This window comes from Bombina bombina, chromosome 12 (assembly GCF_027579735.1).
Source record: "Bombina bombina isolate aBomBom1 chromosome 12, aBomBom1.pri, whole genome shotgun sequence".
Lineage (NCBI taxonomy): Eukaryota > Metazoa > Chordata > Amphibia > Anura > Bombinatoridae > Bombina > Bombina bombina.
Window position 1 is genome coordinate 35,750,662 of NC_069510.1, and position 144,179 is coordinate 35,894,840.

The window sequence follows — 144,179 nt, forward strand, 5'->3', positions numbered from 1 at the left end:
GTGGGGGTCAGTGGGGGTTAACATCTCCACTGTTAACCCTGGGCCCAAGTTAGGAGTTAGCTGGGGAGGGGGAGATTGGCTTACCTCCTCCTCCTGATACTCCGGCGGCCGTTGGGAAGGGAGGTCGATGCTCTCTGCTTCCTGTGGAACATGCAGCGGCTGGGGAGAGAGACCGGTTGTCTCCTCTCCCTGGAAGGCACACTCCGGCTGGGGAGGGAGGTCGATGCTCTCCCCTCCCTGTAGCTGGGTCTGTCGCTGAGGATCTGGGCCGCCTGCCCAGCATCCCTGTAGGGCCGGTAGAGAGACTGCGGTCCCATCTCCACCTGCCTGCTGGGGGTCCTCCCAGAACCAGTCTATGAGGCCTGCTGCCTCTGGTATCTCTGGTTGGGGTTGGGGAAGGAGACCGGTTGTCTCTTCCCTCTGCACAGTATACTGCCGCTGGGGAGGGAGGTCGCTGCTCTCCTCTCCCTGTGGAACATGCTGCGGCTGGGGAGAGAGACCAGGTGTCCATACCCTCAAACTCCACAGTTGGCGCTCAAAGGCTCGTGCCGCTTCGTTCTCAGTAGCCAATTCCCGGATGAGGCGACTGACTACCTCCTGTGCAGGGTCTGGACCATATCGGACTAGCCGCCTCTTTATCTCTGGAACGAAATCAGCGCCCTCATAGCGACGGATCAGGTTGAGGTGCTCTTCACAGGGTTCTGACCAGTGTCTTGTCAGCTCCATGCTGCTGTAGGTACGGACGCTGCGCAGTGGCTAGCGTTGCCCTCAATTACTCTCCTACGATACCAGTGCTGTTGTGGTGCTGCTCCTTGCGCTAGGACGCGATCCCACCGCTGCCGCCAAATGTTACGGTTGCCTCCAGGCTGGCTGGAAGTTGGACCGTAGAAAAGGATGCTCCTAACGCTCACCAAAGGGATCAGCAGCACCGTAGACACTATAACTGCTGCGTAGCCACCATCAGTAATGCAGACTCTATGAACCACCGCTGCTGGGCTGGTATCTCGCCGTCTGCTCTGCGCCCTGGACCTACGACCAGGCTCCAATAGGTGAACCTCTTCCTTCTATAGCAATCCCTGTAGCTAAGGGAGTATGAAAAGCATAGCAATCCCTGTAGTGAGTATAGCTGAAGCTGTCCCCTACAAACATGAGTCAAAGCTTCAAGTTAGAGGGTCAACATAGGTCTGAGGTGCTGGAGCACACAGCCTGCTTTTTATTGAGGTTACATGCAAACAGGACACTCTCAGGGGGAGGCATAAAATCCCCCATCACACATTTGATATTAGATAGAGAGACACTCCCTTTGACAGGCCACAACATTACTTCAGCAGATAACATTTTACACACAATAAAACAATGCAGTCCACCTTATCACTACTAGAAGTCTGATTAGACAATGGGAATGTTTTATCACTAAACTTAATTAGAGCTGATCCCAGCAAACTTGTATTTAGAATGCTTCTTGAAGCTGAACAAAGTTATCTCTGTAGTTCTGACTGAAGGGTCTGTCACATAGCACTTAATGGCACACAATGAAACTGAACCAAGTGGGAGAAAGCCAGGGACAAGTCATTTCACAGGTCTGGGGACATAGTCTTAAAGGGGCATTGTTCACCAAAGTCACAAAATGTCCCCAGACGGTTCTTAAAGGGCCATACACACCCAATAAAAGTTAATATGTTTTCAGGGGCACAATCTTCCAGGGGCCATAGTCATGTGGAAGGAGGCTGGCAAATAGGCTTCTCCAAAATCCAGGGAAGCAGGGCAATTTTCCATTTAAAGGGCCAGTTACAAACAGCAGTTTGTAACACCATGGTGCCAGATTAAACCATATAGCAGTATGGATACATCAGTGGGAGTGCAACACATGTAACAATTTGAACAGATATTAACTAATAAAACAATGTACCATTCTAACATAGGTAGGTGGTAGGATAGACCACCGTAACATAGATAGAAGCATTAACGTTTCCAAAAGTATTATATATGCCTGACTACGATTATTAGCTTATAGTACAACGCACCATTATCGTATAGGTATACGCGTCAGTACTGATAAGCCCGCAGTGCAGCCTGCAACAAGTGGCCATCTGTGGTTCCCTGCGACAAGTTACATAATGATAAGGAGAAAACAGTTTTATGCATATCATGGTTCATACACATATTACCTAATTGCATTAGCATAGCAATGAATCACCTTAAATAATTATTGGTTGATGGATGACTATACTATCTTAGTATATACTTGCGGCAAAAAGCCCCGGTGTGACGGGAGAACAGGCGCCTCAGTTACAAGGTTTCCCCTGTGTGGTTGTTTAATGATATTTACTTGTAGCACAACGCACCATTATTGTATAGGTGTATGCGTCAGGGCTGGCAAGACCATAGAACACAGAGTTTTATGCTGCAGGACATTTAGGCACTTAGATAAAGGGAAAAAATAGCTTCACATAAAATGAGGTTCAAACCTAAAGTAAGGAACATTGTGAACATAACAATTAGAACATAACATATATAACAACTTAGGGAGATTGTAGCTGGCAGATCAAAGTTCCATTTTGGTAAAAAAAAGTGTACATTTTGCCTTTACCACTACCTGTCAGTGTAATCGTCCACAAGGGTCCATGTTCATGATGGGGAACCTTCCAGGCACCCTGGGTATAGCATTAGTCTAAAGACTGGGCAGAAGATAATATCAACTCAAAGTCTCCAGTCTAGAGTGCCAATGGACCCCTCTTGTGATAGAGACGGAAGGGGGAAACTAATCATTCTGGTCCCTTCTAGTAGATGAATCCTCTGCAGGGGTAGGTATGTTGATATCCAGGATGTTGTAGAAATCCTGTAGGTCTGCTTGAGTTCTGTATATAGCTTGTTTCCCATTTCGGGTAGCAATAAGTCAGACAGGGAAACCCCACTTATATTGAATTCTGTGTGCTTGGAGTGCGCTGGTCACAAACTTTAAATCTCTCCTTTTCTGTAATGTTATTTGACTTAAGTCAGAGAATATTTGGATGGGGATGCCGGCATGTGTGAGGTCTTTGATGGATCGTGCTTTCTGGGATACTACATCCTTATCTTTGAAACTCAAAAATTTCACAATTATATCCCGTGGGGGAGCTTTAGGAGACGGTTTGGGTCTAAGGGCACGATGAGCTCTTTCTATCTGAATGTCTGGGGAATCTGGAGTGCCCTTTATAGTGCAAAACAAGTCCTGCAAATAGCCCTCTAATGCCGAGTTGTTGATAGATTCTGGGGCTCCTCTGATCCGAAGGTTATTGCGTCTTCCTCTGTTGTCCAGGTCTTTAACCCTGGACAACAGGAATTGGATGTCTCCTTCTTGTTCAATAGCTCTTTGAGTATTGGATGTCATCTGTGCCTGCATATTTTCCTGTTTTCCCTCCAGGACACGAACTTGTTGGCTAATTCGATGAAAGTCTTTTTTTAAATCGCCGAATAGGGATCTCATTTCAGATAACACTATATTAATGTCAGCTTTGGTGGAGTGTACACTGAGGTCCTCTCCAGGTGTTGATTCCTGTAGTCGTGTATCTGATGTCGCACTAACAGCAGCTGTCAAGGGAGGGACAGTGAGTGGGTTTTCAATTTCCGTTGCGTCAGAGCCAGAGGCGGCCATTTTGAGATAGTTGGTGAGATTAGTACTTTTAAGTCCTTTTTCCCCTTTGGTGTTTTTCCTGTGAGACATTATAAGCTGTGGGTATATATGTTTACCCCTCTCTGAGATATATTTAATATAATGGAGATTAAATCTGCAGAGGTAGTACTCCTGTGGGGCAGAGCAGGTGATAGAATGTTGTATCCTGTTAGGGGTGGGTGCAGTGAGGGTTCGTGAGTATAAACTACAGTATATGGGCTTGCAATGTCAGCAGGGGCAGACAAACATAGAAAAAGAAAGACCCCCTAAGGTCAGAGACAGATTCTTTAACAGTGCTCTTGCCCCCTTCTTAGCGAGTGAAACCAGAACAGGCGGGCTTGTATGGTCCAGGCCTTCCAAAAATAAGTGGTATGCCTTTAAGGATGACACACAGGGAAAAGTTATTCGTGATCAAAAAAGAAAAAAGAAAAGAAAAATTTCCTTCCTTTTATGGATTACACACTTTACTATAATGTGAACTGTGGAGTCAAGATAATAAGTCCTGTATGTGGCGTTCACTGGTCAGAGGTTTTCTCCCTGCACAAAACATCACCTTTACTCCCTTCACACTATGGCTGTGCAAGACTGCCTCTTTCCCCTGCAGTGACAGGGTTTAAAATATGGTGGTGTGTTTGTTTATTGGGTTGTCTCCTTAAGGCATATATCGCTGCTCTGTCAGCTTGGATTCTATCACCTCCTATGATATTGAGGTGTTATATTAGAGGATTAGTCAAGCGGACAGCCTGGGGCACTCTCCCTCCCATGTGTATCCTGCCCTGCGGAGTTGTGACCGGCTCTCCCACGTGGCTCAGGCCCCTGTTTGGTCTCAATTAACTTAAAATACCCGTCCAGAGATCTCTCAGGGTATTATCTATTCTCTCTTCAGCCCCATTAAGTCAGTACAGGCTTACCTACGATTTTAGGTTCTGTGGCTTTTGCGGTTCGTTTTCAGGGGTCCGGTGTCAGGTGGTGGTTAAGGAGCTCAGCCGGTGCCGTTGCAGGGGAATGAGCGGGTCCTGTCCGGTCTTCGATTCAGCTCTTGTGGCCAATCTTCTAAGCGTTCCGGTCCCAAAGTGAGCAGAAGAGACTCCGGTGGTTGGTGGCAGGCCCTCACTGCGGATCAAGCTGCTGCGCAAGAAGCCGTAGTGCCGTTTTAGGCCGCAGACAGGCCGTGATCAGCAGCAACTCTGTGTAAGCTTCCGGAGGTCCGTTTGTGAGGTCTGTTCTGTGCCGGGTATGTTCATGTGGTATGGCCCCTGTTTTAAAGTTTAATTAGGTCATTACTTCCTAAGATAGTGGGTCTGCATCAGGCGCAGGGCATGAGAGCCAAGAACTAAGCAGCCATGTCCCTGCGTGGCCAGGCTCCGCCCTCTGATTTCTCCTTTTTAACGAGAAAACCAAAATTCTTTAGAAGATCTAGTCGTGAATAATTGTTGTTGAAGGGAGAGAAAATTCTGCTTCATTCAAAGTTTATCCTCTAGGTTAGTGATTTGCAACCTTTTTTTTGTCGTGGCACACTTTTTTACATTAAAAAATCCTGCGGCACACCACCATCCCAAAATTTTACAAAATCACACATTGTAGCCTAATACAGGATATATATATATATATATATATATATATATATATATATATATATATACACACACACACACACACACTGTACTGTGCATGCCTCCTACAAACTATACATGACATATTGCCATTCATTCACAAACAATCATAATGATTGTCTGTGAATGAATGTCATGGTTGTAAATGATGCCTGATGAGCCTGTCACATACCTCCCAATATTTCAAAATTTGAAAGAGGGACACCCCCTCACTGTTGTCAGTCTGCCGTGGCACACCTGAGGATCTCTCACGGCACACTAGTGTGCCACGGCACACTGGTTGAAAAACACTGCTCTAGGTAAATAATTAGACGGATTCCTTTTAGTCGAAGCCATGAAACAACTGGTTTAAGGATTTTTGTAAATATCCAAGGGGCAGAGGACAGGCCAAATGGAAGGGATGTGGAATTCCAAACTTGGTCTTCCCAACAAAATGTGAGGGTATTTCCAATGCTCTTGAGCTATAGGAACTGTAAGATAGGCATCAAAAAGGTCTAGACGGACCAGCCAGTCGTTGTCCAGAAGGCATTCCCTTAGGAGATGAATACCTTCTATCTTGAAATGATTGTAAACAACAAAGGCATTCAGGGATCTTAGATTGATGACTGGCTTTAAATTGGCCGTTTTTTCTTTTTTAGTAGAAAAATGTTGCTGAAATAAGCTAGGTGAGGATTTAAACTTAGAGAAATTGCATCTTTTTGATGTAAAATTTCTATCTCTTTTTGAATCAGAATTTGTCTGCTTCTGAAAAATAAATAGGATTTTTTTTTGGTCTGAATTGGGGGAGAAATAAAATCTATCCAAACCCATAGAACTGCTTGAAGAACCCATTGATCTGAGGTAATTAGATTCCAATTGTGGGCATAAAGGGCTAATCTTCCTCCAACTTTGGATGGGGAAGAAAGGGGAATTAGAGAAAACAGAGGAGTTACCTGTAGGAGGGCGAGATCGTGGTCTGGAACGAAAGCATCTTTGTTGCCATGGTCTGGCTCGGGAAGGAAAGAAGGAAGTTTGTTACAAAGTTTCCTGTGCATATCTTGGTTGTTGATAGAAGGGATAATTTGATTGTTGAAATTGAGGCCTGGACACAAAAGGGGTACGGCCAGGAAAGCGGCCTCTGCCTTTCCCGGCCCTGTCAGAGAAATTATGTGGATTAAAAGATTTCCTCAAGGTAGTTTTGACTTTTAAGGTTGAAAAAGTATTGGCATATTGATTAAGATCCTTCAAGAAGGCATCTCCAAATAACATCCCATCTTTATCTGAGCTGAGTTCATTAACAGCAGAGTCACAAATCTTAAGATCTATTCTTCGTAAAATATTTTTGCGCCTTTCAATTATCATAGCAGAATTGATCTTACCAACAAAAGAAACTATTCTTTGAACCCAGTCTCTAACTGTAGATGGTTCAAGATAAGATTCTTCCATTAAAGCTTGTTCAGACAGTTCAAATGATTTTGTAATGGGACCAATAGTGTCTAAAAGTTTGTCCTGGTAATTAAGCCAAGATTTGTCAATTCCTTTTTTAATTTTTATAAGCAGGGGTCCCTATATATTTAATTACTTTAGGATCAATTTCAGGAGTGATACTACTATTCTTGGGTAATAGAGGTCTGGGACATTTGGCTCTCATGTTATTTCTGGAGCGTTTATTAAGGGATTTTTTAAGCTGAAAATCCACAAATTCTGCAATGTCTATTGCTGGGAACCATTCAGAGGATCGAGGATGATGAAGGGTTTCAGCATTAAACCTTGAATTTCCAAGTGCATCAACAAATTTAAATTCCTCATCCTCAAGGTGTTCAGATTTTTTAATAAGTCTTTTGAACTTTTTAGCTTTTGGTTCAGAGTAAGAGGAATCTGAAAAATTAGATTCATTTTCTGAATCAAAATCAGAATTATCATTAGAAAACTCTGAGGTGAGGAATAAGCATTAGATATCGCTGCTAATTCTTGTCTAGATGAAGAAGCAGTTTTATGTTTTAATACTCACTTTTTTGTCCCCTTGGGAGAAAGAGGTATTTTTGCGGATGTTTTGCTTCCTTTTCCGCCACGAAGGTTAATTAAGGATCATTTTTGTTTAGATTTATCCACTAATTTCTTGCTAACTTTAATAGCACTAGAAGGCACTTTTCTTTTAACAAATAATTTAGAAGTAGAGGGTAAATTTGAGATTAAACTAGTCATTTGAGACATATTTTTACCTAGAGATGAATCTATCATTTTTTGTACAGACTGTTCTGTAAGAGGATTTGGATAATCAGGATTTTGAGACATATAAGCAATCAACAGTAAATAATAACTAAACACTACAGAAAAAATAAATATCACAATAAAATAAAAGGTATAATTAATACAGTAAATGAGAAAACAAAAAAATTCTCTGACAGAAAAAACAAGTAAAATATATAGATATGTAAATATATAAAATAACCACCGGATGGCAGAATAAACCAGGAGAAATAAAAATAAGCTTTTTTTTCCCCCTCAGCAGAGATAGTAAATTGTAACACAGTTGCTACTGCGGCCAGCTGAGGTAAATGCACTGTATGTAATGACAGATGGAGGCGGGAATGACACTGCATAGTTAGGAACGCCCCCAAAATGGCGCTAATAGTTACATTGTAGCTTTCTTAGGTTTTATTATTATTATTTCACAGCTAAGTTTGTATTTATTTTAACTAGGTAGACTAGTTAGTAAATAAATAATTAATATAATATATTAATATTAAATAACTATTTACTAGCTACCTAGTTAAAATAAATAAAAATGTACCTGTAAAATAAAACCTAACCTGAGTTACACTAACACCTAACATTACACTAAAATTAAATACATTAAATAAAAAAAATACATTTATCTAAATGACAAAAAATAATAAACTCTAAATGACAAAAAATAATAAACACTAAATTACACAAAATAAAAAAAGAAATTATCAAAAATAAAAACTATTTACTCCTAATCTAATAGCCCTATCAAAATAAAAAAGCCCCCCCCCAAATAATAAAACACCTAGCCTAAACTAAACTGCCAATAGCCCTTAAAAACATAATTTATGTAAGAACTTACCTGATAAATTGATTTCTTTCATATTGGCATATATAAGAGTCCATGAGCTAGTGACGTATTGGATATACAATCCTACCAGGAGGGGCAAAGTTTCCCAAATCTCAAAATGCCTATAAATACACCCCTTGCCACACCCACAATTCAGTTTAACGAATAGCCAAGCAGTGGGAGGATAAAGAAAGGAGTAGAAAGCATCAACAAAGGAAATTTGGAAATAATTGTGCTTTATACAAAAAAATCATAACCACCATAAAAAGGGTGGGCCTCATGGACTCTTGCCAATATGAAAGAAATGAATTTATCAGGTAAGTTCTTACATAAATTATGTTTTCTTTCATGTAATTGGCAAGAGTCCATGAGCTAGTGACATATGGGATATCAATACCCAAGATGTGGATCTTCCACTCAAGAGTCACTAGAGAGGGAGGGAATAAAAATAAAAACAGCCATATTCCGCTGAAAAAATTAATCCACAACCCAAAAAAATAAGTTTATTTTCATTTTGAAAGAAAAAAACTTAAATCAAAAGCAGAAGAATCAAACTAAAACAGCTGCCCGAAGAACTTTTCTACCAAAAACTGCTTCCGAAGAAGCAAATACATCAAAATTGTAGAATTTAGTAAATGTATGCAAAGAGGACCAAGTTGTTGCTTTGCAAATCTGATCAACTGAAGCTTCATTCTTAAAATCCCACGAAGTGGAGACTGATCTAGTAGAATGAGCTGTAATTCTCTGAGGCGGGGTCTTACCGACTTCAAATAAGCTTAATTAATCAAAAGCTTTAACCAAGAAGCCAAGGAATTAGCTAGTGCAGTATGGTGTGACAACACCTCTGACCTTATTTCCCAAGAAGCTTCCTTTGATGAAATTCAGGATTGCTTGAGGGTGGTCAAGACGTCAAGCAGCTTTATTTGTGATGCAGCTTTTGAAAAATAAAAAAACATGCATTAATGCAATGAATGTTGCTATGACTGTTCTGACTAGAAGAGCCTTATATGGCTCAAGTTATGGTCTGCTGATATAGCATCTAAAAGCTGACACCTTTCTGTCCCATTTCAGGGAAAGATCATGTTTGGACTTGGACTGGATGCTATCATTATTACAGTCACTGGAGGTAAAGTAGCTTTCCTGCCGCAAGGCAAAAAAAGGTTAGGGTTAGGTCTGCTAACAATGTCACTGCTTTTGCCATTCCAAGACCAAAGAGCCTCCTCTTCAAAGTCAGAAGAACCCTCCAAGTCCATGTGGAAGCCTGGTTCCTCTTTGTTTAAGTCCAAACAGACCAAAAAAGCCTTTCCCTTCCTCCAAATCAGCATGAAGGTGCAGCCCCCAACTCAGACTCAGTTCTGGTGGGGGGTAGTCTGAACCCCTTTTTCAGGAAACATGGGAAAATAAATTCAAGATCCTTGGGTACTGAACATAATTTGCCTGGGTTACCTCATAGACTTTTGGTCTCTTCCTCCTTCAAAAATATTTCTCCTTTCTCATGTTTCAAAAGATCCTTTAGTCCTGAGCTTTTTTGGCATCTGTAACAGACCTAGAAGCCATGGGCGTGATTAATCTGGTCCCCTTGGAGAAACAGAATCAGAATGATGGGTATTGTAGGTTGATCTTGGATCTCAAAACTATGAATACATTTCTTAAAGTTCCAACTTGCACAAAGGAGACTTTTCGCACTATATTACCTACAGTGCAGGAGGGTTAGTTTTTGTCTACCTTAGACTTGCATGTTTTCATACCCCTATTCATAGGGATCATACAAAACTCCTTAGATTTTCCTTTCTAAACAGGCATTACCAATGTGTGCAGCTCCCATTTGGTCTGACAACAGCACTAAGAATCTTCTCTAAGGTCCTAGGAGCTCTTTTGCCCATAGTGAAATTTAGGACATTGAGGTTTCTCCTTACCTTGTTCACATTCTGGTACAGGCAGCTTCTTTTCAGGTGGCTTAGAAATATTATTATTATCATTTATTTGTATAGTGCCATAAAATTTGGTAGCACTGGGTCCATAAATAGGGGTATACAAGGACTTGTGATAAATTACAAAACATAACAAACTAAACAAATCTATTGCAGGAGGAAGCGGGCCCTGCTCCGGAGAGCTTACAGTCTACAGGTGCACCGACATAAGGTTTGGGGTAGCGTGTCACATGGATTGTAATTGCAGCAGCAAGTCAAGCAGTTTAAAAGGACATGAAAAACTAAATAAATGCTAGATAGAATGATGTATTCAAATAGAAGATTAGTGTGAGAATAACATGCAGATGTATTTTTAAAGTTTTATTAGTTGTTTAAATAGTGACAAAATAAGTGTAAAGTTTGAATGACTATAAAACAATGGGAGCTGCCATGTTGTAACTTAGGTTACTTTCTCTGCTGTGGCCAATTAGGGACAGTTATAAATAGGTCACTAGAGTGTGCAGCCAATGGCTGTGTGGGATATAACAGTGTTCTGCACTTCCATACCTAACAGGAACCGTAAATGCTCACAATTTCAGAATGGAATTACAGGAAAAGGGGACAAAATAAATAATGAAAGTATATTGTAGATTTTTTTTATATATATGATTTATTATTTTATATAAATATCTCAAAGTGTTTAATGTCCCTTTAAGAATTATTTTGGTTAGGATGAAAAACAGGGAGATAGTAAGCCGCTCTGAATAGGTGATTTCAAGGAGCATACATAGGAACATACAAACACAGTCTTCAGTTCCTTCGTTTCTATAGTTGGAAAATCATCCTCCTGAATAGCTCTCTATTACCTCAACCCAGAGTTGCCTTTCTGGTCTTCATCATAGACTCTGTAAAAATGTGACTATCTCTAACAGATGCTCTCAGACTCAATCTGCAGAAGCCTTGTGCTCTTCTCCAACAAACTATTCTTCATTCTTCCTGCACTGCTTTAATGCATGGAAGTACTTGGTCTCATGGTAGCAGGTTCAGATGCCATAACTTTTGCCAGATTCCACTTACGTTCTTTACAGCTTCAAATTTTGTAACAATGGAATGAAGATTACAACAATCTGCCTCAGAAGATATCTTTACACTTCAAAACAAATTATTCACTAACTTGGGGAAAGACTCACCAATCATTGATTGAGAGCCATAATTTCTCCGTCCAAATTTTGCAGTAATCACTATGGACGCCAGTCTACTGGGTTGGGCCAAGTCTGGGATTCCCCAAAAGCATAGGGTGTTTGATCTCCTGTAGAGGTGAGGTTACTGATCAATATCTTGGAATTCTGTGCAATCTTCAGGGCTCTCCTGAGTTGGCCCCTGTTAAAGTGAATGTAAATTTTCATGTTTTCAATACTAAATGTTCATTCATATTATCTGTGTCAGTCAAAACGCATTGTTTTTTTATTAAAAATGTCAAGATCAAAGATTATATTTTAATTCTAAACTTACCTCCGTTTTCGCTTATCGCTCCTCCCATCCATTACTTCCCTGTTGTCTTCCTCATAACGTCTAGAGCGGTCCCACCCGCTCTATGACGTATTTGCTAAGCTCGTTCACGGTGTCTTCTTTGTGTGCGCATGCGTCGTGCAATGTTGTGGCTTCTGGCTAAATATGCGCATGCGAACAGCGTGAACGCACAGCGCTTGGAAATTCAGCTGGTTTGTTTACGCATGCGTATAGAAAAGACGCATGCGCATAAAGTAAGAGCGACGTTTGGAAAAAGGGGCTGGACGCCACGGGGTAAGGCAGATTATTAGTTGAGTAAATTGTCAATCAAAGTACTAAAAGCGGAACAAAATGGCGGGCGGAGGGAGAGAGCAGGACGATTAGAAATAGATAAGTATATAAATCGATGTAATATAATGTATTTAAAAAAACGATGACTTAAACTTAGGCTATTTTTTGGAGGTAAAGCATTTCGCATTGTCTGCTATTAGTGAGTTTACATCCACTTTAAGACAGGATTCTTTTCTGAAGGTTCAGTTAGACAATGTCACAACAGTGGGTTACATCAATCACCAAGGCAGAACATGGCCTCTCGCTTGAATTACAACCTACCTCAATATTGTGTGAGATCTTGAGATCCACACGTGACCCTAATAAATGCTAGATTTCCTGTGTCAATCTGATTTACATCTGTCCTCCTTTTGTTTTACTATCCAGGATAAACAGGAATCATCCTCAGTGAATTTCAAATAAGCAGTAGATTTTTTTTCTGGCAAATTCATTTTTTCTCCTATTTTTTGGCCCCCTGTATCATGTGACAAACATCAGCCAATCACAGACAAGTATACGTATACCCTGTGAGCTTGTGCAAATGCTCAGCAGGATCTTGTTCCCCAGAAGTGTGCATAAGGGAAGTAAATTAGAAAGTATCTTTCTGAATCATAATTGTTTATTTTGACTTGAATGTCCTTTTAAATTTTTGCAGGACTGCTCAGAGCAGGTGGACAGGTTATGGAGCAGCGGTCTGTAGACCGTTGCTCCATAACTTGTGTTTCTGGCGAGTCTGAAGGCTTGCCAGAAACACGGGCCGTCAAGCTCCATACAGAGCTTGATAAATGGGCCCCAGAGAATACAATTTTAAACAACTTTCTAATTTACTTCTGTTATCTAATTTGCTTCATTCTTTTGGTATCCTTTGCTGAAAAGCATATCTAGATAGGCTAAGTAGCTGCTGATTGGTGGCTGCACATAGATGCCTCATGTGATTGGCTCACCCATGTGCATTGCTATTTCCTAAACAAATTATATCTAAAGAATGACGCAAATTAGATAATAGAAGTAAACTGAAATGTTGTTTAAAATTGTATTCTCTATCTGAATCACAAAAGAAACATTTTGAGTTTTATGTCCCTTTAACATTGTTTTGAAGGTTCTTTAGGCTCAGCCGTTTTAATCTATTCATGGCGGTATATTTGTTATAGTGCGAGAACTGCTTGTGGAATGCCGCCCCCTGCAGATTCGCAGCCAATCGGCCGCTAGCAGGGGGTGTCAATCAACCCGATCGTATCTGATCGGGTTGATTTCTGTCCGCGGCCTCAGAGCAGGCGGACAAGTTATGAAGCAGCGGTCTGGTTATGAAGCATGGTCTGGACATTCAGCTGTTGTCTTGCAAGATTCTCTTTCTCTTTGCCATAGAAGAGTATCTGAGCTTTCTGCTCTATCTTGTGATTCTCCTTACCTTATTTTTCATCAGGATAAAACAGTTTTAGGAACAAACTATTCTTTTATTCCTAAGGTTCTTTCTTCTGAAAACATCAATCAGGTGATTGTAGTTCCATCTCTTTGTCCAGCTCCAAAAAAAGAGATACATTTATAACTTAGATCTAGTAAGGGTTTTGGAATTTTATCTTCAAGCCACTAAACTTCTTCTTCCTTGTTTGAACATTTTACAGGTACCCGCAAGGGACATAAAGCTACTGCAATCACCTTGGCAGCTTGGCTTAAAGCTTTGATTTGCGATGCATACCTAGTAGCGTGGAAGCCGCCCCTGAACTAATTACTGCTCATTCTACCAGAGCAGTCACCACTACTTGGGCTTTTAGAAATCAAAGGAATATGAAACCCAACATTTTTCTTTAATGACAGAGCATACAGTTTTACACAACTTTCCAATGTACTTCTTTTATCTAATTTGCTTAGTTTTCTTGGTATCCTTTGTTGAAAAGCATACCTAGGTAATCTCAGGATGTGGGAGCTAACTGCTGACTGATGGCGACACATATATGCCTCTTTTTATTGGCTTACCAATGGGCTCAGCTAGCTCCCAGTAGTGCATTGCTGCTCTTTCAATAAATTGGAAAGTTGTTTAAAATGTACTCTCTCTCTCTGAAACATGGGAGAACAAATTTGAGGTTTATGTCCCTTTAAGCTTCCATAGAACAGACTTACCAGGCAGCTACTTGGTCATCTTTAAATACCTTTAACAAATTCTTTCATTTTGACACGTTTGGTCATCTTTTGGACTTCACAGCTTGGGTTTAAGATCCCCATGTAATGGTTTGTGGACTCTCACCATCTTATGAAAGAAAACAAAATGTATGTTTAAATGGATATGAAACCCACATTTTTTTCCTCATGATTCAGATAGAGAATACAATTTTAAACAACTTTCTAATTTACTTCTATTATCTAATCTGTTTCATTCTCTTGGTATCATTTGTTGAAGGAGCAGAGTCACACTAATGGCTTCTAATTGAACACATGGGTGAGCCAATCACAATCGATATATATATGCAGCCACCAATCAACAGCCATAACCTAGGTTCTCTGCTGCTCCTGAGCTTGCCTAGATAAACAAATTAAATAATAGAAGTAAACTGGAAAGGTGTTTAAATTTGTATTCTCTATCTGAATCATGAAAGACAAATTTTGGGTTTCATGTTCCTTTAACCCTTTGAGTGCTAAGCACTTTCCCACCAGGGTTCTAATATTTTCTAAGTTTTTTTTTATTTTTTAATTTTGGAAAAAAAATGTTTTTCTTACAGACCCCCAAGACTTACACTGTTGTAAAGGTGAGGCGGTTACCTTTCCAATGGTGGGTCTTGGGGGTCTGTAGCTGCTTAGATGCCTGAGATACAGGCTTCTAAGCAGCATGCCCCCTCCTCCTTTATAAATAAAGTTGCGCAGTGACGTCATCACGTATCAAGTGAAGCCCCTGTCACTCTACAGGCACGATCGCCGGGGTAGGAGTGGTTAGGAGCCCCCAGATCTCCCTCAAGGTGGGAGAGTGCTAGTGATGGCTCTGAGCCGTCATTAGCACCATAGTGGGAAACTCTGTGACGGCTCAGAGCCGTCATTAGCACTGAAAGGGTTAAATGATAAATGTATTTATTTCATGATGGTGAGAGTCTACAAGACCCGCCCTTGTGGCAGTACAAAGTGGGAGGGATCAAAGCTCTTTCGTGTGGTGCGTTTTTGTTTCCTCCTGTACTTTAACCCCTTAACGACTGAGGACGTGCAGGGTACGTCCTCAGAAAAAAGGCAGTTAATGCCTGAGAACGTACCCTGCACGTCCTCAGTGTGGAAAGCAGCTGGAAGCGATCCTGCTCGCTTCCAGCTGCTTTCCGGTTATTGCAGTGATGCCTCGATATGGAGGCATCCTGCAATAACCCTGCATGGCCATCCGATGCAGAGAGAGCCACTCTGTGGCCCTCTCTGCACCGGACATCGGTGGCCGGTAACGTTGGTGGGTGGGAGCTGACTTGGGAGGCGGGTGGGCGGCCATCGATGGGCCGTATAAGGTGGAGGGGGGCGGGATCGGGGCCGGAGCTGACGGGGGCGTGCACAGAGGGTGGCGGGCGGGCGCGTGCACGGGGCGGGAGCGGGTGGGAACCGCTATACTACAGAAAATTAGATTGTAACTGTGGGGGAAAAGGGACAAATTAAAAAACAAATAAACTTCAGTAAAAGGGATCTTGGAGGGGTGGGGGGTTGTTCTTGGGTGTGGGGGGAGCTACACTACAGAAAAAGGGATTTTTCTTAAAAAAAAAGCACATTTTTGTTCTAAACTGGGTACTGGCAGACAGCTGCCAGTACCCAAGATGGCGCCCATTAAGGCAGAGGGGGAGGGTTAGAGAGCTGTTTGGTGGGGGATCTGTGAGGTTGGGGGCTAAGGGGGGATCCTACACAGCAGCATATGTAAATATGCTAAAAAAAAACCTCAAAAAAGCCCAAATATACCTTTTATTTTAGTACTGGCAGAGTTTCTGCCAGTACTTAAGATGGCGGGGACAATTGTGGGGTGGGGGAGGGAAGAGAGCTATTTGGGAGGCATCAGGGGGTCTGATGTTTCAGGTGGGAGGCTGAGCTCTACACTAAAGCTAAAATTAACCCTGCAAGTTCCCTACAAGCTACATAATTAACCCCTTCACTGCTAGACATAATACACGCGTGATGCGCAGCAGCATTTAGCGGCCTTCTAATTACCAAAAAGCATCACCAAAGCCATATATGTCTGCTATTTCTGAACAAAGGGGATCCCAGAGAAACATTTACAACCATTTGTGCCATAATTGCATAAGCTGTTTGTAAATGATTTCAGTGAGAAACCTAAAATTGTGAAAAAGTTAACGTTTTTTTTTTATCTGATTGCATTTGGCGGTGAAATGGTGGCATGAAATATACCAAAATGGGCCTAGATCAATAGTTGGGGTTGTCTACTACACTAAAGCTAAAATTACCCCAAAATGCTCCCTACATGCTCCCTAATTAACCCCTTCATTGCTGGGCATAATACATGTGTGGTGCGCAGTGGCATTTAGCGGCCTTCTAATTACCAAAAAGCAATGCTAAAGCCATATATGTCTGCTATTTCTGAACAAAGGGGATCCCAGAGAAGAATTTACAACCATTTATGCCATAATTGCACAAGCGGTTTGCAAATAATTTCAGTGAGAAACCAAAAGTTTGTAAAAAATTTGTAAAAAAGTGAACGATTTTTTGTATTTGATCGCATTTGGCGGTAAAATGGTGGCATGAAATATACCAAAATGGGCCTAGATCAATACTTTGGGATGTCTACTAAAAAAAAATATATACATGTCAATGGATATTCAGAGATTCCTGAAAGATATCAGGGTTCTAATGTAACTAGCGCTAATTTTGAAAAAAAATGGTTTGGAAATAGCAAAGTGCTACTTGTATTTATGGCCCTATAAGTTACAAAAAAAGCAAAGAACGTGTAAACATTTGGTATTTCTAAACTTAGGATAAAATTTTGAAACTATTTAGCATGGGTGTTTTTTGGTGGTTGTAGATATGTAACAGATTTTGGGGGTCAAAGTTAGAAAAAATGTGTTTCTTCTGTTATGTGTGATCAGTCCACGGGTCATCATTACTTCTGGGATATAACTCCTCCCCAACAGGAAATGCAAGAGGATTCACCCAGCAGAGCTGCATATAGCTCCTCCCCTCTACGTCAGTCCCAGTCATTCTCTTGCACCCAACGACTAGATAGGATGTGTGAGAGGACTATGGTGATTATACTTAGTTTTTATGACTTCAATCAAAAGTTTGTTATTTTAAAATAGCACCGGAGCGTGTTATTACTTCTCTGGCAGAGTTTGAGGAAGAATCTGTCAGAGTTTTTTACTATGATTTTAACCGGAGTAGTTAAGATCATATTGCTGTTCTCGGCCATCTGAGGGAGGTAAAGGCTTCAGATCAGGGGACAGCGGGCAGATGAATCTGCATTGAGGTATGTAGCAGTTTTTATTTTCTGAATGGAATTGATGAGAAAATCCTGCCATACCGTTATAATGACATGTATGTATACACTTCAGTATTCTGGGGATGGTATTTCACCGGAACTACTCTGTTTAAGGTCACTAATCCTTTTTAATAACTATTTATCATGTTAAACGTTTTTGCTGGAATGTAGAATCGTTTACATTGCTGAGGTACTGTGTGAATAAATATTTGGGCATTATTTTCCACTTGGCAGTTTTTTTGCTTTAATTGTGACAGTTTCGTTTCTCTTCACTGCTGTGTGGGAGAGGGAGGGGCCGTTTTTGGCGCTCTTTGCTACGCATCAAAAAATACCAGTCAGTTACTTTTATATTTCCTGCATGATCCGGTTCATCTCTGATAGATCTCAGGGGTCTTCAAACTTCTTTGAAGGGAGGTAAATTCTCTCAGCAGAGCTGTGAGAATTCTTATAGTGACTGTGAATAAAAACGTTGCTTTGTATTTTTTATGTCAAATTTAATTATTGTTATTTTACTAATGGGAACAAACCTTTGCTAAAAGTTTTGTTGTTTTAAAGTTTGATGCTATAACTGTTTTTCAGTTCATTATTTCAACTGTCATTTAATCGTTAGTACCTCTTTGAGGCACAGTACGTTTTTTGCTAAAAAAGATTATAACCAAGTTGTAAGTTTTTTGCTAGTGTGTTAAACATGTCTGACTCAGAGGAAGATATCTGTGTCATTTGTTCCAATGCCAAGGTGGAGCCCAATAGAAATTTATGTACTAACTGTATTGATGCTACTTTAAATAAAAGTCAATCTGTACAATGTGAACAAATTTCACCAAACAGCGAGGGGAGAGTTATGCCGACTAACTCGCCTCACGCGGCAGTACCTGCATCTCCCGCCCGGGAGGTGCGTGATATTTTGGCGCCTAGTACATCTGGGCGGCCATTACAGATAACATTACAAGATATGGCTACTGTTATGACTGAAGTTTTGTCTAAATTACCAGAACTAAGAGGCAAGCGTGATCACTCTGGGGTGAGAACAGAGTGCGCTGACAATGCTAGGGCCATGTCTGATACTGCGTCACAGCTCGCAGAGCATGAGGACGGAGAGCTTCATTCTGTGGGTGACGGTTCTGATCCAAACAGATTGGACTCAGATATTTCAAATTTTAAATTTAAATTGGAGAACCTCCGTGTATTACTAGGGGAGGTCTTAGCAGCTCTCAACGATTGTAACACCGTTGCAATACCAGAGAAACTGTGTAGGTTGGATAAATACTTTGCGGTACCCGGCGAGTACTGACGTTTTTCCTATACCTAAGAGACTAACTGAAATTGTTACTAAGGAGTGGGATAGACCCGGTGTGCCGTTCTCACCCCCTCCAATATTTAGAAAGATGTTTCCAATAGACGCCACCACTCGGGACTTATGGCAAACGGTCCCCAAGGTGGAGGGAGCAGTTTCTACTTTAGCTAAGCGTACCACTATCCCGGTGGAGGATAGCTGTGCTTTCTCAGATCCAATGGATAAAAAATTAGAGGGTTACCTTAAGAAAATGTTTGTTCAACAAGGTTTTATATTACAACCCCTTGCATGTATCGCGCCGATTACGGCTGCGGCAGCATTTTGGATTGAGTCGCTTGAAGAGAACCTTAGTTCATCTACGCTAGACGACATTACGGACAGGCTTAGAGTCCTTAAACTAGCTAATTCCTTCATTTCGGAGGCCGTAGTACATTTAACCAAACTTACGGCTAAGAACTCAGGATTCGCCATACAGGCACGTAGGGCGCTGTGGCTAAAATCCTGGTCAGCTGATGTTACTTCTAAGTCCAAATTACTTAATATACCTTTCAAGGGGCAGTCTTTATTTGGGCCCGGTTTGAAAGAGATTATCGCTGACATTACAGGAGGTAAGGGCCACGCCCTACCTCAAGACAAAGCCAAGGCTAAGGCTAGACAGTCTAATTTTCGTCCCTTTCGGAACTTCAAAACAGGAGCAGCATCAACCTCCACTGCACCAAAACAGGAAGGAGCTGTTGCTCGTTACAGGCAAGGCTGGAAGCCTAACCAGTCCTGGAACAAGAGCAAGCAGGCCAGGAAACCTGCTGCTGCCCCAAAGACAGCATGAACCGAGAGCCCCCGATCCGGGACCGGATCTAGTGGGGGGCAGACTCTCTCTCTTCGCCCAGACCTGGGCAAGAGATGTTCAGGATCCCTGGGCACTAGAGATCATATCTCAGGGATACCTTCTAGACTTCAAATTATCTCCCCCAAGAGGGAGATTTCATCTGTCAAGGTTGTCAACAAACCAGATAAAGAAAGAAGCGTTTCTACGCTGCGTACAAGATCTGTTAATAATGGGAGTGATCCATCCGGTTCCGCGGTCGGAACAAGGACAAGGGTTCTACTCAAACCTGTTTGTGGTTCCCAAAAAAGAGGGAACCTTCAGGCCAATCTTAGATTTAAAGATTCTAAACAAATTCCTAAGAGTTCCATCGTTCAAAATGGAAACTATTCGGACAATCTTACCCATGATCCAAGAGGGTCAGTACATGACCACAGTGGATTTAAAGGATGCTTACCTTCACATACCGATCCACAAAGATCATCACCGGTATCTAAGGTTTGCCTTCTTAGACAGGCACTACCAGTTTGTAGCTCTTCCATTCGGATTGGCTACGGCTCCAAGAATCTTCACAAAGGTTCTGGGTGCCCTTCTGGCGGTACTAAGACCGCGAGGGATTTCGGTAGCTCCATACCTAGACGACATTCTAATACAAGCTTCAAGCTTTCAAACTGCCAAGTCTCATACAGAGTTAGTTCTGGCATTTCTAAGGTCGCATGGATGGAAAGTGAACGAAAAGAAGAGTTCTCTTTTTCCTCTCACAAGAGTTCCATTCTTGGGGACTCTTATAGATTCTGTAGAAATGAAGATTTACCTGACAGAGGACAGGTTAACAAAGCTTCAAAATGCATGCCGTGTCCTTCATTCCATTCAACACCCGTCAGTAGCTCAATGCATGGAGGTGATCGGCTTAATGGTAGCGGCAATGGACATAGTACCTTTTGCACGCCTACACCTCAGACCTCTGCAATTATGCATGCTAAGTCAGTGGAATGGGGATTACTCAGATTTGTCCCCTACTCTGAATCTGAATCAAGAGACCAGAAATTCTCTTCTATGGTGGCTTCATCGGCCACACCTGTCCAGGGGGATGCCATTCAGCAGGCCAGACTGGACAATTGTAACAACAGACGCCAGCCTACTAGGTTGGGGCGCTGTCTGGAATTCTCTGAAGGCTCAGGGACTATGGAATCAGGAGGAGAGTCTCCTTCCAATAAACATTCTGGAATTGAGGGCAGTTCTCAATGCCCTTCTAGCTTGGCCCCAATTAACAACTCGGGGGTTCATCAGGTTTCAGTCGGACAACATCACGACTGTAGCTTACATCAACCATCAGGGAGGGACAAGAAGCTCCCTAGCAATGGTGGAAGTATCAAAGATAATTCGCTGGGCAGAGTCTCACTCTTGCCACCTGTCAGCAATCCACATCCCGGGAGTGGAGAACTGGGAGGCGGATTTCTTGAGTCGCCAGACTTTTCATCCGGGGGAGTGGGAACTTCATCCGGAGGTCTTTGCCCAAATACTTCGACGTTGGGGCAAACCAGAGATAGATCTCATGGCGTCTCGCCAGAACGCCAAACTTCCTCGCTACGGGTCCAGATCCAGGGATCCGGGAGCGGTTCTGATAGATGCTTTGACAGCACCTTGGAACTTCGGGATGGCTTATGTGTTTCCACCCTTTCCGCTGCTTCCTCGATTGATTGCCAAAATCAAGCAGGAGAGAGCATCAGTGATTCTAATAGCGCCTGCATGGCCACGCAGGACTTGGTATGCAGATCTAGTGGACATGTCATCCTGTCCGCCTTGGTCTCTACCTCTAAGACAGGACCTTCTGATACAGGGTCCATTCAAACATCAAAATCTAACTTCTCTGAAGCTGACTGCTTGGAAATTGAACGTTTGATTTTATCAAAACGTGGTTTTTCTGAGTCGGTTATTGATACCCTGATACAGGCTAGGAAGCCTGTTACCAGAAAGATTTACCATAAAATATGGCGTAAATACCTATACTGGTGCGAATCCAAACATTACTCCTGGAGTAAGGTTAGGATCTCTAGGATATTGTCTTTTCTACAAGAAGGGTTAGAAAAGGGTTTATCAGCTAGTTCATTAAAGGGACAGATTTCAGCTCTGTCCATCTTGTTACACAGGCGTCTGTCAGAAAATCCAGACGTCCAGGCTTTTTGTCAGGCTTTAGCTAGGATCAAGCCTGTGTTTAAAGCTGTTGCTCCGCCATGGAGTTTAAACTTAGTTCTTAACGTTTTACAGGGTGTTCCATTTGAACCCCTTCATTCCATTGATATAAAATTGTTATCTTGGAAAGTTCTGTTTTTAATGGCTATTTCCTCGGCTCGAAGAGTCTCTGAGTTATCAGCCTTACATTGTGATTCTCCTTATCTGATTTTTCACTCAGACAAGGTAGTTCTGCGTACTAAACCTGGGTTCTTACCTAAGGTGGTCACTAACAGGAATATCAATCAAGAGATTGTTGTTCCATCCTTGTGTCCAAATCCTTCTTCAAAGAAGGAACGTCTTCTACACAATCTGGATGTAGTTCGTGCCCTCAAGTTCTACTTGCAGGCAACTAAAGATTTTCGCCAAACTTCTTCCCTGTTTGTCGTTTATTCTGGACAGAGGAGAGGTCAAAAAGCTTCTGCTACCTCTCTCTCTTTTTGGCTTCGTAGCATAATACGTTTAGCCTATGAGACTGCTGGTCAGCAGCCTCCTGAAAGAATTACAGCTCACTCCACTAGAGCTGTGGCTTCCACTTGGGCCTTTAAGAATGAGGCCTCTGTTGAACAGATTTGCAAGGCTGCAACTTGGTCTTCGCTTCATACTTTTTCCAAATTTTACAAATTTGACACTTTTGCTTCTTCGGAGGCTATTTTTGGGAGAAAGGTTCTTCAGGCAGTGGTTCCTTCTATATAATGAGCCTGCCTATCCCTCCCGTCTTCCGTGTACTTTTGCTTTGGTATTGGTATCCCAGAAGTAATGATGACCCGTGGACTGATCACACATAACAGAAGAAAACATAATTTATGCTTACCTGATAAATTCCTTTCTTCTGTTGTGTGATCAGTCCACGGCCCGCCCTGTTTTAAGGCAGGTAAATATCTTTTAAATTATACTCCAGTCACCACTTCACCCTTGGTTACTCCTTTCTCGTTGATTCTTGGTCGAATGACTGGGACTGACGTAGAGGGGAGGAGCTATATGCAGCTCTGCTGGGTGAATCCTCTTGCATTTCCTGTTGGGGAGGAGTTATATCCCAGAAGTAATGATGACCCGTGGACTGATCACACAACAGAAGAAAGGAATTTATCAGGTAAGCATAAATTATGTTTTTATAAAATTTTATATTTTTTTTTTATAGTAAATGATAAGATATGATGAAAATAATGGTATCTTTAGAAAGTCCATTTAATGGCGAGAAAAACGGTATATAATATGTGTGGGTACAGTAAATGAGTAAGAAGAAAATTACAGCTAAACACAAACACCACAGAAATGTAAAAATAGCCTTGGTCCCAAACGGACAGAAAATGGAAAAGTGCTGTGGTCATTAAGGGGTTAATCTCACTTGTGATGGCTCATGGACTTTCACCATCATTAAAGGATTACTTTCTGTTATAATTTTTAAGCTAAACAACTAACATATTAAAGTTAATAAGCATTAATTAAAACCTACTGACCTATATTTTCTCCAAAACGAAGTTTCATAACATTCTAAAAGTTATATCTTTTATTCGCCGATGATGTCACGTTATCCTGCCCACTATTTTCAGCACTGCATGTTCAAAATACTTAAACCAATAACTTTGTGTTTAAAGCGCCATTTTGAAACCTAAGTATTGTAAACGGATTGGTACAGAGCAAAGGATACCCACGGAGTGGGTTTGGAAAACAATTAAATTTGCAGACAAGATTTCTGATATACGGTAGAGATATGTTAATGAAATGCTATTGATAAAAAGTGTATTTGGGGTAGTTAGTTAGTAACAGGCATAGAAAGTATTTACTTACAGTGGCCCTTTAAAGAAATGAATTTAGCAGGCATTAATGTTATTTTTGAAATATGTAACTGCTGATCTTTCATTATAGACAAGTGAAAATATGTTGCATGTGATGTCCCTTTAATACAATGGGTAGAGAGAGGTTACCTCTGCCGCTTGCGATGCTAATTCTTCCCATGGTCACAAGTTGTTGAAACATCACATGAAATAACCACCAGTTGCAGAAGTTTTAAAGCCAGTTTTATTCATACTTATACTTAAGGTGTAGAAGCTTATTTTCAAGGGAATACAATCTTAAAGGGACATGAAACCCAACATTTTTCTTTCATAATTCAGATAGGACACACAATTTTAAACAACATTCCATTTTACTTCTATTATCGAATTGTCTTCATTCTCTTGGTATCCTTGGTTGAAGATGCAGCAATGCATTACTGGGAGCATTGTGCAAGTCAATAATATGAGACATATATCTGCAGCAAACAATCAGCAGCTAATGAGCCTACTTATTAGCAAATATACAAAGAGAACAAAACAAATTAGATAATAAAAGTAAGTTGGAAAGTTGTTTACAATCACATGCGCTGTACGAATCATGAAAGAAAAAAATTGTGTTTCATGTCCCTTTAAGTCAGTACAGAGGGTTGCTATGTATCAGACTAACATTCCAGTGGATGAACCAGCGCCATCTTGTTTCCTTTTCACATTTTGTTACTTCCTCTACTTTGTCACAGGCCGGATCTTCATTTCTGAATGTTTGTAAGAGTAGTAGTGACCCATACCAGCGTTCCAGTTTATGCCATCAGCATGGCTCTTATGGTTTCCCAGGTGATACAACCCATTCAGGCTTGCTTGATGACAGTCCCAATACCACCAAGCTCCTTTATATTTGTTTGCACAGCTTTTTTCTTTAGAGAAGTCGTTGTCTTGGTCTATGGTGCTGAACTTCATGTTATTGTGACTGCTCAGTGAATCTCCTGTGAAATGACACAAGTACAGAATCACATACTGTACATCCGCTGAACAGTTTATAGACTGAACAGTTTATAGACACGGGGCTTGATGTCCCGTGTTTCTGGCGAGCCTGAAGGCTCGCCAGAAACACAAGTTATGAAGCAGCGGTCTAAAGACTGCTACTCCATAACCTGTCCGCCTGCTCTGAGGCGGCGGACAGACATTGCCAAAAAGCAACACGATCCAATATGATTGGGTTGATTGACACCCCTGCTGGCGGCCGACTGGCCGCGAATCTGCAGGGGGAGTCGTTGCACCAGCAGTTCACAAGAACTGCTGGTGCAATGATAAATGCCGACAGCGTATGCTGTCGGCATTTATCGATGTGCGGTGGACATGGTACGCTATAGCGGATCATGTCCGTCTCCATAATGATAAATGGACCCCAGAGAGCCTTGTTAGTGCTGAAAAAATAGCTGATTCCAATTTCCAATTGTTATTTACGGTTACATTATTTATGCTTTTTTTTAAAAAAAAATAGAAGTATATAATGAAGTTGGATTTTGCAACCTGAAAGCTAGATAAGGTTAATTTCGCTCAGTGAGGTGCCTGTCCAGCTGGGTGAATGATTTTGATTTACAATCCCCCCATAGCGTTACATTTTGTGGGGGTCAATCATGACCCTTAAAGAGATACTGAACCAATTTTTTTCTTCCATGATTCAGACAGAGCATGCAATTTTAAGCAACTTTCTAATTTACTCCTATTATCATTTTTTCTTCGTTCTCTTGGTATCTTTATTTGAAAAAGCAGTAATGTAAGCTTAAGAGCCAGCCCATCTTTGGTTCAGCACCTGGGTTGTGCTTGCTGATTGGTGGATAAATGTAGCCATCAATCAGCAAGCACTATCCAGGGTGCTGAAACAAAAATGGACTGGCTCGTAAGTTTTACATTCCTTCTTTTTCAAATAAAGATACCAAGAGAACGAAAACAAATTGAGAGTAGGAGTAAATTAGTAAATTGCTTAAAATTGCATGTTCTATCTATATAATGAAATAAAAAATTGGGTTTAGGATCCCTTTAAATAAAGCCTCTTGCTGCACTTGTGGCTTTAAAGTCCTTTATTTTCATAAACAAAAAAAGTGATCTTTCACTTTCATGGATTATATATATATGTGTTTTATTATGATATTAATTGGCAAAAAGAATAAAAATACGTTAAAGCCAGAGTTTGTTTTCTATCAAACGTTTAAAAGCAAGGAATTCCTAACCTAAACTGCCCCCACTCCCCCCTTGGGAGCTTTGCATGACATCATCAGGACATCACTGATGACATCACACGACATTGTTGAAGACATCATTAGTGACATAACATATGATATACAGTGTCATCTGCAACAGCTAAGTTCACTCTCCTTTACATATGCTCCTGGTCACTTTTTCATTCTCCCTCACATGGAACCACCTCTTCATCCTCCCACCTTGCACACAATCTCCTCCTCTTTACCTCTCACTCACTCTAACTCAGTGATTTTTAACCTTTTTTTTACCGTGGCACACTTTTTTACATTAAAAAATCCCGTGGCACACCACCATCCCAAAATTTAAAAAAAAATCACACATTGTAGCCTAATACAGCATATATATATATATACACATACACACAAACACACACATACTGTATGTATTGTGCTGTTATGCCATGCCTCCTACAAACTACCCCTGCACTGGGAGTAAAAAACAAGCAAAGTTTAAAAAATATGTCACACTGTTGTCAGTCTGCCGTGGCACACCTGAGGATCTCTCAAGGCACACTGGTTGAAAAACACTGCTCTAACTCACCTTCTTAGCAACCTCTCCCTTACAACCCATCTTACCTTTTAGCCCTCCCTCCTTAAACAAAGCTGCCTCCTCAACTTCTCTTCTCACCTCCCTAATATCCACTACCCTCCTCACCCTCTCACACGGCTTCCTATTTACCCTGTCTCTTTACAGTCTGTTTCACACCCTCTTATTCCTCTCTCCATAATGCACAGTGCCCTCCTTACCCGCTGTCACACACAGCCCCCTCCTTATCCTCTCAACCCTTCTTCTTTACACACAGCCCCCCCTCTCAACCCTTCTTCTTTACACACAGCCCTGCTTATCCCTTAGCTCGCTGTCCCTCACATGCCATCCCTTGCTCCCCCTCTCAGTCCCCCTTTCCCTTGCACGTAGCCTCCTTGCATATAACTCCTGCTCACCCTTCTACACCAAAGTAACACATTTATATATATACACAACTTAAACCTATTGGGCAGCTATAATATAAATAAAACTGATTACTACTTTACACAATTATCTCAGACATCACTGGGGGAAAGGGCCACGCCCTCCCGCAAGATAGGCCTTTCAAAGCCAAGAATAAGTCTAATTTTCGTTCCAACTCTGCATCCTCTAAACAAGAGGGTAATGCTTCACAAACCAAACCAGCCTGGAAACCCATGCAAGGCTGGAACAAGGGTAAGCAGGCCAAGAAGCCTGCTGCTGCTAACAAGACAGCATGAAGGAGTAGCCCCCGATCCGGGACCGGATCTAGTAGGGGGCAGACTCTCTCTCTTTGCTCAGGCTTGGGCAAGAGATGTTCAGGATCCCTGGGCACTAGAAATAGTCTCTCAGGGTTATTTTCTGGAATTCAAGGAACTACCCCCAAGGGGAAGGTTCCACATGTCTCACTTATCCTCAAACCAAATAAAGAGACAGGCATTCTTACATTGTGTAGAAGACCTGTTAAAAATGGGAGTGATACACACAGTTCCAACGGCGGAACAGGGAATGGGATTTTACTCAAATCTGTTTGTGGTTCCCAAAAAAGAGGGAACTTTCAGACCAATTCTGGATTTAAAGATCCTAAACAAATTTCTCAGGGTTCCATCGTTCAAAATGGAAACCATTCGAACGATTCTACCTACAATCCAGGAAGGTCAATTTATGACTACCGTGGATCTAAAGGATGCGTATCTACATATTCCTATCCACAAGGATCATCATCAGTTCCTAAGGTTCGCCTTTCTGGACAAACATTACCAGTTTGTGGCGCTCCCATTCGGGTTAGCCACTGCTCCAAGGATTTTCACAAAGGTACTCGGGTCCCTTCTAGCGGTCCTAAGACCAAGGGGCATTGCAGTAGTACCTTACTTGGACGACATTCTGATACAAGCGTCGTCTCTCTCAAAGGCAAAGGCTCAAACAGACATCGTTCTGGCATTTCTCAGATCTCACGGATGGAAGGTGAACATAGAAAAAAGTTCCTTGTCTCCGTCAACAAGAGTTCTTTTCTTGGGAACAATAATAGATTCTTTAGAAATTAGGATTTTCCTGACAGAAGTCAGAAAGTCAAAGCTTCTAAACGCTTGTCAAGTTCTTCATTCTATTCCACGTCCTTCCGTAGCTCAGTGCATGGAAGTGGTAGGGTTGATGGTCGCAGCAATGGACATAGTTCCTTTTGCGCGAATTCATCTAAGACCATTACAACTGTGCATGCTGAAACAGTGGAATGGGGACTATACAGACTTGTCTCCAGTGATTCAAGTAGATCAGAAGACCAGAGACTCACTCCGTTGGTGGCTAACCCTGGACCACCTGTCCCAGGGAATGAGCTTCCGCAGACCAGAGTGGGTCATCGTCACGACCGACGCCAGTCTAGCAGGCTGGGGCGCGGTCTGGGAATCCCTGAAAGCTCAGGGACTATGGTCTCGGGAAGAGTCTCTTCTCCCGATAAACATTCTGGAACTGAGAGCGATATTCAATGCTCTCAGGGCTTGGCCTCAACTAGCAAAGGCCAGATTTATAAGATTCCAATCAGACAACATGACGACTGTTGCTTATATCAATCATCAGTGGGGAACAAGGAGTTCCCTGGCGATGAGAGAAGTGACCAAAATAATAGAATGGGCGGAGGATCACTCCTGCCACCTATCTGCGATCCACATGTCAGGAGTGGAAAACTGGGAGGCGGATTATCTGAGTCGTCAGACATTCCATCCGGGGGAGTGGGAACTTCACCCAGAGATCTTTGCCCAATTAACTCAATTATGGGGCATTCCAGACATGGATCTGATGGCGTCTCGTCAGAACTTCAAGGTTCCTTGCTACGGGTCCAGATCCAGGGATCCCAAGGCGGCTCTAGTGGATGCACTAGTAGCGCCTTGGACCTTCAACCTAGCCTATGTGTTTCCACCGTTTCCTCTCATTCCCAGGCTGGTAGCCAGGATCAAGCAGGAGAGGGCCTCGGTGATCTTGATAGCTCCTGCGTGGCCATGCAGGACTTGGTATGCAGACCTGGTGAATATGTCATCGGTTCCACCATGGAAGCTACCTTTGAGACAGGATCTTCTGGTACAGGGTCCATTCGAACATCCAAATCTAGTCTCTCTCCAGCTGACGGCTTGGAAATTGAACGCTTGATTTTATCTAAGCGTGGGTTTTCGGATTCTGTGATAGATACTCTGGTACAAGCCAGAAAACCTGTAACTAGAAAGATTTACCATAAAATATGGAAAAGATATATCTGTTGGTGTGAATCCAAGGGATTCTCATGGAGTAAGATTAAGATTCCTAGGATCCTTTCCTTCCTACAAGAGGGTTTGGATAAGGGATTATCAGCGAGTTCTCTAAAGGGACAGATTTCTGCTTTATCTGTCTTGTTACACAAACGACTGGCAGCTGTGCCAGATGTTCAAGCATTTGTTCAGGCTCTGGTTAGGATTAAGCCTGTTTACAGACCTTTGACTCCTCCCTGGAGTTTAAATCTAGTTCTTTCAGTTCTCCAAGGGGTTCCGTTTGAACCTTTACATTCCATAGATATTAAGTTGTTATCTTGGAAAGCTTTGTTTTTGGTTGCTATTTCTTCTGCTAGAAGAGTTTCTGAGTTATCTGCTCTGCAGTGTTCTCCGCCCTATTTGGTGTTTCATTCAAATAAGGTTGTTTTGCGTACTAAGCCTGGTTTTCTTCCAAAGGTTGTTTCCAACAAAAATATTAACCAGGAGATAGTTGTGCCTTCTTTGTGTCCGAATCCAGTTTCAAAGAAGGAACGTTTGTTACACAATTTAGACGTAGTCCGTGCTCTAAAATTCTATTTAGAAGCTACAAAAGAGTTCAGACAAACATCTTCTCTGTTTGTCGTCTATTCTGGTAAAAGGAGAGGTCAAAAAGCGACTGCTACCTCTCTTTCCTTTTGGCTTAAAAGCATCATCCGATTGGCTTACGAGACCGCCGGACGGCAGCCTCCTGAAAGAATCACAGCTCACTCTACTAGGGCTGTGGCTTCCACATGGGCCTTCAAGAACGAGGCTTCTGTTGATCAGATATGTAAGGCAGCGACTTGGTCTTCACTGCACACTTTTGCCAAATTTTACAAATTTGATACTTTTGCATCTTCGGAGGCTATTTTTGGGAGAAAGGTTTTGCAAGCCGTGGTGCCTTCTGTTTAGGTAACCTGATTTGCTCCCTCCCTTCATCCATATCCTAAAGCTTTGGTATTGGTTCCCACAAGTAAGGATGACGCCGTGGACCGGACACACCAATGTTGGAGAAAACAAAATTTATGCTTACCTGATAAATTACTTTCTCCAACGGTGTGTCCGGTCCACGGCCCGCCCTGGTTTTTTAATCAGGTTTGATGAATTATTTTCTCTAACTACAGTCACCACGGCACCCTATAGTTTCTCCTGTTTTTTCTCCTGTCCGTCGGTCGAATGACTGGGGTGGGCGGAGCCTAGGAGGGACTATATGGACAGCTTTTGCTGGGACTCTTTGCCATTTCCTGTTGGGGAAGAGATATTTCCCACAAGTAAGGATGACGCTGTGGACCGGACACACCGTTGGAGAAAGTAATTTATCAGGTAAGCATAAATTCTGTTATTTCAGTAAATAATTTTTATCTGTACTTTTTATATGGAGATCTGTCTTTTAAAAACCTTCCTCAATGTATACATATGTATCTAAATACTCAATGCCAATTTCACTCATATTCAAGGTAAATTGTAATCCTCTCACTGAATCATTAACCCCTTAACAACCGACGATGTACGCCGTACGTCCTCAAAAAAAATACAATTAACGACCGTGGACGTACGGTGTACGCCGTCGGTCTTGGAAAGCGGTGGGAGCGATCTTGATCGCTTCCAGACGCTTTCCGGTTATTGCAGTGATGCCTTGATATCGAGGCATCCTGCAATAACATTTTTTACCCCTCTGATGCAGAGAGAGACACTCAATTCCTGTCTTATCTTTTCTGTTAAAAAAACTACTTATGTGAAAAATACAAATGATTTTCTGTCAAAACTAAAAGATCTTGGTTATGTTGTTGAGAAATGTATATTATTTTCACTTGATGTGTCTAGCTTGTACACTTCCATTAAACACTCTAGTGTAATTTCAGCAGTGGAAAATATTTTGAGATCTTATAGCAGCTACACAGAGGGAGAGATCTCTTTTTTAATTGACTTGCTTTCAGTTATATTATATCAGAATTACTTTTTATTTATGGATACATAATATTTGCAGAAACAGGGGACAGCGATGGGCTCCAACATCGCCCCCAAATACGCCAACATATTTATGAACAGCTTTGAGGAATACTTTGTGTACCCTCATAGCTTGTTCCAACTCTATGGTGCCTCCTGGTGGAGGTACATAGATGATGTGTTTGGCGTGTGGGGGGGGGCGACGTTGGTAGCCTATTATCATTTGTTCAGGATCTTAATGATTCAGTGAGAGGATTAAAATTTACCTTGAATATGAGTGAAATTGGCATTGAGTATTTAGATACATATGTATACATTGAGGAAGGTTTTTTAAAAACAGATCTCCATATAAAAAGTACAGATAAAAAATATTTACTGAAATATGGTAGTTGTCACCCAGATAATGTATTTAAAGCCATCCCAAAAAGTCAATTTACAAGGGTGAAATGTATAGTGTCAGACAGCAGTAAGTGCAAATGTAGATTCGAAGAATTGGCTAACAAATATATTAACAGAAATTATCCCCCAACATTGATTGCAGAACATCTCAATATAGTGACTAATGACAGTACACAAACCAAGAAAGGAAAATACCAAGAAGGAGAGAATATGATATTTGTGACTCAGTTCAATAGACTGAGACAAAGAATAACAGGCATATTAAAGAAACACTGGCACATTTTGAGGGAATGTAACCCACAAGTTAATGAATTTAAATTGGGCCCAATGGTAGCCTATAGGAGGAACCAAAGTATCAGAGATATGCTTGTACACACTGATATAGGTAGTAGCAAGCAGAGTATACAGAAAACAATAGGCCTAAAGTGAAGTGGATGTTAGCCATATCTTAACTGTAGCAACTGCAGTTCAATGATAAAAGGTGAATATTTTCAATTAGTGGAAAAAAGTTTAGAATAAAGAAATATTTAACATGCAGAGCTACATATTCTATTTATTTAATTAAATGTCCCTGTAGCCTTATTTACATAGGCGAGACCTGTAGGGAGGTAAGGGAGAGGATAACGGAGCACAAGTCCAATATCAGATGTAACAATAAAGATCCCCCAGTGTCGTCTCACTTCCTCTGTATGGGTCATAATATAAGTCAGTTAAGGTTCCAAATTATAGAACAAGTGGATAGACCAAGAAGGGGAGGGGATAGAGAGTATCTTCTAAAAATTAGAGAGATGTTCTGGATCTTTAAATTAGAGGCCCTTTTCCACAAATGTATGAATAAAGACTGTGAATGGAGCCTGTTTCTTTAAATTAGTTTATTTGCTTTGAATTTAATTATTCTCTCCTAATTAGTGGCCATAACTGAACCAATCTTTGTCTGTTTCTTCTTTTACTTTAGGTAATATGTTAGCATGTGCAATACTCCTCTTTTAATTGTATATGTGGGTTTTAAGTGTTTTTAATGTAAGTGAAACAATTGGATTATTCTCATGAGACCATCTGAAACAATAGAAAAATGGATGCCGTATGATTTACATACATAAGATGTCACTACTGAGTAATAAGATGCTCACATGAGAATAGGTGCAAAAAACATTCAGAGAGAGACTTTATTAAGTCCAAACAGAAGGAGTAAGAAAGATGAGCATCGCCTTATACTTGTTTCTGATTTTAATGCCCAAAGTAACCAGATACAATGTATTATGAGAAAACAGTGGAAAGTCCTTACTGATTGTAATCCAAATATAAAAGAATTTAAAAACTATCCCATGCCTGCCTTTAAACAGGGTCTCAACCTTCATCAACAATTGATAAGAGCTGATGTGGGCTCCAGTAAGAAACATACACAAAGTTTTATCTCTAGTAAAAATGAGGGTTGTTACCCGTGTTTGAAGTGTCCTTGCTGTAATAATTTGATAAAGGGTTCCCTGTTTTATCATCCTACTACTGGAAGGAAATTTTATATTAGGGGTTATCATACTTGCTACACTCAATATATTATATATATAATTAAATGCCTATGTGGACAGAGCTATGTAGGAGAGACGACCAGGGCTATCAGAGACAGAATTATTGAACATAAAAGTAACATCAGAACAGGGAATGTTAAAGCACATGTGTCTCATCATTTTTTGAAAATGGGCCATTCTATTAACCAATTGAGATTTCAGATTATAGAAAACATAGCAATGCCACATAGGGGAGGAGATAGGGAGCGCATTCTCAAACAAAAGGAAGCGTTTTGGATTTTTAAATTATGTACCATGGACCCAGTTGGCCTTAATAGAGAAGGGGACTTATCAGTGTTTTTGTAAAATGCTCTTGTTAAGTTTAAAAATGTACTATTTATCTCTGTATATCTCTTATGATGACTTGGATTTGTAAATTATAACATTATGTTCCTCCATTACGAAGTAGGTGTGTTGTTTTTAACTGATATATAAGATTTATTTAATAGAAATTACCTTTGAGAAGGAATGTTAATAGTTAATAATTTTTCTGACCCTTTAGCGCCCTCTTGTGGCTATAGGGTATATATAGGAGAAAATGTCAGTTGTTTAGTAGCATGAATAAGGGTTACATACCCGAAACATTGCTGTTGCTTTTGGCTTTGTTGTGACTCCAATAAAGAAGTTGCCACTACCTCTTGGTTTTTTGTATTGCTGTATTGAGGTTTTGAGTAGCCCTCTATTGTGGCCTGCACACCCCTGTGAGTGCTGTACCCTTCCCCTGTGTCACATGAGAATAGGTAACAGGTAAAGGTATAAAAGTCACAAACCTATGTATAATTAAGTATACATGACTAAGGGCCTAAGGCAGGCCTGAAACGTATGTTTTGCTCTCTGGACCCTATGTGAAATAATAAAGGTCTTTTTTAACTTTGGAGGCTGGAATACCTTTTGTGTTAATGCATTTTATCCAATCAGTGCTGACTTGAATAAGTCCACGGGAGTAAACACAATGTTATCTATATGACACACATGAACTAGCAGTGTCTAACTGTCAAATACTGTAAAAAATGCACTTAGATAAGAGGCAGTTCAACGGCTTAGAAATTAGCATATGAGCCTACCTTGGTTTAGCTTTCCACAAAGAATACCGAGAGAGCAAAGCAAATTTGATGATAAACATAAATTGGAAAGTTGTTTAAAATTGCATGCCCTGCTGGAATCATGAAAGTTTAATTTTTACTAAACTGTCCAATTAATTAAGGTTATTTGATTGAAGCTGGATTCTGTAGCATAAATAAAAAATAAAAAGTAATTTTTTTATGTTAAAATCACATGTGTTAGATTTCTTAGTTTTTTTTGGGGGTGTTTTTTTTATGATTAGGGGGCCTATCCGCTGCATCATTTCCGCTGCTATCGGCATTTATCATTGCACCAGCTGTTCGGCCGCTAGCAGGGGGTGTCAATCAACCCGATCGTATTCGATCGGGTTGATTTCTGCTTCATAACTTCTGTTTCCGGCGAGCCTGAAACACAGGGCATCAAGCTCCATATGGAGCTTGATAAATATGCCCCTAGGGATTTTTTATTTTTTATTTTGGGAAGAAAAAGAGCTGAATGCCCTTTTAAGGGCAATGCCCATCCAAATGCCCTTTTCGGGGCAATGAGTAGAGTTTTTTTAAGTTAGGTTTCTTTCCTAAGATATGGTTAGTCCACGGCTTGAGTAATTGCTGTTGGGAATATAACTCCTGGCCAGCAGGAAGAGGTAAAGAGCACCACAGTTAAACTGCTAAGTATTACTCCCTTACCCACAACCCCCAGTCATTCTCTTTGACTTTGGTGCATGGAGGAAGTAAAGTTTAGGTGTCTGAAGAAAATTTTTAATTTCATCTACAAGCAAGTTTTGGGGTATAGTTGTATTTCACGTCATTTCTTGCAGTCGGGAAGTGGTGGCTTTAAAGCAGCTAGGAACTGGTAAAGAGGTACTTACTGCATTTTCCTAACAATTGCTGTCCTAGTTTAGAAAGCCAGAGTTGGCTACTCTGTTCTTTCTTTTTCAAAGGTCTTTGTGAGGAACTGTGTCCTCTTATGCCTTGTAACTGTCTACATGCCAGACAGCAGAGCAGGTAAGTGCTTTTTCTTCCAGTTGGGGAGACCATGCACTTAACAAATTAAAGAGGTGGCAATTTAGAACATAAACTGCTTAAATTAGAGGCAGAACGTATATATAAAATTGACACATTGTATCCGTCAGAACTAAATTCCAAAATTTATGTTTCACCTTTTTTATAAAATCAAATATGTATGCAATAAGTTATTAGCTACATTGCATTATAAATTTGGGAATTAATATTTCAGGATTAAATTTGATATTGCCGTTTTATTAGTTTTAATTTAAGGTTAATTATAAAACTGAATATGTTTTAAAATGAACACCATATGAACTATATTTATGAACCTGTAATGTTTTGTCTTACCATTGAATCTGGTTATTCTAATACAGAGATGTATCTAAAATGTTTTTTTAGATTATTTGTTGGAATCAGATTTTCACTATTCTAAATATAGACTACAACAGAGAATTGATATATACAGGGTATGTGGATAGCCGTTGTACATGCAATGTTGATAAAAAGGATCTATATGTCACAGTACTATCACCATGCACAACAAGATGGTAATTCCACCTTAAAACTTCATCAAGACCTAAGACTAAGAATATCCACCTTAAATAAATTTTGGAGTTAAGTGACAACCAATGGAAAAAGGAGGCCTTTATATAAAGCAAAGCAAGATATGATAACATATGTCTTGATAAAGCCCCCAAGTGGCGAAATGCATTGACCAGGACCATATTTTGCTTTGCCTATTTGTTTGTATGTACACCCACCCTGAGGAGTTCCAATTGTGAACGGAGGGAGGTGTATGGGAACAAGAACCTTTATGCGTAACCATCATCAAAAATCACCCAAAAGAGGATTGGTGATATATCCAACACTACCACTGAGATTCTTCTTCTATAGAAAAGGAATTAACCACAATAGTGCTATTGTCATCATCTGTATCTACACCAGTGACCTCTGACCAGGACGCCTTACGGCTAGTTACGTCATCCAAGTGTTGCCGAGGAGGATAGCAAACGGCATTAACCGCCCGGATGAGGTTTTACAAGCCGACTTACAGCCGAAGTAGCTACTTGAAGGTATTCACCTAAACTTTATTTTTTCTCTCTAGCAATCCCTTGACCAACAGAGTGTTCCGCCGAGAGGAGTTCAAGGGAAGACATTCGCTAATCTTTTCCAGGTACCTTACTAACCATAACCAATACACTGTTTACCATCAGAATATTCTGTTGTTGCCTTATCCACTGTTTTGGAACATTGCAGGACTTTATAGGACATCATCTCCTAAGTTTAGCTTTCCTTGTTGGTATAGTAGGAACTTTTAAAGGTGTGCTTTCAAAGATTTGCTTTTAATGAGGAGACATTTCCCCTGTTTAGTTATTACATATCTGTACCTAAATAAATAATTTTTATATATTTTTATATTTCTGCCTCAGCCTCTATATGCCATTTAGTATGCTTTTTAGTATGTGATACACATTCATGAAGCAGGCACTGTAGCATGTGTGAGACTAACATTTAAATTCTTTTAAAAAGAAAGGGTAAATTGTTTTTATTAGGCTTTATTTTCTGACAAATATTTACTTGTTAAAACAATACAAGTTTAAACTGCAAGTAGAGGTGAATTTTCTATTTCAGCAGCTTATTTATTTCCCCTTTGCTTTAAAATGAAACAATACAACATTTTAAACGGTCAGGTTTGAAAAAACAGTTATTTCTGGTACTCAGTGTACCAGGAAGCTATTTATAGTGCCTCTCTGTGTCGCAGCAGTAATTTGAGCTTGGCAGTTGTGGTCACATGACCGGCTTTACTTCATAACGTTTCTGAGGAAAAGGTAGTTTTTCTCCATTTCTGGGTAATCCGGTCTTAATTAGTAGCGGTAAGGCACCTCAGTAATTGAGGTGTGGGGTTACCTGAGGGGTATTTTAGAAGTTTATTTGATGTTTATTAAATGTTTTTTCTTAACTTTTCTCACATAATTTTAGCTGGGGATCGATCCTAATTTGGAATAAAATTTAAAGTGTATTTTTTCCTTGGCTTATTTTAATTAAATATTAAAATCTTTGAAACTTATCTGTACAAGCTTATTTACTGTTTCACAACATGTCTGATATGGAGCAAGAGCCTGCTCTCATGAATTCATGCTTATTATATTTAGATGCACAAATTGCAGCTCCTATGCAGTTTTGTTCTTCATGTGTCAAGAAAACCTTGCAAAATAAAGGTAAACTTTTTGAGCCTAATGTCTCTCAGGATGGTGCTGTTAAAATAATACCTCAGCTTTCTCCTGCTACGTCCCAAGCCTCAATGGCATCACATGCAGTGCCCTGTGGTTCCTCTATAACTCCTAGTGGAGTTTATTTAAAAGCAGAAATTGCTGCCCAGCTATCTTCAGCGGTATCTGCGGCATTAGCTGCCATTCCCAGATTACAGGGAAAACGCAAGAGGAAATCTAGAAATTCAGAAAATAAGGTGCCTGTCCTCAGTTCTGCTTCCCAAGTTGCCTTTTCTCATAAGTCTGATGAGGAAGATACATCAGGAATTTCTGAGGGTAAAATCACAGTTTCGGACAGTATAATTCCTTCAGATTTAAGCTTGAACACCTTTGTGTATTGTTAAAGGAGGTTTTAGCTACTTTAGATGACTCTGATACCCCTGTTGTTGTCACTCCTAAGAAATCTAGTAAACTTAATAGTTTCTTTGATGAACCTTCCACTTCAGAGGTTTTTCCTGTGCTGGACCATGCTAGGGAGATTATCTCACAGGAATGGAAGAAACCAGGGGTGTCTCTTTCCCCATCTCCCATTTTTAAGAAAATGTTTCCTGTCGAGGACTCCATTAAAGACCCTTGGTATACTGTACCCAAAGTTGAAGGCTAAATCTATTCCTATTGAGGATAGCTGCTCTTTTAAGGATCTGATAGACAAGAAGCTGGAGGCTTATTTGAAAAAGATTTATGTTCATCAAGGTCTCCAATGGCAACCTGCGGTGTGTATTGCCACCGTGACTAGTGCGGCATTCTATTGGTTCAATGCCTTGTCTGATTCTCTTCAAGTAGAGACTTCCTTGGATGAAATTCAAGATAGGATTAATGTTCTTAAGTTGGCTAATTCCTTTATTGCAGATGCCATATTACGGGTTGTTAGACTAGGAGCTAAAACTTCTAGTTTCGCTGTCCTAGCCCGCAGGGCGTTATGGTTGAAATCCTGGTCTGCGGACATTTCCTCTAAAGTCAATCTTCTGCGATTCCTTACAAGGGCAAAACCTTGTTTTGACCCGGTTTGGCTGAAATTATCTCTGATATTACGGGTGGAAAAGGGTCTTTTCTACCTCAAGATACAAGAATAGGCCTAAAGGACGTCAGAGTAATTTTTGTACCTTTTGTAACTTCAGAGGAAAGCCTTCCCCTTCTTCTTCCAAGCAGGAACAATCCAAGTCTTCCTGGAAACCCAATCAGTCTTGGAACAAGGGGAAACAATCAAAGAAACCCGCAACTGATTCCATATCAGCATGAAGGGTTTGCCCCCGATCCCAGATCTGATCAGGTTGGGGGCAGACTTTCTCAGTTCTCTCAAGCCTGGATACGAGATGTCCCAGATCCCTGGACTGTGGACATAGTATTCCAGGGTTAAAAATTGGAATTCAAGACTTTTCCTTCCAGAGGCAGATTTCATCTCTCAAGATTATCTGCAGACCAGATAAAGAGAGAGGCGTTCTTGAAATGTATACAACATCTTTCCTCCCTGGAAGTGATAGTTCCAGTTCCAGTGCAGGAACAGGGTCTCTGGTTCTACTCCAACCTATTTGTGGTACCCAAAAAAGAAGGAACTTTCCGTCCCATTCTAGACTTGAAGTGTCTAAACAAGTTTCTCAAAGTTCCATCCTTCAAAATGGAGACTATACACTCCATTCTTCCTTTAGTATAAGAGGGTCAGTTCATGACAACCATAGACCTAAAGGATGTGTATCTTCATGTTCCTATTCACAGGGACCATCACAGATTCCTGAGATTTGCCTTTCTGGACAAACATTTCCAATTCGTGGCCCTTCCATTTAGTCTAGCCATGGCTCCCAGACTTTTTTTTCAAAGTTTCTGGGGGCTCTTTTGGCAGTGATCTGTTCTTGTGGAATTACTGTGGCACCCTACCTGGACGACATATTTGTTCAGGCGCCATCTTTTCAACAAGCAAAATCTTACACAGAGATATTGTTGTGTTTTCTTCATTCCTACGGATAGAATGTAAATCTGGAAAAAAGCTCCCTTTCTCCTGCTACAAGAGTAGTATTCTTAGGGACCATAATAAATTCTCTATTGATGAAAATTTTTATGACAGAGGTCAGGAAAAACAAAATCATTTCCTCTTGCCTCTCTATTCAAGCAACTGCTCATCCTTCAGTGGCTCAATGTATGGAGGTAATCGGTCTGCTGGTGGCTTCCATGGACATCATTCCTTTTGCTCGATTCCATTTGAGAGCTCTCCAGTTGTGCATGCTCAGACAATGGAATGGTGACCATGCGGTTCTATCTCAGAGAATAGCGTTAGATCATTCGTCAAGGGACTATCTCCCGTGGTGGATTTCTCAGGAACATCTGTCTCAGGGCACATGCTTTCAGAGACCTTCCTGGGTGATCGTGACCACTGGAACTCGTTAAAAGCTCAGGGCCTTTGGACTCTGGAGGAGTCTGCTCTTCCCATCAGCATCTTGGAGTTGAGGGTGATTTACAATGCTCTATTGGCTTGGCCTCAGTTGTCCTCAGACCAGTTTATCAGGTTCCAGTCAGACAACATAACCTCTTTGACTTACATAAATCACCAGGGAGGAACTCGGAGTTCCTTGGCCATGAAGGAGGTTACTCTGATTCTTCAGTGGGCAGAGACCCACAATTGCAGTATGCCATCCACATTTCAGGAGTAGACAACTGGGAAGCAGATTTTCTGAGCAGACAGACTTCCAGCTTAGTCCTCAAATGGGGGGTGCCGGAGTTAGATCTGATGGTGTCCCATCAGAACGCCATGCTTCCAAGGTACGGTTCATGGTCAAGAGATCAGCAGGCCGTTCTAAAAGATGCTCTGGCGTTTCCTTGGGTTTTCAGGTTGGCATACCTGTTTCCTGCATTTGCTCTCCTTCCACGAGTCATTGCTCCTATCAAACAGGAGAGGGTGTCGGTGATTCTAATAGCCTCTGAGTGGCCTCGCAGGATCTGGTTTGCAGACCTAGTGGAGATGTCATCTCTCCGACCTTGGAGACTACCTCTGAGGAAGGACCTCCTGATTCAGGGTCCCTTCCTTCATCCAAATCTCATTTCTCTGAAGCTGACTGCTTGGAGATTGTACGCTTAATTCTGTCTAAGCGTGTTTTTTCTGAATCGGTCATTGAGACCATGATTTAAGCTCATAAGCCTGTTACTAGAAAGATTTACCATAAGATATAGCGTAAATATCATTATTGGTGTGAATCCAAGGGCTACTCTTGGAGTAGAATTAGAATTCCTAGAATTTTATCTTTTCTTCAGGAAGGCCTGGAAAAGGGATCGTCAGTCAGTACCCTGAAGGGTCAGATTTCTGCTTTATCAGTTTTACTACATAAACGTTTGGCGGATGTGCCAGGTGTGCAATCTTTTTGTCAGGCCTTGGTCAAAATCAGGCCTGTCTTTAAGTATGGTGTTCCTCCTTGGAGACTAAACCTTGTTCTTAAAGTTTTACAGCTGGCTCCGTTTGAGCCGTTGCATTCCATAGACATTAAGTTGTTATCTTGGAAGGTTTTGTTTCTTGTTGCTATCTCTTCTGCTCGAAGAGTCTCGGAACTCTCAGCTAAGTTAGGTTTCCTTCCTAAGGTTGTTTTTTTAAATAGAAATATCAATCAGGACATTGTTGTTCCCTCTCTGTGTCCTAATCCTTCTTCTTCCAAAGAACGTTTGTTACACAATTTGGATGTTGTACATGCTCTTAAATTCTACTTACAGGCGACTAAGGATTTTCGCCAGTCCTCTGCCCTCTTTGTCTGTTTCTCTGGGAAACGTAAAGGTCAAAAAGCTACTGCTACTACTCTTTTTAGTTCCGAAGTATAATTCGCTTGGCTTATGAGACTGCTGGACAGCAGCCTCCTGAGAGAATTACGGCTCATTCCACAAGAGCTGTTTCCTCTTCTTAGGCTTTCAAAAATGAAGCTTCTGTGGAACAAATTTGCAAGGTTGCAACTTGGTCTTCTCTACATACTTTTTCCAAATTTTCCAAATTTGATATTTTTGCCTCAGCTGAGGCTTCTTTTGGGAGAAAGGCTCTTCAAGCGGTGGTGTCTTCTGTTAGGACTGCCTGTCTTGTTCCTCCTTATTTATCCGTGTCCTCTAGCTTGGGTATTGGTTCCCAACAGTAATTACTCAAGCCGTGGACTCACCATATCTTAGGAAAGAAAAACAAAATTTATGCTTACCTGATATATTTATTTATTTCCTGGTATGGTGAGTCCACAGCCCCAGCCTTTATTTTAAGACAGTTGTTCTTTTGACTATAACCTCAGGCACCTCTACACCTTGTGTTACTCCTTTTTCTCCATTTCCCTTTGGTCGAATGACTGGGGGTTGTGGGTAAAGGAGTGATATTTAGCAGTTTAACTGTAATGCTCTTTGCCTCCTCCTGGCCAGGAGTGATATTCCCAACAGTAATTACTCAAGCCGTGGACTCACCATATCCGGAAATAAATACATTTATCGGGTAAGCATACATTTTGTTTTTTATTATTTTGGGGGGTTGTAATTTTAGGTGGTAATTGTTGGGGTTTTTTAATGTAAAAGAGCTGTTAGCTTTGGGGCAATGCCCTGCAAAATGCCCTTTTTGGTAGTTTAGTTTTAGATTATTTTTTTGGGGGGTATTAGAATAGGATCATTTCTTTTGTTTTTTTTTTTTGCAATTGTAGCTTTTTTATTTTTTGCTATTTTAGTTTTTTTCTGGTAATGTTAGGATTTATTATTTTTAGTAATGTTAGTTTTTTTTTCTGTAATGTTAGTTTTTTTTGTAATTTAGGTTTTTTATTTTTTGTAATTTTTTTAAAGGTAGTTAGTTTAATTTTAATTTTTTTTAAGGGTATTTAATTGGGGTTAGGTTATGGGGTGTTAGGTTAGGGGGTTTAGTTATTATTTTAATAATTTGCGTTGTGGGGGTATGGCGGTTTAGGGGTTAATAGTTTAATTAGCTACTTTGCGTTGTGGGGGGATGGCTGTTTAGGGTTTAATAGTTTAATTAGGTTCTTTGCGTTGTGGGGGGATGGTGGGGTTAAAAGTTTAATTAGGTACTTTGCGTTGTGTGGGATGTTCATTTTAGGGGTTAATAACTTTAATTAGGGGGATGGCGGTTTAGGGGTTAATAACTTTTAATAGTGATTGTGATATGGGGGATGGCGATTTAAGGGTTAATCAATTTTAATAATGATTGTGATGTGGGGGTATGGCAGTTTAGGGGATAATACATTTTATTAGTGATCGCGATGTGGGAGGATGGCGGTTTAGGGGTTGATATTGCGCATGCATTAGATGTTTGTTAAGTCTTCCAGGGAGTTATGCTGCTTTTTTACTGTGCGCAAGGGTTGCTGCACCTGCCTATGTGTGGCAAGCTGAAATGGAGTAAAATAAACTACATCCATTCTGCGCTCATAAGTCCATGCGCTGCCTTTGTAAAAAAAACAACTGGTGACGCCAGTTATATGTTAGTCTATGGGAGTAAAAACTGTGCACGCTGTGTAAAATCTACGCGTGTAACTTGTCTGCTGTGTTGGGTTTGTGATCCATCGATTATAGAAAAAATTGGCGAAGCTGTGCAGGTCGCCAAGTATGTGATCGAGGTCTTGCATTTTAGCAAATTAATGCTGGTTCCTGCATAACCATTATCATTCTCCATGGGAGTGAGCACAATGTTATCCATATGAAACACAGGAACTAGCACTGTTTAACCATGTGAAGATAAGAGGTGGCCAGCAGGGGCTTTAGAAACAGAGAGGCAGAGATTTATCTAAAGTATATAACTATAATAATGTTGTTTATGCAAAACTAGGGCATGGATAGTAAGGGTTCTATCTACAGTGGGGCAAAAAAGTATTTAGTCAGGCACCAATTGTGCAAGTTCTCCCACTTAAGAAGATGAGAGAGGCCTGTAATTTTCATGATAGGTATACCTCAACTATGAGATACAAAATGTGGAAACAAATCCAGACAATCACATTGTCTGATTTAGAAAGAATTTATTTGCAAATTATGGTGGAAAATAAGTATTTGGTCAATATCAAAAGTTCATCTCAATACTTTGTTATATATCCTTTGTTGGCAATGACAGAGGTCAAACATTTTCTGTAAGTCTTCACAAGGTTGTCACACACTGTTGCTGGTATGTTGGCCCATTCCTGCATGCAGATCTCCTCTAGAGCAGTGATGTTTTGGGGCTGTCGCTGGGCAACACGGACTTTCAACTCCCTCCAAAGGTTTTCTATGGGGTTGAGATCTGGAGACTGGCTAGGCCACTTCAGGACCTTGAAATGCTTCTTACGAAGCCACTCCTTCGTTGCCCGGGCTGTGTGTTTGGGATCATTGTCATGCTGAAAGACCCAGCCACGTTTCATCTTCAATGCCCTTACTGATGGAAGGAGGTTTACACTCAAAATCTCATGATACATGGCCCCATTCATTCTTTCATGCACATGGATCAGTCGTCCTGTTCCCTTTGCAGAGAAACAGCCCCAAAGCATGATGTTGCCACCCCCATGCTTCACAGTAGGTATGATGTTCTTTGGTTGCAACTCAGCATTCTCTCTCCTCCAAACATGACGAGTTGTGTTTCTACCAAACAGTTCTACTTTGGTTTCATCTGACCATATGACATTCTCCCAATCCGCTTCTGGATCATCCAAATGCTCTCTAGCATACTTCAGACGGGCCCGGACATGTACTGGCTTAAGCAGGGGGACACGTCTGGCATTGCAGGATCTGAATCCCTGGTGGTGTTAGTGTGTTACTGATGGTAGCCTTTGTTACGTTGGTCCCAGCTCTCTGCAGGTCATTCACTATGTCCCCCTGTGTGGTTCTGGGATGTTTGCTCACCGTTCTTGTGATCATTTTGACCCCACGGGGTGAGATCTTGCGTGGAGCCCCAGATCGAGGGAGATTATCAGTGGTCTTGTATGTCTTCCATTTTCTAATTATTGCTCCCACAGTTGATTTCGTCACACCAAGCTGCTTGCCTATTGCAGATTCAGTCTTCCCAGCCTGGTGCAGGTCTACAATTTTGTTTCTGGTGTCCTTCGACAGCTCTTTGGTCTTCACCATAGTGGAGTTTGGAGTGTGACTGTTTGAGGTTGTGGACAGGTGTCTTTTATACTGATAACAAGTTCAAACAGGTGCCATTAATACAGGTAATGAGTGGAGGACAGAGGAGCCTCTTAAAGAAGAAGATACAGGTCTGTGAGAGCCAGAAATCTTGCTTGTTTGTAGGTGACCAAATACTTATTTTCCACCATAATATGCAAATAAATTATTTCCAAATCAGACAATGTGATTGTCTGGATTTGTTTCCACATTTTATCTCTCATAGTTGAGGTATACCTATGATGAAATATATAGATAGTAAGATAGGAGCGCCAAAGGAGGCAAGGCCAAAGGTTTAGGGGAATATATGGTATAATGTAGTTGATAAAGTTAGAATCAGAATTAGTTCCCTGAGATGGTGGACCACAATGATTGTGTCAGTCCTACCTATGGTATTATTGAATTCATTTAAAAGCGTGGAGTCCAAGCGTCTAGCGCTTTGGATTGGGGGTTAGTGTTAATATGTACTATGAAGGCATATATAGGTGCAGGACAATTAATAATATATAGTGGAGAGTGGCTATATATAGTTATATTAGATGACACAGAGCATACGTCTTCCAAATAAAATATCACAGTTTAATACAGTTGTGTACAATTTAGTACAGCGTATACAGTTAAAAACAAGTTACATGAAAAAATATGGATCCATAATACTATAAAATAATTAGAAATATTTAAAAATATTAAAAATATATTAAGAACAATAATACGGTGAAAATTCTGAATGATAGAAATGGTCGAGGTCTCTCTGACAAAGTCCCTACGTAAAAAGAAAAATAAAAATAGAAAAATATATGAGAGAAAAAAAAAAAAAAAGAAGAACTTGGGGATTCCTCAAAACCTGTATCACACTATGTTGTTATTTTTTGTTTACAGGTTTTGAGGAATCCCCAAGTTCTTCTTTTTTTTTCTCTCATATATTTTTCTATTTTTATTCTATTTTGTGCATTATATTTTTTGATATATTTTCTAATTTTGATACCATTGTGCACTATAATAAGAACTACAGGCTTTTTGAAGTTTAATAATTTTTGGTTTTTCAGTGATCACGTTCACAATTTTGTGTATACACCAGTCACTTATATATTTTTTACATTGGATATTTTGGAGATTTCTATATTTTGGACATTTTTATATATTTTTATATTTTGGATATTTTTACCATTTTTTGAGACATCACGATTTGCAATAAGGATTATAACTTTTGGAATATTTTTGTGGACTTTATTATATTGCATCTTTTTGTGTTCTTTCACGGATTGAATCACTTCACATTAATTTGGACTGTCTACACTTCCATTTAAAGATCACCTTTTTTGTCATCACACATTTGCCTATTTTTTGGACTATTATTTGATCATTATTTGTTCATTTGCACATTTGTGGTTTTTCATTTGTACATTTGTGTATTATTATCATATTATATTCAACATATATTATTTTTATATATTTTTTATCCGCTATTTTGTAACCGCTACGTTTACACTGCTATCTTATTAGCAAAGTTATCTTATTAGCATATTTGCTGTACAGCTGTACTTTAGCTTGCCCTCCCCACGACAGACGTAGGGACTTTGTCAGAGAGACCTCGACCATTTCTATCATTCAGAATTTTCACCGTATTATTGTTCTTAATATATTTTTAATATTTTTAAATATTTCTAATTATTTTATAGTATTATGGATCCATATTTTTTCATGTAACTTGTTTTTAACTGTATACGCTGTACTAAATTGTACACAACTGTATTAAACTGTGATATTTTATTTGGAAGACGTATGCTCTGTGTCATCTAATATAACTATATATAGCCACTCTCCACTATATATTATTAATTGTCCTGCACCTATATATGCCTTCATAGTACATATTAACACTAAGCCCCAATCCAAAGCGCTAGACGCTTGGACTCCACGCTTTTAAACAAATTCAATAATACCATAGGTAGGACTGACACAATCATTGTGGTCCACCATCTCAGGGAACTAATTCTGATTCTAACTTTATCAACTACATTATACCATATATTCCCCTAAACCTTTGGCCTTGCCTCCTTTGGCGCTCCTATCTTACTATCTATATATACCATAGCACAAACCGCGGACTTTTTTTGGGGATCCGCTCTAGACAGGAGCCACAGGTCACTCTATACACAAGCGCTATAAGCAAAACGAATTCGCTCTGATACCTATGATGAAAATTACAGGCCTCTCTCATCTTATTAAGTGGGAGAACTTGCACAATTGGTGGCTGACTAAATACTTTTTTGCCCCACTGTATATTTTTAAACAATAAAAATAAATCAAGGAGACTGTCCCTTTATCTTCACCCAGTGACGTGCCTGTCTGACTGTTTAAATGATGTTATTGTACAATTCACCCCACCCCTTGCACACATATATCTTTTTTAAAATAATTTATTCACACATAGTTGCACCAATCTAGCATTATCTTTTACCTGCATTACCCCCCTTGAAGGCTCCAAGCAACATTTTGTACTTATTATCCTCTCCCAAGATTTGAAAAGAGTTATAATGGGCATAGTAGTTTTTGCTGTCGAAGTCCTGGAGATCAACACGAAGTTCCCATTTGCCTATAAATTGGTGGAAATGTTTAAATAAAATGAATTAAAACTAGTAAAAATCGCCACCTAGTGGCTAAAAAATATAATAATTTCTGTACAATATTGTTAAAAAGGTACCGCTATAGGGTTGCCATAATTACCTTTCAGAAAACCGGGACACTCCACTATCCTATACTATAAAAGGCCAAGTGTGTTTGTCCGAAGCTGTCATGCGCAGTAGAGACAGCACGAGGACAAACACACCTGGCCTTACAATCCCTAAGTCTCTGCAGTGCGAGCAGAAGTGGGCGTGACCGAGCATCGACGGGGGCGTGGCTGACTGTGAAGGGGGCGGGACCGAGCGTGAAGGGTCATGAAAGGGGCGTGGCCGAGTGTGAAGGGGGTGGGGCCAGGCAGCCCGTGAAAGTCCGTGCAGACTGAGAGCTCAAAACAGCTCAAAAGAGGGGAGACAGGGGGTAGGGAAAAGATAAGAAAGGTGAGAGAGAGATCAAGAGGGGAGAGAGAGATCAAGAGGGGAGATAAAGAGAGCACAAGAGAGGGGGGGAGAGAGAGGGGGGGAGGAGAGAGAGAGGGGAGGAGAGAGAGAGAGAGGGGGGGGAGGGAGAGAGAGAGAGTGGGGAGGGAGAGAGAGAGGGGGGGGAGGGAGAGACAGAGGGGGGGAGGGAGAGAGAGAGAGGGGGGGGGGAGAGAGGGGGGGGGGGGAGAGAGAGAGGGGGAGAGAGAGAGAGGGGGGGAGAGAGAGGAGAGGGAGAGGGGAGAGAGAGAGGGGAGGGAGAGAGAGAGGGGGGGAGAGAGGGGGGAGAGAGAGAGAGAGGGGGGAGAGAGAGGGGAGAGAGAGAGAGGGGGGTAGAGAGAGGGAGAGAGATAGAGGGGAGAGAGAGAGAGGGGGAGAGAGAGAGGAGAGAGAGAGCGCAAAAGAGAGGGGGGAGAGAGAGCGCAAAAGAGGGGGGAGAGAGAGCGCAAAAGAGAGGGGTGAGAGAGAGAGCAGAAAAGAGAGGGGGAGAGAGAGCGCAAAAGAGAGGGGGAGAGAGAGAGCGCAAAAGAGGGGAGAGAGAGAGCTCAAAAGAGAGGGAGAGCTCAAAAGAGAGGGGGAGAGAGCTCAAAAGAGAGGGGGAGAGAGAGAGCTCAAAAGAGAGGTGGAGAGAGCTCAAAAGAGAGGGGGAAAGAAAGCGCAAAAGAGAGGGGGAGAGAGCGCAAAAGAGAGGGGGGAGAGAGCTCAAAAAGAGGGGGAGAGAAAGCGCAAAAGAGAGGGGGGAGAGAGAGAGAGCAAAAGAAAGGGGGAGGGAGAGAGCGCAAGGGGTGGGACCGCTGTACCCTACAAAAAATGTCCCATGTGAACGGGCTTTAGGACTAGTATAGATATAATTACCTCCAGGTCAGCTACCAAATTGACAGTCCCAAAAACAGCATGCACTCAATGGATTTGTGAAAATAGTGCTTTATTTGCACATGAGAAATAAGTGACATTTCTGGGATCTCACCCCTTCATCAGACTATGGGGCATATTTAGGATTGTGCGAGCGGACATGATCCGATATAGCGGATCATGTCTGCTGCACATCGATAAATGCCAAAAGCATATGCTGTCGGCATTTATCATTGCACCAGCAGTTCTTGTGAACTGCTGGTGCAATGCTGCCCCCTGCAGATTTGCGGCCAATCGGCCACTAGAAGGGGGTGTCAATCAGCCCAATCGTATTCGATCCAGTTGATTTCTGATATATATATATATATATATATATATATATATATATATATACTCTTGATAAACAGTGTAGCTAGAGGTTTTCTGTGGTATATCACGTCTTCTGATTTATCCAGATTTGTTAATGGACCATCCAATGAGTTATTCTTTTTCTCTCTATCTATCTCTCTCTTTCTTTTTTCTCTCTCTTTCTGTTCTCTCTCTCTCTCTCTTTTCTATTTCTCTCTTTCTTTTCTCTCTCTCTCTTTCTTTTCTCTCCCTCTCTCTTTCTTTTCTTTCTCTCTCTTTTCTCTCTCTCTCTCTCTCTCTCTCTCTCTCTCTCTCTATCTCTCTCTTTCTTTTCCGTCTCTCTTTCTTTTCTATCTCTCTCTCTTTTCTCTCTTTCTTTTCTCTCTCTTTCTTTTCTTTTTCTCTCTTTGTTTTATCTCTCTTTTTTTTCTCTCTCTTTCTTCTCTTTCTCTCTCTTTCTCTCTCTCTCTTTCTTTTCTCTCTCTCTCTCTCTCTCTCTTTTCGCTCTCTCTACACACACAGGCTTTACTGTACAGAAGAGGGAGAAACATCAAAAACTTTTACCAACTGTTGTTATCTTGTGAAGATTGTCGTTCCCCAACCAGAACTCATTAAGACGACTTCCAAATCCTGTCTTGTAAGAATTCCAGTTACGTAGAAAGTCTACAGAACCGTCCCAGCGTCTCTGGAAAACCTGCAGTAAGGAGAAAGTTTGGGGCGTGCCCTTGTAACTTGTTTTTTATAATCTGCTCTACATAAAAGTGATTAACAACACCATGAGCCATATTACGATTGGCACTTTAAATGTTTTGCACTGGTGAGATTGGGTTTATCACGGCTGTTTGCACTCGTTGGAAAGAGCGGGCATATTACAAGTTGAAAGTAAATGCGTGAGCGCAATTATAGTTTAAGCTAGAATGATTACCGCAACCTCAGAGCTCTAGTTAACTGTTACGTGAGACAAAAAAGTGTCACAAAACACATCAAAAATATATTTCACAGTACTGTTACACTGATAATAACACTATCTGTATAAGGACTCAAAGATATGATGTCTCAAGTGTTAGGGAAAAAAAGCAGGCAAATGGCTTTAACACAGAGATACATATAGATATATGTCTAAATAGGTATATATATGTATATGTTTATATATATATATATATATATATATACATACAGGAAACACTGTTGCCCTTTGCAGGTGTACCGCTCACTTTTTTTCCGTGACTAGAGCATACCGCAATCCCTTTACGTCAATTGCGTATCCTATCTTTTTAATTGGATTTGCCTAACGCTGGTATTGCGAGTCTTGGACAAAGTGAGCGGTACACCTCTCCTGTCAAGACTCCTACCACATTTAAAAGTCAGTAGTTAAGAGTTTTAGAATTTAGTATAGGGTAGGGAATTTTATTATTTTGGGGGGCTTTTTTATTTTATTAGGGGGATTAAATTAGGTGTAATTAGTTTAAAATTTTGTAATTATTTTTTTATTTTCTGTAATTTTGTGTTTGTTGTTTTTCGTACTTTAGTTTATTTAATTTATTTGTATTTAATTGCAGTTAGTTTATTTAATTAATTTAATTATAGTGTAGTGTTAGGTGTAATTGTAACTTAGGTTAGGATTTATTTTACAGGTAAACTTGTATTTATTTTAGCTAGGTAGCTATTAAATAGTTAATAACTATTTAATAACTATTGTACCTAGTTAAAATAAATATAAAGTTGCCTGTAACATAAAAATAAATCCTAAAATAGCTACAATGTAATTATTAGTTAATATTGTAGCTATATTAGGGTTTATTTTATAGGTAAGTATTAAGTTTTAAATAGGAATAATGTAGTTAATAATAGTAATTTTATTTAGATTTATTTAAATTATATTTAAGTTAGGGGGGTTAGGTTTAGGGTTAGACTTATATTTAGGGGTTGATAACTTTATTATAGTGGCGGCGACGTTGGGGGGGCAGATTAGGGGTTAATAAGTGTAGGTAGGTTGCTGCGACATTGGGGATGGCAGATTAGTGGTTAATAAATATAATGTAGGTGTCAGCGATGTTAGGAACAGCAGATTAGGGGTTCATATGTATAATGTAGGTGGCGGCGGTGTCCGGAGCGGCAGATTAGGGGTTAATAATATAATGCAGGTGTCAGCAATGTCGGGGGTGGCCGATTAGGGGTTAATAAGTGTAAGATTAGGGGTGTTTAGACTCGGGGTTCATGTTAGGGTGTTAGGTGTAGACATAACTTTTTTCCCCCATAGGAATCAATGGGGCTGCGTTAGGAGCTGAACGCTGCTTTTTTGCAGGTGTTAGGTTTTTTTTCAGCCAGCTCAGCCCCATGGATTCCTATGGGGAAATCGTGCACAAACACGTTTAGCCAGCTCACCGCTATCGTAAGCAGCGCTGGTATTGAGGTGAGATGTGGAGCTAAATTTTGCTCTCCGCTCACTTTTTTGAGGCTAACGCAGCCATTCAGACAACTCGTAATACCAGCACTGTATTAAGTGAGCGGTGAGAAAAAAAGGCTCGTTAGCAACGCACGGTTTTACCGACAAAACTCGTAATCTAGGCGATAGTCAGCACATTAGAAGAATAATTTACTAAAAACCAGGGGCGGACTGAGCAATTGCCCCCCGGGCCTCACTGATTCAGTGTAAAATAGGCCGCCGCTGCACCACCTTATTAGGACAGTGCACCTGTGAGTGACTGAGCAGGGGACAGTACTTGCATACAGCGGCCGTGAGACTGAGCATCAACTTAAAGGGACATGAAACCCACAATTTTTATTTCATGATTTATAAAGAGCTCACCCATGTGCATTGATATTTCTTAAACAAACGATATCTACATTATTAAGCTATTTAGATAATAGGGTTAATGCAGCAAGCAGTTAGAGGTGTTTGTTTCTTAACAGCAATAAGTATTCTTATGAGCAGACAGTTTATGTAGCAGCAAACAGATAATGAAGCAGCAGACAGTTTATGTAGCAGCAAACAGTTAATGAAGCAGCAGACAGTTTATGTAGCAGCAGTATTAACTTGTTAAAGTTCAGAGCTAACACATATACTTGCGTTTGTTGTTTAAAGGAAGCAAAGCTGTGAATGCAGCTGGTCCAGTGTTGGCTGTTAGTAACAGAGTTGCAGAGAGGAGCTTGCAGGTCCGTTGTAGATAGCTGAAAGGTATCTGGATATGATGAGTGTCAGCTGGAGTTTGAGCTGCAGTTGGTAAATAGAAACTCCAGAGATAAAGCAGGAAGCTTGAAATAACTTTAGACAAGGATCATCTAAAACTTAAAGATTGCAACAAAATATTCAAGCAGTAAAAGGAAGCAGGAAGTGACCTTAAAAAGGCTAAACAAGGAAAAGGAGGAGCAATGCTTAAGGTGTTATGTAGAGTTCTTACAGTTAATGCTTAAGGTGATAGAGTTTTTACATCAGCACTCCCTGACACTCATCACTTCCTCTCAGCCAGAGTCTCAGCAGCATCCTATGCAGCTGCGTGCACGGGAAGAGTGAGAGATGAGAGGGAAGCAACGAGCTGAGGCAAGAAGCAGCAGCGAGGCTAGGCTGGTGCCGGTGGTCACGCAGAGTCTGGTGAGCCAAAAACATCACATTCACCAGTGTAATTTAGGTTTCTTTGCTCGGTCTAAAGGTTCTGTTTTGGGATGGATAGCCTAGTTGTATTCTTTCTCTCTCTCTCTCATTATGGGGGAACGGGAAGTAGGTGGGCGGGTGCAGGAAGGAGGCGGGCAGGGAGTCAAGCTGTTGCACCATGGGCCTCTTGGTTGTACTTGCCCCCTGGGCCAAAAGTTGCCAGTCAGCCCCTGCTAAAAACCCTCCCTGTACATACATTACATGGGTTTTAGAAGCTTGTTCCATTATGTAAGGTCAATACACTCTGTTAGAGATATTTACCTCCCCCTTTTGACTTCCTTTAAGGGATTATGTACTGTCTATGTTTTTAGGACCTACTAACTTTACCTCTGAGTATAATAAAAGCTAGCAAGGCTATGGCAGTATATTTTGTGGCTACTAACATTGAGTTTTATACTCTTATTAAACTCTCTGCTAATAAAACACTTCATGCTGTATATACACAAAGGTGTAATCACTTATTTATAAGGGTTCAGATTTGATAACATCTTATATGCAGGTGTTTTTGCAAAGACCTTTAGGCAGCTTTACACCTCTGCACATTGTTATGTGATTTACAGTGTACACAATTTGCTATAATATGTGCAATTATATATTATAATGAACAAAATTACATATGGGGGCCGATTTATTAAATGCCGGGAGGACATGATTCGCTGTAGGGAATCATGTCCATCTGGCATCGCTAAATGCTGACAGCATACGCTGTCTGCATTTAAAATTGCACAAGCATTTCTTGTGAAGGGGACGGCATTGCACAAGCATTTCACTAGAAATTATTGTGCAATGTTAAATACCGTCAGCTTATGCTGTCTGCATTTAGCAATAATGGGTGGACATGTTCGCCACAGCGAATCATGTCCATCCGAAATGTGATAAATTGGCCCCTTAATCTGAAGTTCAAATTAATACAGTATATTTGCAACAAATACATGATAACAAGACAATGTAATAGCTGAACTTCAAATAAGTAGTAGATTTTTTTCTGACACTTTTCAAAGTTATGTCTATTTCTACTCCCCCTGTGACAGCCATCAGCGAATCACAAATGTATATTCATATTTTTCTGTGAATTCTCACACATGCTCAGTAGGAGCTGGTGACTCAAAAAGTGTAAATATAAGAAGACTGTGCACATTTTGTTAATTAAACTAATTTGGAAAGTTGTTTAAAATTGTGTGCTGTATCTAAATCATGAAGGTTTAATTTTAACTTGAGCGTCCCTCTAACAATGTACATTGTGTATTCACTTTGTAAATATATGAAGTCTCTGCTTATTTTGGACATGGATTCTGTGTAACTGTTGGTCTATATGTGGTACTTCTCTTGTCAGTAAGGCCACATGACAGGCTAAATATGTGTGTATGCTTAAATAACATAATTTATGTAAGAACTTACCTGATAAATTCATTTCTTTCATATTGGCAAGAGTCCATGAGCTAGTGACGTATGGGATATACATTCCTACCAGGAGGGGCAAAGTTTCCCAAACCTCAAAATGCCTATAAATACACCCCTCACCACACCCACAATTCAGTTTAACGAATAGCCAAGAAATGGGGTTATAAGAAAGGAGCGAAAGCATCAATAAGGAATTTGAATAATTGTGCTTTATACAAAAAAATCATAACCACCACAAAAAAGGTTGGGCCTCATGGACTCTTGCCAATATGAAAGAAATTAATTTATCAGGTAAGTTCTTACATAAATTATGTTTTCTTTCTTGTAATTGGCAAGAGTCCATGAGCTAGTGACGTATGGGATAGCAGATACCCAAGATGTGGAACTTCCACGCAAGAGTCACTAGAGAGGGAGGGATAAAATAAAGACAGCCAATTCCGCTGAAAAAATAATCCACAACCCAAATCAAAAACTTTTAATCTTATAATGAAAAAAACTGAAATTATAAGCAGAAGAATCAAACTGAAACAGCTGCCTGAAGTACTTTTCTACCAAAAACTGCTTCAGAAGAAGAAAAAAAATCATCAAAATGGTAGAATTTAGTAAAATTATGCAAAGAAGACCAAGTTGCTGCTTTGCAAATCTGATCAACAGAAGCTTAATTCTTAAAAGCCCAGGAAGTAGAAACTAACCTAGTAGAATGAGCCGTAATCCTTTGAGGCGGGGATTTACCTGACTCCACATAAGCATGATGAATCAAAGACTTTAACCAAGAAGCCAAAGAAATGGCAGAAGCCTTCTGACCTTTCCTAGAACCAGAAAAGACAACAAATAGACTAGAAGTCTTCCTGAAATCTTTAGTAGCTTCAACATAATATTTTAAAGCTCTAACTACATCCAAAGAATGTAAAGATCTCTCCAGAGTATTCTTAGGATTAGGACACAAAGAAGGGACAACAATTTCTCTACTAATGTTGTTAGAATTCACAACTTTAGGTAAAAAATTAAATGAAGTCCGCAACACTGCCTGATGAAAAATTAGAAAAGGAGATTCACAAGAAAGAGCAGATAGCTTAGAAACTCTTCTAGCAGAAGAGATGGCCAAAAGGAATAATACTTTCCAAGAAAGTAATTTAATATCCAGAGAATGGATAGGTTCAAACGGAGGAGCCTGTAAAGCCCTCAGAACCAAATTAAGACTCCAAGGAGGAGAAATTGACTTAATGACAGGCTTAATACGAACCAAAGCCTGAACAAAACAATGAATATCAGGATGATTAGCAATCTTTCTGTGAAAAAGTACAGAAAGAGCAGAGATTTGTCCCTTCAAGAAACTTGCAGACATACCTTTTTCCAAACCATCCTGAAGAAACTGTAAAATTCTAGGAATTCTAAAAGAATGCCAAGAGAATTTATGTGAAGAACACCAAGAAATGTAAGTCTTCCAGACTCGTAATAGATCTTTCTAGACACAGATTTACGAGCCTGTAACATAGTATTAATCACTGAGTCAGAGAAACCTCTATGACTAAGTATTAAGCGTCCAATCTCCATACCTTCAAATTTAATGATTTGAGATCCTGATGGAAAAATGGGCCTTGAGATAGGTCTAGCCTTAACGGAAGTGTCCAAGGTTGGCAACTGGCCATCCGAACGAGATCCGCATACCAAAATCTGTGTGGCCATGCTGGAGCCACCAGCAGTACAAACGAACGCTCCATTAGGATTTTGGAAATCACTTTTGGAAGAAGAACAAGAGGCAGAAAGATATAAGCAAGCTGATAATTCCAAGGAAGTGACAACGCGTCCACCGCTTCCGCCTGAGGATCCCTGGATCTGGACAGATACCTGGGAAGTTTCTTGTTTAGATGACAGGCCATCAGATCTATTTCTGGAAGTCCCCAGATTTGAACAATCTGAAGAAATACCTCTGGGTGAAGAGACCATTCGCCCGGATGTAACGTCTGGTGACTGAGATAATCCGCTTCCCAATTGTCTATACCTGGGATGTGAACCGCAGAAATTAGACAGGAGCTGGATTCCGCCCATACAAGTATCCGAGATACTTCTTTCATAGCCTGAGGACTGTGAGTCCCCCCCTTGATGATTGACATATGCCACGGTTGTGACATTGTCTGTCTGAAAACAAATAAACGATTCTCTCTTCAGAAGAGGCCAGAACTGAAGAGCTCTGAAAATCGCACGAAGTTCCAAAATGTTGATTGGTAATCTCGCCTCCTGAGATTCCCAAACCCCCTGCGCTGTCAGAGATCCCCATACAGCTCCCCAACCTGAAAGACTCGCATCTATTGAGATCACAGTCCAGGTTGGACGAACAAAAGAGGCCCCTTGAACTAAACAATGGTGATCCAACCATCAAGTCAGAGAAGATCAAACATTGGGATTTAAGGATATTAATTGTGATATCTTTGTATAATCCCTGCACCATTGGTTCAGCATACAAAGCTAGAGAGGTCTCATGTGAAAACGAGCAAAAGGGATTGCGTCCGATGCAGCAGTCATGAGACCTAAAATTTCCATGCACAAAGCTACCGAAGGGAATGATTGAGACTGAAGGATTCGACAAGCTGAAACCAATTTCAGACGTCTCTTTTCTGTTAGAGACAAAGTCATGGACACTATGGAATCTATTTGGAAACCCAAAAAGGTTACCCTTGTCTGAGGAATCAAGGAACTCTTTGGTAAATTGATCCTCCAACCATGTCTTTGAATAAACAACACAAGTTGATTCGTGTGAGATTCTGCAGAATGTAAAGACTGAGCAAGTACCAAGATATCGTCCAAATAAGGAAATACCGCAATACCCTGTTCCCTGATTACAGAGAGAAGGGCACCGAGAACCTTCAAAAAGATCCTTGGAGCTGTTGCTAGGCCAAAACGAAGAGCAACAAACTGGTAATGCTTGTCTAGAAAAGAGAATCTCAGGAACTGATAGTGGTCCGGATGAATTGGAATATGAAGATATGCATCCTGTAAGTCTATTGTGGACATATAATGCCCTTGCTGAACAAAAGGCAGAATAGTCCTTATAGTCACCATTTTGAATGTTGGTATCCTTACATAACGATTGAATATTTTTAGATCCAGAACTGGTCTGAAAGAATTCTCTTTCTTTGGAACAATGAACAGATTTGAATAAAACCCCAGGCCCCGTTCCAGAACTGGAACTGGCACAATTACCCCAGCTGACTCCAGGTCTGAAACACATTTCAGAAACGCTTGAGCCTTTACTGGGTTTACTGGAATGTGTGAGAGAAAGAATCTTCTCACAGGCGGTCTTACCTTGAAACCTATTCTGTACCCTTGTGAAACAATGTTCTGAATCCAAAGACTTTGAATTGAATTGATCCAAACATCTTTGAAAAATCGTAAAATGCCCCCTACCAGCTGTGCTGGAATAAGGGCCGCACCTTCATGCGGATTTGGGAGCTGGTTTTGACTTTCTAAAAGGCTTGGATTTATTCCAGACTGGAGAAGGTTTCCAAACGGAAAAGGGGAAGGGTCCTAGGGGAAGGGGAAGGCTTTTGTTCCTTATTCTGACTAAAGGAACGAAAACGATTAGCAGCCCTATATTTACCTTTAGATTTTTTATCCTGAGGCAAAAAGGCTCCCTTCCCCCCAGTAACAGTTGAAATTATTTAATCTAACTGAGAACCAAATAATTTATTACCTTGGAAAGAAAGAGAAAGCAACATTGACTTAGAAGTCATATCTGCATTCCAAGATTTAAGCCATAAAGCTTTTCTGGCTAAAATAGCTAAAGACCTATACCTGACATCAATTCTAATGATATCGAAAATGGCATCACAAACAAAGTTATTAGCATGTTGAAGAAGTTTAACAATGCTATAAGCATTATGGTCTGACACTTGTTGCGCTAAAGCCTCCAACCAGAAAGTGGAAGCTGCAGCAACATCAGCCAAAGAAATAGCAGGTCTAAGAAGATTGCCTGAACATAAATAAGCCTTCCTTAGAAAGGATTCAAGCTTCCTATCTAAAGGATCTTTAAACAAAGTACTATCTGCCGTAGGAATAGTAGTATGTTTAGCAAGATTAGAGATAGCCCCATCAACTTTGGAGATTTTCTCCCAAAACTCTAACACACTACAGCCGTAGGAACAGTTACCAAAAGTTTACAACAAATGCACTTAGCTTTGGTAGAACCGACATCAGGCAGCGTCTTTCCAGAAGTAGATTCTGATCCAGGGTCAGGTAGTGACATCTTGCAATATGTAATAGAAAAAACAACATATGAAGCGAAATTATCAAATTCCTTAAATGGCAGTTTCAGGAATGGGAAAAAATGCAAAATGAAACGAGCCTCTAGAAAACCAGAAGCAACTAAAAAGTGAGACTGAAATAATGTGAAAAAAACTGGTGTCAAGTATGACGCCCACATAACAGCCACATATTTTGGCGCCAAGAATGACACCCATATTTTCTGGCGCCAAAAAAACATCCACAACACACATACGTCAAAAATGACGCAATCACGTGAAAACTTCTGGCTCCAACTATGACGCCGGAAATGACGAAATCTTTGCGCCAAAAAAGTCTCATGCCAAAAATTACGCAATAAATAGAAGCATTTTCTGCACCCGCGAGCCTAACAGCCCCCAATTTTGAAAAACAGTCAATAGAAAATTGAACATTTTTAAGGTAAGAAAAAATATAATTTTTATGCATTTTCCCAAAAAATGAAACTGGCAGTCTGAAAGAAGGAATACTGATTATCCTGAATAATGGCAAATATGTTTTAACACATATATTTAGAACTTTACATATAAAGTGCCCAACCATAGCTTTGATTGTCATGAATAGAAATGAGACTTACTTACCCTAAGACACTCATCTACATATAGCAGATAGCCAAACCAGTACTGAAACGAGAATCAGTAGAGGTAATGGTATATAAGAGCATATCGTCGATCTGAAAAGGGAGGTAGGAGAAGAAATCTCTACGACCGATAACAGAGAACCTATGAAATAGATCCCCTAGAGGAAGACCATGGTATTCAAATAGGCAATACTCTCTTCACATCCCTCTGACATTCACTGCACTCTGAGAGGAAAACCGGGCTTCAGCCTGCTGCAAAGCGCATATCAACGTAGAAATCTAGCACAAACTTACTTCACCACCTCCATGGGAGGCAAAGTTTGTAAAACTGAATTGTGGGTGTGGTGAGGGGTGTATTTATAGGCATTTTGAGGTTTGGGAAACTTTGTCCCTCCTGGTAGGAATGTATATCCCATACGTCACTAGCTCATGGACTCTTGCCAATTACATGAAATAAATATACAGTACATGTCTACTACATACTGATGCTTATGTCATGTACAGATTTATAACTTTGTATACATTTATGTATACGTTTATATATTTTAGGATTCAAAGGAAAAATTGTTCGGATACACGGACTGATAAGGGTTCTCCTTATTGACCAGCGGTCCTATCGCATGTTAACAAAAATCCTTCAGAGGGGCAACCATTATATAAAATTGATTTGAAGGATCTGGGAATAATTAATCCCAGTACCAGTGTTGCCTCAGGGTCAAGGGTTTTACCCCAATCTGTTTATTGTCCAAAGGCATTTACAGTTCTGTCCTAGATTTAACAGCCCTACACATATTTGTCAAGGTTCCCGCTTCTAAAATGAGAACATTCCGCACAATGTTACCCTTAATCCAAAAGTGTCAGTTTATGGCTACAATAGATCTCATTGATGCATATCTGCATATACCTATACACTTCGATCATTTTCAGTTCCTGAGGTTTGCATATCTGCCAAACACTGCCAGTTTGCCACTCTGTGTTGGGTACAATTTTGACGGTGATCACAATTCAGGGCATTCCAGTTGCACCATATCTGGATGGCAAGCCTATTCCCTGTCGCTAACTATTGCTCATACATACAAGCTATTATTTCTCTTGTAAGATGTATCGAGTCCACAGATTCATCCAATACTTGTGGGATATTCTCCTTCCCAACAGGAAGTGGCAAAGAGAGCACCCACAGCAGAGCTGTCTATATAGCTCCTCCCCTAACTCCACCCCCCAGTCATTCTCTTTGCCGGTTCTAAGCAATAAGGAAGGGTTTTACTCCAACCTGTTTGTGGTTCCCAAAAAAGAAGGAACTTTCAGACCAATCTTGGATCTCAAGATCCTAAACAAATTCCTCAGAGTCCCGTCTTTCAAGATGGAGGCTATTCGGACTATTCTGCCACTGATCCAGGAGGGTCAATATATGACCACCGTGGACTTAAAGGATGTGTATCTGCACATCCCTATCCACAGAGATCATCAGCGATTTCTCAGGTTCGCCTTTCTGGACAGACATTACCAGTTCGTGGCCCTTCCCTTCGGGTTGGCCACGGCTCCCAGAATTTTCACAAAAGTGCTAGGGTCCCTTCTGGCGGTTCTAAGACCGCGGGGCATAGCAGTGGCGCCTTATCTAGACGACATCTTAATTCAAGCGTCAACTTTCCAAATAGCCAAATCTCACACGGACATCGTGTTGGCTTTTCTGAGATCTCATGGGTGGAAGGTGAACATAAAAAAGAGTTCTCTCTTCCCTTGGTAGAAATGAAAATATTTCTGACGGAGGTCAGGAAATTAAAACTCGTAACCACCTGCCGAGCTCTTCATTCCATTCCTCGGCCGTCAGTGGCTCAGTGTATGGAGGTAATCGGACTAATGGTAGCGGCAATGGACATAGTTCCATTTGCTCGCTTACACCTCAGACCACTGCAACTATGCATGCTTGAACAGTGGAATGGGGATTATGCAGATTTATCTCCTCAGATAGATCTGGATCAGGAGACCAGAGATTCTCTTCTCTGGTGGTTATCACAGGTTCACCTGTCTCGGGGAATGTGTTTCCGCAGACCAGAGTGGGTCATAGTTACGACAGATGCCAGCCTACTGGGCTGGGGTGCTCCTCTCCTTCCTTGTCTGATTGCCAGAATCAAACAGGAGAGAGCTTCGGTGATTTTGATAGCACCTGCATGGCCACGCAGGACTTAGTATGCAGACCTGGTGGACATGTCATCCGTCCCACCATAGACTCTGCCGCTGAGGCAGGACCTTCTGATTCAAGGTCCATTCAAGCGTCCAAACCTACTTTCTCTGCGTCTGACTGCTTGGAGATTGAACGCTTGATTTTAGCAAAGCGTGGTTTCTCTGAATCGGTCATTGATACCTTGATTCAGGCTCGAAAGCCTGTCACCAGAAAAATCTATCATAAGATATGGCGTAAATATCTTTACTGGTGTGATTCCAAGGGTTACTCATGGAGTAAGATCAGGATTCCTAGGCTATTATCTTTTCTCCAAGAAGGATTGCAGAAGGGATTATCAGCTAGTTCCTTAAAGGGACAAATATCTGCTTTGTCTATCCTTTTACACAAGCGTCTGGCGGATGTTCCAGACGTTCAGGCATTTTGTTAGGCTTTAATTAGAATCAAGCCTGTGTTTAAACCTGTTGCTCCGCCATGGAGTTTAAATTTAGTTCTTACAGTTCTTCAAGGGGTTCCGTTTGAACCTATGTATTCCATAGATATTAAGCTCTTATCTTGGAAAGTTCTGTTTTTAGTAGCTATCTCTTCGGCTCGAAGAGTTTCTGAGTTATCTGCTTTACAGTGTGACTCACCTTATCTTGTTTTGCATGCTGATAAGGTGGTTTTGCGTACCAAACCTGGATTTCTTCCTAAGGTTGTTTCTAATAGGAATATCAATCAGGAAATTGTTGTTCCTTCTCTGTGTCCTAATCCTTCTTCCAAGAAGGAACGTCTGTTGCACAACGTAGATGTGGTTCGTGCTTTAAAGTTCTACTTACAAGCAACTAAAGATTTCCGTCAAACATCTTCATTGTTTGTTGTCTATTCTGGAAAGCGGAGAGGTCAAAAGGCTACGGCAACCTCTCTTTCTTTTTGGCTGAAAAGCATCATCCGTTTGGCTTATGAGACTGCTGGCCAGCAGCCTCCTGAAAGGATTACTGCTCACTACGCTTACTAGAGCGGTGGCTTCCACATGGGCTTTTAAAAATTAGACTTCTGTTGAACAGATTTGTAAGGCGGCGACTTGGTCAATTTTCCAAATTTGATACTTTTGCTTCTTCGGAGGCTATTTTTGGGAGAAAGGTTCTACAAGCAGTGGTGCCTTCCATTTAGGCACCTGTCTTGTCCCTCCCTTCATCCGTGTCCTAAAGCTTTGGTATTGGTATCCCACAAGTATTGGATGAATCCGTGGACTCGATACATCTTGCAAGAAAAAACTAAATTTATGCTTACCTGATACATTTCTTTCTCTTGCGATGTATCGAGTCCACGGCCCGCCCTGTCTATTTAAGACAGGTAGTATATTTTATTATAAAACTTTAGTCACCTCTGCACCCTATAGTTTCTCCTTTTTCTTCCTAGCCTTCGGTCGAATGACTGGGGGGTGGAGTTAGGGGAGGAGCTATATAGACAGCTCTGCTGTGGGTGCTCTCTTTGCCACTTCCTGTTGGGAAGGAGAATATCCCACAAGTATTGGATGAATCCGTGGACTCGATACATCGCAAGAGAAATAAATTTATCAGGTAAGCATAAATTTTGTTTTTTCTTCAAGACCATGGTCCGTGAATCAATGTACCCAAAAGCTCATTACATCCTGCTATAAAAGTAGAGTGTGTCTCTCCCTACAAAGGGCTCCATTTCCGTCAGTAATTCAGTGCATGGAGGCAGTGAGTCTTATGGTAGCTGCTACAGATGCAGTTCCTTTTGCCCCTCTTCACTTGAGACCCCTTTATTTGTTTATTCTATTTCAGTGGTCAAAGAATTATCTACACTGGAATAACAGATTGCTTCGGGTTTCTCCGTCAGACAATCTTTTTCTTGGGTACACAAAATCTTTCTTTGACCATTGGGGCATCCTTCCTTCGTCAGTCATGGAGAAATATGCAGACGGACACCAGTCTTTCAGGCTGGGGGACGGACTGTGTTTCTTGAAGAGCGCATGGAGTTTGGTCTCCTCTAGCGGCAAGGTTACCAATTAACAAAGAAAATAATTTGTTAGGTAAGCTTTTTATTTGATATATATATATGTGTGTGTACACATATGTATTTATGTGTTTATATGTGTATTTATGTATTTATATAAATTCATTAAAATTATGGTGGGGATAAAAGCATGAGATTAAAATCCTCCATATCGCAAAAGTAAATCAATAGAAGTTACTGCATAGGCAATTAGTACATCTAGGCAAGTATCCCTGCTTGTATTTATAGAAGTATATACACATATAAACACATAACTACATATGTATACATATATAGACATATATATAATTATAAGTGCATTGGAGCCTTATGCAGTCAAGTGGATGAAAACATGAAAAAGCCTATTTATGCAAAATTCATATATAAAATGTTTTATACTGTGTACTGTAAATATTTCACATTCCATTGTTCTGCACATCACATATATCTAGATATATGTTTTTATGAATAAATAGAACATATTCTGCTATGTGAAGAACATTGTAATGTGAAATATTCATATTTTCTTGTCGGGTTAGCGCACTTCAGAACTTTTCCTGCTACATTGACTTCTATGGGGAATACGTTAACGTGGTCACAACATTCTAACTAAGGCTTGTTGTGCACGCTGGGTTAGCGATTGAGCGAAAACATTTTACTTGTAATACGTGTGCTATCCGATGTGAACAAAAAGTTTACTCTAGCGCAGTTAGGTGAATTCAATCAAGCATTTTGTAACATATTTTACCATTCACCTTGTACAAAACATGATAATGTTTCAACAAATATATTAGAGAATTTGAAGTGTTTAATCAATATATTTATGAGGACACATGCACCAAGAATTTAGGAATTCATGGCTGAGGTAGAAAATTATGACTGCACATCTGTACCTAGAGGCACATTACAAAATGGCTTTATTATCAGTACTCACAATCCAGCCTCCTCCCTCGGTGTGCATATCACACAGCACCTTTAGTGGTCGCTCGCCATCTGGGTATATTGTGTACCAGTCACTTAGGACCTCTCCATGATCCAACAGCTCCTTACAGTTCTTTGCAACTAAGAGATATAGCAAACATGATATATGTATGTACAGTAGACTAACGATACAAGATCTCAATAATATGATGCAGTCATCAAATAATATCAACCAGAAAAAGGATCAAGCATGATATTAATAGTAATTATATTATTGATACAGATATACCAGTGCCATGGTCCACATTATCCCAAATTCATCTTGGTGTCAATTCTTGGCATCCTTTTGTTAGAATTTAGTTCCTTTCCATGAAAAGATGCATATAACTGGCAAAATGCATGTTGAACTGACTGGCGGGACTAATGTCACAAAGTGAGGAGGTTAGGCTTGGGAACAAAGAAAACTCAATCTGTTATAATACAACCACAACTGAGTGATACACTTCAGAGGTTATGACAGACGGTGGGTCATTCAATACTGGACTGTATACACCTCTTTAAAGGGATATTAAACAGTATGAGACTGTGATATAAAATGTTTAATTATGTGTAGTTAAAAAAAAATAATAAAGCTTTATTTTGTCCCATTTTCCTGTAATCTAACGCTAAAGGTTTTTGGTTTCATAAATTCCACTTATTTTCTCTGAAGTAATGGGTTCCACCATGTTTGAATTTAAGTTTTCACCTTATCTCACTGTCCTGCTGGGAACAGTTAAAGACAGATAAAAAGGGCTCATTTCTAAAGAGTCTTAAAGGGACACTAAAGTCAAAATTAAACTGTCATGATTCAGAGAGAACATGTAATTTTAACCCCTTCGCTACCAGGAATTTCAGAGAAAAACATGCCCAAAAGGCCAGAGAATTTTTTGAATTTTTGCTATCACTCCATTTAAAAAGAAACAGAGCCCTGTTTATTTGGATTTACCTATGCAAACTATATATTTTTTTAAGTAGACAACCCAAGTTATTGATCTAGGGTCAATTTGTTACATTTCAATACTACCATTTAGGCCCCTTACTGAAATTATTTACATACCGCTTGTGCAATCATTTCATGATTGGTTGTAAAAGCTTCTTTTGGATCCCTTTTGTTTGGAAATAGCAGATATGCATGGCTTTGACAATGTTTTTTGGTAACTAGAAGGATGCTAATTGCAGATGTGCACCACACTTAAAGAGACACTAAACCCAATTTTTTTATTTTGTGATTCAGATAAAGCATGCAATTGTAAGCAACTTTCTAATTTACTCCTATTATCAATTTTTCTTCATTCTCTTGCTATCTTTATTTGAAAAAGAAGGCATCTAACCTTTTATTTTGGTTCAGGGCCATGGACACCACTTGTTTATTGGTGAGTGATTTTATCCACCAATCAGCAAGAACAACCCAGGTTGTTCACCAAAAATGGGCCGGCATCTAAACTTACATTCTTGCATTTTAAATAAAGATGGCAACAGAATGAAGAACATTTGATAATAGGAGTAAATTAGAAAGTTGCTTAAAATTGCATGCTCTATTTAAATCATGAAAGAAAAAAAATTGGGTTCAGTGTCCCTTTAATAAATTCCCAGCAGTGAAGAGGTTAATTATTGAGTTGGTAAGGGAAATAGTACAGTAATATAGGTATTGCCCTCCCATCTGACACATCCCTGATCCCTCCCAAACAGCTCTCTCCCTCTCCACCCACACTCATCCCCACCATCTTAGTTCCTGGCATACAGTCTGCCAGGATGCAGTTTAGGGCTTTTCTTTTTATTATTATTTTTTTCTGCAGTGTAGTGATCTTTCCTCAACCCTCCCACCTCCCAGATCCCCCTCACACAGCTCTCTGACTCTCTCCCCTCCCACTAGTGGTGGCCATCTTTGATACTGGCAGCTGTCTGCCAGTACCTATTTTATAGGGTTTTTTTTTTTTTTTTCTTCATATTTAACTCACTTTCCTAAATATTCTAATGTGTTTTATTTGAAAATGCTGCCCGGAGGTGATACAACAACTTGTTTACTGTTAAAGGATTCAGGATTTACTGTGTAACTCACCGTACATGGATACGCCGCTGTCTCCTGTTGGGTAAAAACAACTGTTTTAGTTAGTTCTGCTGAGATTGCAACATCTCTGTGTCTTACTGTGTGGTATTGCATTAAACTGTTAAAGGTTAATATTTTCAACACATTGGTGTAGTCAGTATTATCCTGTGACTATTAACCAGTGTTAGATTTTGAATAGATCTTGCCTGTAAGTGAGAATCACAGTCTGTTGAGAACAATTAGGACATTTGTATACTAGATTTTTCTTTGCATAAATGATTTATAGATGATCCATTTATAAAACCCGTTTGGGAGTGTTTTTTGTAAAAATGTATAGTTCTGATTATTGTGCTGATTTTCAGACTCCTAACCAAGCTCCAAAGTTTTAGATCTATACTGATGTCTACAGACATCAGACTGCTTCTGTTTGTATAATGGGTCTTTCTTTCCTAAGATATGGTGATACCACGGCGTCATCATTTACTGTTGGGAATATCACTCCTGGCCAGCAGGAGGAGGCAAAGAGCACCACAGCCAAGCTGTTAAGTATCACTCCCCTTTCCACAAACCCCAGTTATTCTCTTTGCCTCTGTTCATGGAAGAGGTGAAGTTTTGGTGTCTGAAGGAAAATTGGGATTTCTTTGGCTACAAGCAAGATTTGGGTATAGCTGTAGTCCACGTCGATCTCTTCAGTATAGTAGTGGTAGCTTTAAAGCGTTAGGAACTTGTAATGTGGGCCTTGCTGCATTTTCCTAACATATTTGCTGCCCTAGTACAGAAAGCCAGAGTAGGTTTACTCTGATCTTTCTTTTTTCACAGGTCCCTGTAAGGAGCGCATCCTTTCACACTGTGTGAGCCGCCTGACTGCTGGATGGCTAGATTGCAGGTAAGTGCTTTTATGTCTTCTGGGAGGGAGACTAGCACTTTAAGGATTCCCTGCAAATTTATGGGGGCAAACAGATCCTTGGCAGGAGTCTAAATTTGGCAGTATGCAGGCACAATTTATGTATGTGATTAGGAGACTTATTGGTTAACCCTTTCATATGGTTATGAAGGAGTTAACCTGTTGTTTCCTTCTTTATATGGGAAGAGTCCACAGCTGTATTCCTTACTTGTGGGAAATACGGAACCTGGCCACCAGGAGGAGGCAAAGACACCCCAGCCAAAGGCCTAAATACCTCCCCTACTTCCTCCTAACCCCAGTCATTCTTTGCCTTTCGTCACAGGAGGTTGGCACAGGAGGAGAAGTGTCAGAAGATTTCAGAGTAGTCTCTTATGGAAGGGAGTACTCTTTGAGATGGGACTGGAGTTTTAAGTAGTCCTGTCAGCCTCTCAGTGAGAGCATGGATGAAAGTTAGAGTCCGGAGATGCAGGGAGAGTCTTTCTGCGAAACCATCCTGACTCATATTAACAGCTCCTTAAGCAATCAGCGTTGACGAGTTTCGCTGCTTGCTTTCTTCACTCAAGTCCAGGTCAGAAGCACTGCTACAATTTGTCAAACTTGAATGACCGTGTCACTGTTCCATGGCATAGGCTGTTATGGTATATACAGGTTTCACTTTGAAAACTATGCAGCTTACTAGCTTGGCTCGCTTTATCTCATAGCAGGGACGGTCCTGCATTGTGCACCATGTGACCGGGAGTGGTCGCGGCCTTAATTCCCTCTTTCCTGATCGGGGGTCTATCCGAGAGGAGTCATAAATCTCTGTACTGTCTGGGTCATAGGAGGTTGGGAGTGCCCCAACCATTGGGGTATAAGGGTGCCATTTTTTTTAATAAAATAAGACTGTTTATTTCTATAATTCTGTTACTTTAGAGAGTACTCCCTCTATTCCTAAGAGTAATTTCTGTTTATATTGTGAGGAGGCCTTAGATCCGCCCCCTCAATTATGTTCCATATGCCTTGCTAATGTGATTATATCAAACATGTTTGATACCACTGAGCCGTCCACTTCTGAGGAGTTGTCGTCCAGTGAGGTGCGTACCCTACATTCATTTCCCTCTACACATGCAGTTTTCCCATAGCATTGCTGATCCTCCATCTAGAGGGGGCCTTTTTTCCTCCAGACATAACTGCGCAGTTCCGACGGCAGTGTCTATGGCCTTTAATGCTTTACCTTGCCCTGCTAAGCGCAAGCGAAAGGTTACATATTGCACTCCTTCCCAGAGTACATCAGATAATTTATTGGATTTAACTGATAGGTTATCAGAGGATGAAGTTCTTTCTGAGCCTTCAGAGCATGAACATTCTGTGTGGGAGTCAACTGCCTCTAAACCTCCGGCTGCGAAGGAAACCAGACTTTAGTTTTAGGAATTTCCGCTGTCTTCTGAAGGAAGTTTTGGCAATTTAGGGGTTCCAGAGGCCAAATTGCCTGATGAACTTTTTGATTCCTAATTTGGATAGAGTTTGAGGACAGTGGTCCTGGACTCTCACCCTAACATAAGCCCCGAGTCTAAACGCCCCTAATCTGCCGCCCCAACATCGCCACCACCTACATAATGTTATTAACCCCTATCCCGCCGCTCCCTCTTCTTACAACGTCTGTTGCAGAATGAAGTTTCCTTTAAATGACGTCATCCAAGATGGCGTCCCTTACATTCTGATTGGCTGATAGAATTCCATCAGCTAATAGGAATTAAGGTGGAAAAAATCCTATTGGCTGTGGCAATCAGCCAATAGGATTGAGCTTTCATACCTATTGGCTGATCCAATCAGCCAATAGGATTGAGCTCGCATTCTATTGGCTATTCTATTGGATCAGCCAATAGGATGAAAGCTCAACCCTTTTGGCTGAGTGGAACTGCCAATAGGATTTTTTCCACCTTAATTCCTATTGCCTGAATTCTATCAGCCGATCTGAATGTAAGGGACGCCATCTTGGATGACGGTATTTAAAGGAAACTTCATTCTGCAACAGACGTCGTAAGAAGAGGATGCTCCGCGCCGGATGTCTTGAAGATGGAGCCGCTCTGCACCGGATGGATGAAGATAGAAGATGCCGCCTGGATGAAAATTTCTACCCGATTGGATGAAGACTTGAAGACTTCTGCCGGCTTGGCTGAAGACTTCTGCCGGCTTGGCTGAGGACTTCTGCCGCTTGGATGAGGATTGATGTCCGGTCTTCGAAAACTGTAAGTGGATCTTCGGGGGTTAGTGTTAGGTTTTTTTAAGGGTTTATTGGGTGGGTTTTATTTTTAGCTTAGGGTTTGGGCTGAAAATGAGCTAAATGCCCTTTTAAGGGCAATGTCCATCCAAATGCACTTTTCAGGGCAATCGGGGGCTTAGGTTTTTTAGATTGGGTTTTATTTGGGGGATTTGGTTGTGTGGGTGGTGGGTTTTACTGTTGGGGGGGTGTTTGTATTTTATTTTTCAAGTTAAAAGAGCTGATTTCTTTGGGGTAATGCCCCGCAAAAGCCTTTTAAGGGCCATTGGTAGTTTATTGTAGGCTAGGGTTTTTTTTTATTTTGGGGGGGGCTTTTTTATTTTAATAGGGCTATTAGATTAGGTGTAATTAGTTTAAATATTTTATTTTTTATTTTGTGTAACTTTAGTGTTTTTTATTTTGTGTAACTTAGTTGTTATTTTTTTTGTAACTTAGTAATTCTTTATTGTAGATTTAAATAACTTGAGTAGGGTTAGGTTTTTAGAAATGTAATATAGTTATTTTAATTGTTAGTTTAATGTAATTTTAGTATAATAGTTAGGGTAGGTTAATTAATAGTTTAATATAGTTTAATGTAATTGTAGGATTATAGTAAGGGTAGGTTAATTAGTAGTTTAATATAGTTTATTTTAATTCTAAAGGTAAGTTTAAATTTATTATAAGATAGGGATGAGTTAATATTTAATGTAAAGTTAGCGGGTTGTTAGGTTTAGGGGTTAATAGCTTAATTTAGTTTATGGCGATGTGGGAGGCTGACGGTTTAGGGGTTAATAGGTTTAGTAAGTGGTAGTGATGTGGGAGGCCAGGGGTTTAGGGGTTAATACATTTATTTAGTTGCGGAGGGGTCCAGGAGTGGCAGGATAGGGGTTAGTAACTTTATTAGAGTTGCGGTGGGCTCCGGAAGCAGCGGGATGGGGGTTAATAACTTTATTAGAGTTGCGGTGGGCTCTGGGATCGGAGGGATAGGGGTTAATAAGTTATTTAGTTGCGTCGGGGTCCAGGAGCTGCGGGATAGGGGTTAAAACATTTTAGTATAGTGGCGGTGTTTAGTGACAGGGTATAAATAAAGTTGGGAGAAAGCCGAATAGCAGCGATATCGATGACAACAGTCCGCTGCTCATCGCCCCGTACTTGGTGCGCAACTTTTTGACAGCTTTTTTTTATAAATAAGGAGAGCGTATTCAGGTCCGCGGCTGCGATGTTAGGCAATGTTAGGCGATCGTATTGGTGCAGTCGAATGCAGCACAGTTGACGGCTTGATAATTCGACCTCTCTATTTGAATCATGAAAGTTTATTTTGGACAAGAAAGATGTTTCAACATGTGGGGTATTTGTTTTATCCGGCTGCGGCTGTTGCCACGGTTGCTGGAAAAACTACCTACTTATAGGATTTGATCGAGGTGGAGGGTCCCCTCGACATTATTCAGGAAAGAATTAAGGCCTTGAGGGTTGCTAATTCTTTTATCTGTGATGCTATTAAGCAGATTATTCGCCTGAATGCTAAGGCCCGTTGGGCTCTGGTTGAAGTCATGTTTTGTGGATATGACTTCTAAGTCTAGACTTTTTTCCCTCACCTGTAAGGGAAAGATTTTGTTTAGTTCAGGCCTGGACTCAATTATCTCCACGGTGTCAGGGGGCAAGGGTGCCATCCTACCGCAAGAGAACAAGAACTAGTCTAAGGGACAAAATTTCAATTTTCGTTCTTTTCATTCTGTTAAAGCCCATTGTCTGTAGTCCTCCACTATGCCAGAGCAAACCAAGAGCTCTTGGAAGCCGGCTCCATCCTGTAATAAATCCAAGCAGAGCAAGAAGCCCGCCGAGTCTAAGTTGGCATGAATGGGCGGTCCCTGGTCCTCTTCTAGGGGGCAGACTGTCACTCTTTCAGTCGCTTAGTTCAGGGACAAGCAGGATCCATGGGTCCTGGAGGTCATAGCTCAGGGTTTCAAGTTTCAGCCACCCAAGGGCAGATTTCTCCTCTCAAACCTGTTTTCCAGACCAGGAGGGAGGGATGCCTTTCTGGGGTGCGTACGGAATCTGTCCTCATAGGAGTAATGGGGAGATTATGTTTTTTTAGATAGGGTTTTATTTGGGGGGTTTGGTTGTGTGGGTGGTGGGTTTTACTGTTGGGGGGTGTTTGTATATTATTTTTCACGTTAAAAGAGCTGATTTCTTTGGGGTAATGCCCCGTACGGGATCTGTCATCTTTGGAGTTATTGTCCCAGTGCCTATCACAGAGAGAGGTTGGGGATACTATTCCAAATTTTTCGTGGTCCCAAGGAAGGAGGGTACTTTCCATCCGATTCTGGACCTAAAGTGCTTAAACAAGTTTCTAAATGTCACCTCATTAAAGATGGAAACAATAAGGTCCATTCTTCCCCTCGTTTGAGAAGGGCAGTTCATGACCACAATAGATCTGAAGGATGCTCCCTTCATGTACCAAGATAAATCTAGAGAGAGTTCTCTTATATCAAGTACCAGGGTAGAATTCCTGCATACTATAATAGTCTCCATAGACATAAGAATATTTCTCACAGACCAGAGATGTTGCAAGCTAGCTTCCACATGTCTTTCCCTCCAGACCTACTTAAGGACATCTGTGGCTTGATGTATGGGGGTGATTGGTCTCATGGTGTCCAGCATGGATATCATTCCCTTTGCCAGGTTTCACCTCAGACCGTTACAACTGCGCATGCTGAGGCAGTGGAACTGCGATCATTTGGATCTGTCTCAACAGATTTCTTTGGACAACCATCCTGGGTGATTGTGACTACGGTCACGAGTCTGTCAAGATGGGGAGTGCTAGGAAGGCACAGGGCCTATGGACTCAGGAGGAACGCTCCCTCCCGATCTCATTTTGGAGCTTCGGGCAATATACAATGTTCTGAGGGCCTGGCCTCTGCTGGGTTCGTCCCAGTTTATTCCAATCAGATATTATATCCTTGGTGGTTTACATCAACCATCAGGGGGGAACGAGAAGCTCCCTAGCTATGAGGGAAGTATCTCAGATTCTGGAGTGGGCAGAGACCCACATCTGATTTGCAAAAGGTAGATCTTATGACGTCTCTATACCAAGCTACCCAGATATGGGTCAAGGTAAAGGGATACTCAGGTGGCGCTAACAGATGCATTAGCGGTGCCTTGGAGGTTCTGACTAAATTTATCTTTTCCAGCCGTTACCTCTACTTCACTCGTGTAGTGGCTCGAATCAAGCAAGAGCAGGCGTCAGTGTTACTGATTTCTTCGTCTTGGCCGCGAATGATATGGTTTGCGGATCTAGTGGGGATGTCATCATCTCCTCCATAGAAGTTACCTTGTCGCAGGGATCTGCTAACTAAGGTCTCTTTGTTCATCTATGTCTAGATTCTCTGTGGCTGACTTCGTGGAGATTGAACGCTTAGTCCTAGCCAAGAGAGGGTTTTCTGAGAGAGTTATTTTTACTCTCACTCAAGCTCGTAAGCCGGTTGCTCGTCACATCTATCATAAGGTGTAGAGGATCTACTTATTTTTTTCTCCAGGATGAACTGGAGAAGGGCTTTTCTGCAAGTCCCCTGAAGGGACAGATTTCGGCCCTGTCTGTTTTACTGCACAAGAGGTTCGCTGAGCTTCCAGATCTACAGTCATTTGTTAAGGCTCTGCTAGGATCAGACCTGTGTTTCGATCTAATCTCCTCCTTGGAGTTTAAATCTTGTTCTTAAAGTTTAGCAACGGGCTCCGTTGGAGCCTATGCATGAAGTAAACATTAATTTGTTATCTTGGAAGGTTCCTCTTCTGCTGGCTATTGCTTCTGCATGCAGAGTATCTGAGATTGCTGCCTGGCAATGCGTCCCTCCTTATCCGGTGTTCCATGCTGATAAGGCTGTTCTACGAACCAAGTTAGGTTTTCTCCTTGAGGTTGTGTCAAATCGCAACATCAATCAAGAGATTGTGGTTCTTTTCTTATGTCCTAATCCTTCTTCATCAAAGGAACGTTTACTACGTAATCTGGATGTGGTTTGTGCCTTGAAGTGCTATCTTCAGACCACAAAGGAATTTAGACAAACTTTTTTCTCTGTTTGTTCTCTATTCCGGGAAGCGTAGGGGTCAGAGGGCCTCTTCGACTTTTTTTTTATCTTTTTGGCTAAGGAGTGTCATCCGTTTAGCATTGAGTCAGTGGGACATAAGCCTCTTCTGAGGATTATGGCTCATTCTATGAGAGCAGTGGTTTCCTCTTGGGCCTTCAAAAATGAGGCCTCTCTGGATCAGATTTGTAAGGCGGCTACCTTGTCCTCCTTACATACTTTTTCTAAATTTTACAAGTTTGATGTTTTTGCTTCTGCTGAAGTAGCCTTCTGGAGAAAGGTTTTGCAGACTGTGGTGCCCTCAGATTAAGGACCGCCTCTCTTTTTACCCTCCTGTTAGCATTCTATGTCCTCTAGAGCTTGGGTATATGTTTCCCTCAAGTAAGGAATGCAGCTGTGGACTCTTCCCATATTAAGAAGGAAAACATAAATTATGCTTACCAGATAATTTCCTTTCCTTCTGTATGGGAAGAGTCCACAGCTCCCACCCGTGTTCTCCGATGGGCGGCCCTAAATTTTAATTTATTCTTCTGGCACCTTTTTCACCCTAATATTTCTCCTACTGTTCCTTGTTCCCTCGGCAGAATGACTGGGGTTATGAGGAAGTGGGGGAGGTATTTAAGCCTTTGCCTCCTCGTGGTGGCCAGGTTCAGTATTTCCCACAAGTAAGGAATGCAGCTGTGGACTCTTCCCATACAGAAATAAAGGAAATTATCTGGTAAGCATAATTTATGTTTTCTAATATGGCTCTGTATTTTTTTTTTATGAAATAATAACCTTTATTGTCTATGGGCTTGTCACTGCAGCATTGGAGTTTTAATATAAGGCACAAGCGGTTATGTTTGCCGCTCTGTGTAATTCCAGCTTGTCTGTTTTCTCCCTTAAGCATCGCTAGCGGTGGGCGGAGCTACGCGCGCTTTTTGTGCTACACAGATTTTTTTTTCACCCGGTCACATGTTTTCCTTCCTTTCTTCTCCAATCTAAACTTCTGGAGCGGTGTGGACTGTAAGTCCGGCTATCGGAAGGGGCAGGTAAGCACCTCAGTTTAGCTGAGGTGTGGAGGTGACATTGTGAGGTTTAGCCCTAAATATATCTAAGTATATTGTCGCTCTGAGGGGAAAAAATTTAAGTAACAGCCCTTATGTTATATCGCTTTTCTTAAAGTGACAGTTCACACTTTTACAGTTTACAATTTTCAATCTATTTTTTCTTTTAAATTGTTTTGTGGGGCCATGTCTGAAATAGAGCAGGAGGCTGCTCTTATGAATTAGTGCCTACTGTGTCTAGAGGCCCAAGTTACTCCTCCTATGCAATTTTGTTCCTCATGTGTAGAGAAGACCTTAAAATGTAAAGATTAATTATTTCTTGCTGATCCTAATGTCTCTCAGGATGATGCTGTCCAGGCTCTGCCATAGCCTTCTCCTCAAATGTCCCTAGCCCCTATGGCATCACATACAGTGCCCTGCGGTTCCTCTCAATCTCCTGGAGGAGTTTATTTGCAAGCAGAGATTGCTATCCAGGTATCCGCTGCGGTATCTGTGGCATTAGCTGCCATTCCCATGCTACAGGGAAAAAGCAAGAGGAAATGTAAAGATTCAGATAGTAAGGTTTCTGCTCCAGCGTCAGCTACCCTAGTTGCCCTTTCTCATAAATTTGAGGAGGAAGATAAGTCGGTAGCCTCTGAGGGTAAAATCTCATATTCGGACAGTATAATTCCTTGATATGATGCTGAAGTTCTGTTAAAGGAGGTTTTGGCTACTTTAGACGACTCCGATACTCCTGTCGCTGTCAACCCTAAGAAATCAAGTAAACTTAATAAATACTTTGATGTTCCTTCCTCTGTGGAGGTGTTTCCTGTGCCAGACCATGCCACAGAAATTATAGCACAGGAATGGGAGAAGCCAGGATTCTTTATTCTCCGTTTCCTGTTTTTAAAAAGATGTTTCCTGTTGCTGACCCTATAAGGTAGAAGGGACCATTTCTACTCTGGCTAAGAGAACTACTATTCCTATTGAGGATAGCTGCTCCTTTAAGGATCCAATGGACAAAAAGCTGGAGGCTTATTTTAAGAAAATGTATGTTCATTAGGGTCTCCAGTGGCAACCTACAGTGTGTATTGACACTGTGACAAGTGCAGCAGCATATTGGTTCAACGGCTTGTCTGAGTCTCTTCAGGTGGAGACTTCTTTAGAGGAGATCCAAGATAGGATTAAGACTCTTAAGCTAGCCAATTCCTTTATTGCCGACGCTTCCATGCAGGTTATTAAATGAGCCAAAATATCCAGTTTCGCTGTGCTAGCACGCAGAGCATTGTGGCTGAAATCTTGGTCAGCCGATATTTCATCTAAGGCTAAGCTTTTGGTGATTCCTTACAAGGGTAAGACCTTCTTTGGCCCCGGTCTCACAGAAATCATTTCTGATATAACGGGTGGAAAAGGGTCTTTTCTTCCACAAGATAAGAAGAATAGACCGAAAGGGTGTCAGAGTAATTTTCATTCCTTTCGTAAGTCTTCCCCTTCATCTTCCAAGCAGGAACAATCCAAGTCTTCTTGGAAACCAGTCAGTCTTGGAGCAAAGGGAAGCAATCAAGGAAACCCCAAGCTGAGACTAAATCAGCATGAAGGGTTTGCCCCTAATCCGGGATCGGATCAAGTGGGGGGCAGACTGTCTCAGTTTTATCAAGCATGGATATGAGATGTCCCAGATCCCTGGGCTGTGGACATAGTATCTCAGGTTTACAAATTGGAATTCAAGACCTTTCCTCCCAGGGGCAAATTCCATCTCTCAAGATTATCTGTAGACCAGATAAGAAGAGTGGCATTCTTAAAATGTGTACAAAATCTTTCCTCCATGGGATTGATAGTTCCAGTCCCAGTAGAGGAACGGGGTCTAGATTTCTTTTCCAATCTGTTTGTGGTTCCCAAAAAAGAGGGAACTTTCTGACCTATTCTAGATCTGAAGTGTCTAAACAAGTTTCTCAGAGTACCGTCCTTCAAAATGGAGACTATCCATTCCATTCTTCCTTTAGTACAAGAGGGTCTGTTCATGATGACCATAGACCTGAAGGATGTGTACCTTCATGTTCCCATTCACAGGGACCATCACAAATTTCTGAGATTTGCCTTTCTGGACAATCACTTTCAGTTTGTGGCTCTTGCTTTTGGCCTGGCCACAGCTCCCAGAATTTTCTCAAAGGTCTGGGGGCTCTCTTGGCAGTGATTCGGTCTTGAGGAATTGCAGTGGCGTCCTATCTGGATCACATTCTGGTTCAGACACCTGAACTGGTTCAGACACATCTTTTCAACAAGCAAAATCTCACACGAAGATCTTGTTGTCTTTTCTACGTTCCCACGGATGGAAGGTGAATTTGGAAAATAAGTTCCCTTGTTCCAGCTACAAGGGTAGTTTTCTTAGGGACCATAATAGATTCCCTATCGATGAAAATATTTCTGACAGTGGTCAGAAAAGCCAAAATTCTTTCCTCTTGCCTTTCTCTCCAGTCTACTGTTCGGCCATCAGTGGCTCAATGTATGGAGGTAATTGGTCTATTGGTTGCTTCCATGAATATCATTCCCTTTGCTCGATTTCATTTTAGAGCTCTGCAGTTATGCATGCTCAGTCAATGGAACGGGGATCATGCAGATCTATCTCAGAAAATAGTCTTAAATCAGTTGACAAGAGACTCTCTCCCGTGGTGGCTTTCTCAGGAACATCTGTCTCAGGGAAAATGCTTTCGGAGACCTTCCTGGGTGATTGTGACCATAGATGCCAGCTTGCTAGGCTGGGGAGCAGTCTGGGACTCATTAAAGGCACAGGGACTTTGGTCCCGGGGGGAGTCTGCTCTCCCCATAAATATTTTGGAGTTGAGAGTGATTTACAATGCTCTGATGGCTTGGCCTCAGTTGTCCTTAGCCCGGTTTATCAGGTTCCAGTCAATAAACATAACCTCAGTGGCTTACATCAACCATCAGGGAAGAACTCGGCATTCTCTAGCCATGAAGGAGGTGGCTCAGATTGTTCAGTGGGCTGAAGCTCACAGTTGTTGTCTATCTGCCATCCACATTCCAGGAGTAGACAAGTGGGAAGCGGATTTCCTGAGCAGACAGACTTTTCATCCCGGGGAGTGGGAACTCTATCCGGAGGTGTTCTCCAGCTTAATCCTCAAATGGTGGGTGCCGGAGTTGGATCTGATGGCGTCTCAGCAAAATACAAAGCTTCCAAGGTGCGGTTCAAGGTCAAGGGATCCACAGGCCGTTCTGATAGATGCTCTGGTGGTACCTTGGGACTTCAGGCTGGCATACCTGCTCTCCTTCCAAGAGTCATTGCTCGTATCAAACAGGAGAGAGCATCAGCGATTTTAATAGCCCCTGCATGGCCTCGCAGGATCTGGTATGCAGGCCTAGTCGTCTCTCCCTCCTTGGAGGATGTCTCCGAGGAAGGACCTTCTGGTTCAGTGTCCCTTCCTTCATCCAGATCTCAATTCTCTGAAGCTGACTGCTTGGAGATTAAACGCTTAGTTCTGTCTAGGCGTGGCTTTTCTGAGTCGTTCATTGAGACCATGATTCAGGCTCGCAAGCCTGTTACTAGAACGTCTTGTAAGATTTTAATAAGTATAAAAATTGTGTCCTTATTGTTGCTGAGGTTAGTGTGTCCTTCTGACTATTTTAACATTAGGCATGATGTAATGCTGAGGTGGTCAGTTAAGCATGCTAAGGGCTGAGATCATATATGTATAGAAAGGATTGATGAGAGTTGCAAAAGCTTCCAATAGATCAGATCACCTTATTTGGAACATGGCCAAAAGTGTCAGCGATCTTAAAGGGTATTTAAGAGGCATGAGAGATAACAGTAGACAGAGTGCCTCTCTGGAAGGGAAAACATCAAGTTACACTCCATAACTTACGGCCTCCCACAGTTGAAGCAAACGGGGTAATATTTTATTTACTATTTCACTGTTAAATTGTTTCTCTGTGTTTTAACTTTGTAAACAATAACAAGCAATCTTGTTATTTATCTTTCTTTAATAAATGTGTGATTGTTTATTTTGAAGGAAGTATTGTTATTTGTTCTTGAAGGGTCATACAGATATACAGAAGATTGTATATAGACTTCGTTTGCACAAGGCTGATTAGTTATATATGTATATATTAATTTTTAGACGTGAATGGTTTTTAATTTTAACATAATATCCTTTTTGTTAAGTGTAAATTCTTACAGTCTTACCATAAGATATGGCGTAAATATCTTTATTGGTGTGAATCCAAGGGCTACTCTTGGAGTAGGATCAGGATTCCTAGGATTTTGTCCTTTCTCCAGTAAGGTTTGGAGAAAGGTTTGTCAGTCAGTACCCTGAAGGGTCAGATTTCTGCATTATCTATTTTGCTGCATAGGCATCTGGCGGATGCGCCAGATGTGCAATCTTTTTGTCAGGCCTTGGTCAGAATCAGGCCTGTGTTTAAGTCTGTTGCTCCTCCTTGGAGTCTTAATCTTGTTCTTAAAGTTTTGCAGCAGGCTCCGTTTGAGCCATTGCATTCCATAGATATTAAGTTTTTATCTTGGAAGGTTTTGTTTCTTATTGCTATCTCTTCTGCTTGGAGGGTCTCGGAACTCTCGGCCTTGCAGTGTGATGTGCCTTACCTTATATTTCATGCTGATAAGGCGGTTCTTCGTACTAAGTTAGGTTTTCTTCCTAAAGTGGTTTCAGATAGGAATATTAAACAGGAAATTGTTGTTCCTTCTCTATGTCCTAATCCTCCTTATCATAAGGAACGTTTGTTACACAACTTGGATGTTGTGCGTGCTCTTAAATTCTATCTACAGACGACTAAGGATTTTTCGCCAGTCTTCTGCATTGTTTGTTTATTTCTCTGGGGCACGTAAAGGTCAGAAAGCTACTGCTACTTCTCTTTCTCTCTGGTTGAGAAGTATTATTCGTTTGACTTATGAGACTGCTGGTCAGCAGCCTCCTGAGAGAATTACAGCTCATTCCACTAGGGCTGTCTCCTCTTCTTGGGCTTTCAAAAATGAAGCTTCTGTGGAACAGATTTGCAAGGCTGCAACTTGGTCTTCTCTACATACTTTTTCAAAATTTTATAAATTTGATACTTTTGCCTCGGCTGAGGCTTCTTTTGGGAGAAAGGTTCTTCAAGTGGTGGTGCCTTCTGTTTAGGTCTGCCTGTCTTGTCCCTCCCTAGTCATCTGTGTCCTCTATCTTGGGTATTGGTTCCCAACAGTAAATGATGATGCCGTGGACTCACCATATCTTAGAAAGAAAACAAAATTTATGCTTACCTGATAAATTTATTTATTTCCGGATATGGTGACCCCACGGCCCCGCCCTCTTTATTAAGACAGTTATTTTTTACTAAACCTCAGGCACCTCTACACCTTGTGGTACTCCTTTTTTCTCCATTTACCTTCGGTCGAATGACTGGGGTTTGTGGGAAGGGGAGTGATACTTAACAGCTTGGCTGTGGTGCTCTTTGCCTCCTCCTGCTGGCCAGGAGTGATATTCCCAACAGTAAATGATGACGCTGTGGACTCACCATATCCTGAAATAAATAAATGTATCAGGTAAGCATAAATTTTGTTTTTCGTATGCAGAGGGAGGGGGGGTCTGCTCTCAGCCCCTTTCAATGGGTGCCCCAGGCTAATCTCGGAGCTTCTAAGTAAGTTTTTAAAAGGTTTTATACTGGATTTGTATATCAGTATCTGTGTATATTAGTCTTTATAGTAATGTGTATTATATGCAGTTAATTGAATCTTGGCGTATACTGTCCCTTTAAATGATGTCATACTTGTCACTTCACCTGCTGCTGCTGAGGGTTCCAGTATTGTCAGAGCCAGGGGCCCCACTAAGTGATGTTGGCTTAGTGCAGACGGCTCTCTGAATGTCCTGTTGTTCTCCTGGTTTTCTGCCTTATTTGATATTTGTACTGTTTTAGCTCTTTTTATCACCTGGCTAACCGGAAGTGACCCTGGCCTTCTACCCGGTGCTGAGCTTGAAAGGGAAGTGTTAAAATGTTATCTCAGACTCAAATTCAGTGCTTGGCTATTCAGATGGATACTTGTTCCTTGCCTGCTATCTTAACCTGACACTTGCAATGTTTTTGGACTAAGCGACATGTCAGACCCTTTTATTAAGATCTGCTTTCTCAGGAGTCATTAACTGCTTAACAAACTTTGGAACTGTGCCCTGACCTCTTCAACTGCCTTAAAGGGATACTAAACCCACATTTTTTTTTATTATTCGGATAGAGCATGCAATTTAAAGGAACTTTTTTGGTTCAGAACCCTGGATAGCGCTTGCTGATAGCTGGCTGCATTGTTCATTTTTCATTGATCTCTCTAAGTTAACAGTACACAATAAGATAAGGAAGACTTGTGTAAATAATTAGACAGAAAAAATAACAAGGTCAGCTTTCCCTAATAGCTCAACCCATTTGATTGGGTTCTGGTTTCAATTAGCAGTAAGTTATTTCATATACAAAATTATAAATAAAGGTTCAATTTCCCATGCATTTGGAAACTTTGCAGCTGTAACAAGTCATTGTAAACATTTTAAGGAGAAATACATTTTGCAGTATACTGTCCCTTTAAAAAACCAAACAATTATCATTCGGCCAGATTACGAGTTTTGCGTTATGAGCGGCTCGGTACTAACTTGCAAGTTGTTTCCACTGCTCACCTTTAATAGCGCTGCTATTACAGGTTTGCAAAAACCTGGCGTTAGCAGGCAATATGGTTGTGTTGAACTCCATACCGCACACAAATACCAGCGCTACTTTGAGCTGGTTTTACGTGCTCGTGCACAATTTCCTCATAGACATCAATGAGGAGAGCCGGCTAAAAAAAAGCCTAACACCTGCAATAAAGGAGCGTAAAGCTCCGTAACACAGCCCCATTGATTCCTATGGGGAAAGAAAAGTTATGTTTACACCTAACACCCTAACATAAACCCCGAGTCTAAACACCCCTAATCTGCCGACCCCGACATCGCCGACACCTACATTACACTTATTAACCCCTAATCTGCCGCCCTCAACGTTGCCGCCGCCACTATACTAAAGTTAATAACCCCTAAACCTCTGGCCTCCCACATCCCTAACACTAAATAAACATATTAACCCCTAAACCTAACCCTAAGTCTAACCCTAACACCCCTAACTTTAATATAATTCAAATAAATCTAAATAAAACTTACTATTATTACCTAACTAATTCCTATTTAAAACTAAATACTTACATATAGTTACATTGTAGCTAGCTTAGGTTTTATTTTTATTTCACAGCTAAGTTTGTATTTATTTTAACTAGGTAGACTACTTAGTAAATAGTTATTAACTATTTACTAGCTACCTAGTTAAAATAAATACAAATTTACCTGTAAAATAAAACCTAACATTACACTACAATTAAATAAATTACATTAATTAAATACAATTAACTAAATTACAAAAAACAATAAACACTAAATTACACAAAATAAAAAAGAAATGATCAAATATTTAAACTAATTACACCTAATCTTATAGCCCTATCAAAATAAAAAAAAACAAAATAAAAAAACCCTAAACTAAACTGCCAATAGCCCTTAAAAGGACCTTTTGCAGGGCATTGCCCCAAAGAAATCAGCTCTTTTATCCGTAAAAAAAAATACAAACAACCCCCCCAACATTAAAACCCACCACCTACACAACCAATCCGGTCTTCAAAAATTGTAAGTGGATTTTCGGGGGTTAGTGTTAGGTTTTTTTAAGGGTTTATTGGGTGGTTTTTATTTTTAGATTAGGGCTTTGGGCAAGGAAAAAGAGCTAAATGCCCTTTTAAGGGCAATGCCCATCTAAATGCCCCTTTCAGGGCAATGGGGAGCTTAGGTTTTTTAGATAGGCTTTTTATTTGGGGGGTTTGGTTGTGTGGGTGGTGGGTTTTACTGTTGGGGGGGTTGTTTTTTGTTTTTTTTACAGGTAAAAGAGCTGATTTCTTTGGGGCAAAGGCCCTTTTAAGGGCTATTAGCAGTTTAGTTTAGGGTTTTTTTTATTTTGTTTTTTTACTTTTTATTTTAATAGGGCTATTAGATTAGGTGTAATTAGTTTAAATATTTGATCATTTCTTTTTTATTTTGTGTAAGCTGTGAAATAAAAATAAAACATAAGATAGCTGCAATGTAACTTTTAGTTATATTGTAGCTATCTTAGGGTTTATTTTACAGGTATTTAGTTTTAAATAGGAATTATTTAGTTAATGATAGTAATTTTTATTTAGATTTATTTTAATTATATTAAAGTTAGGGGTGTTAGGGTTAGGTGGGTTAGGTTTAGGGGTTATTAACTTTAGTGTAGTGGCGGCGGTGACGTTGGGGGTGGCAGATTAGGGGTTAATAATATTTAACTAGTGTTTGCGATGCGGGAGTGCAGCGGTTTAGGGGTTAATAAATTTATTATAGTGGTGGCGATGTCCGGAGCGGCAGATTAGGGCTTAATATTTTTATTATAGTGTTTGCGATTCGGGAGGGCCTCGGTTTAGGGGTTAATAGGTAGTTTATGGGTGTCAGTGTACTTTGTAACACTTTACTTATGAGTTTTATGCTACAGCTTTGTAGCGCAAAACCCATAACTACTGACTTTAGATGGCGGAACAAATCTTGATGGTATAGGCTGTACTGCTCACTTTATGGCCTCCCAGGCAAAACTCGTAATACCGGCGCTATGGAAGTCCCATTGAAAAAGGTGTGCGGTACAGCTGTACCTACAGGACTCGTAATACCAGCGGTAGAGAAAAAGAGCCATAACGCTGCTTTTTCACTCATAATGCACAACTCGTAATCTAGCCGATTGGCATGAGTAGCATTTAAGCATGAGCATGAGCAGGAAGCATTTGTCAGCCAATGAGCATAAGCAAGAAGTATCTACAGAAGTAGGAAATGCACCACTGATACAGCTGTATCCGTTTGACATTTAAACTGCTTTCATAACAACTTACCCTTAGGTCCTTGAATTCCTTGGACGCCAGCTTCACCTGACCCACAAAAAATAAATAAAAGTGTCTTAGAAATCTCTATAGCTTTTCTTTAGCTATAGAGGCCCATTTATCAAGCTCCAAATGGAGCTTAAGGGCCCGTGTTTCTGGCGAGTCTTCAGACTCGCCAGAAACGCAAGTTATGGAGCAACGATCTAAAGACCACTGCTCCATAACCTGTCCGCCTGCTCTGAGCAGGCGGACAGAGATTGCCACAATTCAACCCAATCGAGTGCGATCGGGTTGATTGACAACCCCCTGCTGGCGTCCGATTGGCCGCAAATCTGCAAGGGGCGGCGTTGCACCGAGCTGCTGGTGCAATGGTGAATACGCAGAGCGTATTGCTCTCCGCATTCAGCGAGGTCTGACGGACCTGATCCGCACTGTTGAATCAGGTCTGACAGACCTTTGATAAATAGGCCATTTATAGTGTTCTTAGCGTATGTGGTTAAATATAGTTAGGATTCAGATAGAGTATGCAATTTTGAAAATATTTCCAGTTTACTTCTACTGTCAAATTTGGTTAATTAAGAAGGGACTGGAGAAGCAGGGGTTAAACTACTCATTCATACTTTTGTGAGTAAAAACTCACCTACCCCACTCGTGGTTGTGCAAATGGACTGTTTGCGGTGCGTTACACGGGGAGTTTGGTCTGTCACTGTGAAGCGGGCGTAACCCTTACACTACCTGATCGATACAACATCATACCTGATGTTTTAAAGCACATTATTCCAAACAATTTAGGAATGTTAGGTGATTTAGGCCCTTTATGGGTTAAAACCAGACTCTGCATCAACTATGTAATTTTCCGTGGGAGTTTTGCCATGGATCCCCCTCCGGCATGCCACAGTCCAGGTGTTAGTCCCCTTGAAACAACTTTTCCATCACTATTGTGGCCAGAAAGAGTCCTTGTGGGTTTTAAAGTTCGCCTGCCTATTGAAGTCAATGCCGGTTCGCGAACAGTAGCGGAAGTTAAAATTTTTAGGTTCGCGACATCACTACTTAGGACTAGATTACAAGTGCAGCGCTAATTTATTGTGTGCCATAAACGGGGAAATTCACCTGTTTACTGGCACATGATAAATAACCAGCCATTACAAGTGGCTGGTTAAAGTTACTGTGCGCTCGTGGTAGCAATTAGTTCTCCGAAAATTAACCAGAGGTCAGACCTCTAGTTAATTTAAAAAATGTCCCCCAATTGTCCCCAAAATAAAGAGTTTTGTACAATGTTATGATTTTTTTTTATAATTTAACTGCACAAAGCATTTATAAGGGGTTAAAGTGAGCGGGTGTGGTCTGTTAGAAAACAAAAGGCACTAAAAAGTGCCTTTACATTGCTGGCTATGGGGACTGTGTTATCACTTGGAATATATATGTATATGCTTAAATACATATTATAAACACATACATATATATGCTTAAGAGCCAGTCCATTTCTGGATCACTATATGGCAGCAGTTTTGCAAGTATGTTGCCCATTTGCAGATAGCAGCACTATTTCCTGTCATTTAGTGCTCCAGATGCCTACCTAGGTATCTCTTCAACACAGAATATCATGGGAACGAGGCAAATTTGATAACTTAAGTAAATTGGAAACTGTTTTTAAACTGGTTTATTCCGTCTGTATCACAAAAGAAAACTTTTGGTTTCATAGCCCTTTAAAGGGATAGCAAGGTCAAAATTAAAATGTGCATAGATGCATTTCAGTTTTAAATAGAAGCATTTTTGCAATATAATTCCATTAGTAAAATTGCTTCTAGTAAATGCTATTATTGTTTTTCAGTGGCATATGCACATATGCTGTGAGGGTCGGTGCACCAGTATTCAAGTTCAGAGAGCTGGCAGTGTTGTGTATTGGGTCTGTGAAGACTTAATTTGTGTCATTAAAACCAACACTGACTCTCTTAGAAGGTCTCGTGTTCAAATACTGATGCACAGCCATCTCAGCATATGTGCGTATGCCACTTAAAAACAATAATAACGTTTACTAGCTTAATGCTTCTGTTTAAAACTGAAATTCACCCATGTGGATTTTAATTGTGACCTTTCTATCTCTTTAACACTTTAATCTTTAATAAAAACAAGGACACGTGTTAATTAGTACAAGTAACTTGATTACCTTTATTAGGCATACATGTGACTAATACATCTTTATTTAGCTGTAAATCTTATGACGGCAACTAAGTTCCTAAATATAAAAACCCTACTATAGTTATTCACGTCTCTGCATCTGCAATGGAGCAGGTTTGTTCCAGTCATATAATGGTCATGCACTTTTATGAACTCTTCAGCCTGCCTACCCGCTGGGAAGGGAACCCCTAAGCTTGCACCTTTTGGGGATCACCCTTCCAATTCAAACTGACCATCACTCAGTCTGTCACTTTATCGCACACAGGGCCAAGACCAACTGCTGTATCTAGGAGGGAGACACCCCAGTTAAGCAAGGCATAAAGCAACAAACGGAAACAAAAGAAGACAGAGCGCAAACCACTCTAAGGGTAAAACTGTTTTTTTAATGTAAAGTGCTTATGCGCAAATAAAAACACAGGTACAGTGTATAAGATAAAACGAGCATGAATACAGTGAACTTCGTAGGCGAGTGAGAGTATGTAAGAAATCACCCAATCCTTTTAGCGATCCTAAGCGCTTCCGGACCACCACAGGAGCTGAAAGGTTAGGGGCTGCTCAAACCAACCCGGCGTCTGGAGAGGTAATGTGGAGATGACTCAGCTTCTCTACGCGTTTCGTCGGGATCCGACCCGACTTTTTCAAGAGATAATGTGTTGTTTAGTCCTTTGCTCCTTTTAAAGCGAGCCAGCTTGAATGTCTCACAATACGTTGCTGTATCTGATTGGTTAACCACGTAATGCCCCACAATTGGTTGCTTCTTGTTAGTGATGTGATGAGCATTGCAATACAGTTTCTGGTGTACATCAAGTATCTAACTGGCACGTAAATGACTAAGATAAATAGTACAATTAAAGTAGCAATATACAAACAGCATTGAAAACATAAAGGCACATAACCGGTATTGCTGCGGTATAGCACTTCTATTACAGCTAAAAGGCAAAAAATAGATGGTAAATTACAGACATAAAATGTACATAATAATGTGTTCATAGAAGTGCTTAACCGCTATCTTGTCAGCGTGACACATATATGTACATTTGTCAATCGATACTCAATCAAAAAATTACAAGAGAATATTATTCTAATCCTATAGCAAACAGCAGGCACATAAAAGGTTTGTGAACATCCAAACCTGGCAAGAAAATTCTTTGTTAGCCATATTAGCAGATGATACTAAAAAATGTAATATTCAAAAAAATATAATATTCAAAAAAATTCATAAAAATGATACAACATATTGCTATTATAAATGATAATACAATGAAACTTCAAAAAGAAAAAAAATATGAGATATTTGTAATAGACCCTAATAGAAGAGAGGGAAAAAATTAAAGAAAAGGGCTATGTGTAGGCGATATTTCTCAAAAGAGAACATATCTATGTATCACATGAAAGTACCACATTGGCCAGTATCTGAGAAGGTTATGAACTGACTATATATAAGACTATATATAAGTTTTCATGTAAATCTATGTTTGTGGTGTACCTCCTAATCTGTAGCTGCAATTGTTTCTATATAGGGCGTACAAAGAGGTTAATAAGAACCAGATTCAATGAACATTGCTGTAACATTAAAAACAAAATAGATACCCACAGTGTCTCAGATCACTATAAATACCATCACGATGCTAACCCTCAAATTATGGTCATTGATTGGATTCCACCAAACAGCTCCAAGAATAGGTTAAGAAGTTTGCGAGAACACAAAACATTTTTGGATTCATGAATTACAAACTCTCAATACTATTAGTCAAAAAGGCCTGAATATCGATTTAGATCTTCAGGCTTTTATGTAGAGTTTCCTATTTATTATTATTATTTTTTATTTTAGTTTCGTTCCACTTTGTTCATCTTTCCTGATATAGTCAGTTTATAACCTTCTCAGATACTGGCTATCTTCATAGCCAATGTGGTACTTTCATGTGATACATAGATATGTTCTCTTTTGAGAAATATCGCCTACACATAGCCCTTTTCTTTGATTTTATTTTATTTTAATTTTTTCCATCTCTTCTATCAGGGTCTATTACAAATATCTCATATCTTATTCTTTTTGAGTTTCATTGTATTATCATTTATAATAGCAATATGTTGTATCATTTTTATGAATTTTTTTGGAATATTATATTTTTTTGAATATTACATTTTTTAGTATCACCTGCTAATATGGCTAACAAAGAATTGTCTTGCCATGTTTGGATGTTCACAAACCGTTTACGTGACTGCTGTTTGCCATAGGATTAGGATAATATTCTCTTGTAATTTTTTGATTGAGTATCGATTGACAAATGTACATATATGTGTCACGCTGACAAGATAGCGGTTAAGCACTTCTATGAACACATTATTTTGTACATTTTATGGCTGTAATTTACCATCTTTTTTTTGCCTTTTAGCTGTTATAGAAGTGCTATACCGCAGCAATACCGGTTATGTGCCTTTATGTTTTCAATGCTGTTTGTATATTGTTACTTCAATTGTACTATTTATCTTTGTCATTTACGTGCCAGTTAGATACTTGATGTACACCAGAAACTGTATCGCAATGCTCATCACGTCACTAACAAGAAGCAACCAATTGTGGGGCATTACGTGGTTAACCAATCAGATACAGCAACGTATTGTGAGACATTCAAGCCAGCTCGCTTTAAAAGGAGCAAAGGACTAAACAGCACATTATCTCTTGAAAAGTTGGGTCGATTCCCGACGAAACGCGTAGAGAAGCTGAGTCGTCTCCAGACGCCGGATTAGTTTGAGCAGCCCCTAACCTTTCAGCTCCTGTGGCGGTCCAGAAGCACTTAGGATCGTTAAAAGGATTGGGTGATTTCTTACATACTCTCACTCGCCTACGGTGACTATATCAATGCTTGTTTTATCTTATACACTGTACATGTGTTTTTATTTGCGCATAAGCACTTTACATTAAAAACAGTTTTACCCTTAGAGTGGTTTGCGCTCTGTCTTCTTTTGTTTCCGTTTCTTCAGCCTCTTTGGGAATTGGATCACAGTCCTCCCATCCATTTCAGAGCAGCATCCACTACATATCCCGCTTTAGAAGTGAATACACACAATTACTACCATTTTATCGGTGCTGTAAGGTTGTATGCTATATCAGTTCATATCTCCTTTTTGTGGCACTAGACTAGTTTTGGAGATTTCCGCTTTTGGACAATATTATGCGATATTACTAAATAGCGTTTTGTGTACTGAGTTTCAATGTTCTGTCCTTTTATTTATTGCTATTCTTTTTTGCATATTGCTGATTTTTTGTATTAATGTTGAGAAGCGCAGCTTACTTTTTGTGCTTTCATAAATCAAGAAACAACTGAGAGGAGAATTAAAGACAGGCTTAATAAGGAGCTAGTTCAACTAAACCTACTCCCGCCAACAAAACTAAGAGGCCTATTTATGAAATGTCTGTCGGACCTGATCCGACAGTGCGGATCAGGTCCGACAGACATCGCTGAATGCGGAGAGCAATACGCTCTCCGTATTCAGCATTGCACCAGCAGCTCTTGTGAGCTGCTGGTGCAACGCCGCCCCCTGCTGACTCGCGGCCGATCGGGGGGTGCCAAACAACTACTCGATCGGGTTGAATTCCGGCGATTCCTGTCCGCCTCATCAGAGCAGGCGGACAGAGTTATGGAGCAGTGGTCCTTAGACCGCTGCTTCATAACTGGTGTTTCTGGCGAGCCAAACACGGGCCCTCAAGTGAGCCGTAAACATATAATCTCCAAAGGGTAAAGAGGGTATTAAAAAAAAGCAGCTTTCTTGACATGCAGGTAAAAGAGGGCTGGAATCTGACTGCTGAACCTTATAACAGGCTAGTAAACCCCCCCCCACACACACTTACAACAAACTTGCAACTACACATCCAGCCCAGCTCACTCTTTTATGCAAGGGGCCTTCCACTGTCAAATAATGTTATTTCTGCAATCTAAAAATATTTTCTACTGAAAAAACAAGATATGATTTGTGTAGGTACCGCACAGAAAAAAAAACGTTTACATTTTGTGTAAGTGCAACGAATATTAAGAAACTAACAACTCTATCATAGGGGTGAAAATGGCTCAGCACTTTGTGGTTAAAAAATATTTTTTATTCATGAACTGAACACATATGCAAAAACGTTAACATTATTAAAAAATAAATGCCATTTAAAACAGGCCAAAATTTTTTTTTTTTAAAAAGGTACAAAAATCATGTGAAAATTTGGAACATTGTTTTTCTGAAGAAATGGAATTACCATTCCTCCCAAAATGTTCTTTCTTTCTTGTACAGGGAGGTGTGTGTGGGGCTTGTAGGTGTGTCAAAGGCAGAGCTATGACAGGACGGGGGCAGATGTCTGTGTGCTGTGCGTGGGGATAGGCATGTGTGGGGTTGAGTGAAGTCGATAAAGTCAATGGAGACCAGGAGATTATCTCTAACGGGAGAAGCTCTGGTAGGGACAGTGGGCACACCTCTCGGTCTGTGACAATGTAGGAGTATAGATTACAATTGTTTATTCAAAGTATAGACGGTGTGAGGCTACAAATGCAGGGTTTTCTAATATGGCTTTAGATTTGAAAACATTTTAAAAAGCCATGTAAGGTACTTTACAAGGGAGTTACAATGGACTTAAATAGGGGTCAGAGTTACTAAACATAACATACATACAGGAAATAGATATTTCACATAACTGATCAAAAGTTCACCAAAATATGACTGAAATTTACATCTGGGATTGGATATATTATTTAACTATTTACTTCCTGTTGTAATTTACAGTTACACTATATGTATCAGATCTAGCAAGTCTTGAATGTACAAATTAAATGTTTGCTGGATTGTGAGTTTGACACAAACCTTTTTGCCCTTGGGGTCCGGCAATCCCTTGGATCCCATCAAGTCCCCTTTCACCTGAAAATGAATAACAGGTCATATATTAAATTATTGGTTTATCTACAAATGTCTTACACACAAAAAAATGTCATTAGTATTACAATAAGTATTTATAGTTTTCCATCTTAATATAAGGAGAGTCCACAGTGTCATTCCTTACTGTTGGGAATCAGGAGGAGGCAAAGACCCCCCAGCCAAAGGCTTAAATACCTCTCCCACTTCTCCCATCCCCCAGTCATTCTTTGCATTTCGTCACAGAAGGATGGTAGAGAAGTGTCAGAAGATTTTGGCTGGAGATGCAGGGAGAGTCTTTCTATGAACCCATCCAGACTGCCTGCTAACAGCTCCTTAAGCATTCAGTGTTGATGAGTTTCACTGTCTGCTTTTTTTCTTCACTAAAGTCCATGTCAGGAGAGATACTACAAGACCGACACACTTGAGAGGCTGTGTCTTTTCTCCACAGCATGGATTCTGGTAAGATCATTTCAATTTTACATATGTTGAAAATGCTAGAAGACAGGGTCACAGTGTGGCTCCTTTTATCTTAATAGAATCATTGGTTAATATCTCCTAAGGGTGATTATTGAACATTGGGGATTAATCAAATGTGTTGCTTTGATTTATGCTGCTTTATGTGTGAGATTTTACTGGGCACATAGTCTGTTTGTTATGTGGCTGGGACACACAGGTTTTTACTTTCACTGTGAACACTACGCAGCTTGTAGCTTGGTGTGCTTTTTCTCATAGCAGGGGCGGTTCTCCCTTGTGCACCACCTGACTGGGTGTGGTCTCACTTTCATTTCCTCTTTCATGACCAAGCTGGCTGTCAGAGAAGACGCTCTTTCTCTGTATTGTCTATGTCCAGGAGGTGGTGAGTGCCCCAGCCATTGGGAGTATAAAGGTACCGTTTTTGTGAGAATTAACTTAAGCTATGAAGGATTCTGATATTCTTAAGGGTACTACCGCTATTTCAAATAGTAATACTTTATGTTGTGAGGAGGCCATGGTATTCCTGCCCTCTCAACTATGTTCCACATGCCTTAACAATGTTATTATGTCTAAGAAGGTTAACCCTTTTAGTACCACTGAGCCGTCCACCTCTGAGGACTCGCTGTCCCATGAGGTGCATACCCATCAGTCATCTCCCTCAACACATGCAGCTTCCCATAGCACGCCTGATCCTCCATCTGGAGGGAGCCTTTTACCATCAGATTTTACTGCGCAGTTAAAAAATGTGGTGTCTGAGGCCCTCAGTGCTTTACCTTGCCCTGCCAAGCACAAGCGAAAGGTTAAACATAGCTCTCTTGCCCAGGGGTCATGAAGTAGTTTATTGGATGTATCTGTTTTTCAAGTATCCAAGGGTGAGTCACACTCTGAGGCTTCAGAGGGTGAACTTTCTGGGTCAGAGTCTGCTGCCTCTAAGCCTCCTGCTGCGAAGGAACCAGCCTTTAGATTTAAGATTGAGCACTTATGTTTTCTTCTAATGGAGTTCCTGTCTACATTAGAGGTTCCAGAGGCCAAGCTGCCTGATGAACCTTTGATTCCTAAATTGGACAGAGTTTACAAGGACAGGGTAGTGTCATTAACTTTTCCTGTTCCTGTAAAAATGGTGAACATTATTAAAAACGAGTGGAATGGAATTGGTTCATCCTTTTCTCCTTTGTCTACCTTTAAGAAATTATTCCTGGTCCCAGACTCTCAATTGGAGTTGTGGGGTTCTGTCCCTAAGGTGAATGGTGCTATCTCCACGCTGACCAAACGTACTACTATTCCTCTTGAGGATAGCTCGTCGTTCAGAGAGCCGATGGATCAGAAGATGGAAACTTTTCTAAGAAAAATGTTTCAATACACAGGATATTTGTTTCAACCAGCAGCGGCTGTTGCCTCGGTTGCTGGAGCTGTGGCTTACTGGTGCGACTCCTTATCGGAATTGATCGAGGTGAAGGGTTTCCTCGACATTATCCAGGAAAGAATTAAAGCATTGAGAATTGATCATTCTTTTATCTAATGCAGGATAAAAAGAACAAGTCTAAGGGACAGAGTTCTAATTTTCGTTCCTTTTGTTCTGAGAAATCCCAATGACAACATTTCTTCCCGAACAGGCCAAGAGTACTTGGAAGCCGGCTTAATCCCGGATTAAATCCAAGCAGAGAAAGAAGCCCGCCGAGACCAAATCAGCATGAAGGGGCGGCCCCCAATCCGGCCCTGGATCGTGTAGGGGGCAGACTGTCGCTGTTTTCAGATGCTTGGTTCAGGGACGTGCAGGGCCCATGGGTTCTGGAGGTCATAGCTCAGGGATATAAGATAGGTTTCAAATCTCATCCACCCAAGGGCAGATTTCTCCTCTCAAGCCTGTCTTCCAAGCCTGAAAAGAGGGAAGCCTTTCTGGGGTGCGTGCGGGATCTGTCCTCCTTAGGGGTCATTGTTCCGGTTCCTATTGCAGAAAGAGGTTTGGGATACTATTCAAACCTGTTCGTGGTTCCAAAGAAAGAGGGAACTTTCCACCCGATTCTGGACCTAAAGTGCCTAAATAAATTTCTAAATGTCCCCGCGTTTAAGAGGGAGACAATAAGGTCTATTCTTCCCCTAGTTCAGGAAGTACAGTTCATGACCACTGTAGACCTGAAAGGATGCTTACCTTCATGTTCCAGTCCACAAGGATCACTTCCAGTTCCTAGGGTTTGCATTCCTGGACCAGCACTTCCAGTTCATTGCACTTCTAATTGGTCTAACTACTGCTCCAAGGATTTTTACAAAGGTTCTAGAGGCTCTTCTAGCTGCTGCAAGAACCCGGGGTATAGCAGTAGCCCCCTACTTGGACGATATTCTTGTACAAGCTCCATCTTTTCGTCTGGCGGAGTGTCATATTACCATTCCCTTTAAAAGATCATATGTGGTAAATGATGTCCCTTTAAGATATACTCAGTCTCACACCGGAACTCCTATTTAAGGAGGGACTCAAGCACTTTGCCAATTGCTTGATAATTGCAAATGTGTGGTGAACGATTTAGCTAAAATCTAAACCAACTCCTAAGTCTAACTAAAAATATACTAAAAACTACCAGGATCAAACAAACTTAAAAACAGAGCCCAAAAGGGAAAACATACCGCAACCATTCCACAAACCCTTTTGAAGCTAATCTTTGTATTTTCCTCCTCTCCCCAGTTCCTGTCAGCCAAGTCTAACAGTGTGTCTCACAGCACGCTGACGTCACCAATCTCTCAGCGTGTGGATCCGGATACCGGAACAAGCTCCCTGCATGGTTTGTACTCTCAGCTTGTGACCGCAACCAAACCACTCGTGCAGGAGTGAATAACCCAGCGCAACAAGGCGAACTTTATCATCAATCTTGGGGAAAACGCAAGTATTGGGATAACTAAACATCCACTAAATAACTTTATATCAACTGTAAATATAACTCATATGTGAATGATTATATATGAACTGCCTCTAATAAGTTACCACCTGTTGTTTTGCTAATTAGCTACATATATGCCATCACCTCTGCTTATTTCATAAAGAAGTCTAACAACCTATACTAACAACTACCCTGGGTTTATTACTCTGCTATCTCGGAAACATCCATTAACCCTAAATGCTCTTCTTAACTAAAGCATCATCCATCACTACTTGCTCAAAGGTTATCCAAAAAACTATTGACTAAGTTTTAGGATTTCACATAGGGTTAAATCTAGATAGCTAAAGACTTATAAGTAATTCCTCATTCATTGAAGGGAGTTAAATTTGTCCAAGTATATACTACCTTAAATACTTGTGACTCTAAACGCGCCTCTCTAACCACTATACACATTTGTTATTCCTAAGAGGTATCAGTTCTCATTCCCCATTGGAAACTGCATAAATAGGAATACCTACAAATATACATATTATCCCATAAGGGAGACTTAGGGATATTGCAGTATTATCAAGCCTACAAAAACAAATAAAAATGGATCCTGCACAAATGGCCAATGAAATTGGCACCCTTAATCAAAAGGTTGAATTACTTGCACAAGGTTTAAATGAACTCAAAACTGAAAATAATACTCTTAAATGCTTAATGAATGATTATTTCACACAGAAAACGACTGATTCTCCTGAACCACAAATTAACCCTCCACACCCCTTCTCAGGCGTTCGGTCAAAGTATCGTGAATTTAAGAATTCCTGTATGCTGTTATTTGCTATGAAACCCAAAACGTACAGTACAGAGCGCATTAAAGTCTGTACAACTATCTTATACCTGAGTGGGGAACCCAGAGCTTGGGCCAATAGATTCTTTGAGTCTGGGGATCCTATACTTGAATCTTTGGAAAATTTCTTCACTGCAATGTCTAGCCTATATGAGGATACCAACAAACAAAACACCGCTGAACAAAATTTGAGATCTCTAAGACAAGGAAAAAGGGCGGTGGAGGATTATATAGCCGAATTCCAACTCTGGGCTACAGACTCGCAATGGAATATAATCAGCCTGAAGAATCAATTTAGACTGGGTTTATCTGAACATCTCAAAGACGAACTCTCTCGAATAGAACTGCCCGAAACCCTGGACGCACTAATAAAAGTTTGTATCTCAATGGACCGTCGCTACAGAGAAAGAAAGATAGAAAAACAACACCCCGAAACTTATACAAAGAAACATTATCCAGTACATTATGACAAAACCAGTACACCAGCGGTACCTATGGAAATCGGAACCATAAAAGGACCATTAACTCAAGAAGAAAAGACAAGACGCCGCTTATCCAACCTATGCATGTACTGTGCAAATAAGGATCATGGTGTGTCAACATGCCCTCTTCTGCTTCGTCAAAAGAAGGGTAAGACCTTTTACAGTATAAATAATATCTCTACCAAAATAAATACTCATTTGACCATATCTATGTCTTTGCAGTGGGATCAACACCTCTACCAGAGCGAGGCTATGATTGACTCCGGAGCTTTCGGAATGTTCATAGATCAGAATATCGTTAATGTAAATAAAATACCCTGTGTGTTAAAAGAAATACCAGTCTATGTTAAGGTTATTGATGGGTCCAATTATTTAAAGGGTCCCATTACACACCACACCATCCCTCTACTCACTACAACAAATAATGGTCACAAAGAATATATCACATACGACATTATTCCTGGTTCCATACATCCCATCATTCTGGGTTATCCATGGTTAACTAAGCATAACCCCACAATCGATTGGTCAGTCAATAAGATAAAATTTGATTCTCCATATTGTTTGTCAACTTGTTTTCCTTATATACAGATTAGTAGCGCTATTTCTGCTCTACCCCAAGAATACGCTGAATTCTCAGACGTATTCAACCTAAAAGAAGCAGAAAATCTTCCTCCACACCGACCATATGACTGCCCTATAGACACAAAACCAGGTGCAGTCATACCGTTTGGAAGAATATTCCCCTTATCTCAGAAAGAATTACAATTCCTGAGGGAATATCTAGATGACAATCTGCGTAAAGGCTTTATTTCACCTAGTACATCTCCTGCCGCAGCAGGTATATTTTTTGTCACTAACAAAGACGGTACAAGGCGACCGATTATCGATTACAGAGCTCTTAATTCCATAACCGTTAAAAACAGATACCCCCTTCCTCTCATCCCTGAGCTTCTAGAAAGGTTGAACGAAGCAACAATTTTCACCAAATTAGATCTAAAAGGTGCGTACAACCTTATCAGGATGAAGAGTGGGGATGAATGGAAAACGGCCTTTAGGCCTTTATTCCAGTACAATGTCATGCCGTTCGGTCTCACGAATGCCCCCGCCACATTCCAGTATTTTATAAATGATATCTTTAAAGACCTAATGGATGTGTGCGTGGTGATTTACTTAGACGACATTCTAATATACTCTCGTAATATGACAGAACATATTAAACATGTAAGATGGGTGTTAGCTAGACTGCGTGAACATCAACTCTACGCCAAGATGGAGAAGTGTTGCTTCCACGTAAAGACTATTAAATTCTTGGGATACATAATTTCACCTACGGGAATAACAATGGATCCTGAAAAGGTATCCGCTATACTCAATTGGGCTAAACCCACTTCTGTCAAATCATTGCAACGATTCCTGGGATTTGCCAACTTTTACAGACGTTTTATAAGAAATTTCTCCACAATTGTCAAACCGTTAACCAGATTGACAGGCAAACAAAGATTTCTATGGGACAATGATGCTCAAGATTCTTTTCAACTGTTGAAAACTAAATTCTCATCTGCTCCAATCTTACAACTTCCCCATCCTGATTACCAATATACAGTAGAGGTTGATGCATCCAATACCGGAATTGGGGCTGTTCTCTCACAACAAAGTTTGACTAATCCTACCCTACATCCGATTGCATATTACTCTAGATCACTGTCAAATGCTGAACAAAACTACTCAGTAGGAGATAAAGAATTGTTAGCAATTAAATGTGCTCTGGAACATTGGAGGCATTTACTCGAGGGCACCTCCAAACCATTCTACATCTTCACCGATCATAAGAATCTTCAATATCTGAGGAATAACAAAACACTTTCGTCTAGACAGGTACGGTGGGCTTTATTTCTTGACAGGTTCGAATTCTTAATCACCTATCGACCTGGTTCTAAGAACGTGAAGGCAGACGCCCTCTCCAGATCCTTGGAACCAATCACTGAAGAACCAGAGGACAAATACATCATAGCTCCTCAAAAAATCATCGCTTCTGCTACTTCTCTACTCACAGAGATAGTAAATGCTTTACAATCAGACATGGACATTCCTTCAATTTGTGAAAAAGATGAAAGGACAGGATTAAGCACTCACAACAACAAAACCTATATACCCTCATCCCTACGTCTTGAACTCATGCGACATTACCACAATTCTCCTCTCTCTGGACACCCCGGAATTACGAAAACACAGGAACTCATCAAGAGAACTTTCTGGTGGCCACAACTAAATCAAGATGTAGTAGATTTTGTAACAAGATGTGAAATATGCCCTCGAAATAAGAAAGATCATCATAGACCGTTTGGTCTTATAGGTTCATTACCCATTCCCGAGGTTCCGTGGTCTATGATAGCTATGGACTTCATAGTGGAGTTACCACCTTCAATCAATTTACCACCATTCTAGTGGTAATTGATCATCTGACTAAACTAGCGCATTTTATCCCATTGAAATCATTACCAACTGCCATCACTACAGCCAAAATCTTTATGTCTCACATTGTGAAGCTACATGGATTACCTACCTCCATTGTCTCAGATCGGGGAACACAATTCACCTCCAGATTCTGGAGGGAATTATGTTGAATTCTTCAAATCTCATCAAGACTCTCTACATCATTCCATCCCCAATCCAACGGATTGACTGAACGTACAAATCAGACTCTGGAACAATATCTTCGCTGCTATGTTTCCCATCTTCAAGATGATTGGGCAGATTGGCTACCATTAGCAGAATTTGCGTATAATAACTCAATGAACGCCTCTACCAAAACTTCTCCATTCCATGCCACCTATGGATACCATCCTAAGTCTGTACCTGGTAGGGACTTTGTATCCGTTAACCCTACCGTTTCTGATTACACCCAAAACTTAAGAGCCTCTCTTACTCTATTGAAAAGACATCTCGAAGCAGCCAAATCCACACAAAAGAAATATTACGACATTAAAAAATGTAATCCTCCAACATATAAAGTTGGAGATCGTGTTCTACTTTCCACAAAAAATCTTAGACTCACAGTACCCTGTAACGGGAACCTGTGGATGACAGATGGAAGAGGCGCCTCATGGGACAAGTATCGTTTTAGGCAACAAAGGGATACACATTAGCAGCGGACCCCCCACACAGAGTGTTACTCACAAGAGCGGCGGTACAAACGTGTACCCAGACAAGCAGGACGGAACCAAAAGTCGCCCGTCAGACAGGCGTAAGCTCGGTACGCTAGGCAAACGTCACTCAGCAAGCAGCGTCAGAGTAGACCCAGCAGGGGAACCAATGGAGTCGAAGGGAACTCGACACAGCGGACCTCCAAAGGGGATCAGGAACGTAACCAAATTGCTCCAGCGGCAATAGTAATAGAAAACAGGCAGGTGTGATGTACTCAAGGATACATTTATTGAGTACAAACAGATAAAAACAAGCGTACAGCAACGCGTTTCTCAACAAATAGTCGTTTCATCAGGCTGAACCCTGTAAGAAGCTTGCAAATCAATTTATTGGCCCTTACACTATCATAAAGATCATCAATCCTAACGCAGTCACTCTCAAACTTCCAACAACACTAAAGATACATCCATCCTTTCATGTATCCCTGTTAAAACCATTCCGTGGAAACAACAACAGTCAACTTCCAGTTACCAACCCCTCTATCATAGCGGAACCTGATCAATCGGAATACGAAATAGAAAAGATCCTTGATTCCCGTATACGTTGGAGAAGAGTGGAATATCTGGTACACTGGAAAGGGTATGGACCTGAAAAAGATTCTTGGGTACATCATGCTAATCTCCATGCTCCACAATTACTTTCTGAATTCCATACCAAATATCCTACAAAACCAAGTGCTGGGGGAAGATGGAGGGCATCCTGAAGGGAGGGATCTGTCATATTACCATTCCCTTTAAAAGATCATATGTGGTAAATGATGTCCCTTTAAGATATACTCAGTCTCACACCGGAACTCCTATTTAAGGAGGGACTCAAGCACTTTGCCAATTGCTTGATAATTGCAAATGTGTGGTGAACGATTTAGCTAAAATCTAAACCAACTCCTAAGTCTAACTAAAAATATACTAAAAACTACCAGGATCAAACAAACCTAAAAACAGAGCCCAAAAGGGAAAACATACCGCAACCATTCCACAAATCCTTTTGAAGCTAATCTTTGTATTTTCCTCCTCTCCCCAGTTCCTGTCAGCCAAGTCTAACAGTGTGTCTCACAGCACGCTGACGTCACCAATCTCTCAGCGTGTGGATCCGGATACCGGAACAAGCTCCCTGCATGGTTTGTACTCTCAGCTTGTGACCGCAACCAAACCACTCGTGCAGGAGTGAATAACCCAGCGCAACAAGGCGAACCTTATCATCAATCTTGGGGAAAACGCAAGTATTGGGATAACTAAACATCCACTAAATAACTTTATATCAACTGTAAATATAACTCATATGTGAATGATTATATATGAACTGCCTCTAATAAGTTATCACCTGTTGTTTTGCTAATTAGCTACGTATATGCCATCACCTCTGCTTATTTCATAAAGAAGTCTAACAACCTATACTAACAACTACCCTGGGTTTATTACTCTGCTATCTCTGAAACATTCATTAACCCTAAATGCTCTTCTTAACTAAAGCATCATCCATCGCTACTTGCTCAAAGGTTATCCAAAAAACTATTGACTAAGTTTTAGGATTTCACATAGGGTTAAATCTAGATAGCTAAAGACTTATAAGTAATTCCTCATTCATTGAAGGGAGTTAAATTTGTCCAAGTATATACTACCTTAAATACTTGTGACTCTAAACTCGCCTCTCTAACCACTATACACATTTGTTATTCCTAAGAGGTATCAGTTCTCATTCCCCATTGGAAACTGCATAAATAGGAATACCTACAAATATACATATTATCCCATAAGGGAGACTTAGGGATATTGCACGGAGGGCCATTCAGGATCTCTTCTCTCTCTTCTTCTATCTCAAGGATGGAAGATAAACTAAGAGTTCTCTTATCCCAAGCACCAGGGTAGAATTCCTGGGTACTATAATAGACTCCATATCCATGAGGATATTCCTAACAGACCAGTGGCGATGCAAGCTAGCTTCGGCATGACCTCCTTAAGGCCATCTGTGGCTCAGTATGTGGAGGTAATTGGTCTCATGGTATCCAGCATGGACATCATTCCCTTTGAGAGGTTCCATCTCAGACCATTACAACTGTGCATGCTGAGGCAGTGGAACGGCAATCATTCGGATCTGTCTCAACAGATTTCTCTGGACAACCGGTTAAGAGAATAAGAGAATCGCTCTCTTGGTGGCTCTATTCAGATCATCTGTCCTCAGAGACATCCTTTCTAAGACCATCCTGGGAGATTGTGACTATGGACGCGAGTCTATCAGGCTGGGGAGCTGTATGGGGTGCCAAGAAGGCACAGGGCCTGTGGTCTCAGGAGGAGCGCTCCTTCCCAATCAACATTCTGGAACTTCGGGCAATCTTCAATGCTCTGAATGCTTGGCCTCTTCTGGGTTCATCCTGGTTTATCAGATTCCAATCAGACAATATAACCTTGGTGGCTTACATCAACCATCAGTGGGGGATGAGAAGCTACCTAGCAATGAGGGAAGTATCTTGGATTCTGGAGTGGGCAGAGGCCCACAGCTGTTCGCTTACAGCTATCCACATTCTGGGTGTGGACAACCGGGAAGCGGATTTTCTCAGCAGACAATCTTTTCCTCCGGGTGAATAGTCTCTCCAACCCAAAGTGCTTGCAGAGATATGCTACAGGTGGGGGACGCCGGAGATAGATCTCATGGCGTCCCGTCTCAATGCCAAGCTACCCAGATATGGGTCAAGGTCCAGGGATCCTCAGGTGGAGCTAATAGATGCATTAGCAGTGCCTTAGAGGTTCAATCTAATTTACCTTTTCCCTCCGTTACCACTCCTTCCTCGTGTAGTGGCCTACATCAAGCAGGAGCAGGCATCAGTGATACTGATTGCTCCATCATGGCCGCGAAGGACGTGGTTTCGGATCTGTTGAGTATGTCATCTTCTCCTCCATGGAAGTTACCTTGTCGCAGGGATCTGCTGGAACAAGGTCCTTTTGTTCATCAAAATCTAGATTCTCTGAGGCTGACTGCGTGGAGATTGAACGCTTAGTCCTAGCCAAGAGAGGTTTTTCTGAGAGAGTTATTGATACTCTCATTCAAGCTCGTAAGCCAGTTACTTGTCGCATCTATCATAAGGTGTGGAGAACCTATTTATTCTGGTTTGAAGAGCGTGGATTCCCCTGGCATAAAGTTAAAGGGACACTTAAGTTAAAATTAAACTTCATGATTCAGATACAGCATGCAATTTTAAACAACTTTCCAATTTACTTCCATTAACAAAATGTATATTTACACTTTTTGAGTCACCAACTCCTACTGAGCATGTGCAAGAATTTACAGCATATACGTATGTGCATTTGTGATTGGCTGATGGCTGTCACATGATACAGGGGGAGTAGAAATAGACATAACTTTGCAATTTATTTAACAAAAGTCTACTACTCATTTGAAGTTCAGACTAAGTGCTATTGCATTGTCTTCTTATCATGCATTTGTTGATTATGCAAATACAGTGTTGACTGGTCCTTTAAGGTTGCCAGGATCCTATCGTTTCTCCAGGATGGACTAGAGAAAGGTCTTTCTGCCAGTTCCCTGAGGGTACAGATTTAGGCCCTGTCTGTTTTACTGCACAAGCGTGCAGTCCTTTGTTAAGGCTCTGATTAGAATCAGACCTGTGTTCAGATCTAAGGCTCCTCCTCGGAGTTTGAATCTTGTTCTTAAGATTTTGCAAAGGGCTCCGTTTGAGCCCATGAGGCCTATTTATTAAAGGTCTGTCGGACCTGATCCAACAGTGCGGATCAGGTCTGACAGACCTCGCTGAATGCGGAGAGCAATACACTCTCCGTATTCAACATTGCACCAGCAGCTCTTGTGAGCTGCTGGTGCAACGCCGCCCCCTGCAAATTTGCGGCCAATCGACCACTAGCAGGGGGTGTCAACTCGATAGTACTCGATCGGGTTGAATTGTGGTGATGTCTGTCCGCCTGCTCAGAGTAGGCAGACAGGGTTATGGAGCAGCGGTCTTTAGACCGCTGCTTCATAACTGCTGTTTCTGGCAAGCCTGCAGGCTCGCCAGAAACGGGGGCCCTCAAGCTCCATTCGGAGCTTGATAAATGAGCCTCTATGCATGAAATTGACATTAAGTTGTTGTCCTGGAAGGTTCTTTTTCTACTGGCTATTGCTACTGTGCGTAGAGTTTCTGAGATTGCTGCTTTGCAATGTGAGCCTCCTTATCTGGTGTTCCATTCTGATACAACTGTCCTACGTACTAAGAGTTTCTTCCTAAGGTTGTGTCAGACCGCAACATCAATCAAGAGATTGTGGTTCCTTCCTTGTGTCACAAATCTTCTTCTTCAAAGGAACGTTTGCTTCATAATTTGGGCGTGTTTCGCGCCTTGAAGTTCTATCTTCAGGCTATTAAGGATTTTAGACAAACTTCTTCCTTGTTTGTTGCCTATTCTGGGAAGCATAAGGGTCAGAAGGTCTCTTCGACCTGGTCCTCCTTACATACTTTTTCTAAATTTTACAAGTTTGATGTTTTTGCTTCAGCTGAAGCAGTCTTCGGGAGAAAGGTTTTGCAGGCTGTGGTACCCTCAGATTAGGGTCCACCTCTCTTTTTGTCCCTCCCATTTTCATTCAGTGTCCTCTAGAGCTTTGGTATATGTTTCCCTCCTGGTGGCCAGGTTCAGTATTTCCCAACAGTAAGGAATTAATCCGTGGACTCTTCTTATACAGAAGGAAACATGCATCTATATTTATTTCAATGTATTTTTCTTATATCAGTTAACTTGTTTTCCCCATGCTGAGCTTCTACAAACTGTGTGATATTTTCTAATGCTTTAGAAAATCTTATTAAATGATTTATATACAAACATTCCCAAATATTTAAAGGGACACTGAACCCACATTTTTTCTTTTGTAATTCAGAAAGAGCATGCAATTTTAAGCAACTTTCTAATTTACTCCTATTTTCAATTTTTCTTCATTCTCTTACTATCATTATTTGAAAAAGGAGGCATCCAAGCTTTTTTTTGGTTTTAGTACTCTGGACAGCACTTTTTTATTGGTGGATGAATTTATCCACCAATCAGCAAGGACAACCCAGGTTCACCAAAAATGGGCCGGCATCTAAACTTACATTCTTGCATTTCAAATAAAGATACCAAGAGAATGAAGAAAATTTGATAATAGGAGTAAATTAGAAAGTTGCTTAAAATTTCATGCTCAATCTGAATCATGAAAGAAAAATTTTGGTTACAGTGTCCCTTTAATATGAATTTTGTTACAACAAAAATTGTCTACATATTTTTTTTGAAAGATTGGAATATAACATTTTTCTGGCATAGGGGCCACACTCACCCTTCTCTCCCACTGATCCACGTTCTCCCTTCTGTCCTGATTGTCCCGGAAGTCCAGGACATCCTCTTAGTATGGCTAGCTTGTCATTGTCTGCAATTCCCACAATCTTCACATCTGGACAAAAAATAAATACATAATTAGAAACATACATCGAGATTACGAGTTTTGCGGTAACAGGGGTGCGGTGCTAATGAGCCTTTTTTTTCACCGCTCCCTTAAGACAACGCTGGTATTACAGGTTTTTTTAAACCCGGCGTTAGCCGCAAAAAGGTGAGCGTAGAGCAAAATTTAGATCCACATCTCACCTCAATACCAGCGTTGCTTAAGTCAGTGGTAAGATGGCTAAACGTGCTTGTGCATGATTTACCAATAGGAAACAATAGGGCAGATTCAGATGGAAAAAACCTAACACCTGCAAAAAAGCAGCGTTCAGCTTCTAACGCAGCCCCATTGTTTCCTATGGGGAAATAAAATTTATGTCTACACCTAACACCCTAACATGAACCCCGAGTCTAAACACCCCTAATCTAACACGTATTAACCTCTAATCTTCTGCCCCCGACATTGTCGCCACCTGCATTATGTTATTAACCCCTATTCTGCCGCTCCGGACACCGCCTCCACCTACATTATACTTATGATCCCCTAATCTGCCGCCCCCAACATCGCCGAACCCTACATTATAGTTATTAACCCCTAATCTGCCCCCCAACGTCGCTGCAACCTAACTACACTTATTAACCCCTAATCTGCCTCCCCCATTGTATCCGCTACTATATTAAATTCATTAACCCCTAAACCTAAGTTTAAACCTAATTCTAACCCCCCCAACTTAAATATAATTTAAATAAATCTAAATAAAATAAAAATCTACAATTAAATACATTAATCCTATTTAAAACGAAATACTTACCTATCAAATAAACCATAAGATAGCTACAATTTAACTAATAGTTACATTGTATCTATTTTAGGGTTTATATTTATTTTACAGGCAAGTTTGTTGTTTTTCGTAATTTAGTTTATTTAATTTTATTGTAGTTAATTGTAGTTAGTTTAGGTAATTAATTTAATGATAGTGTAGTGTTAGGTGTAATTGTAATTTAGGTTAGGATTTATTTTACAGGTAAATTTGTACTTATTTTAACTAGGTAGTTATTAAATAGTTAATAACTATTTAGTAACTATTCTACCTAGTTAAAATAAATACAAACTTGCCTGTAAAATAAATATAAACCCAGAGGAAGCGTTAGTGAAACGCAGCGTCAGGGGTTCTCTTTTAATTTGCCTCTCCTGTTGTTAAAATAATATTTAGTTTAAGTTCGGCAGTAGTTAAAAATATAACTTGACAGTTTATAGTACTCCTAAATACAAGCACATTGAAGCAGGGCTAGTGCTATAGCTGTGGCTCACGATTCAGGATAATTTAACAGTACAAGCTAGTAGCTTGCATGCACGTATGCAGCGGCATTCAAATAACTAAGATCGTATTAAGAATAATAATACTTGACAATACGTTTTCTATTATTTGTGAGCTAGTTATGATAGCAAAGGCTGAAGCAGGCGTACAAAGAACACTCAATCCCAGCACATTCTTTCACTGACACACAGCTGATGATCCCGGCAGCTGGGATAGTCTTTTTGGGTATTTTGCCTATGTAGCAGCTCGATAGTAATTTAAGGCGATATCAGACTAGCAATATAGAACGCAACGAATTGCTGAATAAAAATCTAAACAAATAAACTATCCATTTTTTTACTGCAATTTACTTGCAGGATACAAGTTTAAACCTCTTTCATTCATTGTTTCTACTTAGTATATTAACATCAATGAAGTGCAAAGCTAATCTAACAGAGGTATACTATATTTAGATCAAATGAACAGAATAATTATAGCCTTAGTATATTGCCAATACTACTGAATTTTATACATTTATAAATCAAGCATTATATTAATAGGCATATATTTTCAGCCTACTGGTGCTTGGTCAAACATATATTTGTATTCAAGACATTACAGTTTCAGTAATATATCTTTTAGCAATATATTAGAACAAACTCAGCTAGGAGCTACAGACATAACACTGTTGAATATCACACTAGATCTACCAATATAAAACGTAAACTCGAGTATATGCTTGATACTGCTTTGTTAGATATTTAAAGGTATATTAACTCAGTAACTTGAAATACTTATAAAGTAAGCAGTTATACAGCAAGCATATAATTTGAATCAGATGTTATATGGATAAATATATATTGGTAACCTAGATAATAATATCTCAGGAGTTGATCCCTGATATAGTATTTTCAGCAAATACCAACCTCCATATATATTTCTGCCTGTTCTACCTTTATTAGTATAAGCTATAATTTTGTACAGACAAATATATACCACGGAGCTAAGCACTTGCCACTTTAATTAAATAGCTGGATTCAAGCAAAATAATGGTCAATAATTCAAAATATGGTTTAAAACGTTGATAAATGATCTTGTACTTATGATATAAGCTATTGAATAAGGCTGCATACATTTATCATAGTACTACTGGACCATATATTAAACTGGATCATTGTTACATGTTTTGAGTACCCTTATTTGAAATCAGCATATGCCGAACACCATATACATACAGGATAAGTGTTTTTAATTTTTTGTGGGCAGCATATCCACACTATCCAGTTGCTGTCATTTTACGTTATTTAAAATAAAAGTTATTTTTTAGGATATTGTTTCATACACCATATTGTACCAAATACTACTTCAGTATCAGTGCATAGAAGCATATTTTTTGGACAAACTCACTGACCAGTGAGGTTTGTTCTTGTTTGTAAATATTGTATTTTGATGCTTACGCACTGCTCCCTAAGGCCTAGATTTGGAGTTTGGCGGTAGCCGTGAAAACCAGCGTTAGAGGCTCCTAACGCTGGTTTTAGGCTACCTCCGGTATTTGGAGTCACTCAAAAAAGGGTCTAACGCTCACTTTTCAGCCGCGACTTTTCCATACCGCAGATCCCCTTACGTCAATTGCGTATCCTATCTTTTCAATGGGATTTTTATAACTCCGGTATTTAGAGTCGTGTCTGAAGTGAGCGTTAGAATTCTAACGACAAAACTCCAGCCGCAGAAAAAAGTCAGTAGTTAAGAGCTTTCTGGGCTAACGCCGGTTCATAAAGCTCTTAACTACTGTACTCTAAAGTACACTAACACCCATAAACTACCTATGTACCCCTAAACCGAGGCCCCCCCACATCGCCGCCACTCGATTAAATTATAGCTATGTACCCCTAATCTGCTGCCCCTAACACCGCCGACCCCTATATTATATTTATTAACCCCTAATCTGCCCCCCTCAACGTCGCCTCCACCTGCCTACACTTATTAACCCCTAATCTGCCGAGCGGACCGCACCGGTATTATTATAAAGTTATTAACCCCTAATCCGCCTCACTAACCCTATAATAAATAGTATTAACCCCTAGTCTGCCCTCCCTAACATCGCCGACACCTAACTTCAATTATTAACCCCTAATCTGCCGACTGGAGCTCAACGCTATTCTAATAAATGTATTAACCCCTAAAGCTAAGTCTAACCCTAACACTAACACCCCCCTAAATTAAATATAATTTTAATCTAACGAAATTAATTAACTCTTATTAAATAAATTATTCCTATTTAAAGCTAAATACTTACCTGTAAAATAAATCCTAATATAGCTACAATATAAATTATAATTATATTATAGCTATTTTAGGATTAATATTTATTTTACAGGTAACTTTGTATTTATTTTAACCAGGTACAATAGCTATTAAATAGTTAAGAACTATTTAATAGCTAAAATAGTAAAAATAATTACAAATTTACCTGTAAAATAAATCCTAACCTAAGTTACAATTAAACCTAACACTACACTATCAATAAATTAATTAAATAAAATACCTACAATTACATACAATTAAACCTAACACTACACTATCAATAAATTAATTAAATACAATACCTACAAATAACTACAATGAAATAAACTAACTAAAGTACAAAAAATAAAAAAGAACTAAGTTACAAAAAATAAAAAAATATTTACAAACATAAGAAAAATATTACAACAATTTTAAACTAATTACACCTACTCTAAGCCCCCTAATAAAATAACAAAGCCCCCCAAAATCTCCTTACCAGCCCTGAACAGGGCCCTTTGCGGGGCATGCCCCAAGAAGTTCAGCTCTTTTGCCTGTAAAAAAAAACATACAATACCCCCCCAACATTACAACCCACCACCCACATACCCCTAATCTAACCCAAACCCCCCTTAAATAAACCTAACACTAAGCCCCTGAAGATCTCCCTACCTTGTCTTCACCTCACTGGGTTCAGCGATCGGTCCAGAAGAGGGTCCGAAGTCTTGATCCAAGCGGAGCAAGAAGAGGTCCTCCATCCGGTAGAAGTCTTCATCCAAGCGGGGCAGAAGAGGTCTTCCATCCGATTGAAGTCTTCATCCAAGCGGGGCAGAAGAGGTCTTCCATCCGATTGAAGTCTTCATCCAAGTGGGATCTTCTATCGTCATCCATCCGGAGCGGAGCGGCAGGATCCTGAAGACCTCCGACGCGGAACATCCATCCTGGCCGACGACTGAACGACGAATGACGGTTCCTTTAAATGACGTCATCCAAGATGGCGTCCCTCGAATTCCGATTGGCTGATAGGATTCTATCAGCCAATCGGAATTAAGGTAGGAATATTCTGATTGGCTGATGGAATCAGCCAATCAGAATCAAGTTCAATCCGATTGGCTGATTGGATGACGTCATTTAAAGGAACCGTCATTCGTCGTTCAGTCGTCGGCCAGGATGGATGTTCCGCGTCGGAGGTCTTCAGGATCCTGCCGCTCCGCTCTGGATGGATGACGATAGAAGATCCCGCTTGGATGAAGACTTCAATCGGATGGAAGACCTCTTCTGCCCCGCTTGGATGAAGACTTCTACCGGATGGAGGACCTCTTCTTGCTCCGCTTGGATCAAGACTTCGGACCCTCTTCTGGACCGATCGCTGAACCCGGTGAGGTGAAGACAAGGTAGGGAGATCTTCAGGGGCTTAGTGTTAGGTTTATTTAAGGGGGGTTTGGGTTAGATTAGGGGTATGTGGGTGGTGGGTTGTAATGTTGGGGGGGCGGTATTGTATGTTTTTTTTTACAGGCAAAAGAGCTGAACTTCTTGGGGCATGCCCCGCAAAGGGCCCTGTTCAGGGCTGGTAAGGTAAAAGAGCTTTGAACTTTAGTAATCTAGAATAGGGTAGGGCATTTTTTTTATTTTGGGGGGCTTTGTTATTTTATTAGGGGGCTTAGAGTAGGTGTAATTAGTTTAAAATTGTTGTAATATTTTTCTTATGTTTGTAAATATTTTTTTATTTTTTGTAACTTAGTTCTTTTTTATTTTTTGTACTTTAGTTAGTTTATTTCATTGTAGTTATTTGTAGGTATTGTATTTAATTAATTTATTGATAGTGTAGTGTTAGGTTTAATTGTAGGTAATTGTAGGTATTTTATTTAATTAATTTATTGATAGTGTAGTGTTAGGTTTAATTGTAACTTAGGTTAGGATTTATTTTACAGGTAAATTTGTAATTATTTTAACTATTTTAGCCATTAAATAGTTCTTAACTATTTAATAGCTATTGTACCTGGTTAAAATAAATACAAAGTTACCTGTAAAATAAATATTAATCCTAAAATAGCTATAATATAATTATAATTTATATTGTAGCTATATTAGGATTTATTTTACAGGTAAGTATTTAGCTTTAAATAGGAATAATTTATTTAATAAGAGTTAATTAATTTCGTTAGATTAAAATTATATTTAACTTAGGGGGGTGTTAGTGTTAGGGTTAGACTTAGCTTTAGGGGTTAATACATTTATTAGAATAGCGGTGAGCTCAAGTCGGCAGATTAGGGGTTAATAATTGAAGTTAGGTGTCGGCGATGTTAGGGAGGGCAGATTAGGGGTTAATACTATTTATTATAGGGTTAGTGAGGCGGATTAGGGGTTAATAACTTTATAATAATAGCGGTGCGGTCCGCTCGGCAGATTAGGGGTTAATAAGTGTAGGCAGGTGGAGGCGACGTTGTGGGGGGCAGATTAGGGGTTAATAAATATAATATAGGGGTCGGCGGTATTAGGGGTACATAGCGATAATGTAAGTAGCGGCGGTTTACGAAGCGGCAGATTTGGGGTTAATAATAATATGCAGGGGTCAGCGATAGCGGGGGCGGCAGATTAGGGGTTAATAAGTGTAAGGTTAGGGGTGTTTAGACTCGGGGTACATGTTAGAGTGTTAGGTGCAGACGTAGGAAGTGTTTCCCCATAGGAAACAATGGTGCTGCGTTAGGAGCTGAACGCGGCTTTTTTGCAGGTGTTAGGTTTTTTTTCAGCTCAAACAGCCCCATTGTTTCCTATGGGGGAATCGTGCACGAGCACGTTTTTGAGGCTGGCCGCTTGCGTAAGCAACTCTGGTATCGAGAGTTGAAGCTGCGTTAAATATGCTCTACGCTCCTTTTTTGGAGCCTAACGCAGCCTTTATGTGGACTCTCAATACCAGAGTTATTTTTATGGTGCGGCCAGAAAAAAGCCGGCGTTAGCTTTTCGGGTCGTTACCGACAAAACTCTAAATCTAGCCGTAAGTGTTTAAGGATAATATTTATATATAAATGCATAGGTTGACAAAACACTTAAGGAGAGATTACTAATTTATTCAAAATATTAGGTTCCGCATTTCCTGCACAAACATAATTTTATTTTTTTATACCCTGTACCATTTTAGTTACTCTCTTTGAACATATTCCAATTTTTTTATATTATTTGGGGGATATGCCCTCTAGAGCTGCAAATTCAAGATGAGGGGGCTTCATCCGCTCCAGATGGATGAAGATAGAAGATGCCGCGTGGATGAAGACTTCTTCCGCTTGGGGGACCTCTTCTGCCCGGATCGGATGAAAACTTCTGCCCCTCTGGAGGACCATTTGTGCCCGGCTGGGTGAAGACGGCTCAAGGTAGGGAGATCTTCAGGGGGCTAGTGTTAGGTTTTTTTAAGGGGGGATTGGGTGGGTTTTAGAGTAGGGTTGGGTGTGTGGGTGGTGGGTTTTAATGTTGGGGGGGTATTGTATTTTTTTTTACAGGTGAAAGAGCTGATTACTTTGTGGCAAGGCCCCGCAAAAAGCCCTTTTAAGGGCTATTTGTAATTTAGTATAGGGTAGGGAATTTTATTATTTTGGGGGGATTTTTTATTTTATTAGGGTGATTAGATTAGGTGTAATTAGTTTAAAATTCTTGTAATTCTTTATTATTTTCTGTAATTTAGTGTTTTTTTTCCGTAATTTAGTTTATTTAATTTAATTGTATTTAATTGTAGGTAGTTTAGGTAATTTATTTAATGATAGTGTAGTGTTGGGTGTAATTGTAACTTAGGTTAGGATTTAATTTACTGGTAATTTTGTACTTATTTTAGCTAGGTAGTTATTAAATAGTTAATAACTATTTACTAACTATTGTACCTAGTTAAAATAAATACAAAGTTGCCTGTAAAATAAATATAAATCCTAACCTAGCTACAATGTAACTATTAGTTATATTGTAGGTAGCTTAGGGTTTATTTTACAGGTAAGTATTTAGTTTTAAATAGGATTAATTTATTTAATTATGTTAAATTTATTTAGTTTATTTTAAATTATATTTAAGTTAGGGGGGGTTAGGTTTAGACTTAGATTTAGGAATTAATACCTTTAATATAGTAGCGGTGACGTTGGGGGTAGCAGATTAGGGGTTAATCAATGTAAGTAGGTGTCGGCGATGTTAGGGACGGCAGATTAGGGGTTAATAATATTTAACTAGTGTTTGCGAGGCGGCTGTGCAGCGGTTTAGGGGTTAATATATTTATTAAAGTGGCGGCGATGTCCGATCAGCAGATTAGGGGTTAAAATATTTATTATAGTGTTTCCGATGTGGGGGGGGGGCTCGGTTTAGGGGTTAATAGGTAGTTTATGGGTGTTAGTGTACTTTTTATCACTTTTGTTAAGAGTTTTGTGTTACGGTGTTAGCCCATAAAACTCTTAACTACTGACTTTTAAATGCTGTAGGAGTCTTGCCAGGGTCTACCGCTCACTTATTCCAAGACTCGTAATACCAGCATTAGGCAAATCCCAAAAAGATAGGATACGCAATTGACGTAAGGGGATTTGCGGTAGCCTCGAGTCGCGGAAGAAAAGTGAGCAGTAGACCCTTTCCTGCCTGACTCGTAATACCAGCGGGCGTTAAAAAGCAGCGTTGGGACCTCTCAACGCTGCTTTTTAAGGCTAATGCCAAAACTCGTAATCTCGGTGTTAGTTAATTGTAGTTATTTTATTTAGATTTATTTAAATTATATTTAAATTAGGGGGGGTTAGGGTTAGACTTAGGTTTAGGGGTTAAGAACTTTATTATAGTGGCGGCAACGTTGGCGGCGGCAGATTAGGGGTTAATAAATGTAGGTAGGTGTCGGCGATGTTAGGGCAGGCAGATTAGGGGTTAATAATATTTAACTAGTGTTTGCGATGCAGGAGTGCGGCGGTTTAGGGGTTAATATATTTATTATAGTGGCGGCAATATCCGGTTCGGCTGATTAGGGGTTACTTTTTTTTGTGTTTGCGATGTGGGGGGGCCTCGGTTTAGGGGTTAATAGGTAGTTTATGGGTGTTGGTGTACTTTTTAACACTTTAGTTAAGAGTTTTATGCTTCGGCGTTAGCCCATAAAACTCTTAACTACTGACTTTTAAATGCGGTACCAGTCTTGACAGGAGAGGCTGTACCGCTCACTTTTTGGAAGACTCGTAATACCGGCGTTATGCAAGTCCCATTGAAAATATAGGATACGCAATTTACGTAAGTGGATTTGCAGTATTTTTGAGTCTGACCAAAAAAGTGAGCTGTGAGCCTGTCATTTCAAGACTCGTAATACCAGCGGGCATTAAAAAGCAGCGTTGGGACCTCTCAACGCTGCTTTTTAAGGCTAACGCAAGACTCGTAATCTAGCCGATAGATATTTCAGGCTTTTCAAGGGAAATTTCACAAACCTTTACAGAAGCAAAACTATATGTCAAAGACAAAAGTAAAATGTAGCATCTAATTATTTACGTAATAATGATGACTGCCTAATATGTTTTAATGCAGTTATTTTTACTTAACCATTAATGTCAGTGTTATGTGTGTGTTCATTGTGAGTGTACAATTCTTTGCAATAGTCAATGATTATTCTGAAGACAATATTTAAAGTGATAGTAAACCTTAACTAATTAAATGCCAATATATTTAATCTTTGCCATGAAAAAAAGTATATGTGTACCTTTTTTTTTTAATCCATCTGTGAAAGAGTTAAAGGGACAGTTTACTCAAAAATGTTCTCCCCTTTAATTTGTTTCCAGTGATCCACTTTACCTGCTGGAGTGTATTAAATTGTATTTGCATTACCCTTATATTGGCATTTGAATTAGTTTATTTAGCCTGTGGTTTCCCCACCCATCCTGAAAGTTTTTGGCCGCGAGGCCAAACTGTATTAAAGGGACACTGTACCCAAAAATGTTCTTTCGTGATTCAGATTGAGTATGAAATTTTAAGCAACTTTCTAATTTACTCCTATTATCAAATTTTCTTCATTCTCTTGGTATCTTTATTTGAAATGCAAGAATGTAAGTTTAGATGCCGGCCCATTTTTGGTGAACAACCTGGGTTGTCCTTGCTGATTGGTGGATAAATTCATCCACCAATAAAAAAGTGCTGTCCAGAGTACTGAAACCAAAAAAAAGCTTAGATGCCTTCTTTTTCAAATAATGATAGCAAGAGAACGAAGAAAAATTGATAATAGGAGTAAATTAGAAAGTTGCTTAAAATTGCATGCTCTTTCTGAATTACAAAAGAAAAAAAAAACTGGGTACAGTGTCCCTTTAACACAGCCAGTAGAAGAAATTACACTCCCACTGGGGTATAGGAGAGATAAGGTAATACAATTTTAATTTTCCATTGTTCTCTCCAAGTATTGGTGATTTGTTTATGGACAGATTAGATAAAGACACATGTATATGTACACAATGTGATACAGTAATGAGATCTGATTATACCTACAGATATAAGATAAAGACACATGTATATGTACACAATGTGATACAGTAATGAGATCTGATTATACCTACAGATATAAGATAAAGAAGCAGGTATATGTACACAGTGTGATACAGTAATGATATCTGATTATACCTACAGATATAAGATACAGACACATGTATATGTACACAATGTGATAAAGTAATGAGATCTGATTATACCTACAGATATAAGATAAAGACACATGTATATGTACACAGTGTGATACAGTAATGAGATCTGATTATACCTACAGATATAAGATACATACACATGTATATGTACACAATGTGATACAGTAATGAGATCTGATTATACCTACAGATATAAGATACAGACACATGTATATGTACACAATGTGATACAGTAATGAGATCTGATTATACCTACAGATATAAGATACAGACACATGTATATGTACACAATGTGATACAGTAATGAGATCTGATTATACCTACAGATATAAGATAATCACATGTATATGTACACAATGTGATACAGCAATGAGATCTGATTCTACCTACAGATATAAGATAAAGACACATGTATATGTACACAGTGTGATACAGTAATGAGATCTGATTATACCTACAGATATAAGATACAGACACATGTATATGTACACGATGTGATACAGTAATGAGATCTGATTATACCTGCAGATATAAGATACAGACACATGCATATGTACACAATGTGATAAAGTAATGAGATCTGATTATACCTACAGATATAAGATAAAGACACATGTATATGTACACAGTGTGATACAGTAATGAGATCTGATTATACCTACAGATATAAGATAAAGACACATGTATATGTACACAGTGTGATAAAGTAATGAGATCTGATTATACCTACATATATAAGATAAAGACACATGTATATGTACACAATGTGATAAGGTAATGAGATCTGATTATACCTACATATATAAGATAAAGACACATGTATATGTACACAATGTGATACAGTAATGAGATCTGATTATACCTACAGATATAAGATAAAGACACATGTATATGTACACAATGTGATACAGTAATGAGATCTGATTATACCTACAGATATAAGATAAAGACACATGTATATGTACACAATGTGATAAAGTAATGAGATCTGATTATACCTACAGATATAAGATAAAGACACATGTATATGTACACAATGTGATACAGTAATGAGATCTGATTATACCTACAGATATAAGATACAGACACATGTATATGTACACAATGTGATACAGCAATGAGATCTGATTCTACCTACAGATATAAGATAAAGACACATGTATATGTACACAATGTGATAAAGTAATGAGATCTGATTATACCTACAGATATAAGATAAAGACACATGTATATGTACACAATGTGATACAGTAATAAGATCTGATTATACCTACAGATATAAGATAAAGACATGTATATGTACACAATGTGATAAAGTAATGAGATCTGATTATACCTACAGATATAAGATACATACACATGTATATGTACACAATGTGATACAGTAATGAGATCTGATTATACCTACAGATATAAGATAAAGACACATGTATATGTACACAATGTGATACAGTAATGACATCTGATTATACCTACAGATATAAGATAAAGACACATGTATATGTACACAATGTGATACAGTAATGAGATCTGATTATACCTACAGATATAAGATACAGACACATGTATATGTACACAATGTGATACAGTAATGAGATCTGATTATACCTACAGATATAAGATACAGACACATGTATATGTACACAATGTGATACAGTAATGAGATCTGATTATACCTACAGGTATAAGATACAGACGCATGTATATGTACACAATGTGATACAGTAATGAGATCTGATTATACCTATAGATATAAGATACAGACACATGTATATGTACACAGTGTGATACAGTAATGAGATCTGATTATACCTACAGATATAAGATAAAGACACATGTATATGTACACAGTGTGATACAGTAATGAGATCTGATTATACCTACAGATATAAGATAAAGACACATGTATATGTACACAATGTGATACAGTAATGAGATCTGATTATACCTATAGATATAAGATAAAGACACATGTATATGTACACAATGTGATACAGTAATGAGATCTGATTATACCTACAGATATAAGATACAGACATGTATATGTACACAATGTGATACAGTAATGAGATCTGATTATACCTACAGATATAAGATACAGACACATGTATATGTACACAATGTGATAAAGTAATGAGATCTGATTATACCTACAGATATAAGATACAGACACATGTATATGTACACAATGTGATACAGTAATGAGATCTGATTATATCTACAGATATAAGATACAGACACATGTATATGTACACAGTGTGATACAGTAATGAGATCTGATTATACCTACAGATATAAGATACAGACACATGTATATGTACACAATGTGATACAGTAATGAGATCTGATTATACCTGCAGATATAAGATAAAGACACATGTATATGTACACAGTGTGATACAGTAATGAGATCTGATTATACCTACAGATATAATATAAAGACACATGTATATGTACACAGTGTGATACAGTAATGAGATCTGATTATACCTACAGATATAAGATAAACAAGCATGTATATGTACACAATGTGATAAAGTAATGAGATCTGATTATACCTACAGATATAAGATACAGACACATGTATATGCACACAATGTGATACAGTAATGAGATCTGATTATACCTACAGATATAAGATAAAGAAACATGTATATGTACACAATGTGATAAAGTAATGAGATCTGATTATACCTACAAGCTCAACCCATTTTATTAGGTTGTGGCTTCAAAACACAAAATCAGCTAATTCATATACACAAATAAGCCTTAAAAAAGCAAATCTCATACATTTTATACTCTGCAGCTGGTAAAAAAAAGTTATTGGAAACACATTAAAGGAAAAACAATTTTATAGTATACTGTCCCTTTAAATGAGTGCATATAATAATGTGTCCTCTGCAATGTTATGCCGGCCCACTTGGATGAACTTTTTTATGACAATTCCAGTGAACATCCAATTAGCATGTGTGTCAGATGACAATATTGAAGTCCAGCCCCTTTAAAGCATTTAGAAAACCTATGTAGAGACTGGGGGGCCGAATTATCAAGCTCCGAACGGAGCTTGATGCCACGTGACAGTGTTTCTGGCGAGCCTTTAGGCTTGCAAGAAACACAAGTTATGAAGCAGCTCTGAGGAGGCGGACAGAACTCGCAAGAAATCAACCCGATCAAATACTATCGGGTTGATTGACACCCCCTGCTAGCGGCCGATTGGCCATGAATCTGCACGGGGCGGTATTGCACCAGCAGTTCACAAGAACTGCTGGTGCAATGATAAATGCCGAGAGCGTATGCTGTCTGCATTTATCAATGTGCAGCGGACATGATCCGCAATATCGGATCATGTCCGCTTGCATCTTAATAAATGGGCCCCTGGATGTGACTGCTCTATACATCACAGCCCACTCAAAAGAGGAAATGAAGGGGGAACAGTCAATACCAATTAGGATTGTAAATAATTTATTATAAAAACAGAATTTATGTTTACCTGATAAATTGCTTTCTCCAACGGTGTGTCCGGTCCACGGCGTCATCCTTACTTGTGGGATATTCTCTTCCCCAACAGGAAATGGCAAAGAGCCCAGCAAAGCTGGTCACATGATCCCTCCTAGGCTCCGCCTTCCCCAGTCATTCGACCGACGTAAAGGAGGAATATTTGCATAGGAGAAATCATATGATACCGTGGTGACTGTAGTTAAAGAAAATAAATCATCAGACCTGATTAATAAACCAGGGCGGGCCGTGGACCGGACACACCGTTGGAGAAAGCAATTTATCAGGTAAACATAAATTCTGTTTTCTCCAACATAGGTGTGTCCGGTCCACGGCGTCATCCTTACTTGTGGGAACCAATACCAAAGCTTTAGGACACGGATGATGGGAGGGAGCAAATCAGGTCACCTAGATGGAAGGCACCACGGCTTGCAAAACCTTTCTCCCAAAAATAGCCTCAGAAGAAGCAAAAGTATCAAATTTGTAAAATTTGGTAAAAGTGTGCAGTGAAGACCAAGTCGCTGCCTTACATATCTGATCAACAGAAGCCTCGTTCTTGAAGGCCCATGTGGAAGCCACGGCCCTAGTGGAATGAGCTGTGATTCGTTCAGGAGGCTGCCGTCCGGCAGTCTCATAAGCCAATCTGATGATGCTTTTAAGCCAAAAAGAGAGAGAGGTAGAAGTTGCTTTTTGACCTCTCCTTTTACCAGAATAAACAACAAACAAGGAAGATGTTTGTCTGAAATCCTTTGTAGCATCTAAATAGAATTTTAGAGCACGAACTACATCCAGATTGTGCAACAAACGTTCCTTCTTTGAAACTGGATTCGGACACAAAGAAGGCACGACTATTTCCTGGTTAATGTTTTTGTTAGAAACAACTTTCGGAAGAAAACCAGGTTTAGTACGCAAAAGCACCTTATCTGCATGGAACACCAGATAAGGAGGAGAACACTGCAGAGCAGATAACTCTGAAACTCTTCTAGCAGAAGAAATTGCAACCAAAAACAAAACTTTCCAAGATAATAACTTGATATCAACGGAATGTAGGGGTTCAAACGGAACCCCCTGAAGAACTGAAAGAACTAAATTGAGACTCCAAGGAGGAGTCAAAGGTTTGTAAACAGGCTTGATTCTAACCAGAGCCTGAACAAAAGCTTGAACATCTGGCACAGCCGCCAGCTTTTTGTGAAGTAAAACAGATAAAGCAGAAATCTGTCCCTTCAAAGAACTTGAAGATAATCCTTTCTCCAAACCTTCTTGAAGAAAGGATAGAATCTTAGGAATTTTTATCTTGTTCCATGGGAATCCTTTAGATTCACACCAACAGATATATTTTTTCCATATTTTATGGTAGATTTTTCTAGTTACAGGCTTTCTGGCCTGAACAAGAGTATCAATGACAGAATCTGAGAACCCTCGCTTTGATAAAATCAAGCGTTCAATCTCCAAGCAGTCAGTTGGAGTGAGACCAGATTCGGATGTTCGAACGGACCTTGAACAAGAAGGTCCTGTCTCAAAGGTAGCTTCCATGGTGGAGCCGATGACATATTCACCAGGTCTGCATACCAAGTCCTGCGTGGCCCCGCAGGAGCTATCAAGATCACCGATGCCCTCTCCTGATTGATCCTGGCTACCAGCCTGGGGATGAGAGGAAACGGTGGGAATACATAAGCTAGGTTGAAGGTCCAAGGTGCTACTAGTGCATCTACTAGAGTCGCCTTGGGATCCCTGGATCTGGACCCGTAGCAAGGAACCTTGAAGTTCTGACGAGAGGCCATCAGATCCATGTCTGGAATGCCCCACAATTGAGTTATTTGGGCAAAGATTTCCGGATGGAGTTCCCACTCCCCCGGATGAAATGTCTGACGACTCAGAAAATCCGCTTCCCAATTTTCCACTCCTGGGATGTGGATTGCAGACAAGTGGCAGGAGTGAGTCTCCGCCCATTGAATGATTTTGGTCACTTCTTCCATCGCCAGGGAACTCCTTGTTCCCCCCTGATGGTTGATATACGCAACAGTCGTCATGTTGTCTGATTGAAACCGTATGAATTTGGCCTTTGCTAGCTGAGGCCAAGCCTTGAGAGCATTGAATATCGCTCTCAGTTCCAGAATGTTTATCGGGAGAAGAGATTCTTCCCGAGACCAAAGACCCTGAGCTTTCAGGGGTTCCCAGACCGCGCCCCAGCCCACCAGACTGGCGTCGGTCGTGACAATGACCCACTCTGGTCTGCGGAAGCTCATCCCCTGTGACAGGTTGTCCAGGGTCAGCCACCAACGGAGTGAATCTCTGGTCCTCTGATCTACTTGTATCGTCGGAGACAAGTCTGTATAATCCCCATTCCACTGACTGAGCATGCACAGTTGTAATGGTCTCAGATGAATTCGCGCAAAAGGAACTATGTCCATTGCCGCGACCATCAAACCTATTACTTCCATGCACTGTGCTATGGAAGGAAGAAGAACAGAATGAAGTACTTGACAAGAGCTTAGAAGTTTAGATTTTCTGGCCTCTGTCAGAAAAATCCTCATTTCTAAGGAGTCTATTATTGTTCCCAAGAAGGGAACTCTTGTTGACGGAGATAGAGAACTTTTTTCTACGTTCACTTTCCACCCGTGAGATCTGAGAAAGGCCAGGACAATGTCCGTATGAGCCTTTGCTTGTGGTAGGGACGACGCTTGAATCAGTATGTCGTCCAAGTAAGGTACTACTGCAATGCCCCTTGGTCGTAGCACCGCTAGAAGGGACCCTAGTACCTTTGTGAAAATTCTTGGAGCAGTGGCTAATCCGAATGGAAGTGCCACAAACTGGTAATGCTTGTCCAGAAAGGCGAACCTTAGGAACCGATGATGTTCCTTGTGGATAGGAATATGTAGATACGCATCCTTTAAATCCACCGTGGTCATGAATTGACCTTCCTGGATGGAAGGAAGAATTGTCCGAATGGTTTCCATTTTGAACGATGGAACCTTGAGAAACTTGTTTAGGATCTTGAGATCTAAGATTGGTCTGAATGTTCCCTCTTTTTTGGGAACTATGAACAGATTGGAGTAGAATCCCATCCCTTGTTCTCCTAATGGAACAGGATGAATCACTCCCATTTTTAACAGGTCTTCTACACAATGTAAGAATGCCTGTCTTTTTATGTGGTCTGAAGACAATTGAGACCTGTGGAACCTCCCCCTTGGGGGAAGCTCCTTGAATTCCAGAAGATAACCTTGGGAGACTATTTCTAGCGCCCAAGGATCCAGAACATCTCTTGCCCAAGCCTGAGCGAAGAGAGAAAGTCTGCCCCCCACCAGATCCGGTCCCGGATCGGGGGCCAACATCTCATGCTGTCTTGGTAGCAGTGGCAGGTTTCTTGGCCTGCTTACCTTTGTTCCAGCCTTGCATTGGCCTCCAGGCTGGCTTGGTTTGAGAAGTATTACCCTCTTGCTTAGAGGATGTAGAACTTGGGGCTGGTCCGTTTCTGCGAAAGGGACGAAAATTTGGTTTATTTTTAGCCTTGAAAGACCTATCCTGAGGAAGGGCGTGGCCCTTACCCCCAGTGATATCTGAAATAATCTCTTTCAAGTCAGGGCCAAACAGCGTTTTCCCCTTGAAAGGTATGTTAAGCAATTTGTTCTTGGAAGACGCATCCGCTGACCAAGATTTTAGCCAAAGCGCTCTGCGCGCCACAATAGCAAACCCCGAATTTTTCGCCGCTAATCTAGCCAATTGCAAAGTGGCGTCTAAGGTAAAAGAGTTAGCCAATTTGAGAGCATGAATTCTGTCCATAATCTCCTCATAAGAAGAATCTTTATTGAGCGACTTTTCTAGTTCATCGAACCAGAAACACGCTGCTGTAGTGACAGGAACAATGCATGAAATTGGTTGTAGAAGGTAACCTTGCTGAACAAACATCTTTTTAAGCAAACCCTCTAATTTTTTATCCATAGGATCTTTGAAAGCACAACTATCTTCTATAGGGATAGTAGTGCGTTTGTTTAGAGTAGAAACCGCCCCCTCGACCTTGGGGACTGTCTGCCATAAGTCCTTTCTGGGGTCGACCATAGGAAACAATTTCTTAAATATAGGGGGAGGGACAAAAGGTATGCCGGGCCTTTCTCATTCTTTGTTTACAATGTCCGCCACCCGCTTGGGTATAGGAAAAGCTTCGGGGGGCCCCGGGACCTCTAGGAATTTGTCCATCTTACATAATTTCTCTGGAATGACCAAATTCTCACAATCATCCAGAGTAGATAACACCTCCTTAAGCAGAGCGCGGAGATGTTCCAATTTAAATTTGAATGTAATCACATCAGGTTCAGCTTTCCCTGAATCTGAAATTTCTCCCTCAGACAAAACCTCCCTGGCCCCCTCAGACTGGTGTAGGGGCATTTCAGAACCATTATCATCAGCGTCCTCATGCTCTTCAGTATTTTCTAAAACAGAGCAGTCGCGCTTTCGCTGATAAGTGGGCATTTTGGCTAAAATGTTTTTGATAGAATTATCCATTACAGCCGTTAATTGTTGCATAGTAAGGAGTATTGGCGCACTAGATGTACTAGGGGCCTCCTGTGTGGGCAAGACTGGCGTAGACGAAGGGGGGGATGATGCAGTACCATGCTTACTCCCCTCACTTGAGGAATCATCTTGGGCATCATTTTCTCTAAATTTTGTGTCACATACATCACATCTATTTAAATGAGAAGGAACCTTGGCTTCCTCACATACAGAACATAGTCTATCTGATAGTTCAGACATGTTAAACAGGCATAAACTTGATAACAAAGTACAAAAAACGTTTTAAAATAAAACCGTTACTGTCACTTTAAATTTTAAACTGAACACACTTTATTACTGAAAATGTGAAAAAGTATGAAGGAATTGTTCAAAATTCACCAAAATTTCACCACAGTGTCTTAAAGCCTTAAAAGTATTGCACACCAAATTTGAAAGCTTTAACTCTTAAAATAACGGAACCGGAGCCGTTTTTATATTTAACCCCTATACAGTCCCTGGTATCTGCTTTGCTGAGACCCAACCAAGCCCAAAGGGGAATACGATACCAAATGACGCCTTCAGTAAGCTTTTTCTATGTAACTGAGCTCCTCACACATGCATCTGCATGCCTTGCTTCCCAAAAACAACTGCGCAATAGAGGCGCGAAAATGAGGCTCTGCCTATGATTAGAGAAGGCCCCCAGTGAAAAAGGTGTCCAATACAGTGCCTGCCGGTTATTTAACATAATTCCCAAGACTAAAATAACTCCTCAAAGCTATAAACTATTAAAAATGCATATAAATCAATCGTTTTAGCCCAGAAAAATGTCTACCAGTCTTTAAAGCCCTTGTGAAGCCCTTTATTCTTATTTAATAAAAATGGCTTACCGGATCCCATAGGGAAAATGACAGCTTCCAGCATTACCAAGTCTTGTTAGAAATGTGTCATACCTCAAGCAGCAAAAGTCTGCTCACTGTTTCCCCCAACTGAAGTTAATTCCTCTCAACAGTCCTGTGTGGAAACAGCCATCGATTTTAGTAACGGTTGCTAAAATCATTTTCCTCTTACAAACAGAAATCTTCATCTCTTTTCTGTTTCAGAGTAAATAGTACATACCAGCACTATTTTAAAATAACAAACTCTTGATTGAAGAATAAAAACTACATTTAAACACCAAAAAACTCTAAGCCATCTCCGTGGAGATGTTGCCTGTACAACGGCAAAGAGAATGACTGGGGAAGGCGGAGCCTAGGAGGGATCATGTGACCAGCTTTGCTGGGCTCTTTGCCATTTCCTGTTGGGGAAGAGAATATCCCACAAGTAAGGATGACGCCGTGGACCGGACACACCTATGTTGGAGAAATGTATATACAGTTTCTCAGAAAAATATATTTATGTGGTTTTACTTGCAAACTAATATATTTCTCATTGCAACATTTTTATAGTAACCTGATTAAACATTTCATAATTTAAAAGCATAATTTAAACAAAAGTTTCAACTATGCACGTATATGTGTTATAACCAAACGTCATTACTTGTATGCAATACTGGGGCCGGATTGAAACTTAAGTTAAGAAGCGGCGGTCCTAAGATTGCTGCTCCTTGTCCGCCACCGTAAAGGCAGACTGCAATCATCCTGATCCAATCGGTATGATTGACACTCCCTGCTAGCGGCTGATTGGCCGCAAATGTGCAGGGGGTGGCATTGCACAAGCATTTCTTGTGAAATGTTTGTGCAATGTTAAATGCCGACAGGGAATCATGTCCGCCCGCCAAATGTTAAATAGACCCCATAGTATTAGAAAACAACATAGATTTTTTTCATTTAAAAATAAGTAACATAAATGTTTGAACTGTTTAAAATTACTCTATTTGAAAAGCCCAAAAATCCTGCAAAAAAAGCTTTTGGACTAGAGTACACAACTGTGTGTATCAGTCACTTACCTGGGCAGGAGTCTTCAGCGTTAGTGAGCGTGGTCAGTAACCAGAACACTGTGAGTGCTGTAGACCACATGGTTCTTATGGAGTTGCTGTCTCTCGTTTCCTTCAGATGTGTCTTTGGGTTGAACAGAGAACAGATGATTTAAATATGAAACGCCGGGTACTCCGCCCTATCCAAATATTGCCCATATCTACAGCTGAGGATTTAGTAGAGACTTTGTGCCCAACGCCTTTTGTTATTACACATATGGTTTATTATTTTAGTGCATTTGCATTATAAACATTAACCATCATTGTTCTTGACTGTATTTCCCTCACATTTAGGACTAGATTACAAGTGGTGCGCTAAACCTCCTTCTGCCTTTCGTAAAGAGTTAGGGCTAGATAGAAAGTTGTAACAAACACAAAATAAATAAATTAAATTAACTGTTATATATACACTGTCTGATAAAAAATATTCATATGAATATTAATATATAATATGCGGCTCGTAATATGCTCCGTAACGCAGCCCCATTGATTCCTATGGGGAAAGAAAATTTATGATTACACCTAACACCCTAACATAAACCCTGAGTCTAAACATCCCTAATCTGCCGCCCCCGACATCGCCGACACCTACATTACACTTATTAACCCCTAATCTGCTGCCCCAACATCGCCGCCATCTACCTACACTTATTAGCCCCTAATCTGCCGCCCCTTACATCGCCTCCACCTACATTACACTTATTAACCCCTAATCTGCCGTCCCCAACGCCGCCGCCACTATTCTAAAGTTATTAACCCCTAAAACTAACCCTAAGTCTTACCCTAACCCTAACCCCAACTAACTTTAATATAATTAAAATAAATCTAAATAAAAATTACTATCATTAACTAAATAATTCCTATTTAAAACTAAATACTTACCTGTAAAATAAACCCTAAGCTAGCTACAATATAACTAATAGTTACATTGTATCTATCTTAGGTTTTATTTTTATTTTACAGGCAAGTTTGTATTTATTTTAACTAGGTAGATTAGTTAGTAAATAGTTATTACCTATTTAATAACTACCTAGTTAAAATAAATACAAATTTACCTGTAAAATAAAAGCTAACCTGTCTTACACTAACACCTAACCTTACACTACAATTAAATAAATTACATTAATTAAATACAATTAACTAAATTATAAAAAAATAAACACTAAATTACACAAAAAAAATAAAAAATTATCAAATATTTAAACAAATTACACCTAATCTAATAGCCCTATCAAAATAAAAAAGCCCCCCCCCAAAAAAAAACCAAACTCTAGCCTAAACTAAACTGCCAATAGCCCTTAAAAGGGCCTTTTGCGAGGCATTGCCCCAAATAAATCATCTCCTTTTCCTGTAAAAAAGAATACAAACAACCCCCCAACAGTAAAACCCACCACCCACACAACCAACCCCCCAAATAAAATCCTATCTAAAAAACCTAAGCTCCCCATTGCCCTTACAAGGGCATTTGGATGGGTATTGCCCTTAAAAGGGTATTTAGCTCTTTTCCATTGCCCAAACCCTAAGCTAAAAATAAAACCCACCCAATAAATCCTTAAAGGGACAGTCAAGTATAAATTAAACTTTCATTATTCAGATAGGACTTTTAATTTTAATCGACTTTCCAATTTACTTTTATCATCAAATTTGCTTTTTTCTCTTGGTATTCTTAGTTTAAACTAAAAATAGGTAGGCTCATATGCTAATTTCTAAGCCTTTGAGTACTGCCTCTTATCACATTCTTTTTAAATCTCTTTTCAACACAAAGAGACAGAAAGTACACGTGGGCTATATAGATAACACTGTGTTCAGGCACAGAAAGTTATTTAAGATCTAGCACAATACAATGCTAAATTTAAGACAATAGATAATAAACAGTCACAGTCATGTGATCAGGGGGCTGGAAGATGGTTCTTAGATACAAGGTAATCACAAAGGTAAAAAGTACATTAATATAACTGTGTTGGTTATGCAAAACTGGGGAATGAGTTTTAAAGGGATTATCTATCTTTTAAAACAATAACAATTCTATGGTTGACTGTCCCTTTAAAAAAAACTAACACTAACCCCCAAAGATCCACTTACAGTTTTGAAGACCGGACATCCATCCTCAATGAAGCCGGGAGAAGTCTTCATCCAATCGGCAAGAAGTCCTCAACGAAGCCGGGAGAAGTCTTCATCCAAGCGGCAAGAAGTGGTCCTCCAGACGGGCAGAAGTCTTCATCCAGACGGCATCTTCTATCTTCATCCTTCCGACGCAGAGCGACTCCATCTTCAAGACATCTGGCGCGGAGCATCCTCTCCTGTCGATGGATCTTCAAGAATGAATTCTCCTTTAAATGATGTCATCCAAGATTGCGTCCCTTGAATTCCGATTGGCTGATAGAATTCTATCAGCCAATCGGAATTACAGGTGAAATAAATCCTATTGGCTGATGCAATCAGCCAATAGGATTGAGCTTGCATTCTATTGGCTCTGGATGAAGACTTCTGCCCGTCTGGAGGTCCACTTTTTGCCGCTTGGATGAAGACTTCTCCCGGCTTAGTTGAGGACTTTTTGCCTCTTGGATGAAGGCTTCTCCCGGCTTCGTTGAGAATGGATGTCCGGTCTTTAATTTTTAATCAATATTTAGTAATGTGTATTTACTGTACATATTTTACATTCCAATGTTCTTCACATAGTAGAAACTTTTCTAAGTATTTTTAAAGGGACAGTCTACTCCAGAATTTTTATTATTATTATTTTTATTTAAAATGATAGATAATCCCTTTATTGCCCATTCCCCAGTTTTGCATAACCAACACTGTTATGTTAATATTCTTTTTACATCTGTGATTACCTTGTGTCTAAGCCTCTGCAGACTGCCCCCCCCGTATCTTAGTTCTTTTGGCAGACTTGCATTTTAGCCAAGTGTATAAATAAATAGTTAAATAGTCTGCAAACTAATGATCAGCTGCTGCACCCAAGAGAGACACTATACTCCTCAAAAGATAGTGTATGCGATTTTGAAAGGTAGAAGAAGGGTGGCGCTAAAGGGCTGGATAGTTTTTAAGGACTAAAAATAGGAGGATACTATTCTAATTTTAAATTTGTATATATTTCACATTTATTAAACAGTACATACATACATAATAAGACACCGGTGTCATACACACTGATATTTTCAAAATAAAATGAATTTAAAACGCAGTATTGTGATAAAATGATATTTGCTAACTTACTTACGGCCAGATTACGAGTTTTGTGGTAACAGGGCTGCGAGGCTAACGAGCAGTTGATTCTCACCGCTCACTTACCTGCAGCGCTGGTGTTACGGGTTTTTACGCGTTAACAGACAAAAAGTGAGCGTAGTTTGCTCCACACTTCACTCCAGGTACTAAGCTTACATTCCTGCTTTTTAAAATAAAGGTACCAAGAGAACAAAGAAAATTTGATAATGTGAGTAAAATAGAACATGCTGTATCTGAATAATGAAAGAACAAAATTGGGTTTCATATCCCTTTAGTTACATCGTTACCCTATAGCCTCCTGCTATTGACCATTTGCCATAGCTCTTAGTTGATCTTTATGTTCAAGTTTAGTATATCCATATTGGATCTGTTCACAGACTGGCGCTTGACAAATTACAGATGTCAGAACCCACAATTCCTATAATTTTCATTGGTTTTTTTTTTGGGAGGGGGGATTATGCTTTGCATACCCTAGTGTGTGTTTAAAAATGTTAGGACGGGATTGGACGTTCTACCATATACAGCATCCTGCAGGTTCCCCCTTTGATGAAGGCAAGGATCAGCCAGGGGGGGTGGCGTGCCACGCAACTTAGGCTTAGTCCTGACCTTGAAATCACATGATCATCAACAATCACATGATGTGAACACTATTATACCGGCCTAAAGGGGTTAAACCCCCCCCCCCCCAAAAAAGGGGAAACTTTCTGATCATAATATACTTTTATATGAGGACCTGAAACAACATATAAAGGTAGCACAAACTTTATGTGATGTGATAATATTTTTGCATGATCATTGTTGGAAAAAAAAAAGGTGTCAGTGTTTTGAAACTTGTGCATTAAAATTCAAACATTCTGTGTAAGTGAAGAAGGATGTGTACATAAGGATAAGTAACCTGCTAACCTTATCTAATAGGGCAAATCTTGTAACAGAACACAAACAATATGATAATATGCTGCTGTACAAGGAAGGAGATAAATTAGTAGCCTTAAAAGGACAGCAGAGTCAAAATTAAAGGCAAATGAATCCCACATTTATCTTTCATGATTCAGATAGCGCATGCAATTTTAAGCAACTTTCTAATTTACTTATTAAAAAAAATCCTTCGTTCTCTCCGTATCTTTTGTTGAAAATCCGGGAATGTTAACCTTTTGCAAGATGGCAGCGCTATTTCCTGCTGTGTAGTGCTCCTGGGGCCCGATCCGATATGCAGCGTCGCCCGCAAAAGCCAGCGACACTGAATTTTGAGCGGGTTTGGTATCCTATATACGGCGTAACCTAGAAGTTACGCTCGTATATTTCTGCCTTCGCCCGTAGTTTTTTGGGCCATAGACAGGTATACCAAACCCGCGCAGTTTGTTATCTAATATACAGAGTAAGGATTTACGTGGCGAAAATGGAGAAATCTTACTCCATTTTCACCTTGCCACAAAATACAGCCGTAGTAAGCCTTAAGCTACAAAATAAAACCTAACACCTAACGCATGCACAATGTCTATCTACCTGTCAACCACGATCCCCCGCCGCAATCCCTAATAAAGTATTTAACCCCTAAACCGCCGCTCCCGGACCCCGCCGCCACCTACATTAAATGTATAACCCCCTAATGTGATCCCCCTACACCGTCGCCACCTACATTACATACCCCCTAATGTGAGCCCCTTACACAGCCGCCATCTACATTACATACCCCCTAATGTGAGCTCCTACCCCGCCGCCAGCTATATTAAAATTATTAACCCCTAATCTAATCCCCCTACCCCGCTGCCAGCTATATTAAATTATTAACCCCTAATCTAATCCCCCTACACCGCCGCCAGCTATATTAAAATTATTAACCCCTAATCTAATCCCCCTACACCACCGCAAGCTATATTAAAATTATTAACCCCTAATTTAATCCCCCTATACCGCCGCCAGCTATATTAAATACATTAACCCCTAATCTAATCCCCCTAAAGTAATCACCTCTATTACCAGCCCTTAAAAGGGCTTTTTGCGTGACATTGCCCCAAAGTAACAGCTCTATTGCCAGCCCTTAAAAGGGCTTTTTGCTGGGCATTTCCCCAAAGTAATCAGCTCTTTTACCAGCCCTTAAAAGGGCTTTTTGCGGGGCATTGTCACAAAGTAATCAGCTCTTTTGCATCTAATCTAAATCCCCCTACACCGCCGCCACCTATAATAAATGTATTACTCCCTAATCAAATCCCCCTACACCGCCGCCACCTATATTAAATATATATCAACCCCTAATCTAATCCCCTTACACCGCCGCCACCTATAATACATGTATTACCCCCTAATCTAATCCCCCTACACTGCCGCCACCTATATTAAATAGATTAACCCCTAATCTAATCCCCCTACACCTGCCGCCACCTATATTAAATAGATTAACCCCTAATCTAATCCCCCTACACCGCCGCCAGCTATATTAACTATATTAACCCTAATTATATTAGGGTTAATATTGTTATTATATTATATATATATTAACTATATTGACCCTAATTATATTAGGGTTAATATAGTTAATATCGTTATTATATTATATATATATTAACTATATTGACCCTAATTATATTAGGGTTAATATAGTTAATATCGTTATTATATTATATATATATTAAGTATAATAACCCTATCTAACTCTAACACCCCTAACTAAAATCTTATTAAAATAAATCTAATTAATATTAATATTATTAATTAAAATATTCCTATTTAAATCTAAATACTTACCTATAAAATAAACCCAAAGATAGCTACAATGTAATTAATAATTACATTGTAGCTATTTTAGGGTTTATATTTATTTTACAGGTAACTTGGTATTTATTTTAACTAGGTACAATAACTATTAAATAGTTAATAACTATTTAATAGCTACCTAGTTAAAATAATGACCAATTTACCTGTAAAATAAATCCTAACCTAAGTTACAAATACACCAACACTATCAATAAATTAAATAAACTACAAATATCTAAACTAAAATACAATTAAATAAACTAAACTAAATTACAAAAAAAAACACTTAATTACAAAAAATAAAAAAAGATTACAAGAATTTTAAGCTAATTACACCTATTCTAAGCCCCCTAATAAAATAACAAAGCCCCCCAAAATAAAAAAATTTCCCTACCCTAAACTAAATTACAAAAGTTAACAGCTCTATTACCAGCCCTTAAAAGGGCTTTTTGCGGGGCATGCCCCAAAGAAATCAGCTCTTTTGCCTGTAAAAAAAAACACAATACCACCCCCCAACATTACAACCCACCACCCACATACCCCTACTCTAAACCCACCCAAACCCCCCTTAAAAAAAGCTAACACTAAGCCCCAGAAGATCTCCCTACCTTGAGTCTTCTTCACCCAGCCGGGCCGAACTCTTCATCCAATCCGGGCAATGTCTTCATCCAAGCGGCAAAGAAGAAGTCTTCCATCCGGCGATGTCTTCATCCAAGCGGCAAAGAAGAAGACTTCCATCCAGCGATGTCTTCATCCAAACGGCAAAGAAGAGGTCCTCCATCGGGGCAAAGTTTTCTTCCAAGCGGCATCTTCAATCTTCTTTCTTCAGCCCTCCGACGCGGAACATCCATCTGGCCCGACGACTGAACGACGAATGAAGTTTCCTTTAAATGACGTCATCCAAGATGGCGTCCGTCGAATTCCGATTGGCTGATAGGATTCTATCAGCCAATCGGAATTAAGGTAAGAAAATCTGATTGGCTGATTCAATCAACCAATCAGATTCAAGTTCAATCCGATTGGCTGATCCAATCAGTCAATCAGATTGAGCTTGCATTCTATTGGCTGTTTCGATCAGCCAATAGAATGCGAGCTCAATCTGATTGACTGATTGGATCAGCCAATCGGATTGAACTTGAATCTGATTGGTTGATAGGATTCTATCAGCCAATCGGAATTAAGGTAAGAAAATCTGATTGGCTGATTCAATCAACCAATCTGTAAGATTCTGTTATGATTTTCTTAAGTAGGATCGCAACTGCCAAATCTGTTACTTTTAAATGTATCACTCTAATCAACAGACTATTGTATTAGCATAGGCTGTGTTTTTTTAGAGTGAGATTTTATCAAAATGACTCGTTGGTCAAATCCAGGGATAAAGTAATGGATGAATATAGCAAGTACTATTCGTTAAAGATATTATTAGTTTCAGTCTCACTGTAATAGGCAATCCTATGGTATCGAACTCTCACTGAATAATCCTGTATGTGACTGTGACGTCTTGTGAAGAGCAGCTGCTGACAGGCTTCAGTGTAACTTGGAAGAGGAGCAGTGTAACTTGAATCCGCAGGTATAGGCGTGACAGATTGCCGGGGAATTCCCTTTCGGTGACGTCACACTAGCAGCGTAGCGCTGTAACGGAGCCGGTAATTCAAGTAACTTATCTCCGGTTTTCAGAGATATTTGAAGGTATACAGATAAATAAGCAAAACTGTGTAAGATGAGCGTAAGATGGAAATTAACTCACTTAATAGTTGCGGTGAAAGTTCCGATATTTCCCAGGTTGAAAGTAACTTGCAGAGTGGATATCCTCAGACTAGATGGCAGAGAAGTACTGCAGCTAGCAGGCAGTGAAACTGAATGGATACTGAGAGATCAATTAGGCAAGTTTGTAGAAATATAGCAACCCAGGCTATATACGAAATAGCAGAACAGTAATAATCCAGATAGAAGTTGTATTTGTAATCCAAATGTTTGGTTATAATCTGTTTTCAATTTATATGAGCAAAAGGTACTCTTCTAAGAATAGAGCAAACAGCTTAGCTGAACTGAATACAATAACTAAGCACTTGTTTGGGGCGGAGACATGACTTAAATACAGGTGTGTGTAGGTGAGCTGCTGTAGCAAGGAAAACCAGGAATGGAATCCTTACAGTACCCCCCCTTCAAGGAAGCCGACCACGGCTGCATGTTTAGGTCTCTGTGGGAAACGTCTATGGAAACGTGCAACCAACCTCGTAGCATTTATGTGATTATGAGGTTCCCAGGAGTCCTCATCTGCAGAAAAACCTTTCCATCTGACAAGATACTGAAGTACACCATTAGAATATCTTGAATCCAGAAGATCTTGCACTTCATAGACATTACTGTCCAGGCTTACAGGATCAGGAGGAAGCAGGGGTATAAAAGGGACCTGGCCAACATAAGGTTTGAGTAATGAGACGTGGAATGTGGGGTGGATTCCTAATGAATCAGGCAGGTCCAAAGTAACAGCATTCTTATTTATGATACATGTAATTTTGAACGGTCCGATGAATAGACTTGCCAATTTTTTCTTGGGAAGGTGTAATTTGATGTTCTTTGTAGATAACCATACGAAGTCTCCTATAACATACTTTGGAGCGGGTCTTCGTCGTAGATCATAGTATTTTTTCTGGGAAGCTTGTGCAAGCTGTATATTGGTGCGTATATGCTGAAAGTTTTCGGCTAACCGTTGTATTAATTCATCAACAGAAGGTGTATCTTCTGAGGAGGAATGTTGAAAGCTAAATCTAGGGTTAAATCCAAAAGATGCAAAGAAAGGAGAGTATTTGGTGGTACTATTGATCGTGTTATTGTATGAAAACTCGGCCATAGCAAGGAAGAATGACCATTTATTTTGATGGTAAGAACAGTAACAACGTAGGTATTGTTCGAGCCATTGATTTAGCCTTTCAGTTTGTCCGTTCGTCTGAGGGTGGAAGGCTGTACTCAAACGTTGTTCTATTTGGAGAGACTTAGTGAGTGCTTTCCAGAACTTTGAAGTGAACTGACTACCTCTGTCAGTGGTTATAACAGTTGGTAAGCCATGATATCGTACAACGTGGTTTAAGAACAAATGGGCTGTTTCTGCAGAAGTAGGCAACTTGTGGTAAGGAATAAAATGAGCCATTTTAGTGAAGTGATCTGTTACCACTAGAATGGTTGTGAGTCCAGAACTTGGTGGTAAGTCTACTATGAAATCCATACCTAAATGAGCCCAAGGTGATGTGGGGACTTCCAAAGGCAAAAGATGACCGTATGGAGGTTGTCTCTCAGGTTTGGAAACTATACAACTGTTACATTGTTGAAGATATTCTTTGATAGTTCTTTCCATAGATGGCCACCAATACGTTCTGGTTATGAGCTCTTTGGTGCGTCTGATTCCTGCATGACCTAGTAATGGTGGGTCATGGTGTTCCTTAATAATCTGTGCTCTAAGTTTTTCTGGAATATATAACTTAGAGCCATGGTAATAAAAGCCATCTTTCTTAACCAAAGAGTTCAATGGTATATGTTTGTCAGAACAAAAGGCAGCTTCATAGTCTTGAACTGAGATTGGAAGTAAAGCGAGGAATCTTGAGGGTGGCAAAATACAGCTAGGTGCCACTTGTTGAATGGGTCTTTGGTCTCTACGAGACAGGGCATCAGCTTTTCCGTTCTTTGATCCTGGTCTGTACATGATTTGAAAATCAAAACGACTAAAAAAGAGACTCCATCTAACCTGTCTGGCAGATAACGTTTTGTTGTTTTGTAGGAATTCAAGGTTTCTGTGGTCAGTATAAATAATAATAGGACTGGAGGTACTTTCCAAAAGGTGTCTCCAAAATTCCAGTGCTCTTTTAATAGCCAATAATTCTTTATCTCCAATGGAGTAATTCATCTCTGCTGTAGACATAATCTTGGAATAGAACCCAATAGGGAATAGAGGGTCTTTAATCGTTTTGCGTTGTGAGAGGACTGCACCAAGTGCATAGTCAGAAGAATCGACTTCTAAAACGTACTGAAGGTCTGGATCAGGGTACTTTAAAATAGGAGCGGAGGAAAAAGCTTGCTTTAGAAAACTGAAAGCAACATCAGCTTCTTTTGTCCAACAGAAGGTAGAATTAGGACTGGTAAGGTTAGTAAGTGGCTTGGAAATTCTAGAAAAGTTGCGAATGAATTTCCTATAATAATTACTGAATCCTAGGAATTTTTGAAGGTCCTTTCTAGTGAGAGGAGTAGGCCAAGATTTTACTGCATCAACTTTGCCCTCTTGCATCTGAATGCCCTCGGGGCTGATGGAATAACCAAGGAAATCTATAGTCCTAGTGTGAAAAATACATTTTTCCAATTTGGCGTAAAGACGGTGGACCTGAAGTCGTGACAGAACCCAACTAACATGTTTTATGTGGTCAGTTGTATTAGAGGAATAAATTAAGATGTCATCTAGGTAAACTATGACACAGATGTCGAGTAGATCGTGGAAGATATCATTTACAAAAAACTGGAAAGTAGCAGGTGCGTTGGTGAGGCCGAAAGGCATAACCAAGTATTCGTACAGCCTATATCTGGTTCTGAAGGCAGTGAGCCATTCATCACCCTCTCTGATGCGTACTAAATTATATGCTCCCCTTAGATCCAGTTTAGTGTATATAGTAGCATGCCGTAATCTCTCAATGAGCTCTGGGATGAGTGGGAGAGGATATCGGTTTTTAATGGTGATCTTGTTTAGTTGTCTGAAATCGATGATAGGACGTAAGGACTGATCCTTGTTTCGGACAAAAAACATCCCAGCACCTGCAGGAGAGACAGATGGCCGAATAAAACCTTTCTTCAAGTTCTCATCCAAATAAGTTTTAAGGTAGTCTAACTCGGATTGACATAGTGGATATAAATGCCCAATAGGTGGGGATGTTCCAGGTTTTAATTCTATAGGACAGTCATAAGGTCGATGAGGGGGAAGTGTTTCAGCCTCCTTTTTACTAAAGACCTCCGAGAAGTGAGTATATTCACTGGGAATGACACACTCAGTTGTAGGGTTTAGAGAAAGTAAAGACTGTCTAACACATGTTTGTTGGCAATACTTTGAATTCAACTGTATTTGGAGAGATTTCCAAGAGATCTGGGGTTCGTGTAGTTGCAGCCAAGATAAACCCAGAACTATTGGAAATAGAGGGGATGTAATCACATCAAAAGAGAGATGTTCATGGTGATTTTTCAAGGTAGTAACTAAGAGTGGGATAGTGTGGTGTGTAATAGGTCCAGAGGCAATCTCTGAGCCATCAACAACACGAAGTGAAATTGGAGACAATTTTTTTATCAGAGGTATTTTATTTTCAGATACTAGAGAGCTGTCGATGTAGTTCCCCTGAGCTCCAGTGTCCACGATGGCTGGGATGTTCATCTGCTTACTTGCCCACTGTAATGACAAAAGTAGAGAACAGTGAAGAGGTTTGTTACGTACTATCTGAGAGATAAAGTCAGTGTGGCACTTACTGTTCTTTTTCTGAGGTATAACAGGGCAATCCTTGACACTATGGGAAGCAGCACCACAGTACATACAAAGGCCCCTGGTCTTTCTTCTTATCCGTTCCTCTGGAGAAATGGGACCCCTGAAGATGTTAATGTCCATGGCTTCAGCTCCGCCAGAACTAGGACTGTTAGGCCTGCGAATAGGTGTACCAGGAGTGGAGAGTTTTTTGTACCCCTGATCTGAGTATGGCCTTTCTGATCTTCTCTCTCTCAATCTTCTGTTGATTTGGCTACTTAGTCTCATAAGAGCTTCAAGGGTGTCTGGTAACTCGGTTCTTGCTAATTCGTCCTTGACTGCATCAGAGAGACCAAGCCGGTATTGATTTCTGAGGGCTATGGCATTCCATTGAGAGTCGATTGCATATTGTTTGAACTCTGTTATGTATTGTTCCACGGGTCTAGAACCTTGTTTTAATTTCCTCATTTTACACTCAGCAGTCAACTGCAGGTTGGTATCGTTATAAAGTTCATCCATAACGTCAAGAAATGATGAGAAAGATGACAGAACCGGATTGTTACTCTCAAAAAGAGTGTCAGCCCATATTCGTGGTTCTCCCCTTAGGTAACTAATCATAGTAAGAACTTTTACCCTATCATTGGGATAGGTCTTGGGTTTAAGACTGAAGTTGAGGAGGCAAGCATTTTTAAAATGACGATATTGGTTTCTGTCTCCATGGAAGAAATCAGGTGGAGCCACGAAAGGTTCAGGAGATGTCTCTAAAGATGTTTGTTTTGAAGTGATACTGTCTTTTATAACTTTTCTAAGAGTCTCATTCTCCAGTTGTAACTCTCTTAGTCCCTGACTGAGTTGGTCTACTCTTTGGGACAAGTTGTACACAATTTGAGGGAGTTCGGCTGGATCCATAATGTGGCTTAGTTATTCTGTAAGATTCTGTTATGATTTTCTTAAGTAGGATCGCAACTGCCAAATCTGTTACTTTTAAATGTATCACTCTAATCAACAGACTATTGTATTAGCATAGGCTGTGTTTTTTCAGAGTGAGATTTTATCAAAATGACTCGTTGGTCAAATCCAGGGATAAAGTAATGGATGAATATAGCAAGTACTATTCGTTAAAGATATTATTAGTTTCAGTCTCACTGTAATAGGCAATCCTATGGTATCGAACTCTCACTGAATAATCCTGTATGTGACTGTGACGTCTTGTGAAGAGCAGCTGCTGACAGGCTTCAGTGTAACTTGGAAGAGGAGCAGTGTAACTTGAATCCGCAGGTATAGGCGTGACAGATTGCAGGGGAATTCCCTTTCGGTGACGTCACACTAGCAGCGTAGCGCTGTAACGGAGCCGGTAATTCAAGTAACTTATCTCCGGTTTTCAGAGATATTTGAAGGTATACAGATAAATAAGCAAAACTGTGTAAGATGAGCGTAAGATGGAAATTAACTCACTTAATAGTTGCGGTGAAAGTTCCGATAGTTCCCAGGTTGAAAGTAACTTGCAGAGTGGATATCCTCAGACTAGATGGCAGAGAAGTACTGCAGCTAGCAGGCAGTGAAACTGAATGGATACTGAGAGATCAATTAGGCAAGTTTGTAGAAATATAGCAACCCAGGCTATATACGAAGTAGCAGAACAGTAATAATCCAGATAGAAGTTGTATTTGTAATCCAAATGTTTGGTTATAATCTGTTTTCAATTTATATGAGCAAAAGGTACTCTTCTAAGAATAGAGCAAACAGCTTAGCTGAACTGAATACAATAACTAAGCACTTGTTTGGGGCGGAGACATGACTTAAATACAGGTGTGTGTAGGTGAGCTGCTGTAGCAAGGAAAACCAGGAATGGAATCCTTACACAATCAGATTCAAGTTCAATCCGATTGGCTGATCCAATCAGTCAATCAGATTGAGCTCGCATTCTATTGGCTGATCGGAACAGCTAATAGAATGCAAGCTCAATCTGATTGACTGATTGGATCAGCCAATCAGATTGAACTTGAATCTGATTGGTTGATTGAATCAGCCAATCAGATTTTCTTACCTTAATTCCGATTGGCTGATAGAATCATATCAGCCAATCAGAATTCGACGGACGCCATCTTGGATGACGTCATTTAAAGGAAACTTCATTCGTCGTTCAGTCGTCGGGCCAGATGGATGTTCCGCGTCGGAGGGCTGAAGAAAGAAGATTGAAGATGCCGCTTGGAAGAAAACTTCGCCCCGATGGAGGACCTCTTCTTTGCCGCTTGGATGAAGACATCGCCGGATGGAAGACTTCTTCTTTGCCGCTTGGATGAAGACATCGCCCGGATTGGATGAAGAGTTCGGCCCAGCTGGGTGAAGATTACTCAAGGTAGGGAGATCTTCTGGGGCTTAGTGTTAGTTTTTTTTTAAGGGGGGTTTGGGTGGGTTTAGAGTAGGGGTATGTGGGTGGTGGGTTGTAATGTTGGGGGTGGTATTGTGGTTTTTTTTTTTACAGGCAAAAGAGCTGATTTCTTTGGGGCATGCCCCGCAAAAAGCCCTTTCTTCTGTTATGTGTGATCAGTCCACGGGTCATCATTACTTCTGGGATATAACTCCTCCCCAACAGGAAATGCAAGAGGATTCACCCAGCAGAGCTGCATATAGCTCCTCCCCCCTACGTCAGTCCCAGTCATTCTCTTGCACCCAACGACTAGATAGGATGTGTGAGAGGACTATGGTGATTATACTTAGTTTTTATGACTTCAATCAAAAGTTTGTTATTTTACAATAGCACCGGAGCGTGTTATTACTTCTCTGGCAGAGTTTGAGGAAGAATCTGCCAGAGTTTTTTACTATGATTTTAACCGGAGTAGTTAAGATCATATTGCTGTTCTCGGCCATCTGAGGGAGGTAAAGGCTTCAGATCAGGGGACAGCGGGCAGATGAATCTGCATTGAGGTATGTAGCAGTTTTTATTTTCTGAATGGAATTGATGAGAAAATCCTGCCATACCGTTAAAATGACATGTATGTATACACTTCAGTATTCTGGGGATGGTATTTCACCGGAACTACTCTGTTAAAGGTCACTAATCCTTTTAATAACTATTTATCATGTTAAACGTTTTTGCTGGAATGTAGAATCGTTTACATTGCTGAGGTACTGTGTGAATAAATATTTGGGCATTATTTTCCACTTGGCAGTTTTTTGCTTTAATTGTGACAGTTTCGTTTCTCTTCACTGCTGTGTGGGAGAGGGAGGGGCCGTTTTTGGCGCTCTTTGCTACGCATCAAAAAATTCCAGTCAGTTACTTTTATATTTCCTGCATGATCCGGTTCATCTCTGACAGATCTCAGGGGTCTTCAAACTTCTTTGAAGGGAGGTAAATTCTCTCAGCAGAGCTGTGAGAATTCTTATAGTGACTGTGAATAAAAACGTTGCTTTGTATTTTTTTATGTCAAATTTAATTATTGTTATTTTACTAATGGGAACAAACCTTTGCTAAAAGTTGTGTTGTTTTAAAGTTTGATGCTATAACTGTTTTTTTCAGTTCATTATTTCAACTGTCATTTAATCGTTTAGTACCTCTTTGAGGCACAGTACGTTTTTGCTAAAAAAGATTATAACCAAGTTGTCAGTTTTTTGCTAGTGTGTTAAACATGTCTGACTCAGAGGAAGATATCTGTGTCATTTGTTCCAATGCCAAGGTGGAGCCCAATAGAAATTTATGTACTAACTGTATTGATGCTACTTTAAATAAAAGTCAATCTGTACAATGTGAACAAATTTCACCAAACAGCGAGGGGAGAGTTATGCCGACTAACTCGCCTCACGCGGCAGTACCTGCATCTCCCGCCCGGGAGGTGCGTGATATTTTGGCGCCTAGTACATCTGGGCGGCCATTACAGATAACATTACAAGATATGGCTACTGTTATGACTGAAGTTTTGTCTAAATTACCAGAACTAAGAGGCAAGCGTGATCACTCTGGGGTGAGAACAGAGTGCGCTGACAATGCTAGGGCCATGTCTGATACTGCGTCACAGCTCGCAGAGCATGAGGACGGAGAGCTTCATTCTGTGGGTGACGGTTCTGATCCAAACAGATTGGACTCAGATATTTCAAATTTTAAATTTAAATTGGAGAACCTCCGTGTATTACTAGGGGAGGTCTTAGCAGCTCTCAACGATTGTAACACCGTTGCAATACCAGAGAAACTGTGTAGGTTGGATAAATACTTTGCGGTACCGGCGAGTACTGACGTTTTTCCTATACCTAAGAGACTAACTGAAATTGTTACTAAGGAGTGGGATAGACCCGGTGTGCCGTTCTCACCCCCTCCAATATTTAGAAAGATGTTTCCAATAGACGCCACCACTCGGGACTTATGGCAAACGGTCCCCAAGGTGGAGGGAGCAGTTTCTACTTTAGCTAAGCGTACCACTATCCCGGTGGAGGATAGCTGTGCTTTCTCAGATCCAATGGATAAAAAATTAGAGGGTTACCTTAAGAAAATGTTTGTTCAACAAGGTTTTATATTGCAACCCCTTGCATGTATCGCGCCGATTACGGCTGCGGCAGCATTTTGGATTGAGTCGCTGGAAGAGAACCTTAGTTCATCTACGCTAGACGACATTACGGACAGGCTTAGAGTCCTTAAACTAGCTAATTCTTTCATTTCGGAGGCCGTAGTACATTTAACCAAACTTACGGCTAAGAACTCAGGATTCGCCATACAGGCACGTAGGGCGCTGTGGCTAAAATCCTGGTCAGCTGATGTTACTTCTAAGTCCAAATTACTTAATATACCTTTCAAGGGGCAGTCTTTATTTGGGCCCGGTTTGAAAGAAATTATCGCTGACATTACAGGAGGTAAGGGCCACGCCCTACCTCAAGACAAAGCCAAAGCTAAGGCTAGACAGTCTAATTTTCGTCCCTTTCGGAATTTCAAAACAGGAGCAGCATCAACCTCCACTGCACCAAAACAGGAAGGAGCTGTTGCTCGTTACAGGCAAGGCTGGAAGCCTAACCAGTCCTGGAACAAGAGCAAGCAGGCCAGGAAACCTGCTGCTGCCCCAAAGACAGCATGAACCGAGAGCCCCCGATCCGGGACCGGATCTAGTGGGGGGCAGACTCTCTCTCTTCGCCCAGGCCTGGGCAAGAGATGTTCAGGATCCCTGGGCACTAGAGATCATATCTCAGGGATACCTTCTAGACTTCAAATTATCTCCCCCAAGAGGGAGATTTCATCTGTCAAGGTTGTCAACAAACCAGATAAAGAAAGAAGCGTTTCTACGCTGCGTACAAGATCTGTTATTAATGGGAGTGATCCATCCGGTTCCGCGGTCGGAACAAGGACAAGGGTTCTACTCAAACCTGTTTGTGGTTCCCAAAAAAGAGGGAACTTTCAGACCAATCTTAGATTTAAAGATTCTAAACAAATTCCTAAGAGTTCCATCGTTCAAAATGGAAACTATTCGGACAATCTTACCCATGATCCAAGAGGGTCAGTACATGACCACAGTGGATTTAAAGGATGCTTACCTTCACATACCGATCCACAAAGATCATCACCGGTATCTAAGGTTTGCCTTCTTAGACAGGCACTACCAGTTTGTAGCTCTTCCATTCGGATTGGCTACGGCTCCAAGAATCTTCACAAAGGTTCTGGGTGCCCTTCTGGCGGTACTAAGACCGCGAGGGATTTCGGTAGCTCCGTACCTAGACGACATTCTAATACAAGCTTCAAGCTTTCAAACTGCCAAGTCTCATACAGAGTTAGTTCTGGCATTTCTAAGGTCGCATGGTTGGAAAGTGAACGAAAAGAAGAGTTCTCTTTTTCCTCTCACAAGAGTTCCATTCTTGGGGACTCTTATAGATTCTGTAGAAATGAAGATTTACCTGACAGAGGACAGGTTAACAAAGCTTCAAAATGCATGCCGTGTCCTTCATTCCATTCAACACCCGTCAGTAGCTCAATGCATGGAGATGATCGGCTTAATGGTAGCGGCAATGGACATAGTACCTTTTGCACGCCTACACCTCAGACCGCTGCAATTATGCATGCTAAGTCAGTGGAATGGGGATTACTCAGATTTGTCCCCTACTCTGAATCTAAATCAAGAGACCAGAAATTCTCTTCTATGGTGGCTTCATCGGCCACACCTGTCCAGGGGGATGCCGTTCAGCAGGCCAGACTGGACAATTGTAACAACAGACGCCAGCCTACTAGGTTGGGGCGCTGTCTGGAATTCTCTGAAGGCTCAGGGACTATGGAATCAGGAGGAGAGTCTCCTTCCAATAAACATTCTGGAATTGAGAGCAGTTCTCAATGCCCTTCTGGCTTGGCCCCAGTTAACAACTCGGGGGTTCATCAGGTTTCAGTCGGACAACATCACGACTGTAGCTTACATCAACCATCAGGGAGGGACAAGAAGCTCCCTAGCAATGATGGAAGTATCAAAGATAATTCGCTGGGCAGAGTCTCACTCTTGCCACCTGTCAGCAATCCACATCCCGGGAGTGGAGAACTGGGAGGCGGATTTCTTGAGTCGCCAGACTTTTCATCCGGGGGAGTGGGAACTTCATCCGGAGGTCTTTGCCCAAATACTTCGACGTTGGGGCAAACCAGAGATAGATCTCATGGCGTCTCGCCAGAACGCCAAACTTCCTCGCTACGGGTCCAGATCCAGGGATCCGGGAGCAGTTCTGATAGATGCTTTGACAGCACCTTGGAACTTCGGGATGGCTTATGTGTTTCCACCCTTCCCGCTGCTTCCTCGATTGATTGCCAAAATCAAACAGGAGAGAGCATCAGTAATTCTAATAGCACCTGCATGGCCACGCAGGACTTGGTATGCAGATCTAGTGGACATGTCATCCTGTCCGCCTTGGTCTCTACCTCTAAGACAGGACCTTCTGATACAGGGTCCATTCAAACATCAAAATCTAACTTCTCTGAAGCTGACTGCTTGGAAATTGAACGCTTGATTTTATCAAAACGTGGTTTTTCTGAGTCGGTTATTGATACCCTGATTCAGGCTAGGAAGCCTGTTACCAGAAGGATTTACCATAAAATATGGCGGAAATACCTATACTGGTGCGAATCCAAAGGTTACTCCTGGAGTAAGGTTAGGATCGCTAGGATATTGTCTTTTCTACAAGAAGGTTTAGAAAAGGGTTTATCAGCTAGTTCATTAAAGGGACAGATTTCAGCTCTGTCCATCTTGTTTCACAGGCGTCTGTCAGAAAATCCAGACGTCCAGGCCTTTTGTCAGGCTTTAGCTAGGATCAAGCCTGTGTTTAAAGCTGTTGCTCCGCCATGGAGTTTAAACTTAGTTCTTAACGTTTTACAGGGTGTTCCGTTTGAACCCCTTCATTCCATTGATATAAAATTGTTATCTTGGAAAGTTCTGTTTTTAATGGCTATTTCCTCGGCTCGAAGAGTCTCTGAGTTATCAGCCTTACATTGTGATTCCCCTTATCTGATTTTTCACTCAGACAAGGTAGTTCTGCGTACTAAACCTGGGTTCTTACCCAAGGTAGTCACTAACAGGAACATCAATCAAGAGATTGTTGTTCCATCCTTGTGTCCAAATCCTTCTTCAAAGAAGGAACGTCTTCTACACAATCTGGATGTAGTTCGTGCCCTCAAGTTCTACTTGCAGGCAACTAAAGATTTTCGCCAAACTTCTTCCCTGTTTGTCGTTTATTCTGGACAGAGGAGAGGTCAAAAAGCTTCTGCTACCTCTCTCTCTTTTTGGCTTCGTAGCATAATACGTTTGGCCTATGAGACTGCTGGACAGCAGCCTCCTGAAAGAATTACAGCTCACTCCACTAGAGCTGTGGCTTCCACTTGGGCCTTTAAGAATGAGGCCTCTGTTGAACAGATTTGCAAGGCTGCAACTTGGTCTTCGCTTCATACTTTTTCCAAATTTTACAAATTTGACACTTTTGCTTCTTCGGAGGCTATTTTTGGGAGAAAGGTTCTTCAGGCAGTGGTTCCTTCTGTATAATGAGCCTGCCTATCCCTCCCGTCATCCGTGTACTTTTGCTTTGGTATTGGTATCCCAGAAGTAATGATGACCCGTGGACTGATCACACATAACAGAAGAAAACATAATTTATGCTTACCTGATAAATTCCTTTCTTCTGTTGTGTGATCAGTCCACGGCCCGCCCTGTTTTAAGGCAGGTAAATATTTTTTAAATTATACTCCAGTCACCACTTCACCCTTGGTTACTCCTTTCTCGTTGATTCTTGGTCGAATGACTGGGACTGACGTAGGGGGGAGGAGCTATATGCAGCTCTGCTGGGTGAATCCTCTTGCATTTCCTGTTGGGGAGGAGTTATATCCCAGAAGTAATGATGACCCGTGGACTGATCACACAACAGAAGAAAGGAATTTATCAGGTAAGCATAAATTATGTTTTTAAGGGCTGGTAATAGAGCTGTTAACTTTTGTAATTTAGTTTAGGGTAGGCATTTTTTTTTATTTTGGGGGGCTTTGTTATTTTATTAGGGGGCTTAGAATCGGTGTAATTAGCTTAAAATTCTTGTAATCTTTTTTTTATTTTTTGTAATTTAGTGAGTTTTTTTTTGTAATTTAGTTTAGTTTAATTGTATTTTAGTTTAGATATTTGTAGTTTATTTAATTTATTGATAGTGTAGGTGTATTTGTAACTTAGGTTAGGATTTATTTTACAGGTAAATTGGTAATTATTTTAACTAGGTAGCTATTAAATAGTTATTAACTATTTAATAGCTATTGTACCTAGTTCAAATAAATACCAAGTTACCTGTAAAATAAATATAAACCCTAAAATAGCTACAATGTAATTATTAATTACGTTGTAGCTATCTTAGGGTTTATTTTATAGGTAAGTATTTAGATTTAAATAGGAATATTTTAATTAATAATATTAATATTAATTAGATTTATTTTAATAAGAATTTAGTTAGGGGTGTTAGAGTTAGATAGGGTTATTATACTTAATATATAGATAATATAATAACGATATTAACTATATTAACCCTAATATAATTAGGGTTAATATAGTTAATATAGGTGGCGGCGGTGTAGGGGGGTCAGATTAGGGGTTAATCTATTTAATATAGGTGGCGGCGGTGTAGGGGGATTAGATTAGGGGGTAATACATTTATTATAGGTGGCGGCT

At 40.3% G+C, this 144,179-nt stretch overlaps 1 protein-coding gene across 1 annotated transcript; it reads right to left on the reverse strand.

Annotated features, from left to right (window-relative positions):
* Window positions 1-24,231: 24,231 nt before the first annotated feature.
* Window positions 24,232-103,460, reverse strand: LOC128642644 (ficolin-1-like). The gene is made up of 8 exons (XM_053695425.1): window positions 103,310-103,460; window positions 90,090-90,143; window positions 79,077-79,100; window positions 63,966-63,971; window positions 63,803-63,930; window positions 49,342-49,471; window positions 46,938-47,072; window positions 24,232-24,616 (listed from the first exon to the last, which is right to left on the reverse strand). The coding sequence occupies exons 1-8, from the start codon at window positions 103,458-103,460 to the stop codon at window positions 24,360-24,362; spliced, it is 885 nt and encodes a 294-aa protein (XP_053551400.1). The 3' UTR covers window positions 24,232-24,359.
* Between the last annotated feature and the right edge of the window lie 40,719 nt (window positions 103,461-144,179).

Bases quoted from the DNA above. Each gene is read 5' to 3' on its own strand.
- LOC128642644 (XM_053695425.1), bottom strand. From the start codon at position 103,460: ATGTATGTTTCTAATTATGTATTTATTTTTTGTCCAGATGTGAAGATT. The intron at 47,073-49,341 runs GTAAAAGTTTTT...ACCAATTTATAG, and splicing joins TCACAAGATAACAACAGTTG to GCAAATGGGAACTTCGTGTT. The intron at 24,617-46,937 runs GTAAAAGATAAT...GTCATTTCACAG, and splicing joins CTTCAAGGGGGGTAATGCAG to GAGATTCACTGAGCAGTCAC.